Source organism: Pelophylax lessonae, assembly GCF_965119305.1.
Source record: "Pelophylax lessonae genome assembly, chromosome: 10".
Taxonomy (NCBI): Eukaryota; Metazoa; Chordata; class Amphibia; order Anura; family Ranidae; genus Pelophylax; species Pelophylax lessonae.
The window spans coordinates 217497398-217623705 of record NC_138777.1 but is presented as its reverse complement, the minus strand read 5'-3'; the positions used below and the strand labels follow the sequence as shown (position 1 = coordinate 217623705).

Sequence of the window (126308 nt, the reverse complement as noted above, 5' to 3'; positions counted from 1 at the left end):
AGGGGGGGGAAAGAGGAAAAGAGAGTGGGGGGGGGAAGAGAGAGAGAGAGAGAGAGAGAGACTAGAGAGACGAGAGAGAGCAAAAGAAGAAAAGAGAAGAGGAGAAGAAGAAGAAAAGAGAAAAGAAGAGAAGAGAAGAGAAGAGAAGAGAAGAGAAGAGAAGAGAAGAGAAAGAAAGAAGAGAAGAGAGAAGAGAAGAGGAGATAGAAAGGATGAAAGAAAGAAAGAAATAAAAATATTAGAGGAGAGAGGAGGAAGAGAAGATCCCAGACGCAGATCTGTTATACATATATATATATATATACACACACACACTATTTGTTTTATAATTAGACCCATATAAATACACACCTATACTGTATATATATATATATATATATATACACACACACACGTAATGTATATATGGGTCTAATTATAAAATGCAGTGAGTTGGCGGCATATGATACATAAAATAAACAGTGTGTACAAATATCCCCCCCTCCCCGATCTGTAATAATATATATATATATATGAATATAGTGAATTGTAGACACAGAATAGAGGGCACACACATCTCCCCTCCCCCTGGATTCAGAGCTGTATTGCTATTGGTCCACCAGGGTTCCTCCAGCTGCAAAGGACTACAACTCCCAGCATCCTCCCTCCACCTCCCACTGGCTGAGCCTTGTAGTCCCCCCACGCTGTGGCTGTCTCTACGCCTGGCAGGTCACTGTCACCCTGCTGACCTAGCTGTGTCCCCACCCCGGGACCCCCCACCTCCTCACCTGTTGGTCGCACTGCGGACAGGACTTGGTGGCCATCTTCACTTTCTTGGCTCTGGCCACAGACATGCTCCTTCCCGCTGTGCGCGTCCCCGCCCTCCCCCCTAACCGAGGCTCGCTCCCGCCTCCTCCCCGCTTCTTTACACGCTCATGCAGTCAGCAGAAGAGAGCCTCAGGAGCGCGCAGCCGCACGTCACTCCCAGCCGCCCGCCTCAAAGGTGGGCACGCCCACCGATGACTGCCTTGACAGCAGGCATTGGCTAAGCCGTAGCTAGTGCGGGGAGTGCGGGCGTGGCTTTTGCGCTGTCAGTCCCCTGATTGGTGGGCGGGGAGGGGATTAGGTGTATTAGGGTCAAGTTCTTGGGAGGCAAATGTCAGAGCATTGCAGTGGAAGTGTGCAGAAGGCCACAAAGAGCTTTTTTATCTTTGTAACCGCTTGCCTACCGGGGCAACTCTGTCAATTTTCCACACAGGTTACAATCAGCATTTCTTGCTAGAAAATTGTGTAAAACCTCCAAACATGATATATTTCCTGAAAGCTGAGGCCTTAGAGAATAAAACGGTGGTTGCTGCAATTTCTTTTTTATGTTGCATGATATTTGTGCAGTTATTTATCCAACATAAATGTTCAGGAAAAAGTACACTACAATTTATTTTAGTGTAAACAAACACAATAATATACACCATATTTTGGTACACTATAAAAGATGAGGTTGCGTCATGTATACACAGTATATCACAAAAGTAATAGAGTACACCCCTCACATTTTTGTAAATATTTTATTCTATCTACTCATGTGACAACACTGAAGAAATGACACTTTGCTACAATGTAAAGTAGTGAGTGTACAGCTTGTATAACAGTGTAAATTTGCTGTCCCCTCAAAATATCTCAACACACAGCCATTAACCACTTAAGCCCCGGAAGATTTTACCCCCTTCCTGACCAGGGCCTATTTTGCGATTTGGCACTGCGTGACTTTAACGGACAATTGTGCAGTCCTGCGACGCGGTACCCAAACTAATTTGACGTCCTTTTTTTCCCACAAACAGAGCTTTCTTTTGGTGGTATTTGATCACCTGTGCGATTTTTTGATCATGCGCTATAAACAAAAAAAAGAGTGACAATTTTGCAAAAATAACAATATTTTTCACATTTTTTATATGAAATTCCCCCCCCCCCCCAAAAAATGTAAAAATCAAAATTTTTTAACATTTTCAGCCAATTTGTTTTATGCTACATATGTTTGGTAAAAAAAATTGCAAAAAGCGTATTTTGATTGGTTTGCGCAAAAGTTATCGCGTTTACTAACAAAGGGAAAGATTTTTGTCATTTTTGTTGTTTTTTTTTTAACGCGTAATGGCGGCGATCTGCGATTGTTTTTGCAGTACTGCGACATTGCGGCGGACAGATCGGACCCTTGACTGACATTTTTTACACTTTTGGGGGTACCAGTGACATTTCTACAGTAATCAGTGCTATACTTATGCACTGTTACTGTAAAAATGACACTGGGAGAGAAGGGGTTAACTTTATTGGAGAGAGAGTTGTTAAGTGTGTCCCTAGGGGCATATTTCTAACAGTCATTGGATGTGGCTGTGTGTGTAACAGCACAGATCAACGGTCCTACATAGCAGGACCGAGTGATCTGTGCTTTTACACAGGGGAGAATGACAGGCGGCTTTGTTTACATCAGCCGCCTGCCTTTCTCCCTCTCCACCCGACGATCGCGAGTGACCGGCGGACATCGGGTCTGCCGGTCACACGCGCGGGCTTCCTAGTGAACGAGCGGGGGCAGGAGCGCGCCTCCTGCGGCGCGCTCTCGACCCCTATTGGCTCCCAGGCTAGTGACGTACCGGTACGTCACTTTGCCTGGGAGGGGCTGACCGACGCCATATATAGTAGGGCGGCGGTCAGCAAGTGGTTAATGTCTAAACCACTGGCAACAAAAGTGAGTACACCCCTAAGTGAAAATGTCCAAATTGGGCCCAAAGTGTCAATAATTTGTCTCTATTATTTTCCAGCACTGCTTTAACCCTCTTGGGCATGGAGTTCACCAGAGCTTCACAGGTTGCCACTGGAGTCCTCTTCCACTCATCCATGACGACATCACAGAGCTGGTGGATGTTAGAGACCTTGCGCTCCTCCACTTTCAATTTGAGGATGCCCCACAAATGCTCAGTAGGGTTTAGGTCTGGAGACATGCTTGGCCAGTCCATCACCTTTACCCTTAGCTTTTTTAGCAAAGCAGTGGTCACCTTAGAGATGTGTTTGGAGTCGTTATCATGTTGGAATACTGCCCTGTGGCCCAGTCTCTGAAGGGAGGGGATCATGCTCTGCTTCAGTATGTCACAGTACATGTTGGCATTCATGGTTCCCTCAATGAACTGTAGCTCCCCAGTGCTGGCAGCACTCATGCAGCCCCAGGCCATGACACTCCCACCACCATGCTTGACTGTAGGAAGACACACTTGTCTTTGTACTCCTCACCTGGTTGCCACCACACGCGCTTGACACCATCTGAACCAAATACGTTTATTTTGGTCTCATCAGACAACAGGAGATGGTTCCAGTAATCCATGTCCTTAGTCTGCTTGTCTTTGGCAAACTGCCGGCTTTCTTGTGCATCATCTTTAGGAGAGGCTTCCTTGTGGGATGACAGCCATGCAGACCAATTTGATGCAGTGTGCGGCGTACGGTCTGAGCACTGACAGGCTGACCCCCCACCCCTTCATCTTCTGCAGCAATGCTGGCAGCACTCATATGTCTATTTCCCAAAGACAACCTCTGGATATGATGCTGAGCACGTGCACTCAACTTCTTTGGTCGACCATGGCGAGGTCTGTTCTGAGTGGAACCTGTCCTATTAAACCGCTGTATGGTCCTGGCCACTGTGCTGCAGCTCAGTTTCAGGGTCTTGGCAATCTTCTTATAAACTAGGCCATTTTTATGTAGAGCAACAATTCTTTTTTTTCAGATCCTCAGAGAATTCTTTGCCATGAGGTGCCATGTTAAACTTCCAGTGACCAGTATGAGGGAGTGAGAACGATAACAGCAAATTTAACACACCTGCTCCCCATTCACACCTGAGACTTTGTAACACTAACGAGTCACATGACACCGGGGAGGGAAATGGCTAATTGTGCCCAATTTGGGCATTTTTATTTAGGGGTGTACTCACTTTTGTTGCCAACGGTTTAGATATTAATGGCTGTGTGTTGAGTTATGAGGGGACAGCAAATTTACACTGTTATACAAGCTGTACACTCACTACTTTACATTGTAGCAAAGTGTCATTTCTTCAGCGTTGTCACATGAAAAGATATAATAAAATATTTACAAAAATGTGAGGGGTGTACTCACTTTTGTGAGATAATGTATATATATATATATATATATATATATATATATATATATATGTATAGTTTTTTTATATATTTTTGTGATTTTTGACATATTTATGATTTGTTGTATACTTTATTATTATTAGCACTGAATTAACTGTAATATTTATGTACTTTATTGCATATTTTATAATCAGTGAGGATTTTGAATTTTATTGTATCAATTTGTACCTTTGCACTTTATCCTTGTAGGTTTCACATTTTAGCACACACTTTTATTTATACACATTTAGAGGTTACGCCACTATATCCATTCTTTTGCACAAATGACACCTTTTTTTGCACATATGACACTTTATTTCTAGGCAGCGCAATCATACCTTCCCTTTCTTTCCAACACTTACACAATGGCATTAAAATTGTCATCAGTGTTGTCACCCATGCTGCCATATTCCCAACTTGAGTCGCACAGAATCGCATGACAAGGGCAATCACATTGTTTTCAACGCTGTCTATTCACATCAATGCAGTACAGCACAGAATGGCATGATTTTGAAAAAGGGTTCTGCGCAAGTTTGGTGTGCTTCTGGTGCGATTTTGGCTTCATGGAACGTGCAAAAGTCCAAAATGCAACCATGTTGCACTACATAATTACATTGAAAATTGGATCAAATCACAGCGAGAGTATTGTGAACCTAGCTCAAGGCATACCCTACGTTGGTACATACAGATTAAATAACAAGCCAGCAGTGAGGGATAAAAGAAGGAAGGAAGAAGGAAGGGAAAGTTGTAAGGGTAGGGATGTGGGGGAGGGTAATGGGAGTACAGGGTAAGAGTGGTGCCATATAGCTGTTGCCTACATACAGTGCCTTGCGAAAGTATTCGCCCCCCTTGAACTTTGCGACCTTTTGCCACATTTCAGGCTTCAAACGTATAGATATAAAACTGTATTTTTTTGTGAAGAATCAACAAGTGGGACACAATCATGAAGTGGAACGAAATTTATTGGATATTTCAAACTTTTTTAACAAATAAAAAACTGAAAAATTGGGCGTGCAAAATTATTTAACCCCCTTAAGTTAATACTTTGTAGCGCCACCTTTTGCTGCGATTACAGCTGTAAGTCGCTTGGGGTATGTCTCTATCAGTTTTGCACATCGAGAGACTGAAATTTTTGCCCATTCCTCCTTGCAAAACAGCTCGAGCTCAGTGAGGTTGGATGGAGAGCATTTGTGAACAGCAGTTTTCAGTTCTTTATACAGATTCTCGATTGGATTCAGGTCTGGACTTTGACTTGGCCATTCTAACACCTGGATATGTTTATTTGTGAACCATTCCATTGTAGATTTTGCTTTATGTTTTGGATCATTGTCTTGTTGGAAGACAAATCTCCGTCCCAGTCTCAGGTCTTTTGCAGACTCCATCAGGTTTTCTTCCAGAATGGTCCTGTATTTGGCTCCATCCATCTTCCCATCAATTTTACCCATCTTCCCTGTCCCTGATGAAGAAAAGCAGGCCCAAACCATGATGCTGCCACCACCATGTGTGACAGTGGGGATGGTGTGTTCAGGGTGATGAGCTGTGTTGTTTTTACGCCAAACATAACGTTTTGCATTGTTGCCAAAAAGTTTGATTTTGGTTTCATCTGACCAGAGCACCTTCTTCCACATGTTTGGTGTCTCCCAGGTGGCTTGTGGCAAAATTTAAACTACACTTTTTATGGATATCTTTAAGAAATGGCTTTCTTCTTTCCACTCTTCCATAAAGGCCAGATTTGTGCAGTATACGACTGATTGTTGTCCTATGGACAGAGTCTCCCACCTCAGCTGTAGATCTCTGCAGTTCATCCAGAGTGATCATGGGCCTCTTGGCTGCATCTCTGATCAGTCTTCTCCTTGTATGAGCTGAAAGTTTAGAGGGACGGCCAGGTCTTCGTAGATTTGCAGTGGTCTGATCCTCCTTCCATTTCAATATTATCGCTTGCACAGTGCTCCTTGGGATGTTTAAAGCTTGGGAAATCTTTTTGTATCCAAATCCGGGTTTAAACTTCTCCACAACAGTATCTCGGACCTGCCTGGTGTGTTCCTTGTTCTTCATGTTGCTCTCTGCGCTTTAAACGGACCTCTGAGACTATCACAGTGCAGGTGCATTTATACTGAGACTTGATTGCACACAGGTGGATTCTATTTATCATCATTAGTCATTTAGGTCAACATTGGATCATTCAGTGAACTTCTGGAGAGAGTTTGCTGCACTGAAAGTAAAGGGGCTGAATAATTTTGCACGTCCAATTTTTCAGTTTTTTATTTGTTAACAAAGTTTGAAATATCCAATAAATTTCGTTCCACTTAATGATTGTGTCCCACTTGTTGTTGATTCTTCACAAAAAAATTACAGTTTTATATCTTTATGTTTGAAGCCTGAAATGTGGCAAAAGGTCGCAAAGTTCAAGGGGGCCGAATACTTTCGCAAGGCACTGTATCTCCAGAGTCTTCAACCAGGGGGGGGGGGGGGGGGGTTGGACATGTTCATGGGACATGGTAGTTTGGAATGTGGGTGAGGAAACAACTCCAGGTGAATGTCTCCATGAGGGGGTGAAGGTTCTTGGGAGGTATAGAGAGATGATAGGTGGGGATGTGAGTGAGGAAAGAGTTCAAGGTGAAGGGCCATGATGGGTGATGGTTTATGGACAGTGATGGGAGATGATAGGTTGGGATGTAGGTAAGGAAGGAGCTCTGATGAAAGACGATGAGGGGGTGATCAGTTATGGAAGGAATATAGAGATAATAAGGGGGGATGTGGGTGAGGGAGAAGCTCTAGGTGAAGAGCCATGAGGGTTTAAGGTTAATGGAAGGTGAATAGAGATGATGGATGTGGGTGAGAAAAGAGTTTTCTGTGACGGACCATGAAGGTTGATAGCTCATGGAGGGTAAAGGGAGATGATAGACGAAGATGTGGGTGAAGAAGGAGCTCCTGGTGAAGGACCAGGAGGGGTTATGGTTCATGTATAAAAAAGTCAGGTGATAGCTGGGGATGTGGGTGAGGAAGGAGCTCCACATGAAGGACCATGAGGGGTTATAGTTTATGGAAGATGATAGGTAGGGATGTGGGTGACGAAGAAGCTCCAAGTGAAGGCTAAAAGGGGTGATGATTCATGGAAGACGAAGAGAGATAATAGGTGAGGGGATGAGGGTGGGGAAGGAGCTCCAGGTGTAGGACCATGATGGATGAAGGTGAAAGAAGATGATAGATGTGGTTGAGGAAAGAGTTTTCTGTGAAGGAACATGAAGGATGATGGTTTATGAAAGATATATAGAGATGATTTGTGGGGACGTGGGTAATGAAGGAGCTCCAGGTGAAGGACCATGAGGGGTGATGAAAACGTGAAGGAAAATAATGGGTGGGGATGTGAGTGAGGAAGGAGCTCCAGGTGAAAGACAATGAGGAGTTTGTGGAAGGAATATAGAGATAATAGGTGGGGATGTGGGTGAGGAAGAAGCTCCAGGCGAAGAGCCATGAGGGGCGATGGTTCCTCGAAGGTGAATGGAGATGATAGATGTGGGTGAGGAAAGAGTTTTCTGTGAAGGACCATGAGGGGTGATGGTTTATGGAGGGTGAAGGGAGATGATAGGTATAGGTGGGGAAAAGGTTTTCTGTGAAGGACCATGAGGGATGATGGTTTATGGAGGGTGAAGGGAGATGATAGATGGGGAATTGGATGTGGGTGAGGCAACAGATCCAGGCAAAGGACCAAGAGGGGATAAGATTAATGGAAGGGGGGATGAAGATGATGAGTGAGGAAGGAGCTCCATGTGAAAGACAATAAGGAGGTGGTGGTTTATGGAAGGAATATAGAGATAATAGGTGGGGATGTGGGTGAGGAAGGAGCTCCAAGCGAAGGGCCATGAGGGGTGATGGAACGGTGAAGGAAAATGATGGGTGGGGATGTGGGTGAGGAAGGAGCTCCAGGTGAAAGACGATGAGGAGTTTATGGAAGGAATATAGAGATAATAGGTGGGGATGTGGGTGAGGAAGAAGCTCCAAGTGAAGAGCCATGAGGGGTGATGGTTCCTTGAAGGTGAACGGAGATAATAGATGTGGGTGAGGATGGAGCTCCATGTGAAAGACGATGAGGAGGTGGTGGTTTATGGAAGGAATATAGAGATAATAGGTGGGGATGTGGGTGAGGAAGAAGCTCCAAGCGAAGGGCCATGAGGGGTGATGGAACGGTGAAGGAAAATGATGGGTGGGGATGTGGGTGAGGAAGGAGCTCCAGGTGAAAGATGATGAGGAGCTTATGGAAGGAATATAGAGATAATAGGTGGGGATGTGGGTGAGGAAGAAGCTCCAAGTGAAGAGCCATGAGGGGTGATGGTTCCTTGAAGGTGAATGGAGATAATAGATGTGGGTGAGGAAGGAGCTCCATGTGAAAGACGATGAGGAGGTGGTGGTTTATGGAAGGAATATAGAGATAATAGGTGGGGATGTGGGTGAGGAAGAAGCTCCAGGTTAAGATCCATGAGGGGTGATGGTTCATGGAAGGTGAATGGAGATGATAGGTATGGGCGAGGAAAGAGTTTTCTGTGAAGGACCATGAGGGGTGATGGTTCATGGGGGTGAAGGGAAATGATAGATGGGGAATTGGATGTGAGTGAGGCAACAGATCCAGAAGATGGACCATGAGGGGGATAATATTAATGAAAGGTGGATGAAGATAATAGGTGAGGAAGGAGCTCCATGTGAAAGACGATGAGGAAGTGGTGGTTTATGGAAGGAATATAGAGATAATAGGTGGGGATGTGGGTGAGGAAGAAGCTCCAGGTGACGATCCATGAGGGGTGATGGTTCATGGAAGGTGAATGGAGATGATAGGTATGGGTGGGGAAAAGGTTTTCTGTGAAGGACCATGAGGGGTGATGGTTTATGGAGGGTGAAGGGAGATGATAGATGGGGAATCGAATGTGGGTGAGACAACAGATCCAGGCGAAGGACCAAGAGGGGATAAGATTAATGAAAGGTGGATGAAGATGATGGGTGAGGAAGGAGCTCCATGTGAAAGATGATGAGGAAGTGGTGGTTTATGGAAGGAATATAGAGATAATAGGTGGGGATGTGGGTGAGGAAGAAGCTTCAAGTGAAGAGCCATGAGGGGTGATGGTTCATGGACGGTGAATGGAGATAATAGATGTGGGTGAGGAAGGAGCTCCAGGTGAAAGATGATGAGGAAGTGGTGGTTTATGGAAGGAATATAGAGATAATAGGTGGAGATGTGGGTGAGGAAGAAGCTCCAGGTGAAGATCCATGAGGGGTGATGGTTCATGGAAAGTGAATGGAGATGATAGGTATGGGTGAGGAAAGAGTTTTCTGTGAAGGACCATGAGGGGTAATGGTTTATGGGGGGTGAAGGGAGATGATAGATGGGGAATCGAAAGTGGGTGAGGCAACAGATCCAGAAGAAGGACCAAGAGGGGATAATATTGATGGAAGGTGTATGGAGATAATGAGTGAGGAAGGAGCTCCATGTAAAAGAGGATGAGGAGGTGGTGATTTTTGGAAGGAATATAGAGATAATAGGTGGGGATGTGGGTGAGGAAGAAGCTTCAAGTGAAGAGCCATGAGGGGTGATGGTTCATGGACGGTGAATGGAGATAATAGATGTGGGTGAGGAAGGAGCTCCAGGTGAAAGATGATGAGGAAGTGGTGGTTTATGGAAGGAATATAGAGATAATAGGTGGAGATGTGGGTGAGGAAGAAGCTCCAGGTGAAGATCCATGAGGGGTGATGGTTCATGGAAAGCAGAGATGTATAGTAACGAAGTAGAACTACTTAAGTACTGTACTTAAGTACCGAAATGCGGTATCTGTACTTTCCTAGAGTAGAATTTTTTTCTCCTACTTCTACTTTTACTTCACTACATTTTTTCGATGATTTCAATACTTCTACTCAAGTATTTTTTTTTTGTGCTGCATAGTTACTCGTTACTTTTAAAAAAAATTACCACTGCCAGAACAGTAGATGGCAGGTTGCATAAATATTGTGTTTGTGCAATTGCATACACTGTGTAATTCATATAAACATATAAAAGTGCATATAGTGCTTAAACCAAAGTGCTGCGTGCTGTAAACCTTTTATATATTCGCATGGGCTGTGCTCAGTGTACCATATAAACACATGTATACATATAAAGTGCTGAGTGCTATTGATAACCACGTGTGTGATTGCTAAACAAAGTTTGGCGCCAGTGGGTGTACCACAAATTGCACCGTTGCTTACCGCACTCTTAGGATGGTGGCTCAGCACTCCCTGGTCACTAGAACAGAAAACAAGCCTCCATTGCGTAGTATATCCTTGTTAGGGTAAAACAACGTGGCATCCACTCACATTTAGGGAGTTCACTATCAGCTTGAGGTGTTCGCCGGGTCGCTTCCGCGTTCCACCAGCTCAAACCACCGTTCCCGGAAGTGACGTACTGACGTACGCAAACCACGCCCTACGCGTTTCGTCATACGACGTCATCTGGAGCGTGGTTTGCGTAGGGATGACGTCGTATGACGAAACGCGTAGGGCGTGGTTTGCGTACGTCAGTACGTCACTTCCGGGAACGGTGGTTTGAGCTGGTGGAACGCGGAAGCGACCCGGCGAACACCTCAAGCTGATAGTGAACTCCCTAAATGTGAGTGGATGCTACGTTGTTTTACCCTAACAAGGATATACTACGCAATGGAGGCTTGTTTTCTGTTCTAGTGACCAGGGAGTGCTGAGCCACCATCCTAAGAGTGCGGTAAGCAACGGTGCAATTTGTGGTACACCCACTGGCGCCAAACTTTGTTTAGCAATCACACACGTGGTTATCAATAGCACTCAGCACTTTATATGTATACATGTGTTTATATGGTACACTGAGCACAGCCCATGCGAATATATAAAAGGTTTACAGCACGCAGCACTTTGGTTTAAGCACTATATGCACTTTTATATGTTTATATGAATTACACAGTGTATGCAATTGCACAAACACAATATTTATGTGGTAGCGCCGGTCCCAACATCACTTGCACCTTTTACCATTTTACTACCTCAGTGGTAGGTTGGGGGCAGCTTACACCACCATTTTTTAGTCCAAAAAGTACTGAAAACTCCATAGCGCTGGTATTTAAACCCTTTTCACGGCAGGTTGCATAAAGCTCAAAAAAATGTGTATAATGTCATTTGTAAATCAGCGCATACGAAAATAAAGGCTGTGTATAATAAAAGCTGCTATACCAAATCTTTCCAATAAAAAGAAAATATGAAACAAACAAATAAATGGTGCTACAGCGCTTAAAGTGCATCAAGAAACTACTAACAAACACAGGTTAATCATTTGAATAAATCATTTGAAATAATAAAAACAATATGATGTTCAAACTTTTGACTTATTTCTTTAATAACTACATAACACAGTACTTCTACTTCTACTTTCAGTACTTGAGTAGAATTTTTTTTTCAAAACTACTGGTACTTTTTACTTTTAGTACTTAAGTAGCAAATTTTTTGAAAAAACTACTTGCAATACTTAAGTAAAAAAAATGTTGAATACTTTAGTACTTCTACTTAAGTAACTTTTTCTGTGAGCACTTCCACTTCTACTCAAGTAATTTTTTGATCGAGCACTTGTACTTTTACTCAAGTAGAAATTTCGAGTACTTTATACAAGTCTGATGGAAAGTGAATGGAGATGATAGGTATGGGTGAGGAAAGAGTTTTCTGTGAAGGACCATGAGGGGTAATGGTTTATGGGGGGTGAAGGGAGATGATAGATGGGGAATCGAAAGTGGGTGAGGCAACAGATCCAGAAGAAGGACCAAGAGGGGATAATATTGATGGAAGGTGTATGGAGATAATGAGTGAGGAAGGAGCTCCATGTAAAAGAGGATGAGGAGGTGGTGATTTTTGGAAGGAATATAGAGATAATAGGTGGGGATGTGGGTGAGGAAGAAGCTCCAAGTGAAGGGCCATGAGGGGTGATGGAACGGTGAAGGAAAATGATGGGTGGGGATGTGGGTGAGGAAGGAGCTCCAGGTGAAAGATGATGAGGAGGTTATGGAAGGAATATCCATGAGGGGTGATGGTTCATGGAAAGTGAATGGAGATGATAGGTATGGGTGAGGAAAGAGTTTTCTGTGAAGGACCATGAGGGGTGATGGTTTATGGGGGGTGAAGGGAGATGATAGATGGGGAATCGAAAGTGGGTGAGGCAACAGATCCAGAAGAAGGACCAAGAGGGGATAAGATTAATGAAAGGTGGATGAAGATAATAGGTGAGGAAGGAGCTCCATGTGAAAGATGATGAGGAAGTGGTGGTTTATGGAAGGAATATAGAGATAAAAGGTGGGGATGTGGGTGAGGAAGAAGCTCCAAGTGAAGAGCCATGAGGGGTGATGGTTCATGGGGGTGAAGGGAAATTATAGATGGGGAATTGGATGTGGGTGAGGCAACAGATCCGGGCGAAGGACCAAGAGGGGATAAGATTAACTGAAGGTGGATGAAGATGATGGGTGAGGACGGAGCTCCATGTGAAAGACGATGAGGAAGTGGTGGTTTATGGAAGGAATATAGAGATAATAGGTGGAGATGTCGGTAAGGAAGAAGCTCCAGGTTAAGATCCATGAGGGATGATGGTTCATGGAAGTGAATGGAGATGATAGGTATGGGTGGGGAAAGGCTTTTCTGTGAAGGACCATGAGGGGTGATGGTTCATGGAGGGTGAAGGGAAATGATAGATGGGGAATCGGATGTGGGTGCGGCAACAGATCCAGAAGAAAGACCATGAGGGGATAATATTAATGGAAGGTGGATGGAGATAATGGGCGAGGAAGGAGCTCCATGTGAAAGACGATATGGAGGTGGTGATTTCTGGAAGGAATATAGAGATAATAGGTGGAGATGTGGGCGAGGAAGGAGCTCCAAGTGAAGGGCCTTTAGGACCGTATTTTACAGATGAGTGGACCGGGAAGGGTCGGGGTTGGTTGGCAGCAATTTAGTGGTATTGGGTGTAATCTGTGTACTGTATTTATACAATAGGGGAGGGGGGAACCGCTGTGTACAGCAACCAATCAGCTTCTATCTCTCATTTTCAAAGCTTAACTGAACAAACTAAAGATAGAATCGGATTGGTTGCCAAGCAGAGTTGCTAGAGTTTTCATGAATTCCCCTTTTTTTATCTTGGTGACCACTGCCACCTGGACAGGAATCCAGAAGTTAGTTGTCACCTAAGCCTGGGTTCACACTGCTGGCATCGACTTCAAATCTGACATCCCTGCGTGACTTCATTTTACAGAAGTCAATGCAAGTCAGATTGAAGTGACACCAAAAGTAGTGCAGGAACGTTTTTCTAAGTTGGAGTCACTTGAACTCTCGAGTCACATGACAGGTTGCAGCAGTGTGAACGGGGCTAAACAGGAATAGATGGAAAATCCTTCCGCAGGGGACACGGGTTTCGGTGACAACCGTCTATTGGTTGTTCACACATTGCAGTGAGCTGTGTCAGGCAGTATATAACAAATAAACACCCAAATCACATGCAGATATGGTGCAGACTGTGTACTGTGGGATGGACTCTGATTTACACCTTTATTATTTCTCTGCTACAGATTATTATAACATGCTGCGTGTCAGAGCTCTCCTCATAGAATGCTGCTAGAATCACCACACACTGAGCTCTTCCCGCCAATTCCTGTCATGCGCGCACTGAATGCCGGGGGGAGTTCCACGCGCTCCAACTCTGTTTAGGTCCCCGCGCGCTCCCTCCTCCTGACTCCGCCCATAAACAAAGTTGCGCCCTGCCCCTCTTCTGACACCGTACACAAACAGAGCGGCGCCCTACCCCTCTCTTGACACCCCCCAACATGAAGGATTCGCCCTGACCCTCCTCCTGACCCCACCCACCAAAGAGCGGCGCCTTGTCCCTGCTCATGACCCCGCCCACTACATAGCGGCACCCTGCCCCTCTCCTGACCCCGCCCACCACAGAGAAGCAACCTGTCCCTCCTCCTGACCCCGCCCACCACAGAGCAGCACTCTGCCCCTCCTGACCCCGCCCACCACAGAGCGACACCCTGTCCCTCCTCCTGACCCCACCCACCACAGAGCAGCACCCTACCCTCCTACTGACCCCGCCCACCACAGAGCGGTGTTCCGTGAGAATCACCTACAGGCACTCTGTCCCTCTCCTGACCCCGCCTACCACAGATCGACACCCTGCCCCTCCTCCTGACCCCGCCCACCACAGAGCAGCACCCTGCCCCTCCTCCTGACCCCGCCCATCACAGAGCAGCACCCTGCCCCTCCTCCTGACCCCGCCCATCACAGAGCAGCAGCCTGTCCCTCCTCCTGACCCCGCCCACCACAGAGCGGTGGTCCCGGGTGACATGAGGGGTCCTGTGAGGTCGGTGCTCCGAGGCGGGCTGAGGAGTGCGGGGGATGCCGGGGCCCCCAGGAGGGTGAAGAGTAGTGTGGTGGCGGAGGCCCCCGCGGTGCGGAGCCGGATCCTCACCCTGCAGTCTATGAACCCCAAGGTGCGGGCGGTGGAGTACGCTGTGAGGGGGCCAATCGTCACCAAGGCCGGGGAGATCGAGAGGGAGCTGCAGAGGGTGAGTGCCGGAGGGACTGCAACTCCCAGCATGACCATAATAATGACAGAGGGACTACAACTCCCAGCATGACCATAATAATGACAGAGGGACTACAACTCCGAGCATGACCATAATAATGACAGAGGGACTACAACTCCCAGCATGACCATAATAATGACAGAGGGACTACAACTCCCAGCATGACCATACTAATGATAGGGGGACTACAACTCCCAGCATGACCATAATAATGACAGAGGGACTACAACTCCCAGCATGACCATACTAATGATAGGGGGACTACAACTCCCAGCATGACCATAATAATGACAGGGGGACTACAACTCCCAGCATGACCATAATAATGACAGAGGGACTACAACTCCCAGCATGACCATAATAATGACAGAGGGACTACAACTCCCAGCATGATCGTAATAATGACAGGGGGACTACAACTCCCAGCATGATCGTAATAATGACAGGGGGACTACAACTCCCAGCATGATCGTAATAATGACAGGGGGACTACAACTCCCAGCATGATCGTAATAATGACAGGGGGACTACAACTCCCAGCATGACCGTAATAATGACAGAGGGACTACAACTCCCAGCATGACCATAATAATGACAGAGGGACTACAACTTCCAGCATGACCATGATAAAGACAGAGGGACTACATCTCCCAGCATGACCATAATAATGACAGAGGGACTACAACTCCCAGCATGATCATAATAATGACAAAGGGACTACAACTCCCAGCATGATCATAATAATGACAAAGGGACTACAACTCCCAGCATGACCATAATAATGACAGAGGGACTACAACTCCCAGAATGACCATAATAATGACCGGGGGACTACAACTCCCAGCATGACCATAATAATGACAACGGGACTACAACTCCCAGCATGACCATAATAATGACAGCGGGACTACAACTCTCAGCATGACCTGAGGGACTACAACTGCCAGCATGACCATAATGACAGGGGACTACAACTCCCAGCATGACCGTAATAATGACCGGGGGACTACAACTCCCAGTATGACCTGAGGGATTACAACTCCCAGTATGACCTGAGGGACTACAGCTCCCAGCATGACCATAATGACAGGAGGACTACAACTCCCAGTATGACCATATTAATGACAGGAGGACTACAACTCCCAGCATGACCATAATGACAAGGGGACTACAACTCCCAGCATGACCATAATGACAGGGGGACTACAACTCCCAGCATGACCATAATGACAGGGGGCTACAACTCCCAACATTACCCTATTAAATTACAGTGGGACTACGACTCCCAGCATGACCATAATAATGACAGTGGGACTACAACTCCCAGCATGACCATAATAATGACCGGGGGACTACAACTCCCAGCATGACCATAATAATGACAGAGGGACTACAACTCCCAGCATGACCATAATAATGACAGAGGGACTACAACTCCCAGCATGATCGTAATAATGACAGGGGGACTACAACTCCCAGCATGATCGTAATAATGACAGGGGGACTACAACTCCCAGCATGACCGTAATAATGACAGAGGGACTACAACTCCCAGCATGACCATAATAATGACAGAGGGACTACAACTCCCAGCATGACCATGATAAAGACAGAGGGACTACATCTCCCAGCATGACCATAATAATGACAGAGGGACTACAACTCCCAGCATGATCATAATAATGACAAAGGGACTACAACTCCCAGCATGATCATAATAATGACAAAGGGACTACAACTCCCAGCATGACCATAATAATGACAGAGGGACTACAACTCCCAGAATGACCATAATAATGACCGGGGGACTACAACTCCCAGCATGACCATAATAATGACAACGGGACTACAACTCCCAGCATGACCATAATAATGACAGCGGGACTACAACTCTCAGCATGACCTGAGGGACTACAACTGCCAGCATGACCATAATGACAGGGGACTACAACTCCCAGCATGACCGTAATAATGACCGGGGGACTACAACTCCCAGTATGACCTGAGGGATTACAACTCCCAGTATGACCTGAGGGACTACAGCTCCCAGCATGACCATAATGACAGGAGGACTACAACTCCCAGTATGACCATATTAATGACAGGAGGACTACAACTCCCAGCATGACCATAATGACAAGGGGACTACAACTCCCAGCATGACCATAATGACAGGGGGACTACAACTCCCAGCATGACCATAATGACAGGGGGCTACAACTCCCAACATTACCCTATTAAATTACAGTGGGACTACGACTCCCAGCATGACCATAATAATGACAGTGGGACTACAACTCCCAGCATGACCATAATAATGACGGGAACTATGACTCCCAGCAATACTATAATGACAGCGGGACTACAACTCCCAGGATGATGTTAGTGATAGGGGGACAATGACTCCCAGAAATACCATAATGACAGGGGAACTACAACTCCCAGCATATCCTGAGTTACAGTGAAATTGGTAGTTCCTGTATGCGTAGGATAAGACCACTGTATGTTGGAGACATGTGCAATCCTTGTGGAACTAAAAGTCCCAGCAATCCCAGTATAATGGGGATAACAGATCTGGGGAGCTCCATGTCATGTGATGTCACATCTGTCATTGGGGGGGGGCGCACTGTGACAATCCCAGGATTACAGAGGTCCTATGGAGCGCAAACTTCCTGAGTCACTACAGATCCCAGCATGCTCCGACCCTCCGAAACGCTTTGGTTGCCTTTTATTTCCTTATTGTTACTTTTTTGGTTTTGGAAAGATTTTTTTTTTTTTGGACTCTTTAGAAGACGCTATTTTAGGGGTCAGTCGCTTCATGTAAATCTGCTGATCTTATAGCATTCAGTGCAACCAATGACCCCTTGTCTGGGTGAACCCTTTCACTGCCTGAGCGGGTTTGCGGGTTTTGTGCACATGTTGAAAAAATCATTTTGGGGTGGGAGATTAGTTAAAACCCCCCAAACATTATAGCTACAGTGTGTGTGTATGTGTGTATGTATATATATATATATATATATATATGTATGTGTGTGTGTGTATATATATATATATATATATTATATGTGTGTGTATGTATGTATGTGTGTATATATATATATTATATGTGTGTATGTATGTGTGTGTGTATATATATATATATATATATATATATATATATATATATATATATATATATATATATATATATATATATATATATATATATACACACACAATCTCTGAAAGTACAGACTCGGAGAATAGAGCTGCACGATTCTGGATAAAATGAGAATCACAATTTTCTTCGCTTAGAATAAAGATCACGATTCTCGGCATAATATCGTCTTTTACATTATACCAAAAAATTGGGCTAACTTTTTAGTTTTTTTTTTTTTACTTCAATAATGTGTATTTTTTCCCAAAAAACTTAATTTGAAAGACTTCTGCGGAAATACAGCAATCACCATTTTAGGGTCTCTGCTAAAATATATATATATCGCGGGATGCCTGTGCGTTGCCCGTGATTTGCAATAGCACCCCAAACGCTGAGCGATGTTGCCGCGATTTCCGCCTGCCAAATCGCGGTAACATTGCGCAAAAAAAATCGTGGGACGCATTACGCCCAAAAAAGTACAAGAGCTTCTTTGGAGCGTACTGCGTCCCGCGATTTTTTTTTTGCGCGATGTTACCGCGATTCGGCAGGCGGAAATCGCGGCAAAATAGCACAGCGTTTGGGGTGCTATTGCAAATCACGGGCAACGCACAGGTGTCCCGCGATTTGCAATGATTTCCAGATCGCGGGTGGAATCACGGTGATTCTGCCCGCGATCAATACGCTGACATGTGAATGCAGCCTAAGTCTTTAAGAGGTTAAACTGCCCTCACTTGCAGAAGGAAGTTCATTCCTTTGATCTAAAGTAAGGAAATGATACATTGTAAAACATTGTGTTTTATAGTTTTCTAGTGTTGATAAACATTTGCCAGAGGCTTTTGTTTTACAGCTGTGAGTGAGCAGAGAACAGTCAATCGAGGACTTACAGTTTTAGGATCGTGTTGGGAGAATCAAGATCGCACATTTTTAACGATTTATCATGCAGGATTATATATAATCATACGGGAGAATAAAATGGCGGTATTTCCAATTTTTATGTCACATGATATTAACGTAGCAGTTTATCACGTGGAAATGTATATGTATATACGTATATATACATTTTTAAAAACATAAATTTTAGGGCTCAGAAACATAATGTATTACACATTATAAAAGATGAGGTTGTATCGAGTAAATGGATACCAAACATGTCACAGCTTAAAATTGGTGAATAGTTCATATTCCCATCGCACACCTTCCTGGATATAGGCACATCAGTTGTGGGTGCTGCAGTGATCACCAGCTGGACATTGGATCGATCACACACACAGTATCTCACAAAAGTGAGTACCCCCCTCACATTTTTGTAAATATTTTATTATATCTTTTCATGTGACAACACTGAAGAAATGACACTTTGCTACAATGTAAAGTAGTGAGTGTACAGCTTGTATAACAGTGTAAATTTGCTGTCCCCTCAAAATAACTCAACACACAGCCATTAATGTCTAAACTGCGGGCAACAAAAGTGAGTACACCCCTAAATGAAAATATCCAAATTGGGCCCAAAGTGTCAATATTTTGTGTGGCCTCCATTATTTTCCAGCACTGCCTTAACCCTCTTGGGCACGGAGTTCACCAGAGCTTCTCAGGTTGCCACTGGAGTCCTCTTCCACTCCTCCATGATGACATCACAGAGCTGGTGGATGTTAGAGACCTTGCGCTCCTCCACCTTCTGTTTGAGGATGCCCCACAGATGCTCAATAGGGTTTAGGTCTGGAGACATGCTTGGCCAGTCCATCACCTTTACCCTCAGCTTCTTTAGCAAGGCAGTGATCGTCTTGGAGGTGTGTTTGGGGTCATTATCATGTTGGAATATTGCCCTGCGGCCCAGTCTCTGAAGAGAGGGGATCATGCTCTGCTTCAGTATGTCACAGTACATGTTGGCATTCATGGTTCCCTCAATGAACTGTAGCTCCCCAGTGCCAGAAGCACTCATGCAGCCCCAGACCATGACACTCCCACCACCATGCTTCACTGTAGGCAAGACACACTTGTCTTTGTACTCCTCACCTGGTTACCACCACACGTGCTTGACACCATCTGAACCAAATAAATTTATCTTGGTCTCATCAGACCACAGGACATGGTTCCAGTAATCCATGTCCTTAGGATGCTTGTCTTCAGCAAACTGTTTGCGGGCTTTTTTGGGAATCATCTTTAGAAGAGGCTTCCTTCTGGGATGACAGCCATACAGACCAATTTGATGCAGTGTGCGGCGTATGGTCTGAGCACTGACAGGCTGACCCCCCCCCCACCCCTTCAACATCTGCAGCAATGCTGGCAGCACTCATACCTCTGTTTCCCAAAGACAACCTCTGGATATGACGCTGAGCACGTGCACTCAACTTCTTTGGTCGACCATGGTGAGGCCTGTTCTGAGTGGAATCTGTCCTGTTAAACCGCTGTATGGTCTTGGCCACCGTGCTGCAGCTCAGTTTCAGGGTCTTGGCAATCTTCTTATAGCCTAGGCCATCTTTATGTAGAGCAACAATTCTTTTTTTCAGATCCTCAGTGAGTTCTTTGCCATGAGGTGCCATGTTGAACTTCCAGCGACCTGATGAAGGGGTCCTTGCATGACTCCGAAATGTTGCACCTATCCTGATGTGATCCTTTTGCAATAAAAAGTTTCTTTGGACTGCTGTGCAAGATCCATGGTGTGCTGATGAATATGTATGTAACAGCTTAAAATTGGACACCGCAATGAAACCACAATGATTTTCCACAGGCAGCGTTATATTGCCCCCTGCAGGTCATTAGTTTAGAGGTCACTGTGAATAATGGGGGTAGAATGATTTCTCTTACTCCGGCGTGTTCAGTGATCTGTAACATGGTAGCACAGTTCATGGTTTTGTTGGCAGGTGGTAAATAGTATTACCATGCCAGGCTTCGGGTGATGTACATCTGTCGGTGCCACTGCCGCAGCTACTGGATGCAAAGCAGGAACTTGTAGTCACACATCTCGTTTCTGCCCGGTTACTCAGTCTATGCCTTTTACCAGGCTGAGCTGTACTTTCTCCTAATCAGCTCAGGATCTCGGCAGATTGCTGACACTTGTAGTTCCACCAACAGAAGAGCTGATCTGTTCAGTACAGTTGTGGTCAGCGGGCGGCCCTGGAATCTGTCTGCTCCCCATTACATCCTTTGTGCTCCGGCCTTCCACCTGTCAGTAAGGCGGGTGGTGACCCCGGCATTCCTCTGCAGGTTTTATGAGGACCGCATTCCGCTCACACAACAGTTTTCTATTTATTCTGCTGCTTACAATTCTTTCTTTTCATAGGACCGCATTTCCGGCATTGCGTGTTATCCCTCCTGTAGGGTTTCAATTGCTCCAACTCACTTTCTGTATGGTTAGAATTATATTGCTTTAATCTAGCGTTCTACCGATACCGGTGCCGCTCAGGGTGGATGAAAACGGATGATTTAACCACTTGCCGACCGCCGCAAGTACATATACTGCGGCGGTCAGCCCTGGCCAGGCAAAGTGACGTACCGGTACGTCACTAGCCTGTCACCAGCTTGTGAGCCAATAGCGGGCGAGCGCGCGCCCGCTGTGGCTCGTTTCCTGGGAAGTCCGTGCGTGTGACCGGCGGACCCGATGTCCGCCGGTCACTCGCGATCGTTCGCCGGGAAGGGAGAAAGGCAGGCGGCTGATGTAAACAAAGCCGCCTGTCATTCTCCCCTGTGTAAAAATGGAGATCAGACGGTTCTACTATGTAGGACCGTTGATCACTGTTCTTACACTAATAGCCACAGCCAATCACAGTTAGAAACACGCCCCTAGGACACACTTAACCCCTCCCTCTCCAATGCAGTTAACCCCTTCCCTGCCAGTGTCATTTTTACAGTAACAGTGCATATTTATAGCACTGATTACTGTAGAAATGTCACTGGTAACCCCAAAAGTGTCAAAAATGTCAGTCAAGGGTCTGATCTGTCCGCCGCAATGTCGCAGTCCCGCAAAACAAATCGCAGATCGTCGCCATTACTCGTTAAAAAAAAAAAAACACCAAAAATGACAAAAATCTTTCCCTTAGTTAGTAAACGCGATAACTTTTGCGCAAACCAATCAAAATACGCTTTTTTTTTTTTTTTTTTTTTTTTACCAAACATATGTAGCATAAAACAAATTGGCCGAGAAATTTTGATTTTTACATTTTTTTGGGGGGGAATTTCATATAAAAAAAATGTGAAAAATATTGTTATTTTTGCAAAATTGTCGCTCTTTTTTTGTTTATAGCGCATGATCAAAAAATCGCACAGGTGATCAAATACCACCAAAAGAAAGCTCTGTTTGTGGGAAAAAAAGGACGTCAAATTCGTTTAGGTACAGCGTCGCACAACCGCGCAATTGTCCATTAAATTTACGCAGTAAAAAATCACAAAAAAAACCCTGGTCAGGAAGGGGGTAAAATCTTCCGGGGCTTAAGTGGTTAAAAGAAAAAAAAATCAAATTTTTTTAAAAATTTAAATCAGATTTTTATTTTTAATCAAAATTATTTTAATAAAATGCTTTATGAGTAAAAATCTATCTAAAGATAGTTTTCTATTTTAAGATACATTAATAATTTAGTTTATTCAGCATGAAATGGAGCTTAGTTATGTAGCATGAGGCTGTATATTCTGCAATATTTACATTTTGGGTAAACTCGTTCAATGAATGCAAGCTGAGATTCCGTGCACTGCATTGATGCATTCACACAATTTCACACTACCAGCAAGAATGAGTTCTTACATTTAACCACTTAAGAACCGCCCGCCGGTTTTACTGCGACAGACAGCCCCTCCTGCGCGAACCGACGTACCCACTCGGCAGCAGGGACCCTGATGCACGGGGCAGGCGGCTCCGATTGCCGCCGGCCACCCGCGATCGCTCCCCACTGAGAGAGAAGAACTGTCGGCTGTTGTAAACACAGCTGACCGTTCTTCTCTCTGCAATGATCACAGAGCTCCTGTGATCCTTCTATATAGGAACACAGGTCTCTATGATCATTTCACAAGCCCTGCCCCCAAAGTTAGAATCACTCCCCTAGGCTCAAATTTAACCCCTTGATCACCCACAGTGTTAACCCCTTCCCAGCCAGTGTCATTATTACAGTAACAGTGCATGGTTTTAGCACTGATTACTGTAGTAATGTCACTTGTCCCCCCCAAAAGTGTCACTGCAGCACCCACAACTGATGTGCCTATATCCAGGAAGGTGTGCGATGGGAATATGAACTATTCCCAATTTTAAGTTGTGACATGTTTGGTATCTATTTACTCGATACAACCTCATCTTTTATAATGTGTAATATATATGCTTGTGCAGAGTGACTAGTCTAGCCTCCGCCCCCCCTCCTGTATTTTTCTGCAGGCAGCCAGTAGTGAGTGGAGCCTGCTGGGTCCCTCCCACAGCTCTGCTCTCTCTCCTTGTGCAGGGTGACGGGTCTTGTCTCTGCCCCCTCCTGTAGCTTTCTGCAGGAAGCCTGTAGTGGGTTTGACCCTCCTACAGCTCTTCTCTCTCTCCTTGTGCCAAGGTGACTGGTCTTGTCTCCGCCCCCTCCTGTAGTTTCCTGCAGGCTGCCTGTAGTGGGTGGAGCCTGCTGGGTCCCTCCCACAGCTCTGCTCTCTCTCCTTGTGCAAGGTGACTGGTCTTGTCTCCTCCCCCTCCTGTAGCTTTCTGCAGGCAGCCTGTAGTGGGTGGAGCCTGCTGGGTCCCTCCCACAGCTCTGCTCCCTCTCCTTGTGACGGGTCTTGTCTCTGCCCCCTCCTGTAGTTTTCTGCAGGCAGCCTGTAGTGGGTGGAGCCTGCTGGGTCCCTCCTACAGCTCTGCTCTCTCTCTCCTTGTGCAGAGTGGCTTGTCTGGTCTCCGCCCCCTCCTGTAGCTTTCTGCAGGAAGCCTGTAGTGGGTGGGACCCTCCCACAGCTCTGCTCTCTCTCCTTGTGCAGGGTGACGGGTCTTGTCTCCGCCCCCTCCTGTAGTTTTCTGCAGGCAGCCTGTAGTGGGTGGAGCCTGCTGGGTCCCTCCCACAGCTCTGCTCTCTCTCCTTGTGCAGAGTGGCTTGTCTGGTCTCCGCCCCCCTCCTGTAGCTTTCTGCAGGAAGCCTGTAGTGGGTGGGACCCTCCTACAGCTCTGCTCTCTCTCTCCTTGTGCAGAGGGACTGGTCTAGTCTACACCCCCTCCTGTAGTTTTTTTCTGCGGGAAGCCTGTTATGGGTGGAGCTTGCTGAGCCCCTCCCACAGCTCTGCTCTCTGCACAGGCCATGTACAGCAATGATGATCTCACTGCTACATTTAAAAGGTAATACCTGGGATTGCAAAGATGTGTGATGCACACAGAGAGGATTTCTATCCTTTCCGGCTATTGAGGAATATATGTAAATTAAAGTTTTTTTTTTTTTTTTTTTGTGCGCAAGAGTTCTGCTTTAAGCACTTGCTGACCGCCGCAAGTACATATACGGCGGCAGTCAGCCCCTCCTGGGCAAAGCGGCGTACTGGTACGTCGCTCGCCCACGCTCGTTCCCTCACATCCCCGCGCGAGTGACCGGCAGCTCCGATGTCCGCCGGCCACTCACGATCTCCCGCTGGAGAGGGAGAAAGGCAGACGGCTGATGTAAACAAAGCCGCCTGTCATTCTCCCTGATCTAACTGCAGAGATCATACGATCCTGCTATGTAGGATCGTATGTCTCTGTAGTTACATCAAAAGCCACGCCACTTTACAGTTAGAAGCACACCCCTAGGGACACCCCTTGATCACTAACAAAATTAACCCCTTCCCTGCCAGAGTAATTTTTACAGTAACAGTGCATATTTATAGCACTGATTACTGTAGTAATGTCACTGGTACCCCCAAAAGCGTCAAAAATGTTAGTCAGGGGTCCGATCTGTCCGCCGCAATGTCGCAGTCCCGCAAAAAAATAAATCGCAGATCGCCGCCATTACTCGTTAAAAAAAGAAAAAACATTAAAAATGACAGAAATCTTTCCCTTAGTTAGTAAACGCAATAACTTTTGCGCAAACCAATCAAAATACGCTTATTGTGATTTTTTTTTTTTTTTTACCAAAAATATGTAGCAGAAAACAAATTGCCCTAAAATGTTAAAAATTTTTGATTTTTACATTTTTTTGGGGGGGGGGGGGGTTTCATATAAAAAAAATTTGAAAAATATTGTTATTTTTTTCAAAATTGACGCATTTTTTTGTTTATAGCGCAAAAAATAAAAAGCGCACAGGTGATCAAATACCACCAAAAGAAAGCTCTGTTTGTGGGGAAAAAAAGGACGTCAATTTCATTTGGGTACAGCGCTGCACGACCGTGCAATTGTCTGTTAAATTCACGCAGTGCCGAATCGCAAAACAGGCCCTGGTCTTTGAGCAGCAAAATCCTCCGGGGGCTTAAGTGGTTAATCACAATGTTTCCTAGAAAGTGAGGAATCCAAGGCATAATGAATATTTGTATAGGAAATAATTGCAGATAACTTCCTGTACTCTTTGTGATCTCTGCAGGAGGCTCTGAGCGAATCAGATTCCATCCATTCTCCTCCATGCTGGATTGCTCACTGCGGAGTGCTTGCATTGTGCTTCTCTAATAGAGTTGCTTACATTGCATTCCTGCAGTCATTGAATTTTCATCCTTTGCTAGCCATGCATTCCTGTGGTTTAATATTACCGTCCCTCCAAGATAAGTTTTTGCACCGTATTCAGCAGACGGGCCTTTGTAGATAACGAGTCTTTGGAATATATTGGGTGAGGGGGGTGGGGTGAAGCCAAGAGGTTTCTTGGCTTCTCCCCAATCCTAAAATACACATTACATAGTAATGGATACATATATTATTAGTTTACAATAAGTCATATATATGTTGAGTGCAACAGAAACTCAGAATAATAAAGTGCAAAAAAAGGTGAACGAGAAGAGTCTTTTCTTGTGGGTGACGAAAGCAGAGACCCAAAGCAGGCTGGCATGTACTCCAGAAAGATGTATTATTCTAGGTGCTCATATCTTCCCACCACCAGGCATTCTCTACCTCTCACCTTAATAAACAGACCCTGCAGGGTCAATCAGCATTAAGCATCCAGACCAGTCTCCGCTGCCAAGGTATACGGTGCCAGTCAGCAATACCCAGATATTTTGCCATTTTTACAGTAACAGTGCATATTTTTAGCACTAATTACTGTAGTAATGTCACTGGTCCTCCCAAAAATGTCAGTTAGGGGTCCGATCTGTCCGCCGCAATGTCGCAGTCCCGCTAAAAATGGCAGATCGCCGCCATTACTAGTAAAAAAAGAAATACATAAAAATGACATACATCTTCCCCTAGTTTGTAGATGCGCAAACCAATCAAAATACGCTTATTGCGATTTTTTTTTTTTTTTTTTTTTTTTTTTTTTACCAAAAATATGTAGCAACAAATTAGCCTAAAAGGATGAAAAACTTTTTTTTTTCTGGTTATGTTATATAGCAGAATGTAAAAATTTTTATTATTATTATTTATTTATTTTTTGGAATTGCCGCTCCTTCTTTTTTTTTTGGTTATAGCGCAAAAAATCAAAATCAAAGAGGTGATCAAATACCACCAAAAGAAAGCTGTTTGTGGGAAATAAAGGACATCAATTTTTTTTTTTTCCGTTAAAGAAACGCAGTGCCGAATATCAAAAAATGGCCTGGTCCATTAAGGGGGGGGGGGGGAATCCTTCAGGTCCAGAAGTGGTTAATTAGCACCTTAATCAGCCACAGACACTGTGTAATGAATATGTGTTCGGGTTTTAAGGGATGAGGTGGAAACCATAGACGTCGTTCATCCTTTACACAGGGCTGAGCAAGGAGGACTTTATCAGCACAGCCGGATGTGGTGAGATGTATATATAAACCACGATGACATCCGTGCAGTTTTCCTTCCACAGTGATAGCCTACTTATATAACTCCGCCCACAGAACCGCAGGTCAAATCAGCTGCTTCATATGCATTTGTTGGCATTTCAATAATGCAGGCTGGACCCGACCGTCTGCAGGAGGCGCAGAGTGACCAGAGAGGTGGCACAGGACATATGACTATCTCATTGGAGGACTGTTTTCTGTGGAGGGAGACTCTTGACCCGGTGTTCTTCCGAAAATTCCAACTTCCTGAGAACTCCAATCGCGTCACTTCTGCTGACTGTACAACAGGAATAATTGGAAATTTCGACAACTTGGTGCTTTCACAGAACAGGCGGTAGTGTATACACTCCGGTACACGCTATAAAGAGTGGAGATTGTTTGTTTGTCAGCCCCCTAGTAACCAAAAACATGGCCGCCTCCGAGGCGGCGACAACTAGGGGGCGGACTAACAATCTCCACCCATTAAAGCGTGTACCGGAGTGTCAAGGCTGCTGGTGTTCTGTGGAAACCCCAAGTTGTCTAAATCTCCAATGATTCTTGCTGTACACTCACCGGAAGTAACGTCGTTGGAGTTCTCGGCAGAACACCAGCAACTTTGCAGATATAGTGTGCAAGTGAGAGACTTCCTTGCAGCACAGCTGAGCTTCCATCCATAGCAGGCTTTAGGGCTCCTTATAGAGGGGGTGCAGGTTTTTAGTGGGTTGGGGGATGTCTGGGTGGGCATGTAGGATACCTTGGTTGGGATTCTGGCTTCCCAGTTGAGTTTTTCGTAATCTATATTTTGTTAATAAAGTATTGTATTTCTGGTAGCCTGTTTGTAAGCTTCTGAAGACGTCACGTTGATGACGAAACGCGTCAAGCTGGGGGACACGTTGCCACGTTCCTGGTGTTAGCTGGAACGCATGCTGTTACTAAGGCGGTTTGGCTTGCACTTCTAAAGTTGATCCGGGGAATATCCGATTGCCCCTCGGGGGATCAGGAAGGAATTTGTTATCCTGCTGTAGCAAACTGGATCATGCTTTGCTGAGTTTGCCACAGTTAGTAAGCACAATTAGGCTCACACTTAACCCCTTGATCACCCCCAGTATTAACCCCTTCCCTGTCAGTGTCATTTATACACTAACCGTGCATGTTATTTAGCACTGATCACACTGTATTGGTGTCACTGGTCCCCAAAAAGTGTCACTAGCACACGTTTTCACACTAGCACTTTTGGTGCGCACCCGGGTTCGATTGACGTCAGAATTTGGTTCTTTTTGATGATGTGAACACTGTCTTTGAACTCGGGTGCGCACTTGCGAACCGTACCCGAGTCCACTTAAAAAGGGTGATCTGGGGTACGGTTCATGTGAACTCCAGTACGGTTCGCTGCTGATGAGAACGCAATCTTACCTAAGCGAGCAATTCTATCCATTTTGGCACCTTCTCGCTTACAGCGGTTGCCAAGCAACATGAGTATGCGCCGGCTGCAGCTTGATGGCACAAGTGTACCGCGGTCCGGATACAAAAATCAAATGTGAACACAGTCCATCGGGGTGAGCAATCGAACTCGGGTTCGCACCAGGCAATCGCACCAAGTGTGAAAACACCCTTAGTGTCAGATTTGTCCGCTGCAATGTCGCATCGCCGCCATTACTAATAAAAAAAAAAAGTCCAAAAATCTATCCTGTAGTTTGTAAACACTATAAATTTTGCGCAAACCAAGCTTTATACGCTTTTTGGGATTTTGTTTTTAACTAAAAATATGTAGCAGAATACAAATTGGCCTAAACTGATAAAAAAAAATGTGATTTTTTTTTTTATTTTTTTTTTTTTATTTTTTTTTATTGGGAATGTTTTATAGCAGAAAGTAAGAAATATTGTGTTGTTTTTTTTCAAAATTGTCGCTTTTGTTTTTTCTTTTATAGCGCAAAATCTAAAAATCGCACAGGTGATCAAATACCACCAAAAGAAAGTTCTGTTTGTGGGGAAAAAGGGACATCAATTTTTATTTGGCTACAGCGTCGCACGACCGCGCAATTGTTAGTTAACCACTTGCCGACCGATCACGTTGACCGTACTGCGGCAAAGTGGCTCGATTCCGTGCAGCGACGTAGACCTACGTCGCTGGACTCCTCCCCCTGTAGGCGGCACTCGCGCGCCACCGGAGGCGCGCTCCCGCTGTTTTCAGACACAGCGGGAGTCGGGCCAGGGGAGGAGCGGCGGCGATCGCCGCTGCTCTTCCCCGATCGTCGGGGAATCCAGTTTGGAGATCCGCCCGCTTGTGTAAACAGAGCGGGCGGATCTCCTAAGTGACAAACAGTGACAGATTGCAGGGTTCAGCATAGCTGAACATCCAATCTGTCCTTCTGTCACTCAGTCACCTCCCCCCACACACGTTAGTAAGCACCAGGCATACATTAACCCCTCCCTCTCCAATAAAATTAACCCCTTCCCAGCCAGTGTCATTTTTACAGTAACAGTGCATATATATAGCACTGATTACTGTAGTAATGTCACTGGTACCCCTAAAAGTGTCAAAAATGTCAGTCAAGCGTCCGATCCGTCCGCCGCAATGTCGCAGTCCCGCAAAAAAATCGCAGATCGCCGCCATTACTCGTTAAAAAAAAAAAAAAAAACACCAAAAATGGCAGAAATCTTTCCCTTAGTTAGTAAACGCAATAACTTTTGCGCAAACCAATCAAAATACGCTTATTGTGATTTTTTTTTTTTTTTTTTACCAAACCTAGGTAGCAGAAAACAAATTGGCCAAAAATGTTAAAAAATTTAGATTTTTACATTTTTTGGGGGGAATTTCATATAAAAAAATTTGAAAAATATTGTTATTTTTGCAAAATTGACGCTCTTTTTTTTGTTTATAGCGCAAAAAGAAAGCTCTGTTTGTGGGGAAAATAGGACGTAAATTTTGTTTGGGTACGGCGTCGCACGACCGCGCAATTGTCAAAGTCGCACAGCGCTGAATCGCAAAAAGTGGCCTGGACGTAAGACAGCAAAATCCTCCGGTGGTAAAGTGGCTAAAGTAATGCAGTGCCGAATCGCAAATAAATGGTCTGGTCATTAAGGGGGTAAAACCTTTCCGGAGCTAAAGTGGTTAAACGTACTGTACAAAATTCGAATCATGCTTTGGAGAGTCGCTGATCAGACGGGTTGACATCACGAGGGTGAGGCCAGAATGTGTTCATCTGATGATTTCATTCTGCATTAGATGAGGTTGATGGATTTTTACCTTTGGGCAAAACACGTCAGCCTTACCTTCAACATATGTTTTCTGTATTCATCCTCTGGGGGGGGGGGGTGAGATCATGGAAGAGGAGTGTTCGTGCTGCAATTTCACACATTCTGTATTTGCTTCATTGTGTTGTGCAGTTTTTATTGGCCAATTTTATTGTTCTTCCTGTCAGAGCTGGAATATCACCTTGCCAAAAAGTTAAAGATCTATGGTCACAGTAAACGCCTTCATTTTATAACATCAGCATTGTAATAACAATACAAACATGAGTTATTTATGTCAATCCACTAAACAGGGATATCCAAACTGTGGCCCTCCAGCTGTTGCAGAACTACAAGTCCCATGAGACATAGCAAGAGTCTGACAGCCACAAGCATGACACCAAGAGGCAAAGGCATGATGGGACTTGTAGTTTTGCCACAGTTTGCATATCCCTGCACTATAAGCTTACCTGAAAATTTCCTGCCAGCTCAGCCTGTCTGCTGGTCGTCTCTTTCCACAGCTTCCTGGATTCCCTGCATGCTATGCAAGGTCTCCTCCATTTCTAAGGACTACATGTCCCATGGTACCTTGCTGCCTGCAAGCAAGTGATTTCTGTAATGACTCCGCCTCCTGAAACTCCTCCTCCCAGAAGGCAGGCTCTATGGAATGTATGACACACCAGTGCCTACTCTCAGGGCATAGTGACTAATGTGTCACAGAATCCAAGGAAGTTAGTCCTGGTTCACAATATGAATTGCACAGGAATCGCACCTGTGATTTAATTACGGTATTTGAGCCCATTCAATCTCAAGTCGGATCGCACCAAAGTTGTGCATGCACCAGCTTTAGAAACGCACTGCAGCCAAATCGCATTATTGTTTTGTACCATGTGATCCGGTGCAGGCAAACGCATTGCGTTTTGGGGTATCGTTAACATTGCACTGACACCCGCCGCAGATCGCAGGGGAAGAGCAATTCGATAGTGGTGCGGGAAACGCACATGGATAGCTGGTTTTCACACCACATTCTAGTGTGAACCTGGGGATAAATGTGTGGGGGGATCTTCACAAAGTGCACAAACTAATGGCATTTTTCCACTGCAAGTACCGGCTCGGCTCCACTCAGCCCTGCTTGGCCCGGTTTGGTTTTCCACTGCATGGTACCGCGTGGTACGGTGTTGGAACGGTTCGGTACGGTTTGCTTTTCCACTAATAGTAAGTGGGTGGGATAACAACAATTCTCTGACCAACCAGTGGCTAGTAATGACAAACAGTCAAGGCTGCATGCAAAGGATTGTGGGATATGGTACCGGTACGGCCCTCTTGGAACCACAACCGTGGTGGTACTGTTTAAGCGAGCCGTACCGTTCGGTTCCATGTAGTGGAAAAGCGCCACCGTACCGAACCGTTCCAACACCGTACCATGCAGTGGAAAAGCGCAAAAGTGAGCCGAACCGTTCCTACACCGTACCATGTGGTACCATGCAGTGGAAAAGTGCAAAAGCGAGCCGAGCCGTTCGGTTCCATGTAGCGGAAAAGCGCCACCGTACCGAACCGTTCCAACACCGTACCATGCAGTGGAAAAGCGCAAAAGCGAGCCGAACCGTTCGGTTCCATGCAGTGGAAAAGCGCCATTAGGGCCCTTTCACACGAACGATCCGATCAGATCTGCCTGTCCGTTTTTCAGGCGGATCTGATCGGATGCTCCATGCATCCCTATGGGGCAGCGGATGTCACCGGAGACTTCTCCACTGACACCCGCTGCTATCCGATCCGATCCTGTCCGTGAAATCCGGATGGATGAAAACCCTATTTTCCATTTGTTGATCGGATCAGATGAGAAGGGACAGGCGGTCCGTTCTCATCCGATTCCCCCTTAGAGGACAGCGGAGATCTGACAGCTCACTCTCCACACACAGAGCAGAGACGGAGCTGTCATCCACCTGCTCAGCGGGGATTGGCAGATCGATTCCCCGCTGAGCAGTGAACGGACCTCGTCGGATTGGAAAATCATGTGGAAAGACGAGTAGTCTAGATATAATTGAAATACAATGTGGGGAAAAAATATACGATCTTACATTTTGACAATAAATGCACTTAAAATTTTAAAGCTCAACTCCAGGCAGACTTGATGTGAGTGAGAGTGAGTGCCGGTTCATATTTGTGCGATCACAGAGATCGCATGTAATTCGGCGCGCACTGCTCCTTAAATTACATGCGATCTCTGTGCAGTGCAAATTCAGCCATACAGTTTGTATGGCTGAATTTGCATCCGCAATCACACAAACACGCACAGGACCCTTTTTTTTTGGTCCGCAGCAGAATCGGATCGCATGGTGGTTCACACTAGTGCGATCCGATTCTGTGTGAACTTTCAGATCGCACTGCGATATGCAATCTGATCTGGGGGTGTCGTTAACTTTTAATTGACACCCCCAGCGTATCGCATATGGCAGTGTGAACGGGCCAGGGGTGCAGATGCAATGCGGGAACACGTTGTATATTCGCATCGTTCCCGCATCACACAAATGTGACCGGCACTTACCCTTTTTTTTTCTTGTACCTACAGGTAAGCCTTATGATGAGTCTTAAATGTGCATAAAAATCACTGCGCTACTAACGTAAAAAAACAGCCGCAAACACCACAACACAACTATGTTGTATGGTAGTGTTCCCCAACCCCCCAGGCCGCGGACCGGTACCAGTCCGTGGATCAAACTGTACCGGGCCATCCAAAGAACTTTAAATTATTTTACTGTCTCGGCAGTGGTGGCCGGGGCGCAGAGCAGTGCGCCCCGAGCCCACCCATTGTGTGACAATAGCGAATGAAAATTCGCTATCGTCACACGGATCCTCCTCCTGGCCAATCAGGAAACGGGTCCTCCCACTTCCTGATTGGCCGAAAGGCAAACCCCATGCCATTGGCAGAGGAGGAGGCGGGAGGACTGAGGAGACGTCGGGGGACTGAGGAGAAGCCGCCGCTGCCTGAGGTAAGTGCACTGGTCTCACGGGGGGGGGGGGGGCACGCTGGCATCTCTGCATTGAAAGGGGGCACACTGGCATCTCTGCATTGAAAGGGGGCACGCTGGCATCTCTGCATTGAAAGGGGGCACGCTGGCATCTCTGCATTGAAAGGGGGCACGCTGGCATCTCTGCATTGAAGGGGGGCACGCTGGCATCTCTGCATTGAAAGGGAGAACGCTGGCATCTCTGCATTGAAAGGGGGCACGCTGGCATCTCTGCATTGAAAGGGGGTACGCTGGCATCTCTGCATTGAAGGGGGAACGCTGGCATCTCTGCATTGAAAGGGGGAACGCTGGCATCTCTGCATTGAAAGGGGGCACGCTGGCATCTCTGCATTGAAAGTGGGAACGCTGGCATCTCTGCATTGAAAGTGGGAACGCTGGCATCTCTGCATTGAAAGGGGGAACGCTGGCATCTCTGCATTGAAAGGGGGAACGCTGGCATCTCTGCATTGAAAGGGGGAACGCTGGCATCTCTGCATTGAAAGGGGGCACGCTGGCATCTCTGCATTGAAAGGGGGCACGCTGGCATCTCTGCATTGAAAGGGGGCACACTGGCATCTCTGCATTGAAAGGGGGCACGCTGGCATCTCTGCATTGAAAGGGGGCACGCTGGCATCTCTGCATTGAAAGGGGGTACGCTGGCATCTCTGCATTGAAAGGGGGAACGCTGGCATCTCTGCATTGAAAGTGGGAACGCTGGCATCTCTGCATTGAAAGGGGGAACGCTGGCATCTCTGCATTGAAAGGGGGAACGCTGGCATCTCTGCATTGAAAGGGGGAACGCTGGCATCTCTGCATTGAAAGGGGGAACGCTGGCATCTCTGCATTGAAAGGGGGAACGCTGGCATCTCTGCATTGAAAGGGGGCACGCTGGCATCTCTGCATTGAAAGGGGGCACGCTGGCATGTTTAAATACAATTAAATTAAAATTATTAAATCAAAACAAGCGGGCCACGGAAAAATTATCAAACGTTTATCGGTCCGCGGGGATAAAAATGTTGGGGAGCACTGTTGTAAGGGACTGGAAATAATAATAAAAAATAAAAAAAAAGTGCTGCACTAATATACATCGCCAATACATTTTACAATTCTGTTGTATGATTTTCCTTTTGGCTTTTCTAAAACCATATAATATGAGGTCAAACCTAAACACTTTCTTATTTGCAAGCAATCAGGCGGGCCCTTCCACTACATAGTTAAAATTAAAGGAAATTGAATAAGAAAACTGTATAATGTATGGCCAGCTCTAAATAGACTTGGCAATGCAGCCACTCCCTTGACAAGAACGGAACTGTTTTATCATTTGTGCCAGAAGAGTGAACGTCTGCATTTCCTCTTCTTGTTTGATTATAAAGCATGAAAGACTCCAATGTATCTCGAAGCATCAGAGACCGTTTATCGTGTTTTTGCGCTTTTTTTTTTTCTCTTATAAGAAAATGCCATGCTGTCATGGTAACCTCTAGTTTACCGTCCACACTGATATCAGATGCTTTACCATGGTAAAGTGTCCGATCAACCTGCTTTTCAATAGATTTCCGATGTGTAATTGTATAGATGATATCTCTGGGGCTGACATACAAAAAGAACATTTTGTGTCACGCTAATTTTTCACTAACGTATTCTAGGAATTGAAATAAAGTTTTTCCGTATTGCACAGAGATTGCGTGTTACCATTATTTAACCTCTTGCCAATCACCCCACCCCCACGTACATTTACTGCGGGGGCGACTGCTCCTGTGCGCAGAATCACGTACAGATGAGTGACTCTGCAGGTCTGGGGGCGCATGCATGCTTGCCGTCCGCCACCCGCTTCCACTGTGATTGGACACAGCGGGAGCCAATCAACAGGTCATTGCATAAACAAGCAAAAAAAAAGTTCCTAGGGCAGTGATAGCTAACCTTGGCACCCCAGATGTTTCAGAACTACATTTCCCATGATGCTCCACTACACTGCAGGGTGCATGATCATCATGGGAAATGTAGTTCCAAAACATCTGGGGTGCCAAGGTTCACCATCACTGTCCTAGGGAGTGCTTGCTAACTGTGTGGGGGAGATGCTTGTACTGTGGTAAGGCAGAGATCCGTGTTCCTGCTTAGCCTTAACACAAGATCAATGCCTTCCCTTGTCATATAACAGCAATCTGCCATTCTGTGACAATGGAAGGCATTGATCTTGTGTTAAGGTTAAGCAGGAACATGGATCTCTGCCTTCCCACAGTACAAGCATCTCCTCCACTCCAGTGTTTATTTCGTCGACTTAAACCGACTAAAACGTTTTCGTCGACTAAATTAACACAATTTTAGTTGTCTAAAATACGACTAAAACAATTCAGATGACTAAAATACGACTAAAATTAAAATGGCATTTTAGTCTTAAGCCTAAAATACGACTTAGGCCCCTTTCACACTAGTGCGACTTGTCCTGCGATTTTGGACCGCAAAATCGCATGACAAGTCGTTTTCCATTATTTTCAATGAGCCCCATTCATATCAGTGCGTTTTTGAAGTCGCACCGACTTCAAAGTAGTTCCTGCACTACTTTGCCAGGATTTGATTGCGTTTTGAGCCATAGCCATTGCTTTCAAAGTCGTGTCAAAATCGTGCCGTAAAATCCTGTCGCATAAGTGTGAAAGGGGCCTAAAACTAAAATGGCATTTTAGTCAAAAGACTATAAAACTAAATCGAAATTTGCTGCCAAAATTAACACTGGTGCATGCTCAAAGCTTAATACCATTAATAATAACATATTAGATTTTTCACTCCAGGACCAGCAGTAGTATATAATGAGTTTGGAAATTGTAGAGAACTGCTTAAATAATGCATTACAAATTACACCCATTCGATTATAGATGACTAAAATGAGTTATAGTCGACTAAAATATACTGGAGTTTTAGTCGACTAAATACGACTAAAACTAAAACACTTGCAGAAGACTAAAATGGGACTAAAACTAAAATGCCATTTTAGTCCTAAGACTAAAACTAAATTGAAATTTGCTGCCAAAATTAACACTGCTCCACACAGTTAGCAAACACTCCCTAGGAACACATTGAACCCTTTGATTGCCCCTGATGTTCACCCCTTCCCTGTCAGTGTCATTAGTACAGTGATAGTACTAAGTGCCGATCACTGCATTACTGTCACTGGTTTAAGTGCAGGGCCGGATTAAGAGCATCATGGGCTTGGTGCTGAGGATTTTGAAGGGCCTTAAGGGCCGTGCCTTGGCATGCACCCAGAGGAGGAAGGGTGCAGCCATGCATGCCTAATTCAACATGGGATGCTGTCTCTGAAGCCCATAAACACATCCATGCATCGCCAACTGTCCCTCCTTGTCCGGCCTTCGTGCTGTGTGGGGAGGTTCTGAGGGAGCTGCCTGGGGAAGCGAGCATAGAAGCCAGACTTCTGTGTTTACAAGTGACAGAAGAGCGGTAACAGTGAATATGGCCAACCCGGGGCCTATATAAAGGTAAGGGCCTGGAGCTGCAGCTCCAATAGCCCCTACGTTAATCTGGCCCTGTTTAAGTGTAAGTGTCTGATTTATCCGCCACAATATCGCAGTCCTGCTTTAAGTCACTGATCTCCGCCATTACTAGTAAAAATAAATAAAAGTTTCATAAATATATCCCCTAGTTTTGTAGACGCGATAACTTTTGCGTAAACCAATCAAAATACGCTTATTGGGATTTTTTTTTTTTTTTTTTTTTTTACAAATAAAAATGGGGCAGAATACATAGTGGCCTAAATTGATGAAGAAACTGGATTTTTTTTTTTTTTTGTATGTTTTATAGCAGAAGTAAAAAATATTGTATATTTATTTTTTTTCCTTTTTTTTTTTTTTCAAAATTGTCAGTCTTTTTTTTTTTTTGTTCAAAGCGCAAAAAAAAAAAAAACGCAGAGGTGATCGTATACCACCAAAAGAAAGCTACATTTGTGGGGGGAAAAAAGGACATGCATATTATTTGGGTACAGCAACGCACGACTGCTCAAATTGTCAGTTAAAGTAATGTTTGCCGTATCGCAATAAAATGGCCTGGTCATGAAGGGGGGGGGGGGGGGTGGTAAACCTTCCGGAGCTGAAGCAAATAATAAATCCCATTGTTGGAACATACGCACATCATTTTGATATTTAATAGACGGCTTCCTGTATCTGCAGAAATGAATGGTGTGATGTCTTTTTTTCTTTTTTTGATTACAAACTTTTATTAAAATAAAAATAATTTGTAATACAAAGATCGTATAGTGTGATACAAAAATTTACAAGATTTGAAACATTTCAAATAATAAGAAAAACATCATATGTACAATGTAATGTAAAAAAAAATAAGCAATGGTCGTACATGTTATATCATTAGGTTATAATGAATATATCAATTTGTTATCCTCTTCCCGACCAGCCGCCGCAGATATAACTGCGGCAGGCTGGCTTCCACAGGCAAATCACCGTACATGTACGACGCTCGCTCTGGGGAGGCTAGGGGGCGAGCGCGCGCCGCCGGTGGCGCGCTCCTGCCCCCTGCTCGTCAGCGGGGGGAAGCCAGTGCATGTGTCAGGCGGCTCCGATTGCCGCCTGACATCCGTGATCGTTCCCCCGCTGAGAGAGAGAAGAACGGACGGCTGATGTAAACACAGCCGACCGTTCTTCTCTCTAGAATGATCACAGAGCGCCTGTGATCCTTCTATATAGGATCCCATGTCTCTATGGTCATCTCACAAGCCCAACCCCCCCCCCCCCCACAGTTAGAATCACTCCCCTAGGCTTACATTTAACCCCTTGATCACCAATAGTATTAACCCCTTCCCTGCCAGTGTCATTATTACAGTAACAGTGCATATTTTTAGCACTGATTACTGTAGTAATGTCACTGGTCCCCCCCAAAAGTGTCAAAAATGTCAGTTAGGGGTCCAATCTGTCTGCCGCAATGTCGCAGTCCCGCAAAAAAATCACAGATCGCCGCCATTACTAGTAAAAAAAAAAAAAAAAACGACATAAATCTTTCCCGTAGTTTGTAGACGCAATAACTTTTGCGCAAACCAATCAAAGTACCCTTGTTGATTTTTTTTTTTTTTTTTTACCAAAAATATGAAGCGGAAAACAAATTGGCCTAAAATGTTTTAAAAAAAATGTGATTTTTTCAATTTTTTTTTCAGAATGTCATATAAAAGAATGTGAAAAATATTGTGTTTTTTTTTTTTTTTTTTCAAAATTGTCGCTCTTTTATAAAAATTGCAGAGGTGATCAAATGCCACCAAAAGAAAGCTCTGTTTGTGGGGAAAAAAAACACGTAAATTTCGTATGTAGCAGAAAACAAATTGGCCTAAAATGTTAAAAAAAAATTTGATTTTTAAATTTTTTTTTTTTTTTTTTTGAGAATGTCATAAAAGAATGTGAAAAATATTGTTTTTTTTTTTTTTTTTCAAAATTGCCGCTCTTTTTTTGTTTATAGCGCAAAAAGTAAAAATCGCACAGGTGATCAAATACCACCAAAAAAAAAGCGCTATTTGTGGGGAAAAAAACACGTAAATTTCGTATGTAGCAGAAAACAAATTGGCCTAAAATGTTAAAAAAAAATTTGATTTTTAAATTTTTTTTTTTTTTTTTTGAGAATGTCATAAAAGAATGTGAAAAATATTGTTTTTTTTTTTTTTTTTCAAAATTGCCGCTCTTTTTTTGTTTATAGCGCAAAAAGTAAAAATCGCACAGGTGATCAAATACCACCAAAAAAAAAGCGCTATTTGTGGGGAAAAAAACACGTAAATTTCGTATGTAGCAGAAAACAAATTGGCCTAAAATGTTAAAAAATTTAGATTTTTACTTTTATATGACATTCTCAAAAAAAAAAAGTAAAAATCAAAATTTTTTAACATTTTAGGCCAATTTGGTTTCTGCTACATACGAAATTTACGTTCTTATTTTTCCCCACAAATGGAGTTTTCTTTTGGTGGTATTTAATTTTTTGCGCTATAAACAAAAAAAGAGCGACAGTTTTGAAAAAAAAAAACACAATATTTTTCACATTCTTTTATATGACATTCTCAAAAAAAAAAAAGAATGTGAAAAATATTGTTTTTTTTTTTTTTTTTTTTCAAAACTGTCGCTCTTTTTTTGTTTATAGCGCAAAAAATAAAAATCGCACAGGTGATTAAGAAAACTCCATTTGTGGGGAAAAAAAATAACGTAAATTTAGTTTGGGAACAGCGCCGCACGACCGCGCAATTGTCCGTTAAAGTAACGCAGTGCCAAATCGCAAAATACGGCCTGGTCATTAAGGGGGCAAATCCTTCCAGGGGTAAAGTGGATATAGAAGGTCTTTTTATTTATTATTCTTACTATACAATTGTTGATCCTCTGAGATTTGTTCTAATGTGAGGGAACTGATACAAAACATTCAACACTGGGAGGAGGGTGATTGAAAATATGCTGAAGGAAGAACTTGGAAAGAGATCTGGATATAATGGTGTCATATCTGGGGGGGGGGGGATCAACAATAGGGACATTGTACTTGATTCAGTTGCCATGGTAACCCCCGAGCCTGCGACCTAGCAGTGTAGCTGATACCGGATGCACGCGCAAATTGTCTCTGCACCAGCAGCGTGAGGGCGGCAGCAGTTATATATGGAATCCTGACACATTTTATGTCTATTATTAAAATGAACTGCATAGCATTTAACGATTTCTATTGCATTATTTAACCACTTGCTGACCGGGCTTTTTCTGGCACTTTCTGTTTACAAGTTTAAATCAGTATTTCTCTTTCGTTCATTGATGGACACAGCTCCTGGTATTCCTAACCATTGGGTTATACTGCCCCCTACAGGAGTAAGACACTAGGCAGGAAAAGGATTCTAGGCAGAAAATGACAGCGGTGTATCCAAATAAATACTTCTACAATCCTTCAAAGTGCTTAACCACTTCCCGCCCGCCCTATAGCAGATTGACGGCGGGAATGTGGCTGTATTATCCTGACCGGACGCCATATGACGGCGGCAGTGCGGCGATCGGTGATGAGAGGTGTCAGCCTGACACCCTGCATCTCCGATCTCGGTAAAGAGCCTCTGACGTAGGCTCTTTACCATGTGACCAGCCGTGTCCAATCACGGCTGGTCATAGTAAACAGGAACAGCCGTTGAACGGCTTTCCTTAGTTCGTGCCTGACAGGCACGATTAAAGGAGCGCCGAACGGCGGCTCCCCTGACAGGGGGGGGGGGGGTCGGCACTGGTAATCAGATCCATTGATTAACAGTGCAGACCCTCGGGGGGGTGCCACTAAAACCACCAGGGATGCCCACCCATGACCCCAGGGATGCCCACCTATGACCCCAGGGATGCCCACTATGGCAATCAGGGCTCAGGGAGCCCCCCATTGCCCTCCCCATCAGTGCTGCCCGCCAGTGCCCTCCCTATCAGTGCTGCCCACTAGTGCCCATCATTGCCATCTTTCAGTGTCGCCCACCAGTGCCCATTATTGCCCACCAGTGCCGCCTATTAGTGCCCATCAGTGCCGCCTATCAGTGAGCATTAGTGCCCATCAGTGCCGCCTATCAGTGCCCAGCACTGCCGCCTATCAGTGCCCACCAATGCTGCATATCTGTGCCACCAATCAGTGCCACATATCAGTGCCGCCCCATCAGTGCCACTCCATCAGTGCTCATCAGTGCAGGAGAAAACTTATTTATTTACAAAATTGTATAACATAAACAAAAAACTTTTTTTTTTTTTTTTCAAACGTTTCGGGCTTTTTTTATTTGTTTAGCAAAAAGGAAAAAACCCAGAGGTGATCAAATACCAACAAAAGAAAGCTCTATTTGTGGGGGGAAAATTACATAAATTTGGTGTAGGTACAGTGTTGCATGACCGCGCAATTGTCATTCAAAATGCAACAGCGCTAAAAGGGGAAAATTGGCCTGGGCAGGAAGGGGGTGAAAGTGCCCGGTATTGAAATGGTTAAAGGGTAACTCCACTTTTTTGATCTTTCGCTTTAAAAAAAAAAAAAAAATGTCATTTTCTTGCAGCCTGGACCATAAGTGATGTCATTGATTCATCCCGTTCCTCCAATGCCAAAGAGGCGTTCAAAGAGTGTTAACTCTTTGATCGCCTATGGGAGCAGCTGGACGCACCGACAGATCGTTTCTCAGGCAAACCAAAGAAAACGATAAGCCAAAGAAACTCCACGGGGAGGAGGGGGTGTCCCCTCTTGGCCCTTTCGGAAACTGTTCCAGCGACTTATGAAACACTTGGACCGGTTTCATGAGTAAGCCTCTGCAATAAACTTGCCGACTGCAATAAACGGTACCGGGGTTATGGCTGATATCTTCAACCATAATCGTAGTAAGCCACTTAAAAAGCGCAATGTGTGTGTGTGTATGTGTGTGTGTATATGTATATTTATATATATATATATATATATATATATATATATTATACGTATTGCGGTCGGCAAGTGGTTAATGTATATGGTGTATTCTGAAATTTAAAAATTTAGGGGTTAGTTCACCTTTGCCAAAAAAACTGCCTATTGCAGATAAGGGATGTCTGTAGATAAAAACAAACTCTGCAGCTTTGACCAGACTTGGGTGAGGCCCTTGCTATAGGTGTAGACCATTTATGGACCTCCTGAAGCCTGACTGGAAACACTCCCAGGACCTTTGCTATGAGAAGCCTAGTTATTACTGTTCACCTCACATAATCACTCTCAAATGCTGAGCTCAGGTCTACTATGTCAGGTGTGATTGAGCGCATATCAGGGGGGTTTGAATCGAAAAGGGCTCGTTTACACTTTCTTCAAAATGTGGCATTGGACACGCTTTTTTAGAGCACCTTGAATGCCTATTAAAGCTCCTGTCACTAAATAAAATGTTGACTTTACAGTCCTGTTCACACTGTTGTGTTTGCTATCCTTTGCTTCACTTTGCTTTCTTGGTGCTTCAAACCGTCTCCAAAGCCTCCATAGAAGTCTATGACAAAGCTCGCTTGCAGCACCTGAAGCTTTTGAGAGGCTTTTATTCGGCATTACCTTCACTTTATTTTTTAAGCATTTGCTGGTATGAGATATCCCAGGATGCACTGGGAAACCAACAAGCGAACCGGAAAGACTTCATCAGCAGTCACTCCTGGTTCATGTGTATATATTCTGAAAGTGTCTGGTGCAAATGTCACATTTGGTTTGCAGCGGGAAGCAGGAGGAAAGTGAACAGGGTCAAGACCAGAGAGGAGCAACTAGCAGACGACACATGGAAACGCTATAGAAGAAAGTAAGCAGGGGTGGAGAGAGAGGATGGATTGGCAGAGGATCAGCAGAGCTGTGGGAGTGGAGCGGGGAAAACTAGCAGATGTCACATGTGGTGAGCAGCATGGGAGCAATATGGTGAGCGGGGACCAGTCTGAGAGGAGGATCAGCAAATCATAGGATCAACAGACCTGGGGGTTTTAAGGAGCAGGGGATCTGCAGAATGACGGTGCTGATGAGCAGGGGATCTGCTGAACGAGAGTGCTGATGAGCGGGGGCTCTACTGAACGAGGGTGCTGATGAGCGGGGGATCTGCTGAACGAGGGTGCTGATGAGCGGGGGATCTGCTGAACGAGGGTGCTGATGAGCGGGGGATCTGCTGAGCGAGGGTGCTGATGAGCAGGGGATCTGCTGAGCGAGGGTGCTGATGAGCGGGGGATCTGCTGAGCGAGGGTGCTGATGAGCGGGGGATCTGCTGAGCGAGGGTGCTGATGAGCGGGGGATCTGCTGAGCGAGGGTGCTGATGAGCGGGGGATCTGCTGAGCGAGGGTGCTGATGAGCGGGGGATCTGCTGAGCGAGGGTGATGATGAGCGGGGGATCTGCTGAACAAACCGGGGCGGAAAGAGCCGCAGCACACAGATGACATTACTGCTACCCAGAATTATTACACAGATTGCCACAACAGCAGGCCTGGCCTTAATGACCACCCCCACTAGCGCATTTCCCCTCAATAGGGCTTTGTTCTAGAGATGAGTACGAAGCCCTAATGGGTAAAACGCATTAGAAAGACAGTCCTTAAGGTGCAAGTTGCTGTTGTGGCCATCTGTGCAATAATCCTGGATTGCAGTGATGTCATCAGTGCGTGGCGGCTTATTCTTTCCTTCCAATAATTTCAATATTTCACAATTGTTTAATTCTCTTTCCTTATGTTTTGGGCCTCTGACTTTTATTGTTCATTTTTCCTATAGGGGATTAAGAAACCTTTCGATGAGGTCATAAAAGCCAACATTGGTGATGCCCATGCTATGGGACAGCAACCAATCACATTTCTGCGACAGGTAACCAATACAGTCTTTCTTCTGTCAATAGCATCACATGAATAATTTGCTTTCTAGGAATGTTTATTTTTCTGGTAAAGGGGCCATCCACCCAAAAACTGTGGCAATTGGAAGGTGAATCACCTATTTTTAATATCTTCTTATAACTGCACTCCTGGTATGATTGCTGAATTTGAAGAGTAGACCCCCTTGAAATGAGAACAAAGTGAACAGAACTGAGAACTCCTATAGTGCACACAGATCAAAATGACCTTATAGCTGCATAGTGTATACCCACCCATGGAATCCTGTATGTTAAGTATGCCCACAGAGCTGCAACAACCCCCTGCATAGCACCGCAATCGGCTGCAGTAACCTCCTTGCGTAGCACCATGATCAGCTGCAATAACCCCCTGCACAGCATCGCAATCAGCTGCAATAACTCACTTCGATCAGCTGCAATAACCCCCTGCACGTCACCGCGGCCAGTTGCAGTAACCCCCTGCACGTCACCGCGGCCAGTTGCAATAACCCCCTGCACATCACCACGGCCAGTTGCAATAACCCCCTGCACATCACCACGGCCAGTTGCAATAACCCCCTGCACATCACCGTGGCCAGTTGCACTAACTCCTTGCACATCGCCGCGGCCAGCTGCAAAAAAACCCTGCACAGCACCATGGCAAGCTGCAATAACCCCCTGCACAGCAATGCGATCTGCTGCAATAACCCCCCTGGGCAACACTGCGATCAGCTGCAATAACCCCCTGCCCAGCATCGCAGTCAGTTGCAATAATCCACTGCGCAGCATCACAATCAACTGCAGCAACCCCCCTCTGCACAGCACCACAATTAGCTGCAATAACCGCTCTGCACATCACCGCGATCAGCTGCAATAACCCCCTGCACAGCACCGTGGCAAGCTGCAATGACCTCCTGCACAGTATCATGGCAAGCTGCCATAACTCCATGCGCAGCACCGCAATCAGCAGAAATAACCCTCCTGCGCAGCAACGCAATGTGCTGCAATAACCCCCCTGGGCTGCCCTGCAATCGGCTGCAACAACCCCCTGCCCAGCATGGCAGTCAGTTGCAATAACCCCCTTCCCAGCACTGTGATCTGCTGCAACAACCCCCCTGCACAGCATCATGGTTAGCTGCAATATCCCCCTGCGCAGCACCACGATCAGCTGCAACAACCCCCCTGCACAGCACCATGGTTAGCTACAATAAACCCCTGCACATCCTGAAATTTCAAATATGATGGCAAATACACGCCTTCCTTCCCATCCCTGCAATGCAGTGTCAGAATGACCTATTACTAGACTGAGCACTGTTCTGGGAAAGGGGGAGTTGACAGGTTGATCACGTGCAAATACTTACTTTGACAAAAGTCGATATTTGCTTAGCATCTTTGGAATGGTCACTGGCACAATTAAGGGCAACAGGGTGGCACACTAGAAGTACTGTGCGACTTTAGAGGGTTTATACCCTCTAACTGCTAGGTCACTTTGCTTTGCCTAACTGGTGCTTCAGGCAAATAGATGTCCGCCTAGTTTTAACGTGTCCGTAAATTGTTCAACCCGTCAGGATCTTTAGATATAAATATCAGGTTTGGAATGATCCATTAACAAAGAAATGGGCCCCTGCCCCCATCTATAACTGGCCTTCACAGCAAGGAGCACATGGAAGGGCAAACGCATGAAAGACAAAACCAGATAAAATTCCCCGCTCAATTCATCAACCAGTCTGCTTACCAACCCAATAAACTTGTCTAAGCAGTATGTGTTAAAAACAGGGGTTTAGTTAGCACACATTAGCAAATGCATGCGTAAGCTGCAAGGCCCCTTCACGGCACCCTGTATTCAATTTATGAGAGACTCCACAGTGGAAGCACATGCATTCTAATGGATGGATAAGGGGCAGGTGGGCACGGAGGTAGCCCAGTCCTCCTTAACCACTTAAGCCCCGGAAGATTTTACCCCCTTCCTGACCAGGGCCTATTTTGCGATTCGGCACTGCGTGACTTTAACGGACAATTGCGCGGTCGTGCAACGCTGTACCTAAACGAATTTGGCATCCTTTTTTTCCCCACAAACAGAGCTTTCTTTTGGTGGTATTTGATCACCTGTGCGATTTTTTGATCATGCGCTATAAACAAAAAAAGAGCGTCAATTTTGCAAAAATAACAATATTTTTCACATATTTTTTTATATGAAATTCCCCAAAAAAAATATAAAAATCAAAATTTTTTAACATTTTAGGCCAATTTTTATTTTTTTACCATATGTTTGGTAAAAAAAAATCGCAAAAAGCTTATTTTGATTGGTTTGCGCAAAAGTTATTGCATTTACTAACAAAGGAAAGATTTTTGTCATGTTTGTTGTTTTTTTTTTTTAACGCGTAATGGCGGCGATCTGTGATTTTTTTTTTTTTTTGCGGGACTGCGACACTGCGGGACTGCGACTGGGACGGACAGATCGGACCCTTGACTGACATTTTTGACACTTTTGGGGTTACCAGTGACATTTCTACAGTAATCAGTGCTATACATATGCACTGTTACTGTAAAAATGACACTGGCAGTGAAGGAGTTAACTGTATTGGAGAGGGAGGAGTTAAGTGTGTCCTAGGGGCGTGTTTCTAACTGTGATTGGCTGTGGCTTGTTGTGTAAGAACAGTGATCAACAGTCCTACATAGTAGAACCGTTTGATCACCATTCTTACACAGGGAGAACTGACAGGCGGCTTTGTTTACATTAGCCGCCTGCCTTTCTCACGCTGTCACGGACGATCGCGAGTGCCCGGCGGACATCGGGTCCGCCGGGCACACGCGCGGGGGGGGGGGGGTCCGTGACCGAGCGGGAGCGCGCATCCGGCGGCGCGCGTTTGCTCCCAAAACCCTTACAGGCTAGCGATGTAGCCCTACGTCGCTCTGCCTGTGAGGGGCTGACTGTCGACGTAAATAGTCGTGCGGCAGTCGGCAAGTGGTTAAAGGCGCAGGGGCACCATGGACACCCAGCAAATAGCACAATGGCAGCAAAGGTGTCCAGTGTGTCCTTCAACAATATTTACACCAGTAACAAAGAAATGGCCCCTGCCCCATTTATAACTAGAATGAGCAATTACCTTGTTAACATTAGATGAAGCTCTGCAGTCCCCCTCCTTTTTTTTTTTGTGTCATGGTTATTGTCCTTCCATGGCCTTCCAATAAATAAATAACCAGGTATTGCTTATGCTGCTGTTTGCAGGTGGTAGCACTGTGCACCTATCCTGATCTCCTGGATAGCCCGCGTTTCCCAGCAGATGCCAAGAGCAGAGCCAGCAGAATCCTGCAGTCATGTGGAGGATACAGCCTTGGTGAGATGCAGTAATCGATAAGCCTTAGTATTCAGACTAAACTACCTTGTTTAAAAATATATTGAATGTTGTCAGACGGAATAAAATCTCATTTAGAGCTCCGCAGAGAAGGAAGACATAAATCATCGGACGTTTGGGCCTGCGTGCCAGTCACTAAAATCCTCTGACTTGGCTCAGCCTGCAGCCTCTGTATAGCAACAGCATGTCAATGAAGAGATGCAAAGAGGAAATTGTTCATATTTATCTTACCTAGATAATGGGTAATAAATTGGAACTGAACTCTCTCAGTCAACATGAACTATTATTTATACTGCTGCTAGCATTAGTACATAGATAGAAAGGTATATTATATTTGTTTTAACCACTTGAAGACCAGGCCTATTTCTGACATTTGTTGCCTAGAAGTTAAAATCCGTATTCCTCTATCATCCATTGACAGACGCAGCCTCGTCTTCATGAACTGTATGGGTTTTGCTGCCACCTGCAGGAGTAGTCTAGGCACTACAACAGTACAAAGTTTTACATGTACACGCCCACGGGCCGGTCCCTCCAGACATAACCCCGCACACACAGCCCAGCACATCAGTTTGTTTCTGCCTAGAGAAGGAGTAGGACCTAGGTTTCCTGCTGGGACTCCAGTCTCAGTTTTTTTATTCTTTTTAGAATATTTTCTTTTATTTCTCTTTACTCACCTTGCTAGCTAGTGTTCAGGGAAGAATTTCCTGGTGATCTAAAGCAACAATGCCGGCTTGGGCTTCGCACTAGATAATCTAGATCCTCATGATCCCCCCCCCAGCCTGGCCTACGAGCGTGAGCAGGTTATAGTCCCGCACTAGGCCTCGCCACGACGGTTCCCCTTTCCAGGTGGGCACGAGCCTGCGAGCGGATGCCTCGCTAGGACGTGATGACCTGGAACGCCCCGAGTCGCAGCGTACCCCTCGGCTGGCAGCACCCCCACTTGGGTGGGAGGCAGTCTGCCCAGAGTGGAGCCCACCCGGTCTATGGTATGGTGAGTAAATGTGTGACCCCCCCTTGCCCCTGATGGCCTTGGGGAGATGTGGGCCCTCTCCTGGGGATAATGGGGTTTGTACCTCCTGAAAGATCCCCCTGGCCTGCCCGGTGCCCAGCCTGTGTGTCCACCCCCCCTTCCCAGTTCCTGCGGGTGGCTATGTGTCTATGGCGCCTGGTGCCCAGGGGGGAGGCATGGTACTTTTGGGCTTGCTGGTTCCTGTTGTGGATCCTGAGGCCTTTATAGTGTCGGTCCCTTGCCGCATGGCTCGCCGTCTATCTTAAGTGTGGGCAATGTAGTTTTTCCCCATTGACTTGTATAGGGCAGCCATTTTCCCTGAGCTTCCAATTGCAATTGTATGGGCAGCCATGTTTGTGTGGCCTTTGTGCTGCACTGAGCAGCGTGACCTTACATTCAGGCGAGATCACTTCCTGGGCTCTGCCTCCTGCTGCTGGTGAGGTCATTTCCTGTCTCTTTCTGCATGCTGCTGGAAACGAACAGGAGGATTTTTCTCTTGAGGTGGTACAGTACTGGGGTCCTTGCAGACATATCCCTGCATACTCTGCTGTTAGAGTAGTTTAAAGGGGGACTCTGCAGACCGCTGCAATTGGTGGTGGGAACCGCGATCGGCGCTTCTTAAAGCGACAGTACTCCGTTTTTTGTAACTTACAATATGGAGTCCCAAACTGTGATTTTACCCTCAGACCCATTCTGTGCGACTCCCGGACAGTCGGGATCACAGTGGCTGGTCGCAATTTCAGCAGCTTTGGAAAGCCTGGCGACAATAGTTGATTTACTCATGAAAAAGGTTGTTAGCCGAAAACGGCCGCTGCCTTCTCCATCTTTGGGGGTGTCCTCTGATTCAGAGGCTGATGAGGTTGCCCTGGATGCTCCCCTTACCTGAGGGGTCGCTGCTGTCCTCGCAGTCTGATGGACCTGTCCTCTTCAGCTGCAGCGTGGGAATGCGCTTTAGTGGAAGCCCTTATTATTTCAGTACAGGAAACTTTAAAATTGGCTGATGAGCCCACGCCGGCAGAGACGCGGGTGGCTGTTGACTCCCAAAAGTCTCAGAAATCTGGCAAGGTTTTCCCTTGTCCTGACATTTTTCACGATATTGTGAATGACCAATGGCAGCGCGTTAAGCACGTTACTGGTGCCAAAACGCTTTAAACGCTGGTATCCTTTTGCTGAAAAGGTCTCCAACCATTGGACTATGTCACCTAAAGTGGACCAGGCTGTCTCCAGATTAAACAAATCTACCCTTGTGCCTGTTGAAGATTTCCCGGTCTTTACGGACCCAGTGGACAGGCAGGTGTAACCCCTTTCCCGCCATCTTCACGTGTTGGCGGGTTCCATTTTGAAACCGTTTTTTGTGTCTTTTTTAGTCTCACAGACGGTGACAGAATGGATTAGGGGTTTGCGGGGGTCTTTTTCCTCCGGGAAAAAAAAGCTGGAACGTTTGGACCTGGTGATCCAGGCTCTGGTGTTCTGTGTGATGCGTCTATGGATGCGGTTCTCCTGGTGGCCAGGATTTCGGCTGTGGGAATTGCGTTAAGACACATGGTTTGGCTGAAGAGCTGTTCGGCTAACCAAGCTTCTAAGAAAGCCCTGGCTGATCTCCCCTTTTTGGGAGAGCATTAATTTGGCGACTCATTGAATGAGTTGATCAAGGGCTTGACTGGCAGAAAGAGTACTCTTCTTCCCCAGTCCTCCAAGGGTAAGACACCCTGTACTAAAGGGGGTCCCTCCTTTTTCTGCTCACAAACGTTTTTTTCTCTAGCGCTCATCGACAGACGTAGTCCTCGGTGATACACCACCTTCGGGTTATGTTACCTCCGCAGGAGCAGGACTAGACAGGAAATTAAAAAGCTCTGGCCACACCCTAGGGGCAGTCCCAGAGGGTATATCCTCTCTCTCTCTGCCTCAGCAAATCAGTTATTTTCTGTCTAGTTAGGAGTAAGGACCTAGACACCTTGCTGGGATCTTAGGTCCTGGCAAGAATTTTTTCTTAAAGGATTTTTTTAGACAGCTTTTTCTCCAGTGTTCCTGTGAGATCTTCAAGCAAGAAAGCTGAACTGGGCGACGGGCTGGATGTTGAGATCCGGTGGTCACCCCAGTTCAGCCTACGAGCGCGTGCAGGCCATAGCTCCGCGCTGGGTCGGCCGCGACAAAGTCCCATTAAAGGACTGTCCACGCGAGTTAAACGTCTCGCTGAAACGCCAAGGACCATGAGTCACGGCGTTCGTATCGGTCGACAGCCCTCCCGCCCCGGTGGAGAGGGGTACTGTCAGGAGTTGGTGCCCGCCTGGTTCCGGTATGGTGAGTAGTATGTTCCCCCTTTCCCTCTGACGGGTTTTGTGGTGAACGCGGGCCCCTCTCGGTATGGTAAGAAAGAGTCCTTTCTATCCTATAACATGTCACAGATCCTCCTACTTTGAGTGTGATTTTTTGTGTACAAAAAGCCAGGAGGCTTGGTTTGGGAGCTAACAATCTATTGTATACATGTTTAAAAAATGTAATCTGTGGCATTCTGGGAATCTTATGGGTTAAGTATAAGCTACCTACCAGTCAGAAGCCACGGACATGTAGACTGCCTTCCAAATCAGATCTCCAGCTATTAGCAGGCCTCCCGAACGGCCATGCGGTCCGCCAGGGGCCGATACCGCCAACCACGCCATATCCCCAGGCAGAGACAGTGTTGTGTGCAGCACACCGACATTCAGCAGGCCGCCGCCATTTTTTCTTGCAGGATCGCACGAGCCGCCATTTTGGCGTAGCCTCGTGTCTCCAGCATGGGGGCGGCCATGTTTGAGGTGATCCTACACCTCGTGGAGCTTGGGGGAGGCGCCGGAAGGCGTGCAGAGGGGCGGAGCCGCCTCCTTTCTTCCTGGGCAGCCAGCCAAAAGACTTCCTGTTTGTCAAGACAGCGCTGTAAGCTGTTGCAGTTTAACTCTGAGCATCAAGTGGTGAGCCTGGGGGTCTATCTCTCTCTCTCTCGATCGATAGGGATCCCTAAGCAGGTAACACTAAGGGGCTTTTTTGTGGCGCTGGGGGTCAGAAAAAAAAAAAAAAAAAAAAGTTTTTTTCTTTACTTTTGAATTATATTATCCAGGAAGTAACTGGAGTTATTATGGACCCTGCCACACATATTCCCCCACCTGTTTCCCTCGAGGGGGCCTCGGGACCCGCCGGTGCACAGAGTATAGAGTCATTTACAGCAATTTTGGAGTCTATGGTGGCTCGGGTGGAGGCGGCCTGTCAGGGACGGGGGTCAAGGAAGCGACCCCCGCCTACCCCTATACCATCTGACACCTCTGACTCAGATTCAGAGATGGTCACGGCAGTTGCAGGTTCCTCTGCAAGGGCTGTTATCCCAGGTAAAGCCCCCTCAGACAGTGAGGAGGACGCTTCTTCTCTTGCTATAATTCAGGAAGAAGCATTGGTGGACGCACTAGTTGTGGCAGTGCAAGAAACCTTAAAACTTGAGGCTTTACCGGCAGAGGCAACTGAAACAGAGAGGCCTTTTGGGACTAATAAGCCCATCAAGACGGCGAAGGCTTTTCCTGTACCTAAATGTTTTGGTAATCAGATTAAAGGAGAATGGGAGCATTCTAAACGTACCTTTACTATTTCCAAGCGTATTGCTAGACGCTATCCGTTTGAGGAATCCATCATTAAGAAATAGACGGTACCACCAGTCGTGGATCCGCCTATTTCCAGGCTGAATAAAGCCACGGTTATTCCAGTGGAGGACACTTCGTCCTTTAAGGATCCGGTGGATCGAAAGATAGAAGCAGAGTCCCGCACTATCTTTTCTCTGATAGGGTCAGCATTTAGACCAGTAATCGTTATTGGTCTAGTTTCCCAGACACTTACGGAATGGGCGAAGATGGTACGCCAAGATCTTAGGGGAAAAGATATTCCCCAGGAGACATCTGATTTGATGGAACAGATCATACAAGGGCTACGGTTTATCTGTGACGCAGCCTTGGACACTACTCCCCTATTAGGGCATGCATCTAAGTTAGCAGTGATCCTCAGACGTGTGCTGTGGTTAAAATGCTGGTCAGCTGACCTAGGTTCCAAAAAGACCTTGACCAATCTCCCCTTTCAGGGGAATCGTCTATTTGGAGCCAACCTAGATGAAATCATTAAGGATGCCACTGGGGGCAAGAGCACTTTTTTGCCACAGGCTGCAAAAGCTAAGGGACCTCGCAACAAGCGAGGACCTTTCTTTACCGCCCATAAAGGGCGCCCGGCTGGTACTAGCGGGAAATGCAAGACTCCTCCAGGAGGGTTCAAGAAGGGGACCAACCCAGCCAAACCCGAAGCAAAGGAGTACACAGCCTGAAGGTGCGCCCCCACCCGGTTTCAGGGTGGGGGGACGTTTTCACCGGTATTCAGGACATTAGATCGAGCATCAACCACTACTACCGGTGCGATTCTTCCCTTCCAACATTTAAGTACCACAGGAAGCGGTAGTTACCGTTCCCTGAAAAGATCTTTTCCTTTACCTTTTCCTAAGATTAGTCCCGATACCTCACAGGAATCGGATCTGGTTGACCAGATAGGCCAAGTAGCCTCTAGTCGGGTGACTTCGGTCCCTGAGGTTCAACCAGAAAAGATCACTTTTCCTGATAACTATCAGGTATCTGATAAATGTGTGGGAACAGAAAACGACCAGACTTTCTCGGATGGTCAGGGCCAGATAGCTCTAGGGACGCCTGGTTCAGATCCAATCAGCGCCAGTGGTCCTAGAAATTCTAGGCTGGCCTCCTCAAGCCGGCCTGGCCGACTTGGACATGTTAGTCGCAGACGTTCCGTGGGAACTTCGTCTCAGGGAGTGTCTGTGGTCTCAAGGACCAATTTACCTTTGTGCTTTACAGTCGCTGGTTTTAATGGCCTGGCCATTGAGACCCAAGTACTGAAGGACAGAGGTTTGTCTACTTCAGTCATTCCTACCCTTATTAAAGCAAGGAAAGCGACTTCCAGCAAAGTCTATTATCACACATGGAAGACTTATATTGCGTGGTGCGAATCTTTAGGATTTCCTCCACGTACCTATTCGGTGACTCGAATATTGGCTTTTTTGCAACAAAGGGTTGAGCAGAAGCTAGCCTTGAGCACCATCAAGGGTCAAGTTTCAGCATTAGCAATCTTCTTTCAGAAGCCTTTAGCTACCAAATCCTTGGTGCGGAATTTCATCCAGGGGGTGCGGCACCTGGCTCCTCCAGTCCGCGCGCCCTTACCGCCCTGGGATCTTAATTTGGTTTTGTCGGTTCTACAGAAACCTCCTTTTGAAAACATCAGGGAGATTCCCTTGCTTACTCTATCCCAGAAGGTGGCCTTCTTGGTGGCTATTACTTCTGCTCGCAGGGTGTCAGAACTGGCTGCATTATCATGCCAGTCACCATACCTAGTGATTCATAGGGATAAGGTAGTACTTCATCCTAAGCCATCTTTTCTTCCCAAGGTGGTTTCAGATTTTCATCTGAATGAAGATATTGTACTACCTTCCTTGTGTCCTCAGCCCAAGCATCATCGGGAACATGCGTTGCATTCCTTAGATGTGGTTCGGGCAATCAGGGTATACCTGAAAGCTACGGAATCATTCCGTAAGACGGATTCACTTTTTGTGATCACGGATAGCCCCAGAAAGGGTTTGCCTGCATCTGCCGCGACCATTGCCAAATGGATTAGACAAACGGTGGTACAGGCTTATTCTATTAAGGGTCAGAGTCCTCCGTTCCCTGTTAGGGCGCACTCCACTCGAGCGCTCAGTACTTCCTGGGCCTTTCGCCATCAGGCGTCAGTGGTCCAGGTATGTAAGGCGGCCACCTGGTCGTCGGTACATACCTTTACAAAATTCTATAAAATTGATGTGACGGCATCGGCGGATGCCTCATTTGGCCGCAAGGTTTTGCAGGCCGCAATTTGAGGAGACCGGTGGTCTACCTCGAGGGTTTTTTTCTGTTTGAAAAAAAAAAAAAAAAAAAATTGTTTTCTCTTTTTTTTGGTTGAGTCTCATCATTAAGGATGAGCATTGTAAACTTCTAGTTGGCACCGGTTGGGCCTTCTAGATTGGGATTTGATTTCCATTTTCCCACCCCTCAGTTGTGATACTGCTCTGGGACGTCCCGAAGGTGGTGTATCACCGAGGACTACGTCTGTCGATGAGCGCTAGAGAAAAATGGATTTTTGTAAAATCTTACCGTAAAATCCTTTTCTCTTAGCTCATCGACAGACGTAGTCCCCGCCCCTCTGTTTTGGAGTTGGGTTGGGTTAAATTCTCTAAGCACTGCTTTTTCACATAACTGATTTGCTGAGGCAGAGAGAGAGAGGATATACCCTCTGGGACTGCCCCTAGGGTGTGGCCAGAGCTTTTTAATTTCCTGTCTAGTCCTGCTCCTGCGGAGGTAACATAACCCGAAGGTGGTGTATCACCGAGGACTACGTCTGTCGATGAGCTAAGAGAAAAGGATTTTACGGTAAGATTTTACAAAAATCCATTTTTTTTTGTGCACCCGGGGGCGCAAGAAAAAGGTAAGCCGTTCAGAGCTTCTGGAGGAGGTAAAAAGCATTTGGGCAAGCCCAAGGCCAGTCAGTCCGGTGCTGCTGACCAGTCCTCTTCAGCATGAAGGGGCGCTCTCACCCGTCTCAGGGGTCGGGGGACGTCTGCGCTTCTTTCAGGGACCCTGGACTTCCTTCATTCAGGACGATTGGGTTCGCAAACTGATTTGTTCCGGGTACAAGATCGAGATCTGGTCCCGGCCAGGGGACAGGTTTTTTCAGTCGAATCTTCATCTGCAGAAGTGCAGAAGTTTCGAATGGAGTCCATTTGGTCAGTGGTGGCATCCTTGAATCAGGGGGATTTTCTGGCCTTCATCGATATCACATATCTCCACATCCCTATTTTCGAGGGACATCAGTGATTCCTCTGTTTTGATCACTTTTCTTCCTATTACAAGGAATGTAAACATCCCTTGTAATATAAATAAGCATGACAGGACCTCTTTAATGTGAGATCTGGGGTCAAAAAGACCTCACATCTACACTAAAAAAGAAAAAGAAAGTTATTTTCTCAAGTCGTCTTCCAGGACAGCCCATGAAACCTAGGGCTCCTCCTACCAGGACAGGAAACACATTAAACCCAATCAATAAAAAGCATTGCCCTAATCCTCACCTTCAGTATTACTGTTTCCTCCGGACAGGGGGTAACATGTTCCTGGAACTGCTCCTGGTCTCATGGACTGTCCTTGAAGATCGGGATTAAAGATGCATCTTCTCCTGCCCAAGTGTGGTACCCCTTAGATATGCAATAGGGGCTGACCGCTGTCTCCTGTTCTCGAGGTCCAGAGAGGGCAGGACCATGGATGTCGTCAGTGGATCACAGGGGGAGTCCTCTTCCGTTCCTGGCGGTGTCCTTGGAGCAGCACAGGCTGTGTACCCGTGATGCCGCCAATTCAAGCAGGGAGAGCGGCCTGCAAGTTTGAATTTGGCACCACGAACGGAGAGGGTGAAACTCCTGCGTTCCACTCTGGCCCAAGGAAGTGACCGGGTCGTTTCCGGCGCATTTTCTTTGCTCTTTAAGTTCGTTGCCAGAAAGCGACGTATGGCATCGCTCCGGTCCTCCAAGGCCACAGAGTCGAGTGGGGGCCATTTTGCCCTCACTCGACTTTTTGCCTGAGAGGAGAGCGGACCGGATCGTTTTTTTCCGCTACCGACTGTACTGGTAAGCGGGGAAAACGACCGGGGAGGGGCGGGGGACACCTCTCCCGCCCCTTCGCCCCCTCCCCCGTGGCGAATGTGCTGCTGGGACCAACCTTATGTTAAAGCGGATCGCCCGGCGTTTAAAAAAATACCGGAGTTACCGGAGTTATGGCAGCTATCTGCTGCCATAACCCCGGTATTTAACATCTAAGTACCAACGTAAATACACGGTGGGTGGTCCGGAAGTGGTTCAATGTGCTTCTCATATTCCGCAGTTTTTCCACCTTCACCCTTGTGGATCTCAATTAATACAATTGTGCGGTGACTCCCACCACCTTTCACCCCTGCGCTCACCTCCAGTTTTGACCTGTTTCCAGGTCTAAAATGGCCTTCCCCTGCTGGGGGTAATTCCAGGCTCCTCGGCTGTTGAATCTCTTTCAACTCTCCACTCTCCTCACTGAGCTGGCTTTGTCTGGACTTCTTTCCTCAACGACCCCTCAGTATAAACTATACACTCCCATTGTGTAGTATATAAAGAATTCACTTTTATTGCATAATATTCACTTACATTAAAACGTGGGACAGTGCGCTTTAAAAAAATCATCTGATGGGGCAGCAGCTCCCAGATGCTCTCATATGTTCCACAAACACAGTCCTCTGTCCAGGGCTGCTGATGGGCGGGGACCACCAGTCTTCCTGTAGGGGGCCCGGGCACACAGGGGAGCCCCAACAGCACAGGGAATCAGTGCGGTCGGGAAGGGGCCAAATACAGAAGGAAGCCCTGTGCAGCTCTCTGCAGCAGCTGAAAGCCAGTTTCTCCCCCTCTTGCCAGCTTTCACCTGCTGCAGGGAGAGACACAGACACAGGGCATTGTTCCTTTAATTGCTTCTCCTACACCGATCCCCCTCCCTGTTCTGCTTGCTTCTGACTCCCCTTCCCGTTTGCCCCCCTTTCACTGTGCTGCCCCCCTCCCGCAGCGCTGCAGGCTTCCCTGCCCTGTTTTTTTTTTTTTTTTTTTTTTTTTTATTTTTATTGTTATTTTATAAACAGTACAAAGACAAAAATCAGACAGACATTCAAAATAGCCTGAACATCAGGCGACTATTAATATAATAAACAAAGCTTCAGCACATGTGTGCCTTTGTGCTGAAGCTTTGTTTGTACAGATCAGAGGTTACATATAAGTAAAGGAACAATATATCTTTCCCATCTTTCACAGGTACGTATGACATAAATATACTCTATAATTCCTTATCCCGACATCAGTGGTCTTAAAAAAAAAAAAAAAAAAAAAACTCCACACTAAGGGGACAACACTGGAGCTGACAATCAATCAATTGCACGCCAGATCCAACGCATATACATCAAACAAAACTCTGGACACACATTTATCCAGTCAAAACAATATATAAAAAAAAAAATGTAAACATTGTAATAAATAATTAAAAAAAAATTTAAAAATAAATATCGTCAACATTTTTTTACATTTAAAAAAGTTATACATTTAAAAAAAAAAAAAAAATGTAAAAGACAATTTAAAAAGGGCTAATTCACTCAGGTTGTCTGTTATTTTTGTGCCTGCTAATAATGATTTTAGTGTACATTTAGTGAAAATGTTGTTGTGATAAATTTGGGGGGTAGGCAGTACGGGGCCCCATGATTTCTAACAGCCCTGCCTCTGTCACCCGACTCCTCCTAAAGTCTAATTATTATTGTTGTTTTTCATGCTAAAGTGTTTCTTTTCTCATTTAGGATCCTACAGCACCAGCCAAGGTGTGGCCTGTATCCGGGAAGATGTTGCTCAGTATATAGAGAAGAGGGATGGAGGGATCCCTGCGGACCCTGACAATATTTGTCTGACCACTGGAGCAAGTGAAGGCATAGCTGTGCGTACATTATATTTTACAGCTTTTATTTTCATAGATTTACCCACTTGACCTCTGGAAGATTTTACCCCCTTCATGACCAGGCCATTTTTTGCTATTCAACATTGCGCTACTTTAATTGACAATTGTACGGTCATGCAACACTGTGCCCAGATGAAATTTATATAATTTTATTTCACACAGAGAGCTTTCTTTTTGTTGTATTTGATCGCCTCCTGGGTTTTTTTATTTTTTATTATATAAACAAAAAAACATTTTTTTGGGGGAAAAAACTAAATTTACTACTTTCTGTTATAAAACATATTCAATGAAAAAAATCTAGTTTCTTCATAAATTGAGGCCACAATGTATTCTGCTACATGTCTTTGATAAAGAAAATCCCAATAAGTGTATATTGATTGGTTTGTGTGTAGCGTCTACAAACTATGGGATATATATTTTAATTTGCACAGCTATAGACTGTATATACTGTAATGGCGGTGATCAGCGACTTAGTGTGACTTTGATAGTGTGGCGGGAAATCTGCCCTAACAGACATGATCTGGGAGGGTCACTAACTGACATCATTAGTGACACTAATATGGTGATCAGTGATAATACTGTACTAGTGACACTGGCTGGGAAGGGGTTAACATCTCTGGGTAATTTTGGGGTTAACTGTGTGCCTAACCATTAGTAATGTGTGTTGCTTTTACTTTCCGATCGGCTGTTTTTTGGCAGGGAGAAAAACAGCCAGATCGCTGTTCCTCTGCACACAGAGTTCTGTGTTTTTGTAAACCCAGAACTCTGTCTGTGATTGAACGTAGCCAATCAGTTATTTGCCACCCGCCCACAGTATTTTTAAAGGCAGGCCGGACAACGTACCTGTACCTGTACATGGCTGCCTGTCTTCCGGGTTCGGGGCGTGTGTATGCGCCCCCTCTGCTCACCCGTTCTGTGAATGGACACAGAATGAGTTTGGCAGCAGATTTCAGCCAATGATTTTGACTGAAGTCTATCAAACTCATGCTGTGCCCATTCACAGAGCAGGTTGGCATAGAGTGGGCACACACTCGCCCTGAACCTGGAAGACAGGGGGCCATGTGCAGGTACGTTGTCCGGCCTGCCTATGTCGCTCGCACACAGTAAAACATGATGCGGGCGGGTGGCAAATAGTTAAAGAGGTTGCAAACCCACATTTTATTATTTTATTTTTTTCAACCTGAAAGAGAAACCCATAATGAGCTAGTATGTATTGCATACTAGCTCATTATGAAATACCCTAGAACGAGCCCCCGCTTACCTCTATGATATATGTCTATATATATATATATATATATATATATATATATATATATATATATATATATATATATATATATATATATATATATATATATATATATATAAATATGTGTGTGTATATGTATGTACTGTGTGTGTGTATATATATATATATATATATATATATATATATATATATATAAAATGTGTTTTTATATATTTATATAAAAATGTGTTTTTTATATATATATAATGTGTGTGTGTGTGTGTGTGTGTGTATATATATATATATATATATATATATATATATATATATATGTATATATATATATGTGCGTGTGTGTATGTATGTATATATATATATATATATATATACCTATACCCGGTGGTGATCAAATACCACCAAAAGAATGCTATTTGTGTGAACAAAAATGATATCAATTTTGTTTGGGTACAGCATTGCATGAGTGCGCAATTACCAGTTAAAGTAGCACAGTGCTCAATAGCAAAAAATTACCTGAGCACCTGAGCTAAATTTTGAGTGTCATGGCAAAGGCTGTGAATACTTATGTACATGGGATTTTTTCCTTTTTTATTTTTATTAAATTTTTAAAGATTTCAAACAAACTTCTTTAACCTTGTCATTATGGGGTATTGTTTGTAGAATGTTGAGAAAAATAATGAATGTAATCCATTTTGGAATAAAGCTGTAACATAACAAAATGTGAAAAAAGTCAAGTGCTGTGAATACTTTCCGGATGCCCTGTATGTACATGGCCGGCATATGTTTTGTGTTGAGAATACGTTGAATTGCCCACTCCCAGCATTGTGACCACGTTGTCATCAGCTCCCGGTCACTCAATGAGCTTGTAGGACAGGCTCCTGATCATGTGATCATTGACAGCTGATCACATGATTAGGAAGGCCATGTGACACCTCCAGCATTACCTTAAAGGGCCAGCTCCCGCCAGTAGTAAATGTTTTTTTTTTTTTTTTTGTTTAAGAAGTTAAAAAAAAAACTGATCTAAAACCAACATAGTTCCTATTAAAGGGCAATTTCAGATACCAAGTAAATCATTCAGTGAACTGATAGTTCAGGGAGCTCTGTTTAAATCTGTAAATCACTTTGACTCAGGCGATCTGTTTTAAATGGAAAATATTCATGCCTATCAGGAGTGTGCCTTGATTGAAAGTTTTTGTTTAGGATGGCTTTGTTTTTCTACCTTCAGAGCATCTTGAAGATCCTTGTGTCGGGGGAGGGGAAGTCCCGCACCGGAGTCATGATTCCCATCCCGCAGTATCCGCTCTACTCGGCGGCCATATCCGAGTTTGATGCAGTTCAGGTGAATTACTACCTGGATGAGGACAACTGCTGGGCTTTGGATGTCAATGAATTAAGGAGAGCTTTGTATCAGGCTAGGGCGTACTGCAACCCCAAAGTGCTGTGCATCATTAATCCGGGAAACCCGACAGGTAAGCTTAGCGACCAGCCATGTTCAACAAGGCTATAAATTATGATTTCTATGAAGAATAAAATAAAATGGTTTCTATATTATTATATAGGATTTATATAGCGCGGACAGTTTACGCAGCGCTTTACAACTTGAGGGTAGACAGTACAAATACAATACACTTTATTACAGTAGGAATCAGAGGGCCCTGTTCATTAGAGCTTACAATCTAAGATTTCTTTGGAGAATAAAAGTTAAAGCTTAACCCTAGGCTCTGCCCTGCTAGAGCTCCCCCTACTGTATGTGTTGCTTTTTTTTATCTTGCATTTTTAGATGTTTTCAGGCTAGTTAGGTGAAGCATTGGGTCTTCTTCCCCTTTGCTTCCTCTGCAGACCAGGGGATCCCATGCTGATGCAGTGAGGGATGCCAATGTGATGACGTCAGCACTACTAATACATTGTGAATTAAAGGGGCTATAGTAACTCCCCCCCCCCCCAGGGGAAGGGCCATGATGCCCTTTCATTCATAGTTTATCCTCAACATTGGGCATCATTTAACCCAGAAGACTGAGGACACCATGTGGTGAAAGAGCTGTACTGCAGAGGAGTGCCCAAAGTTAGGCTTTGAAGCCGAAAAAGGGGAGACTGGTAAGTTTTACTTAGAGGATTTGTGCCCTTTTGCGCTTCTGTTGAGCAGTAGGAATCCCTTTCTTACAGAAGTGCCAGATTACTTGTGACTTTTTTTTTCCGTCTGGTCATAGATATGATCGCAACTCTTTACTTCTTCAATGACCTCAGAACCAAGGCCAAAAAATGTATTGGAAGAGACACCTTAATATTGTAAAACAGTGGTCCTCAACCCTGGTCCTCAGGGCCCACTAACAGCCCAGGTTTGCAAGATAACTGAAATACATCCCAGGTGATATAATTTGCTGCTCAGTGTTTGCAGTATTCTTGTCTGCATCTTCTTAAGGCAATACTTAAAATCTGGCCTGTTAGTGTGCCCTGAGGACCGGAGTTGAGGACCACTGTTGTAAAAGACAGATGGAAAAGAAGCAGCGCAGTTAAGAAGTTTACCAGTAGCAGCCTCCTGTTCACCATTTTGTTGTACTGTTGATGTATTCTATATGGGAGAGGATCAGTGGAATGCACCTGTCCTTTGCTACTGTGCAATGTTATTTGTACTCTCTCTTGTCTTTTGAAAACCTTAATAAACATCATTGATAACGGAAAAGAAGCCACGCAGAAGGGCAAATAAGGTGGTAGTTTGGTGAAAATTTTAAAGATAAAAAGTGTATTACCAATGCACTCACAAACATCAGAGATAACAGCAGAGTTTGGGGGAATCGGGTGTTCCAGTATACAATCCTCCACCCTGGCCTGATAGCATTAGCCAGACTGAGGAAGAGGAGTGTTTCTGCGCCACAGTGCCAACATTTCGGGGGGCGCCTCTCCCTCAAGAGGACTTAGGAGGGGATTTGCATACACTCACGCTGCTCTCTCTCAGCAGAGACTGTTTGAAAGGCTTGGACTCTGCTGGCCAGGGCAGAGAATTCCATACTGGGACACCAGTTTTCCCCCAAACTCTTCTGTTTTGCTGATACTCCTCTGATGTTTTTGAGTGATTTTTTAATCTTGTTTTTGTTATTAACATTTTTCAAAATTTCTACATAATTGACCCTTCTGTGCTGCTTTTCTGTTTGTCTTTTTCATGCTACTGGGAGCCCCCACTCCTCTCCAAGCAAGCCGGCTGCACTACCTCTCTCATTAGCATTAGGTTTAGGTGTGGATTGTATATATGCAAGGACTGTTTTGTGTACTTGTATTTGTAGCTATAAGATATGATGTTTTTGTGTATTTTATGGTTGTCACACTATAGCAGTGCGACTACACCCATTATCCTTACTTAAGTTGCAGATGACACTAAGCTATGCAGTGGAATAATATCCTTACAGGATGTCTCCAACTTACAAGCCGACCTCAATGCAATGTTTAATTGGGCAACTATGTGTTAATTGAGGTTTATTGTAAATAAATATCAAGTTATGCACATGGGGGCTAAGAATATGCATGCATCATACATACTAAGGGGAGTAGAACTGGAGAATCAATGGTGGAGAAGGATCTGGGTGTTCTTGTAGATCATAAGCTTAATAATCGCATGCAATGCCAAGCTGCTGTTTCCAAAGCAAGCAAAGTCCTTTTTTTTTTTTTTTTTTATATATATATGTATACTGTATATATGTGTTTATATACTTAAACTCAACATCACTCACCATGTCACATAAGGTGATAAGGGTATTGACACAGAGAGAGATATAATGTTGCCCCTGTACAAACCTCATCTGGAATATGCAGTTCCAGATGAGATCCAGATCAGTTCCAGATCAGTTTTTGGGCTCCAGTTCTCAAAAAGGATATCGGGGAACTGGAGAAAGTGCAGAGAAGGGCAACCAAACTGATAAGAGGCATGGAGGAGCTCAGCTATGAGGAAAGATTAGAGGAACTGAATTTATTCTCTCTTGAGAAGAGGAGATTAAGGGGAGATATGACCAATATGTATAAATAAATAAGGGGTCCATATAGTGAACTTGGTGTTTGAGTTATTCACCTTAAGGTCATCACAGAGGACAAGGGGGCACTCTTTACATCTGGAGAAAAAAAGATTTCGTCTCCAAATACGGAAAGGTTTCTTCACTGTAAGAGCTGTGAAAATGTGGAATAGACTCCCTCCAGAGGTGGTTCTGGCCAGCTCACTAGATTGCTTTAGAAAAGGCCTGGATTCTTTCCTAGGTATACATAATATAACTGGTTACTAATATTTATAGGTAAAGTTGATCCAGGGAATATCCGACTGCCTTTTGGGGATCAGGAAGGAATTTTTTCCCCTGCTGCAGCAAATTAGATCATGCTTTGCTGGGGTTTTTCACCTTCCTCTGGATCAACTGCAGGTATAGGATTATGTATATGGGATTGTATTAAATATCAATGAGTCTTCAAAGCTGTTAATGAAAAGTGATGTAAGCGGGAAAAGGAGTGTCCAGAAGGAGCCGTCACCGACACCCATTCACACTGCCTCTTACCCCTTAATGTGGACCCCCAACAAAGGTCCTCAATTGAGCACTGTCATAAAATTCCTGGAGTGATACCGCTGGATCACATAACCAACTTTTCCCAAATGGAATAAAGAACGGCTGCCCACAACGTCTTCCCCAGTCTCATTCGATGTAAAGGTACAAAAGGGGGCATATCATAGTGTAGTATGTTTGAATAAAATGATTTATTGATAAGAATATTGCACTCCCTTGTATAGATACAAATTCACACATCAAGCATGGAAACCGAGTGTTTCCAACCAGAAACATGGCCACCATGTCAGGGTGCACAGTGACGTCATGTGTCGCCACTCCTCCCTACGTGTTTCGTCAGTGATGACATTGTCAGGGGCATTTTTTTACCTTTACATTGAATGAGACTGGGGAAGATGTGGGCAACTGTTCATTATTCCATTTGGGAGAAGTTGGTTATCTGATCCAGCGGGATACACTCCAGGAATATTATAACAGTGCTCGATTGACCTTCTTTGTTGGGGGTCCACATTAAGGGGTAAGAGGCAGTGTGAATGAGTGTTGGTGACGGCTCCTTCTGGACATTCCTTTTCCCTCTTACATCACTTATCAGTAACTGCTTTGAATACTCATTGATATTTAATGGACTGACATGTGTATTAGTGCTGCACTTTGTGACATTTGTATTTTTTATGCCATTATTCCTACATGTATGTGCTGGCAGCTCATTTTTTTAAATATGAATAGCTTTTAACCTAGCACAGCTATTTTTGTGTTATATGAGATTGTATGGTTGTGTTTTTTTTTTTTTGGTTGAACTAATCTTTGCTTACTAAGGTGTAGTTGAGCGGCTAAATTTTTTATTTTGTTTGTTTTTTGTACATTATTATTGTAAACCCTTAAATAAAATACTAGAATAATATAATAAATAACATATGTTTATTGTTGGACCAGAACCAGCTTAGCACCTGTAATTTCAGTATTTTCCCTTTTATTTCCAGGGCAGGTCCAGAGCAAACGCTGTATAGAGGAAGTCATTCACTTTGCCTGGGAAGAAGGCCTTTTCCTATTGGCAGATGAGGTAACACAGGATATTCACATGTCTTCTCTTTTAGGCTGCTTTCACACTGATCAGTTGTTCTTTCTGTTTTTATTGAAGAAAAACACATGACCATTAAATCCTATGGAACTCTTCACACTAATCAGTTATGAGTCTGTTGCGATTCTCAAAATTCTTGCAAGCTGCATTTTGGTGCAAAAAATTAGATGCACCGAAATTTTGGCGGCCGAAACATATTGGGCGAAAATGGTGTTTTCTTTATCGTATATCACGGGACAGAGAGCTGGTAATAATAACTATTTGGGTTATACGCCACCTATAGGTGAATGAACACTGGCAACCAATAGACAGGAAGTTCCTCGTATATAAGCCCTCCCATACAGGAAGAACATCAGTTTATTTCGCCAGTGTCTTGAAGGTGGTGGTCATGGCTGTTAAAGCTCTCCAAAGTTTTGTGTTGTCCCAGAAAAAGGGGCGATCTAATCGGATCCATTCAAATGGCTAAGCGCTAAAAGGATGGTACCCGAGCCTCTGCAGCCGAAGACCCGAGGTTCAGCCTGTAATGTGGCCCTTTGGGCGCTGGACCCTGGGAAATGGAATCCTGGTTAAAATACTTACCCAAGGCGATTCCAGCAGGGTGTTCTACAGGTCCAAGGGAGTGGACCCCATATAACAGGGGCACCCGGTCCTTGATGGTCATGGACGGAGCCTGCCGTGATGGGTCAAGGTCCTAATTGTTTTTTCCATATTTTGCCAATAGAGACAAAGGTGCTGATAATGCTGGTGGACATCAAGTCCGCAGTACCCACCACTGGGCTCCCGCTGTGTGTGAGCATGCACGCACCCTACCCAGGAGATCTGTATCATGTGTGTAATATATACATGATTAGGTGCACAGGTGCTGCCCTGTCGCAGAAAAAATGCTATTACGGCAGTCCTGAAAGGGTTAAATGGTGTTTACTGAATGCTGCCTTGAAGTATTTCTCATGTGTTGTCTGTATTGTGCAGGTCTACCAGGACAATGTCTACTCGGACCGCTGCCAGTTCCATTCCTTCAAGAAAGTTCTGTTTGAGATGGGACCAGAGTACAGCAATAATGTGGAGCTTGCCTCATTCCACTCCACTTCCAAGGGTTATATGGGAGAGTAAGTGTCCACAATCTGCGCCATTAAACGATTATAATAGTCTGCCATTCATTTACATATAGAGTAATACTCCTGTTCCTATCCCTTCCAGCCCTGCCCCCTGTATTTACTCATCCACCACTAGAGGTCAGTGTAGAAAGCATTATTGATCCTTACTCTTTACAGCATGTCATCATAGTGTGCATTGGAGGCTGCGGCAAGTCAGATAGAGTCCGTCTAATTTCCTGGCTGGAGGACAACCTTACACATCTAGCCCTTTCTTCCTCAGTGGATTTCAGTTCTTTCAATCTTGGAGGCTCAGCATCACATGTGGGCATTGCTGAGGGCGGTCTACATGCAAATGCAGCCTACATAGGAACGCTCACTCCTCCAGATTTCAATCCACCTATCCAGGCATTTTAACATTTGCATAAGGCTTGGTCCACACAACTGCCGCTCACTGGATATTTTCTCTTTTTCCCACCATTCTCTGTAAACACGAGAGATGGTTGTGCATGAAAATCCCAGTAGATCAGCAGTTTTTGAAATACTCAGACCAGCCCATCTGGCACCAACAACCATGCCATGTTCAAATCACTTAATTCCCCTTTCTTCCTCATTCTGATGCTCAGTTTGAGCTTCAGCAAGTTGTCTTCACCATGTCTAGATGCCTAAATGCATTGAGTTACTGCCATGTGATTGGCTGATTAGCAATTTGTGTTACCAAGCAGTTGAACAGGTGTACCTAATAAAGTGGCCGGTGAGTGTATATTTCAGTCAATCAAGTTCCAGGGTATACTTGCAATTGACTAGTGCCCCATAGTGGTGAATGAGATTATAGACCAATGTGTTGAACCACTAATTACCACTTCTGGACCGGAAGGTTTACCCCCTTAATGACCAGGCCATTTTTTGCGATACGGCACTGCGTTACTGACAATTGTGCGGTCATGCGACGCGGGACCCAAAAATAATTGACATTTTGTTTTCCACAAATAGACCTTTATTTTGGTGGTATTTGATCACCTCTGCAATTTTTATTTTTTGTGCTATAAACTAAGAGCGACAATTCTGAAAAAAAGAAAAAAAAAAAAATTTTTCTGCAATAAAACATTCCCAATACAAAAAAAATATTCGTCAATTTAGGCAAATTTGTATTCTGCCACATATTTTTGGTAAAAAAAAATCCAGATAAGTGTATATTGATTGGTTTACGCAAAAGTTATCGTCTACAAACTAGGGAATCGATTTATGTCCTTTTTATTTATTTATATATTTTTTTACTAGTAATGGCTTTTTAGCGGGACTGCGACATTGCGGCGGACAGACCAGACACATAACTGACACTTTTGAGGGAATCAGTTGCATTACTACAGTAATCAGTGCTAAAAATATGCACTGTTACTGTACTAATGACACTGGCAGGGAAGGGGGTAACACCAGGGGCGTTCAAAGGGTTAAGTGTGCTCCTAGGGACTGTATGGGGGATGGACTCACTGGATGAACATAGAGATCTGTGTTCCTAAATAAGAGGAACATAGGATCCCTGTCTTCATCCCTGACAGAACAGCGGTCTGCCTTGTTTACATCAGCAGACCGCCCTTCTGTCTCCATGGCCAGCGATCGCAGGTGGCCGCCAGACATCGCGTCTGCTGGACCCTCTGATTGGCTCCCTTTCTGGCAATTCGGCGTGCGCCCCCACTATCTATTACAGGAAGCGATGTACAGGTACATAGTTTCATGTAATAGAGCCGACCTGGTTGGAAAGTGGTTAAGGATCTTCTGCTACTTATCCAGTCACATTCCACTTAGGTGTGAAAGCTGAGTGGTTTGTTTTTGTTTTTTTTAGGTTTTGGATGGAGTGGGGAAAGAATCTCTGCCAAGTTTTTTTTTTTTTTTTTTTTTTTTTTTTTTTTTTAGTCTGGCCTAGTGTGGATCTTCCCTATTTTTTATTGTCCTGATGACCAAATGGGAAGTTTAGAAGAAAAGTTCCAGCTTAAAAAACGTAAGGTGCCCGCTTAAAGAACGGTGACGGTGCAGCTGCTCCACCCAACACGTTTCCCCTCAGAAGGCGTCAACTGGAATTGGAGTTGCTCCAATCCCAGTTGACACCTTCTGAGGGGAAACGCGTTGGGTGGAGCAGCTACACCATCACCGCGCTCGGTCCGCACTGCAGGCGGCCGGGCTCTCCTGTCCTACCTTACGTTTTTTAAGCTGGAACTTTTCTTCTAAATATGTAAGTGCAATTCTTTCATTTATTTAATAAATTAAGGATAATGCACTATTGGCTACTTCGTTTGTTCACATGCCATACATTGGAAGTCCGGCTCTGTCTGTGAGAGGTTCAGTGTCCTCTGAGTACTCAACCAAGTCTGTCCCTGGAAGTGGCTCTCGGGTGTGGGAATTTGGAGGTCTTTGGCTGGAAGTGGCTTCAATGGCTAATGGCGGCGCGTGCACAACGCGAGGCCCAGCGTCTCTCCAGTTTTTCCATCAACAGCAAGTTTATTCACGCAGAACGGGCTTGCATACATCTCATACAGCCGACAAGCATTACTAGATATCGGCAATACTTACAGATACGGACTTTCAATGGACTTTGATCTCCCTCGGGAAATCGACCGAACACCGCGGACTGCTGATCCAGCTCGGCCGACAGCTAGTTCACAGCGCCAGCGGCGAGACCGAAAACAAAGGAGGGGGACAGCGAGTTCACAGTGCCGGCGGCGAGACCGGAAACAAAGGAGGGGGAAGCGAGGCAGCATCAGGGCTAAGGCTAAACCCGCATCAACCATCGATTCCAAGCGTCTTCCTTGCCAATGTACGGTCTCTTGCTAACAAAATGGATGAGTTGCTGCTCCGGATATCATCACACAAACGAATTAAGGAATGTAATATCATGATTTTTACGGAAACATGGCTCAACAACAACATTCCCAGCAGCGCCATTGAGCTCAGGGGTCGCAGTGTTTATCGGGCGGACAGGACGGCAGAGGACTCTGGTAAGTGCAGAGGTGGAGGTCTGTGCATGTATGTCAACAACTTATGGTGCACGGACTCTACTGTTACTGAAAGTCATTGCTCCGTTCATTTAGAGTATTTGATGATTAAGTGCAGACGCTTTTATTTACCGAGATAATTCTCAGCCATTGTTGTGACTGCAGTGTACATTCCACCGGATGCTAATGCTAAACTAGCTATGGAGGAACTGCATGCAGCTATCAGCAAACAGCAGTCTGCACATCCTGAAGGAGCTATCATTATTGCTGGAGATTTCAATCACTCCAATCTGAAATCTGTTTTACCAAAATTTCACCGCAATGTCTCCTGCTCTACCAGAGGGGATAAAACACTGGACCAGGTGTATACAAACATACCTGGGGCATACACAGCCATTCCCCTCCCCCACTTGGGTCAGTCTGATCACCTCTCCTTGTTCATGCTACCCAAATACACACCATTGATCAAACATGTGAAACCAGCTCTGCGGACAGTAAAGGTATGGCCAGAGGGGGCCATTTCTTCTTTACAACAGCAGTTTCAGGATACTGACTGGAACATGTTTGCCTCACAGGCTACACTGGACTCTCATACAGACATGGACACTTACACATCATCTGTTTTGGACTATATTAACATGTGCATTGACAATGTCACTACCGTCAAACACGTGAAATGTTTTCCTAATCAGAAGCCGTGGATGAACTCTGAAGTCCGTCTCCTGTTGAAAGCAAGAGATGCTGCCTTTAAATCTGGCAGTGTAGAGGACTATAACAGAGCCAGGTCCAACCTGAAAAGGGGCATTAGGAAAGCAAAGCTCATATTCAAATTACACATAGAAGAGCACTTCCACAACTCTGACCCCAGACGCATGTGCAAAGGCATCCAGTCAATCACAGACTACAAACCTACAGCTCAACCAACCAGCAGTGCCTTTCAACCGAACGAACTTAATCACTTTTTTGCTCGTTTTGACCAATGCACAGGACATATTACACCAACCATGGTCTCTGCTATTATTTACAGCTCACTTTCATTCTCTATAACGGACGTCTATTCAGTGTTTAGCAGAGTGGATGCACGTAAGGCAGCTGGCCCAGATGGCATACCGGGACGTGTTCTCAGAGCATGCGCTGGACAACTGGCACATGTTTTTTCTGACATTTTCAATCTGTCACTGGCTCAAGCCACAGTACCAACATGCCTGAAGACCACTACTATCATACCAGTGCCTAAGCACTCAGCTGCTGAATACTTGAATGACTTTCGCCCAGTTGCACTCACCCCTATTGTTATGAAATGCTTTGAGAAACTGGTCCTGAATCACCTTACTGCGGGCCTACCACCTACACTGGACCCACACCAGTATGCCTATCGCCCGAATAGGTCAACTGAGGATGCAGTTTCCACAGCTCTTCATTCTGCTCTCACCCACCTGGATAAGAGCAATACATACATTAGAATGCTGTTCATTGATTTTAGCTCTGCTTTCAATACAGTCCTCCCCACTGTACTGATCACTAAGCTCAGGGAACTGGGTATCTGCACCTCCATTTGCAGATGGATTCTGGACTTTCTCACCAACAGACCCCAATCTGTCAGGTTGGGAAACCAGGTATCCTCAACCCTCATTCTGAACACTGGCATACAGCAGGGCTGTGTTCTGAGCCCACTGCTCTACTCCCTGTTCACCCACGATTGTGCTCCTCTGTATAAATCCAACATCTTTATCAAGTATGCGGATGACACCACCGTGGTCGGCCAGATTGAAAACAATGAGGAATCGGCCTACAGGGAAGAGATCTGTAATCTGGCAGTATGGTGTGCCACCAATAACCTGACTCTCAACGCCACAAAGACCAAAGAGCTCATTGTGGACTTCCGGAAATCCAACAGCAGGAGACATCTACCAGTCAACATCTATGGAACCGAGGTAGAGCGAGTCTCCAGTTTTAAGTTCCTGGGAGTTCACATCTCTGAGGATCTGTCCTGGCAGCAGAACACGTCAGCTCTGGTAAAAAAAGCACAACAACGTCTGTATTTCTTGAGAAGTCTCAAGAAATCTCATTTGTCCCTGGGGATTTTAACGAGCTTCTACCGCTGCATCATTGAGAGCATCCTGACCAACTCCATCACTGTATGGTACGGAGGCTCCACTGTGAGTGAACATAAAGCACTGCAAAGGGTGGTAAAAACCGCTCAACGCATCACTGGCACCCAATTACCTACAATTGAGCACCTTCACCACAGCAGATGTTTGCGCAGAGCTCACATCATCAAGGATTCTTCGCATCCCAGTCATAAACTGTTTAACCTCCTTCCATCAGGAAGGAGATACAGAAACTTGCGCACTAGAACCAGCAGGTTCAGGGACAGTTTTTTTCCATCCACCATCATATTACTGAACTCAACATTACACCGCTAATCATTACAAAACAAACACAAACAAAAGACTGTATGTAACCTCTGTACTATACATGTACATACTACATAGTATATCTTTTCACTCCTCAGTACATCTGCACTATTTATATCTGTATGTATCTTTATCAATACTGTACATTTTGCCCAATATTTCACATTAATTTGTGTATATATATTTTTTAATTATGCTAGATGGTTATCTGCACTGTAAATATGCTAGATATTTATCTGCACTTTTGCACGATTGCTACATTTTGCACTTCTGGTAGATGCCAAACTGCATCTCGTTGCTGTGTACCTGTACTATGCAATGACAATAAAGTTGTATCTATCTATCATTGTTTTGGGGCTGCTGGAAGCGTCTGTTATATCCATTGAGGCTCAGTTCATCCCATCGCAAGATACCTATCTGCACTGATTTCAATTGAGTCTGGTAAGCAGCCATCCATCCGTGTGATCACTGTTGGGTTGCATGCAACACTGGAATTCGTCATGCATGCAACCCTGCAAAAGGATTCAATATGAACTTTTCCACTGTAATCATATCTTTATTCACTATTGGACTTTGAGCACTATTTTTTTATGGTTGTATGTTATTTTTTTTTCACCGATTTTTGCATTTACTTTTTAGAGCATATTCATGGTAAGATTTTGTTTGTCCACTTATCTTCTCACTAGCAATTTAAGCCATGTTTATTATATTAACGCACTAGTACACATTTTACATTTATTTTTTCCCAAGGTTCAGGGAACTCTAGTTGCTGCTTTTATACCACAAGACTAGCCCATCTTTTTTTACATATAAAAGGGAAATCTTATTGATGGCATGGACAGCAAGAAAACTTTAACTCGCCTTCTTTGTATCCAAATATTGAAACAGAGTTTTTTGGCTGACATTTTCTATTGTTCTTGTAGTTGTGCAATAATATAGGTGGTTGTGTATGTTTTATAGTACATGATTTTTACATCTCCTAGATGCGGTTACAGAGCAGGTTACATGGAGGTACTGAATCTGCACCCTGATATACAGGCCCAGCTAGTGAAGATGCTGTCTGTCCGCCTTTGCCCGCCAGTGTCGGGCCAGGCAGCGATGGACGTCGTCGTGAATCCGCCACAGCCCAATGAAGAGTCCTACGAGCAGTTTATCCGGGTATGTTCAGCATGGGCAATATCACACCATTGTCCTTTGTTCCTGGTGTGGATGTTTTTCCTTTGTAAGAATTGCTGTAAGTGGGAACTTATCCAGCTTAGCTTTTAGAATCTGATAAATTTGTTTTATTTACAGTGGAGTTTTTTTTTTTATTTTAGTGGTGTCTTTTTTACTGATAATGGCCCTATGTGCTCTAGAAATTTCTGTATATTGTTCCCTCAGGAGAAAGCAGCTGTCCTTGGGAATCTCGCTCAGAAGGCCAGAGTGACGGAGGAATTATTTAATCAGGTTCCAGGCATTCAATGTAACCCCCTTCAGGGTGCCATGTATGCCTTTCCCCGGATCTTCATCCCACCTCGAGCCGTAGAGAAGGCGAAGGTCAGTTCCGCACTGTTACATATGGCCAGAATCACTGATTATTCGCTACAGTAAGCCCCCACTACCACAGTGACCGCCGCCTTCCAGGTCCCATGCTAAGTGTTTGCCCTGATGCATGGGGGGGGGGGGGGGGGTTATGTCCTCGGTTTTGCACAGGTGCCATTTAGAGGGCATCTCAAAGAATACAAGACATTCTCTGCTTGCACAAGAGAGAAATATTGATTTCACTGGCCCATCCCTTTGTTTTGTTTTTTTTTTCATGTAGTGGAATGCAGCAGATGCAATAAAAAGATAACTTTGCAAAAAATACATTCTTGGTACGGTATTGCATGTTCAGTCTGTGTACAGGTACATCCTGTCAACAGAAGTGAGCTCTCATAAAGCAACAGTATAAAGGTGAGACTATATGTAGACAGGGAGGTAACATTAAAGATGTAACAAGGATACTAAGGTTTGGAGACCCTTATAAGCGGACCATGTAGGCACCAGCCTAGGTTTAGAGGAGGGTCCCTCAGACGTTTACGTAGTGGTACTCGTCAGGGCTTTTCTTTTCTCAGAGAATAGGTTCAGGAACTCCCCCCCCCCCCCCCCCTTCTGAGCAAGCCACTACTTGCCTCTGCCCCCTTCCCACCACCCAGTTCTGGCCCTTTTTAGAGAATACAGAACCAAGTATTATTTTGTGTTGCTAAATAGATTGTATGGAATTTTTTAATAACAAGAAAAGCAGTGAAAATTGATCCCACCCCAGCAACAATTGACCCCCCCCCCTCCCAGCAGCAGTAGACTTCCCCCAGCGGCAACAGATTTCCCCAGCGGCAACAGATTTCCCCAGCGGCAACAGATTTCCCCAGCGGCAACAGATTTCCCCAGCAACACTAGACCCACCAAGCAACAATAGATCCCAGCAATAATAGATCCCACCAGCAATAATAGATCCCCCAGCAATAATAGATACCCCCACCCCATCAACAATAAACCCCATCAACAATAAACCCCACCCCATCAACAATAGATACCCTCAGCAAAACTAGACCTACCTCAGCAACATTAGATTCCCCCTAGCAACAATAGATCCCTAACACAACATTATACACCCCCCCGCCCCTCCAGCAACAATGGACCGCCCGTTACAAAATACCACCCCCTGCAACAATAGACCCCCAGCAGCAACAACAGATTTCCCAGTATCAATAGACTATCCAGAAGCTAGCAACGATAGCCCCATCCCTCAACAATTGCCCTCCACAGCAACAATAGACCTTTCCAGCAAAACAATAGATCCCCCGCACAAAAATAGATTCCTGCCAGCATACCCCAGTACCCATTACATACATTCAGTGCTGGAGGTGCCGGAACTGTGTTCCCCCACATTCCCGCTGAAAAAAGCCTTGGTACTCGTACATGAGGAGAAGCCTAATACGGGGCATCTAACCAAAGTCTGGACATACCAATTTTTAAGGAGTATAAAGTAAGATGAGAGTGAAAAAAAAAGAAAGGAGGTAATAAAAAGAGAGTTATAGATGAGAACGGGAAGAAGAAGAAAAAAAATCACTGGCCTATCTCTTCACCTTATCCAATCAAAGAACTCTTTGCATGCATGGAGTAAAATGCAAGGCGTTCTGAGAATGGCACCTGTGCTAAGCAAGTGACCCTTTGTTATGCTATACAGCAGGGCGACCACTTGACTGGAGAATTGGAAGACAGCAAGGATCACACTGTAGTAGCTTTGGCTACTAAAGGGAGGGGGGGGGGGAGATTTACTAAAACTAGATCTGCAAAAACTAGATGCAAAATCTAGTGCAGCTCTGCAGAGATACCAATTATTAGCTTCCCGGTTTTATTGTGAAAGTTTCATTGAACAAGCTGATGCTAGAAGCTGATTGGCTACCATGCGCAGCTACACCAGCGTCTGAGTGCTCCAGTCCTAGTAAATCCCCCCCCCCCCCCCCCCAAGTAATTCTCCACTTCCACAAGGATCAGCCAGGTATGGAAAATGCATACTTACATTGGTCAAAGCTGGACCAGTGTTACTATCCAAAAAAAAAAAAGGAATATCTGGAATTCAGCTTTAATGTGACCAAGGAAAAGCCTAAAAATGTATTAAAAGTATTTCTTATTCCCACAGGAGCTGCAGATGGAGCCGGACATGTTCTACTGTATGCAGTTACTGGAGGAGATGGGGATTTGTGTTGTACCAGGAAGTGGTTTCGGCCAGAGAGAGGGGACCTATCATTTCAGGTAACAGTGATTGTCAGTAGGAAATCTAGGACACTCCCCCACTGGAACATGTCAATCTCACATCACATGACCCAGATAAAGGAAGCACCGGTGTTTGGTTGCTTTGGGCAGACGTTGCCTTTGTCTTTGCCTTAGTTTGCATAAATCAATCCTTTGTATCTCTTTCGTATTAATATCCCATTCTGTTTAAAGGGTAACTCCACTTTCGTAGGGAAAAAAATAGCAAATAAAGAAAAAATCAATATAGCGTATACTATTGCGAAACAAATCATATTGTAATTGAAAAGGAAAGGTCATTTTTAATACCTTTCAATCTGCAGCTGTTGTCATTTTCTGAAAATGCAATGCAGTATGGCCGCCTGGAGGTGTTCTGTACACAGAATGTATACTGACCACACCCCCAGAAACATCATTTCCTGCTTGTGTGATTGGCTCACCAATTTTCCCAGAAGTCTGCCTAAGATACAAGCCAGATTTCTGGCATCCCCTGCAACAAAAATGTAATTTTTGGTGAGCTACTTCCAATAGGATATAAGAGATTGCTCTCAATGGCGACCCTGATGATGGTGCCACATCCCAAAGGTATGCAAATGCAGAAAAAGGGGGTTCCCCTATGGTGGGACTTTTCAGGCACTCTAGTGAAAATACAATAGTATAGTAGAATACAAAATTAATTTTATTGAAAAGATAAGTTCATACATATAAAAGCATGGCAAGCAGTTATGAAAATACAAAAGTTGCAGACAACGTGAGTACTGTAGAAGCAGGGACCCAACGCATTTCGAAGTGTAATACTTCTTCCTCAGGGGTACTCTTTAGCTTACAGTGTCTCTATCAACTGCATTTGTATGACAAATATCTTGCTTGCACAATAATAAAAGCAACCGAACTGTGGAGGTCCATGTGATAGGTTCAAATGATGGTATAAATAGTTGTAATAGCCCAATGATTCAGCCAAAGTGGGGGAAGACTACCAGCAAAGCCCATTGGGTAGCTGAAGTCCAAAGAAGGGAGCCCTTGGACTGAGATAAGCAGCTTCAAAGATTCATGACCACAGCTCACAAAGATCAGTGATCTTTGTTCAAGCAAGATATTTGTCATACAAATGCAGTTGATAGAGACACTGTAAGCTAAAGAGTACCCCTGAGGAAGAAGTATTACACTTCGAAACGCGTTGGGTCCCTGCTTCTACAGTACTCATGTTGTCTGCAACTTTTGTATTTTCATAACTGCTTGCCATGCTTTTATATGTATGAACTTATCTTTTCAATAAAATTTAATTTTGTATTATACTATACCATTGTATTTTCACTAGAGTGCCTGAAAAGTCCCACCATAGGGGAACCCCCTTTTTCTGCATTTACTTGCAATAGGAACACGTCTAAAGGGATGCAGGCCCTGCAGATTTCCTCATTAAAGCTCTGAAGCTGCCACAGCTGATAGATAATTATGAAACCACCCCCATTTGACCCACTCAGCACAGAGGAACAAACAGTGATTTTTTCAGAATAACAAAAGGTAGGAATCTGCCACAAAGTTTGTTACAATCCTTGTAATGTACAGAGATCACCCCGAGTGTAAACGTTTTTTTTTTTTTCTCAACAAAAGTGGAGTTACGCTTTAAGGAAACTTAGTTGAAGAGAAATTCATAGATTATCACTACAAACCTAGTTCACTGCCTGTTAAGGGGATTCTAAAGGTTGGAATTAATTAATTAAAAAAAAAAAGATGTTATACCTGCTCTGTGTAATGGTTTTGCACAGAGCAGTATCGATCGTCTCCTTTTTGGGTCCCCCGCCAGCAGTCCTGGCTCCTCCCCCCTGCCTCTACCTATGGGGGCACTCAAGACTCTCTTCCAAGCCGCACGCCTGTGAATGGGCATTGTCCATTCGTACATGGAGCTTGCCCCCCCCCCCCCCCCCACCTTATCTCTCCTCAATAGCTCACTGGCTGTGATTGACAGCAGCAGGAGCCAGTGAGGGAAGAGAGACACGGGAGAGCCGATGCTCTCATGCACATCACTAGATCGGGCTCTGGCTCAGGTAAGTATAGGAGGGCTGGGGAGGGAGCTGTGCACAGGTTTTTTTACCTTCATGCATGGAATACATATAGGTAAAAAAAAAACCTTCTGTCTTTAGAACCACTTTTGTGAAGTTGCTGACTTGTAACAAGTATGCAGCCAGTTGGAGTTCTTTATGGCAGTGTTGATGTGGTGACAGTACCCTCAGACCACTACCCCTGCCCACCCTCTCATTACAACCCACCCCCATTTCTTTGGAAAGGGGGTGGAACTTCCGCCTTAAGTAGTCCTAACCCCCTGACATGCCACATTTGGCATGTCATTTTTTTTTTTGAGGGGGGGGCAGGTACCAAGTTTTGGGCTGATTGAAAAAAGAAAACAAACGAGTCATCCATGGCCAGCTTTAAAGTTCAGCTGTCAAAATAATTTATCTGCCTATGACTAGTGTTAAATGTAGTCCCTATTTCTCCTCCCCCTCTTCTCTCCAGGACCTGTACATGTCTTGATTCTGGTCCCTTTTTAACCAGGATTTCTGTATTTCTAGGATGACCATTCTTCCTCCTCTGGAGAAGCTGAAGCTGCTGTTACAGAAAGTCAAAGAATTTCATGTCCGATTCCTGGATGAATTTTCCTGAAATCATGAGCAATCCCCAGACATGGCTGACCTCAAATGCAAAGCGCTGGTGACTTGGCGTGTAGTACAATAAGCAAAGAGGGGCTATTAATAATGTTGGATTCTTAGAATGTTATACTTTTTTTTTTTTTTTACATCAAGGGCATTCTGGAGGAAAGACAAATGGGAATGTACCCAACAACTAGTCAGGGGTTTATTTGTTTTTTTATAACAGCAGATTCATTTTTGCCAACACTTTTTTCCCCTTTATTCTAATTTAAAGCTGAACTTGAAAATTCAAAATTTGCAAGCAGGAAGGGTTTTTTATTTTTATTGCAGAAGACATAATATTTCTCTTCTGCAATAAAGGATTTTTACCTTCCTTCTTGCAAATTGTTTTACACTGTACATTGAGCTGTGCATGCATGGAGTTACGTCATCCTGGCAAGCCAAAGCTGGCTAAAGATCCTGAAGCCAGAAGGAGCAAATCGGAAGATATCGGTGCCAGCGTGGGAGTTTGTGGACGTCACATCGCTGAATCTGAGGCAACTATAGTTCCACTTTAAAGAGACAATTGGGGGGGTTTAAGCCCCGTACACACGTACCGATTGTCGGCCGAACGATCGGCCGTCTTTTGTCCGGTGCTGTCCTGTCGGCTGAAAAGTGCAAAAGACTGCACACGAATTTTGTCGGCCAACAACAGCCGACTGCAGAAGTGATGTCATGTGATGGTTAACTTTCCCTGTGTTTTTTCTTTTCTGAGCATGCCCAGTCTTGCTAATCTGCTGTCTGTCAGCCGAAATCTGTACTGACTGGCGAACAATCGGCCATTCTGTTGTCGGCGTACAAAAATTTTAATGCCTGCAGGACAGATTCTGTTCGGCCGAAAATGCGCTGTCGGCTGTCGGAAGCATCATACTAACAAGCCGACAATCGGCCGATCGTTCGGCGGCCGAATATTTACGGCCGACAATCGGTACGTGTGTACGGGGCTTTACTAAACCTGGAGAGTGCAAAATCTGGTTTAGCTCTGCATAGAAACCAATCAGCTTCCATTTTTTATTGTCAAAGCTTAATTGAACAAGCTGAAGTTAAAAGCTGATTGGTCACTATACACAGCTGCACCAGATTCTGAGTGCTCCAGTTTTAGTAAATCAACCCCAGGGTCTTTTTGCTCATTTATGGTAATGTGAGTGTGTGCACGTAGCATACACTCCCCCACCCCTACCGCTATATACTTACCCGGCTACACTACCTCCCCTTCCAGCACTGCTCATGCCCTTGCTAATATAGCTGGCTTTCCAGGAGATCTCCCCCATGTGACTGTGCTCCCACCTAATTGACTAATCACCAGGCCTGAATGCTGTCATGTTGGGGTGCCAAAATGCTCACTTCCCTCTCTATACTTTGATACCAGTCTATAAAGGAGCTTAGACAGGCCAGGGGAGGCATTGTGGCTAGGTACATATACATGCCTGGGGGGGGGGGATATGTGCAGACTCTGTCATTTTCCTCCCCAGTGGACTTACTAGCCCCCGGGTGAGTGAACAAAGACCACAGGGCAGTAATGAGCATTGATCACTGCGCCAAATGCCCAATTGCTCAAATTAGTAGACCTCCAGGTACACCCTATCAGCTGCTGTGAATATTCTAGGCCATGGTTGGGCAAACTACAGCCCTCCAGCTGTTGTGGAGCTACAAGTCCCATCATGCTTCTGCCTCTGTATGCTTCTGGCTGTCAGAATCTTGCAACACATCATGGGACTTGTAGTTCTGCAACAGATGGAGTGCCGATGTTTGCTCACCCTTGTTCTAGGCCCTTACCTACTTTGCAGTACACTAATTAAGGAACTTCTGTGACATATTTTTGTCTATAATTTAAAACGGAGTTGGTTCTACAAAGCAAAGTTTACATATTTTTTGGCTACACGTATCTGTTACATTAAAAAGATTTGAAATATGTTGCATTGTCTGTTACATATAAAATGACGATTTCATATTACAATAAATGTATATAAAAAGACAACTCAGGAATGATTTACTAAAACTTGTGCTGTGCATAGTAACCAATCAGCTACTGGTGTTATTGTCAAAGCTTCATTGAATAAAAGCTGATTGGTTACTATGCAGAGCTGCACCAGATTCTTTGGGCTCCAGTTTAAGTAAATTCCCCCCTCCCCTCCTATTTTACAGTATAAAAAAAAATGTCAGAGAATGTATGTTATACTAAGCCCCCGTTCACACTGGGGCGACCTGTGAGGCGACCTGGTCGCCTCACAGGTCGCCGCAGGTCGCCTCCCATAGGGAAGCTGCGGACCCGTTCTAATAGGAGCGACACAAGTCACTCCGACCTAGAAAAAGGGTCCGGAGCTTCTTTGGGGCAACCAGGAGGCGACCGCCATAGACTTCAATGTTATGAAGTCCGTGGCGGCCGCTCCGAGGTTGCGGCACGCTGCTCGCACCGCGATCTCGGAGGTCGCCCCTGCAAGTAGCATCGCGGTAATGTGAACCGGCGCAAAGTGTTTTGTTTACATATATTTTATTTATTATTATTTTTTTATTTTTTATTTTTTTTTTTAGATGGATGGTGTTTTGCATTAGCATGCAGTACCTTGTACCATCCAGCAGGTGGCAGTGTTACAGAGAATACTCACACATATTGGTCATTCTTTACTGTGCTTCTTAGACCAATGTCATATTGCACTAAACAGTATAAGCCAATCAAAAATGCCAAAGATGACCATGGGCTGCATTTCTGGTTGCTTTGGTTTATGGCCTGCATACCTCTAATTCTGTTTACACTGCTTTATGGCGCAAGCCTGAGTGTATTCCAAATGTTGATTCCCTTTTTACCTTGTGTAGCATACAGCGCAATCCAATTGATGGGTTTGAAAAGGGAGTGTTTTTTTTTTTTTTTGTTTTGTTTTTTTTTTAACTACTGCACACTTTAGATTAACATGCCCTTGACTCCCTAAAATAAAACCTCCACCCACACACATTGCTGTACATTCTCCTTTAGGCTACTTTCACACTGGTTCACATCAAAACTGCCTGTAAAACGCCTATGTTTTGTTTTTCCTGCGCTTTTGCAGCATTTGCGTTGCATTTAAATGAGGTACTAAACACCCCTACACTTGCGCAGAGGATTTTACCCAAATGTCCCAATAATTAAATTTAAATAGTTATAATATTGTGGCAGCACATCATAAAGCATGCTAATACTTAACAAACCAAATATATGTAAAATTGACTGCACTCACAGTGAAAAATATATTAAAAAAGGTGATAAAGTGCTCAACAGTCCCACAACACAATACCAAATAAATGAATCGATCTCCTCCCAAGATGTTGCAAGTCAAGAGATCACCGACAATCACATGCACAGGACACTCCCCAGATGGTTATGACCCCCCATCACAGGCGGTCTAATAGCAGAGGTAATAATCCATAAGCCTCCATATTGAGAGGCTTTCCCTGGAGGCTTATGGATTATTACCACTGCTATTAGACCACCTGTGATGGGGGTCATAAGGATCTGGGGAGTGTCCTGTGCATGTGATTGTCGGGATACACTTATCCCAATAAGTGTATATTGATTGGTTTGCGCAAAAGTTATAGCGTCTACAAACTGTGGAATAGATTTATGGATTTCTATTTTTTTTTACTAGTAATGGCGGCGATCAGCGTTTTTTTTTATTCAGGACTGCAACATTGCGGAAGACAAATCTGACACTAATATAGTGATCAGTGCTAAAAATATGCACTGTCACTGTACTAATGACACTGGCTGGGAAGGGGCTAACATCAGGGGGGATTAAAGGGTTAAGGGCCAGTTCACACCACATGCAATCCAGTGTTTTTTTTTTTTTTTTTTTTTTCTGCATCAAAAACGCATGGAAAGTAGGTTATATGGTTTTCAGTGGCACAGTTCACACCAGTGCTTGCAGTTCCAGAAAAAGTAAAACATGCTGCGTTTTTACTGTACTGGAACGCTGTAACATGCATCAAAAATGCACTGGAATGCACCAGCACGCACCAAAATTGCACTGGAACACACATGTCCTTATTTAAGGTTAAGAAAAAAAAGAGGGGGAAAATGCACTGGACTGCATCAAAAATGCACTGGAACGTGTCAAAAACACGCATGCAGAAAAGCATCTGGAACACATCCGGACTGCATTTCCATGGTATGAACTGGCCCTAAATGTATTTCCTGGGGGTGCTTGGTAAGTATGGGGGAGGTGCTTTGACTGGGGGAAGACAGAGATCCGTGTTCCTGCTTAGTAGAAACACAAGATCTCCATCTTCCCCTCTCACTGAACGGTAATCTGCCTTGTTTACATAGGCAGACCGCTGTTGTGCCTCTATCGGGAACGATCGCGGGGTGCCAGCGAACATTGTGTCCACCAGACCCGCTGATTGGCTCCCGCTGTGTATGCGCCCCAGACCTGAAACTAGAAATCATGTACAACTACATAAATTTTACCCAGGAGGGCCGCCCTGCCGCAGTATATATGCATGGGGCGGTCTGGAAGAGGTTACAAGGTAGCTATAGTGCATTTTAGTCATTATTTTAACTTCTTGACTCGGATACAGAAACAGATACTATTTTAAAAAATGGTGCTGGGAGAGCGACTGTTTGTCCCAGCGTTGTTTTAAAATGGCACCAAGAATTGGCAGCTAAGTCACGGTCCCTGAGTTGGTTCTTGCTGAAACTGCTGCAGGTCAGAAACAATCAGCTCCTGGGCTTCTGATGCTTCTAAAAGACTGCATTTAGTGCTGCAGAGGTGACTATAAAGTGTTTGCTTCCGCATAGTGATTGCATGGGGTGGGTAGCCGTGTCACAACACTTCCGGTCAGTATGGAGGCTCAGGCAGAGCTGCTGCAGATCCATCCAGCCTCTAACTACAACAATAGAGAACTGTTAGAAGTGATTAGTTGCTGCAAAGGTGTCAGGATGTGGTCAGTGAGGGTGGGGAAAAAAATGTGTGTGTATGTGTCTATATGTGTATATATATATATATATGTATATATATATATATATATATATATACTCCAGTATAAGCTGACTTTTTCAGCATGTTTTTTAATGCTGAAAAAGCCCCCCTCAGCTTATACTCGAGTCACGGTCTCGCTTACCTTTTCCCCTGGCAGTGCACGTGCGCCACCACCGCTCGGGAAAGCCCATACACGTTCAGCTATTCCCGGGCAGACGGCGCATACGCGGTGAAGTGTTGTCGCGGGGCGGCGCCATTTTTATATGTAAGGCAGAAAGGAAAGTGAGACTCCTCCGCAGCCCCTGCATCTCCTCAGATGCAGGAGATGCAGTGCTGCTGGCATGGTACAGGAGATTTTGCTGTACTATGTCCGCAGCACTGCATCATTCTGTGCCATGCCTGTAACATCTCCTGTACTGTGCCTGTACCATCTCCTGTACACGTACACGTTCAGCTATTCCCGGGCAGACGGCGCATGTGCGGTGACGTGTTGGCACTGGGCGGGGCCATTTTTAAATGTAAGGCAGAAAGGTAAGTGAGACTCCTCCGCAGACCCTACATTTCCTCAGGAGATGCAGTGCTGCGGGCATGGTGCAGGAGATTTTCCTGTACTATGCCTGCAGCACTGCATTATCCTGTGCCATGCCTGTACCATCTCCTGTACATGTACACGTTCGGCTATTCCCGGGCAGACGGCGCATGCGCGGTGACGTGTTGGCACTGGGCGGCGCCATTTTTAAATTTAAGGCAGAAAGGTAAGTGAGACTCATCGCAGCCCCTGCATCTCCTCGTGAGATGCAGTGCTGCGGGCATGGTACAGGAGATTTTCCTGTACCATGCCCACCGCACTGCATCTCCTGTGCCATATCTGTGCCATGCCTGAACCATCTCTTGTGCCATGCCTGTACCATCTCCTGTACCATGCCCACAGCCCTGCATCTCCTGTACCATCTGTGCCATGCCTGAACCATCTCCTGTACCATGCCCACAGCCCTGCATCTCCTGTACCATGTCCACAGCCCCTGTTTTGGGTCTCATGGTGGTCCAGTTGGGTCCAGTAGCTGCTGCATTTCCCACCCTAGGTTTATACTCGAGTCAATAAGTTTTCCCAGTTTTTTGTGGTAAAATAAGGCGCCTCGGCTTATATTCGGGTCGGCTTATACTAGAGTATATACGGTGTATGTGTGTGTGTGTGTATATTTATATATTAGAGCTGCACGATTCTGAATAAAAGTGAGAGACTTGCTTAGAATAAAGTCCACAGTTCTGAAGAACTTTTTTATTCTACAGATTTACAACCCCTGTACATTAGGTTATCAAACAAGGTGGCAATAAAATATGACATACTGTTTGCTTCGAAATGTAATGAAAAATAATCTAATGTGTAAAAAAAAAAAAAAAAAACTTAGCAGTTGTAAACAGCTGCATTTTTTTTTTTTTTTTTACTTCCCTGCAAGGTAAAGGCATAATGTGCTAGTATGCATTGCATACTAGCACATTATAATAAACTTACCTGAAAACAAAGAATTCCAGTGATGCGAGAGGCAGGGTCCATCTACACCCGGTCTTCCTTCCGGGATCGCGGCTCTGTGACTGGCCAGAGCCGTGTTGACATCCCTTTCACACATGCGTGGGAGCCACCAGTCATAGCACACTGCTCTAAAGAAAGGCACAGGCAGGCGTTCCTTCAGAGCGCATGCACCAGTGATGTAACTGGCTACTAGGTCTGTGAAAATATCTTCTAAATTATTTTGGATAGAGTAAGGGAGGGTTATAACCCCAGTCCCTTTTTTTTTTTTTTTTGCCATCTTTGTCCCACTTGGGATTTTCACCTTCACTTCCTGTCCTGTAGCCAAAACAGGAAGTGAGAAGAAATCCTTGCATTAACCACTTCCTGCCCTTAGAACAACATATGAGGTACTGGACTTGAAGTGGAGATATCTGGATGGTACCTGCAGCTACAGGCATCATCCAGATATCTTTGTTTTCAGCCGGAGATTCCCTCTCTTGTAAAAGCTATCCTAGTGGCTGAGTAGACGCCGAATGGCTTTTTCAGGCAGTGGGTGGGGATGACCCCGCCCAAAGAATGAGGTCAGCTGACTGCCTGAATATACTGAATGACCAGGTTATGCCATCAATGGATTTTTTCTTCCCTGGTGGCATGGGCATATTCCAAGATGACAAGGCCAGAATTCATCGGGCTCAAATAGTGAAAGAGTGGTTCAGGGAGCATGAGACATCATTGTCACACATGGATTGGCCACCACAGAGTCCAGAACTTCACCCCAATTGAGAATCTTTGGGATGTGTCGGAGAAGGCTTTGCTCAGTGCTCCGACTCTCCCATCATCAATACAAAACCTTGGTGAAAAATGAATGCAACACTGGACGGAAATAAATCTTGTGACATTGCAGAAGCTTATCGAAACAATGCCACAGCCAATTCGTACCGTATTTAAAGCTAAAGGCGGTCCAACGTGTGTGACCTTTTTTTTTTTTTTTTTTTATTAGTGGCGACTTTTTTTTAGGCCAGGCAGTGTATAACATGATATTTAAAAAAAAAAAACCTTTACAATCACTTTAACTCATCCCTAATAGTCAAAAATGAAGCAGTTGATGTCTAGCTCTAAATTCAGCCCTTCAGGACACCTAGTATGCAAAATATGAATCCATTTTGTTTCTTTTTTTTTAGAGAGGTCCCTAACCCTATTTGAACCCCTCCAAGATGGGAGCACCCTCTCCACACCCCAAAATTGTAATGTGGATGGGGCTCTATAGTGATCAGACACACTGTGGTACCTATACCCCCCCCCCTTAAGGATATTTGTTACATGCTCCCCAATTCTCTTGTTAAGGGTTCATTTTGTACATCCTATATACATCAATCCACAACCTGCACTAACACTGCGGTGGAGGATATACGCTGTATATTCTTTTTACTAATACACCTTTATCACATTTGTTTGGACTTTACTTATTGTTATATGGACTTTTTTATGCACAAATTATTTCTATTCACATGCTTTTGATGTGATTTAATTGTATTTGGTGCGCTACTGTGGAAAAACTTGTATTCTTAATTATTAATAATAATAATATTTCACCTTGTTGTTTAATTCTAGCACTAGACCTCCTCTGTAACTCTAAACTGGTAACCTGTAAACATTTTTAAAGCGTCGCCTATGGTACCGTAGTTTGCCGCCATTCCACAAGTGTGCGCAATTTTAAAGTGTGACATGTTGGATATTTATTTACTCACTACTTATATATTTAACATCCTCTTTTATATCTTACCAAAAATGGGTTTTATATTGTGTTATTTTCTTTTGCGTTAAAGTTAATTAAAGGGTATTTTTTCCCAAAAAAAAAAAAAAAGTCTGAAAAATTGCTGCGCAAATAACTTCTGAAATTGCAACAGCCGCCATTTTATTCTCTAGGGTCTTTGGAAAAAAAATTTATGATTTTTACCTGTAGGAGAGCAATGCCAGAATTGGCCTGGTAAGGAAATTGTTAAACAAAGGAGTGGTTTTGCGATTGTGATTTGGCTCATCATCAGTTTCCTTTACAATGACTTTTAGGGTCCTTTCACATGGACGGTCCGTATGTCCGTTTTTCATCCCATCCGATTGCGGATGAAAAACGGACATAATGCATGTCAATGGGATTGCGTATGTCAGCGGATGACCATCCGCTGACATCTGATTTGCGTCCTTTCCTATCAGTTCCGTGTTTTGGAACGGAACAGAACCCTATTTTTCTTCTGTTTAAAAAAACGGACGCAAAAACGGATGTCAGCGGTGTCATCCACTGACATACGCAATCCCATTGACATGCATTATCTCCGTTTATCATCCGTAAACGGATGGGATGATAAACGGACATACGGACCGGATGACACAAGTGTCATCCGTGTCCGTAAAAAAAAAAAAAAAGTGCCGGAGCGGATCAAAAAACGGTCCACCCCGTGTGAAAGGACCCTAAGGGAATTCCTTGGGGATCCCCAGGTCATCAGAACTAGTGCCCCCATTGGAAGGTTTCTTCTATATTCGTTTTCTGGGGACAACCTAAAACGGGGGAACAGACAGCAATAAAAACGGACAGGGGTTCTAATCCCTCTACTCTATCCAAAATTTAAAAGTTCAGCCTTTAGGCCCCTTTCACACTCGTGATTTGGGACTGCAAAATCGCATGACAAATCGTACTCCATGATTTCCAATGAGTACCGTTCATATCTGTTTGACTTCAACGACTTCAAAGTAGTCCCTGCACTACTTTGGGAAGATTTTAATGCGTTTTGAGGTCCAAAGACTAAGAGCCGGGTCACACTATTGCGATGCGGGTAGGCTGCGAATTCGCAGCCTTTTCCCGCATCGCACACGCACCCCCGGCAGTTCACACTGCCATATGCGATCCGCTGGGGGTGTCAATGTAATCTTAACGACACCCCCAGTTTGATCGCATATCGCAGTGCGATCGTGCAGTTCGCACAGGATGGGATCGCACAAGTGTGAACCGCTGTGCGATCCGATCCTGATGCGGCTGCAAAAATGCCTCCTGTGCGTGTTTGCACCGGGTGCGATGCGAATTTAGCCATACAAACTGTATGGCTAAACTCGCACCGCACAGCTGATCGCATGTAATGTCGGAGCAGTGCGCTCCGACATTACATGCGAACCCGGCACTCGCATCAGTGTGAACCGGGTCTCAAGCTGGATACACACTATACAATTGCCTTTAGATTTACCAAAACCATATAATATGAGGTCACACCTAAGCCCTTTCAATTTGTATGCAATCAGGCAGGCCCTCGCACTACTTAGTTGAAGGTAAATCTAAAGGAAATCTAACAACAAAAGTTGTATAGTGTGTATCTAGGCGTTGCTTCAAGTCCAGTCAAAATTGCGGTAAAATCGTGCGACTCTTAGGTTGCATAAGTGTGAAAGGGGCCTTAGTTATACTTTAAAATAAAACAAAGCTAAAGATCCCTTTTAAAGTATTACTAGCTCTGTTATACAGTACCATACCATGGGGGGGGGGGGCCATTTGCCACAACCGAAATGCTTTGCAAAAATGATGCCCGCTGTTGTGCTAGTTGGGCAGTACCACCCACTGTATGCAACCCATTCAACTAGTGGGGGGGGGGGGGGTTTAAGAAATTAAAACAGGCGGTGAGGAGCAAACAAAGTATATATAGTATCTCCTCACTGGCTGTCAGTTCCTCTCTGAAGAGCGTTCCAACATGAATCACTCTTCAGAGGGAAATGCAAGTATAAGTGAGGCCTTATAGCAGGGAAATGCAACTGTGGCCCTCCAGATGTTGCAGAACTACAAGTCTCTTTGCATATCTCTGCCTTATAGCACTCTTTTATTTACTTCAAGGTCAAGGCCTTCACACTGTCTCGGTGCTGCCACCTTGTGGATTATTTTATTCAATTCAATTCAATTGAAAACTGCAGACTACTCACATGTCTTTGTAATAACATTATCCAGGATTTCAAGTCGGTTCATATGTTTACTTTCCATATTAATGTCCCTTTATAACAGCTGGGAAAAGTGTCAGAGCTTTGTTTACATTTTATTATTGACATTTTTTATCCTACGGGTGTCAGGAAATGTTATTTATCTTTGAATTAAAAATGTACTTCTTACAAATTTTTGTAACCATTTTTCTAACATAACTGTTTTGTAAGTTGTCAGTTTACACTTTGTTGTAGACGCAATTATAAACTGCTGTTGTTACATGCTGTAACTTGAAGAATGCTTCCACTCTTATTGCAGTAGTCTTGGTGGGCTTTATACGTATCTATCAATAAAAGTGAATTTTTAAAACTGATTTTGTTGTAGTTTTCTCTATCACTGTGGGGGGGGGGGGGGGGGCACTCAAAAGCTACACCTGCTTGTCAGATGAGGACCTTCTCCCAGGAAAAGCAGTACGTGTGATAGAATCTGGGCAATGCCCATTCCTATAAGTCTTCCTTCGATTTCATACTAAAGATGAAAGATAAAATGTGGTATGACCCAACTACCCGCGCAAAGGAAATAGAATATATATAAATAGTGGATAAAAAATATTGAGGAAAAATCACTAAAATCGGTATTAATAGTGTAGGAAAATCCTAAATTAGAAGCAGCAATCAACGCGTGGTCCGTGAAAGCGAAAAAATCAATAATTAATACTAGTTAAAAGATTGCGCTCAACTAAATCACTAATATAAACAAATACAATATAGTGCAAATGGTGCAAACTACAAATCTATAAATATAACACACCAAATCTGTGCAAAAAATGCCAAATAAATATAAAGTGCAATAGTGGAAAATATAGATTATTCCCAAAATGTGCAAAAATAGTCGATGAATAGACAATGAATATCCAATGGCTATTCATTGTCTATTCATGGACTATTTGGTTATATATTCATTTATGGACATTCTGCAGTGATTTTGCACATTTTGGGAATAATCTATATTTTCCACTATTGCACTTTATATTTATTTGGCATTTTTTGCACAGATTTGGTGTGTTATATTTGTATATTTGTAGTTTGCACCATTTGCACTATATTGTATTTGTTTATATTAGTGATTTAGTTGAGCGCAATCTTTTAATTAGCATTAATTATTGATTTTTTCATACTAAAGATGGTATCCGCTCTTAAAGATTCAGTCTAGAAAAAAAAAAAAACTAGTAGCACTAAAAAGTTTTCTTGTGACCCTCCTCTGTGGTCCAAGTACTAGAGAACAAGCGTAAGAATTACTATTCTATTCTATTACTATGTAATGTGCGAGTCTCTTGTACTACAAGGTTTATGGTGGACCTAAAAAGAAAGCGCAGCACCCTCCTAGATAGGTGATAGGTAAAGCATTTGTTTTGCTCCATCTGCTTATCAGGGGAGCCTGATCTGTTAAGTTATGCCTGTTACATGTGTCCAGGTGTGATTCACCTAGTCTGAGAGAGTGTCCCCACTGTATCCAATACGGGAGCCTGTTGGACAGTGGAGGAAACCTGGCCAGTGACAACCTGGCTTTTGTGGCAGTCCCAGTGGGAGGGCATCACCACAGTGCATCCTGGGATTGACCATAAATACTGAGGACACAGGGCATCTTTGGCAGGAAGCAGAGTCCCAGGAGGAGGGTGACAGCTGTCTCTCCTCATGTCAGCAAGGGAAAGTGGTCACAGGCAGTCGGCCTGGTGATCAAGGTGTGGAGCTGAGCCATAAAGTTCCTGGAGAAACTGACAGTGGAGCTGAAGGCAGAGTTACCTGGGAAAAAACAGTGTCCGTGAGTACCAGGGGGCTTGCTAAGGGGTCTGCCCAGGAAGGGGAACCACTCCAGTGAGGTCAGTGGACGGAAGGTCAGCGCACAGAGAGAAAGGGGGTGCCAAGTAGAACCCTCTAGAGTAATTTACCAAGTAGTTTGCCTTTTAATACTTCACTTCAGTGGGAAGGTGAAGCAGCGGCCTTGCCGCATTCAACATAGCTAGAAGTCCTCAAGATTGTGCAAAGTTTACCAAGCTGGAGTATCCCACTCATCCCTTCTCCTATCCCATCATAAAAAAAAAAACAAATACCCCTGGACTGTTAATTGACTGAGCCAAGAATCTAAAGTAGTAAGAATTCACAAGTTGTTGCTATGGGTAACCCAGAAGAACCCGCTTTCAGCAGCTCCCATGGGAGTAGTGCTACAGAAGTGTACAGAGACGTGTTTCAGGGGTGATGTCCTCTTCCTCAAAGCTCAGAGAAAGAAGGGATTGCCCCTGAAACATATAAGCTGCACCCTATTTGGTGGACACAAGTCTGGAGGTGTGATGGGGATTCAATACATGCACTTGACTTTATTTCCTTTGTGAATATATTCGACGTGCAGTTTGTTTTTTGTTCAGAATTGAAATTCAGACGTCCAAATTATCCAAATTACAAAGGTAAATAATTTAAACAAAACCAAGTAAAAAAGAACAGAATAGAATATAAAAGAAAATAGAAAATAAAATATAATAGAAAAAAAAGAGAAAAAATATAAAACAGAAAACAATAGAAAAAAATAGAATTAGTCCTGGTTCACACTATAGCAATGACAGACATCGCATGTGATTCGGAGCGCACTGTTCTGAAAATCACATGCGATGTCTGTGCGATGCGAATTCAGTCATACAGATTGTATGGCTGAATTTGCATCGCATTCGGACACAACACACACAGGACCCTTTTTTGGGTCCGCAGCAGAATCGAATTGCATGGGTGTTCACACCTGTGCGATCCGATTCATGTCCGAACTGACAGTTCGCACTGCGATATGTGAACTGATCTGGGGGTGACGTTAACTTTGTATTGACACCCCCAGCGATTCGCATATGGCAGTGTGAACTGCCTGCGAGTTGAATGTGATGTAGGAACCCGCAGTGGATGCGCAGGGTTCCCGCATCGCATATATGTAAACCAGGACTGAAACAGAACAGAATAGAACAAAAAATAAGGGAGTATTATAGAAAATGTAAGAATAGAAAAAAAACTATAGAATAGAACCGTATTCCGAAACTGAAATAGAATAGATTAGAATACAATAGTAGAGCAGGGAATACAAAAAAAAAAAAGCGTAGAATAGAACAAAAAAAATAAACAAATCGGAAATAACAAAATAGAACAGAAAATAAAATAACTGAATAAAAGATAATAGAAAATAAAGGAATGGAAAATAAAATATAATAGAAAATAATAGAGAATATAAAACAGAAAATAATAGAATGGAAAAGAATAATAAATAAGGCAATAAAAGAATAGAAAAAAAACTAGAATAGAACCCTGTTCTGAAATTGGAAAAAAATAGATTGGAATACAATAGAAGAGAATGGAATACAAAAAAAATAGAATAGAATTTAAAAGAATAGAACAAAAGAATATAACCATCTTCCAAAGAAGGGAATACAAAAAAAAAAAGTGGAATTCAATAGAATAGAACAAAATAATATAAACAAATCGGAAATAACAAAATAGAACAGAATAGAAAATAAAATAATTGAATAAAAGATAATAGAAAATAAAGGAATAGAAAATAAAATATAATAGAGCATATACAACAGAAAATAATAGAATGGAAAAGAATAGATTAAAACAGAACAGAAAAGAATAATAAATAAGACAATAAAAGAATAGAAAAATAAACTAAAATAGAACCATGTTCTGAAATTGGAAAAAAATAGATTAGAATACAATAGAAGAGAATGGGATGCAAAAAAAAAAAATAGAATAGAATTTAAAAGAATAGAACAAAAGAATATAACCATCTTCCAAAATTCGAAAATTTGAATTTAAATAGAATAGAAAAGGGAATAAAATAGAAAAGAAAATAAACGAATAGAAAATAACCGTGTTCCGAGATTTGAGTTTCGATTAGAAAATAAGAGAAGAGAATAGAAAAAAAAACAGTAGAATAGAATCTAACTGTTTCCTGAAATTTGAATCTTGAATAGAATAGTTTAGAATGCAGATTCAAATTTTTTACGAATTCCGTTAAATTAAATAAAATTTGACCAAATGTACTTGGCACTTTTCTCTTCCTTTCACTAAGGGGCACAGCTGGATCTTTAGATTGTGACCAATGGGTGATTATGCCACCTACAGGAGCAGGATGCTAGGGACAAATAAAAACAACCAAGGGGCGGCCCCTGCTGGTGCCCACACCCCCTATCTGCAACACGCACCTTTTGTTTTTTGCTACTACTTAGGAGTTATTACCAAGTTTTTTTGTTGGTTGGCTTTTATTTTTTGCCACGTTTTTTTTTTTTTTTTACAAAAAGTTGCCACTTTAACAAGATATTTTCTCATGCATGCCATGGTTATACGTGGAATTGCACCCCAAAACACATTATTCCACTTCTCCTGAGTAAGGGTATACAACATGTGTGAGGCTTTTGGGAGCCTAGCTGCATACAGGGGTCCAAAATCTAATGAGTGCCTTTACACTTTCAAAAGGCTTTAATTACCCATTGGAATTCCTATCTACCCATCACAACTTCGGAAGCCTCAAAATGCCAGGACAATATAAATACCCCCAAATTACCCCTTTTTTAACATTAGACACCCCAAGTTATTTGCTTAGAGGCATTTGAGTCTTAAGAAGATCTTATTTATGGGAGCCTAGCTGCATACAGGGGTCCAAAAAGCTAATGAGTGCCTTTACACTTTCAAAAGGCTTTAATTACCCATTGGAATTCCCGTCTACCCATCACAATTTCAGAGGCCTCAAAATGCCAGGACAATATAAACACCTCCAAATGACACCTTTTTGAAAAGTAGACAGCCCAATGTATTTGCTGAGAGGCATTTGAGTCTTAAGAAGATATTATTTTTGTCACAAGTTTTTGGAAAATTATAAAAAAAAATAAAAACATTTTACTGAGTTATTTCTACCACACGTCATGGGTGTATGTGGAGTTACACCCCAAACACATTCTGCTACTTCTGCATATTGGGATACCACATGTGTGAGACTTTTTGAGAGTCTAGCCGCATACAGGGACCCAAAATCCAATGAGGACCTTTAGGCTTTCACAGGGCGTAACTTGCACCCTACCTATCACTGTTTCGGAGGGGGTGTGGCTGAGCCGTACCCTCACATAACTTGCTTTGGGGACACCTTAAAGAAGAAAGAAAGGATTGTGCCAGCAGGGGACCCCAGAAGAGGGGGTAAGGGGCCACTCTGTGGAATATCATCAGAGCAGGTAAGTATATCCTTTTTTTTTTTTTTCAAGCAAAAAAGATTTTAAAGTGTTACTAAACCCAAAACAGTAAAATCAGTGTGTATATGCAGTAAAGCATTGCTTGTTATACTCCCCGTGGAACCTAAGGGGATAATCTTCTGCATTGTGTATAAAGGCTGTGTGATCCTGTCTTCTCTGATTCTCCCCTTCTTCCGCTGTCCCCAATCCATCTTTTTCTTGGGAGGGTGCATGTGATCAACGCAAGGCCAATCAGCAATGTCCAGACAGAGGGTCACGGTGCCATGCAGCTTCAGAGGACAATAAGAGAAGAATGAAAAACTCCTCCTGCAAGCTTTAACCAGACACTGATAGAAGTCACAAGACTGCTATATACTGCTGATGAGCAAAGGTATTTAGCAGTTTATATTTACTAAAATAATTACATTTCCATGTTCTGTGTACTGTGGGAGAGCAGATATAGTGACTGCAGGCTGCTGGGTGTAGTAACACTTTATTATCATTTTAAATGCACCTCATTACATCAAGGAAAATGCAGAGCAGTGCAGTGCAAACACAGCCACCAAACTGTTGTGTACTGCTCTGAACAAAGTCTAGTTTTTGCTAACCTGAGTTTGACATGCGTTCTAAACGCACATAAACAATGCCTGTCAAATGAGTCCTAATGCAGATACACACCGGGGGTACCTTGCTATCAGCTTCTAACCTCAGCTTGTTTGCGTCATTTTGTGCACTGGGTCTGGGGTGATTGGTAGCTGATTGGTTTCTCTGCAGAAATGTGACTGATTTTGCCCTCTCTAGCTTTATGTCTATAAAATTGACCCCAGGACCCCAGCGCTGCAAGCCAAAAAATAAATCCTTACCTCTCAGCCCCCTTGGCACTCATGCAAGCCATGCCCGTTGAGCTGTGCTGAGAATACAATTGTTTTCTGTGTTCCCTGCATGCAATATTCAGGTGCTTCGCATAAAAATCAACCCACAAAAACGCATGACAACACCTATCAAAAAAAATAAAAAAATGTATTATTTTGATCTTTGATGTTGCCTGTTGAGAAAAAAAAGTATGGAACAACGTGGGTCAATGTTCAGCAAAACGCAACCCAACACATTAAAAATGCATGACATCATGCATGCGTTCTCTGTGGCCTCAATAATGCCAGCCTGTCCACTACAACAATCCATTCTCTGCCAGCAGTAGGGGGTCAGTGCCGTGTTTACTTCTTTTTTTTTTTTTTAAACTTTATTGAAATGGCAAGGTGACCTTCTATTTATTCTTATGCACTACAGCCGGGGTCTCCAAACTTCCTAAACAAAGGGCGAGTTTACTGTCCTTCAGACTTCGGGGGGCCGGACTGTGACCATTGGGAGTAGAAATTGTCCTGACTTCAGTGGGAAAAATATTGCCCCATTGTTTGTTTCAGTGGAAGGAATAGTGCCCCATCATTGGTGTCATGGGAGGAGTTGTACCCCATCGGTGTCAGGGGGGGAATTGTACTCCATTGTTGGTTTCGGGGGGGGGAGGAATTGTACCCCATTGTTGGTGTCATTGGAAAGGACCATCGTTGGTGTCATTGGGAGGAATTGTACCCCATCATTTGTGTCATAAGGCCCGGGGTGGGGGTGTCATTAGGCCCATTGGTGTCACTTGGAGGAATTGTACCCCATCATTGGTTTCATTGGGAGGAGTTGTACCCCATCGTTGGTGTCATTTGGGAGGAATTGCACCCCATCATTATTGTCATTGAGAGGAATTGTACCCTATCGTTGGTGTCATTCAGAGGAATTGTACCCCATCGCTAGTGTCATTGGGAGGAATTGTACTTCATCACTGGTGTCATTGGGAGGAATTGTACTCCATCACTGGTGTCATTGGGAGGAATTGTACTCCATCACTGGTGTCATTGGGAGGAATTGTACCCCATCACTGGTGTCATTGGGAGGAATTGTACCCCATCACTGGTGTCATTGGGAGGAATTGTACCCCATCACTGGTGTCATTGGGAGGAATTGTACCCCATCACTGGTGTCATTGGGAGGAATTGTACCCCATCGTTGGTGTCACTGGGAGGAATTTTACCCCATCGCTGGTGTCACTGGGAGGAATTGTACCCCATCACTGGTGTCATTGGGAGGAATTGTACCCCATCACTGGTGTCATTGGGAGGAATTGTACCCCATCACTGGTGTCATTGGGAGGAATTGTACCCCATCGTAGGTGTCACTGGGAGGAATTTTACCCCATCGCTGGTGTCACTGGGAGGAATTTTACCCCATTATTGGTGTCACTGGGAGGAATTGTACCCCATCATTATTGGTGACACTGGGAGGAATTGTACCCCATCCTTAATGTCATTGGGAGGAATTGTACCCCGTCATTGGGGTCACTGGGAGGAATTGTACCCCATCATTGTTGGTGACACTAGGAGGAATTGTACCCCATCCTTAATGTCATTGGGAGGAATTGTACCCCATCATTGGTGTCATTGGGAGAAATTGTACCCCATCGTTGGTGTCATTAGAAAAAATTGGACCCCTTCATTGGCATAAATGGGGGGAGTTATGCCCCATTGTTGGTATCAGTGGATGAAATAGTACTCCATCGGCTGGATAAAATCAAGCAAAGACTTGCATCTGGCCCCCGGGCTGCAGTTTGGAGACCACTGCAATGCTTTCAGGGCACTATGTGCAGTGACTGCTCTTTTTCGTCACTGGATAAACGCCAGTCACCGCACGGGCACCTAAAATATAACTCTTTTCTATGCCCCCATTCACACTGCATGCTACATTTTTCCAGTGCACTGGATAGCCCTGCACTGTAATGCAATGCGGCATGCTTTTGTGCAGAGACATAAATGAAGCGTCACTTTGTGTACTTCTAATAAAGTTAAAAACAAAAAAAAAGTAAACAGTGCAAAGTGATGACACCACAGCTCACTGCAGGGAACAACTGACAGCCGTCAGGCAGTGTGACCCAACCCTAACAAAACCGCATGTCACTGTGCCTGCGTTTTCTGTGCGTTGTCATGTGACTGAGCCCCAACACAAAACTGTGCTAGGCACACTCATCACATTACAGGTGTGGAATAAAGACCACGCCCCCCCCTCCGCAGGCCCATCCCTTCCTGGGGAACATAGCTCCACCCTCTTGTGATAGAAAGCAGGTGACTACTCTTTGGACCACACCTATATCACCATCCTAGGTGCACACAGGGAATTCAGAGCTCTTACTTTGGTTACAACCGGGCTTGGCTCAGTTTGTGGTCTTTAAAGAGATTTATTTAGGACAATGGCTGCAAAAAGGACCAGGAAGCATGCGGGCAGAGCTAAGGGCAGCGGAGATTCTGGTTTGGGGATGGTGGACCCCCTGCAAGAGCAGAAGAATGAGAAGATTCGCCTCTTCATGATGGACTTTATTCAGCAAAGTGAGTCTAGCAAACCAATTCCATTTGCAGTGGTAATACTCTGCAAACCATGCTGTGAGTGATGGAGCCCCATAGCAAAATTATTAAAGTGCCCCCCCCCAGTTTGGGCCTTATAGCAGTTGCATGGTTTGCAATGGCTATAGTGTTGGCTTTGGTCACATCTAGAGCTGTAACTTCAGATGATTGGGCCCCATAGCAAAACCATTGAAGCCCCCCCCCCCCCCCAACCTTGTCTTTCCAACCTTTGTTGTACATGTTTTTGGCTTTACAGCGTTGGGGCCCCATAGTGTTTAAAAAGTTAGCTATGGTTTGGGCCACATAGCAGCAGTTGTATGGTTTGCAATGGCTATAGTTTTGGCTTTGGTCATATCTAGAGCTGTAGCTTCAGATGATTGGGCCCCGTAGCAAAACCATTGAAGCCCCCCCCCCCCCCAAACCTTGTCTTTCCAACCTTTGTTGTACATGTTTTTGGCTTTACAGCTTTGGGGCCCCGTAGTGTTTAAAAACTTGGCTATGGCAATGGTTATGTCCTTAGTCACATCTATGCTTATTGTGTGATGGTCACATACAGAGCTGTAACCAAATGCAAATGGCCCTCCTAGCAAAACCATTGGACACCCCAGACCTCTTTCTCTCTAAGTTTACTGTTCTTTGGTATAAAATTACTCTTGTAGCAATTGGATAAAGGTCTAAAATAGATATAGATGTGTGTGTGTGTGTGTGTGTGTGTGTATATGTATATGTATATGTGTGTGTGTGTGTGTATGTGTATATATATATGTGTATATATATATATATATATATATATATATATATATATATATATATATATATATATATATATATATATATATATATATATATATATATATATATATATATATAATATTCAAAAGTATTGGGACACCTGCCTTTACATGCACTTTAATGACATCCCAGTCTATAAAGCCTCGTACACACGCAACGCTTATCGGCCGACCGATCGTCCGACTTTTGTCCAGAGTGGTGTTTTGTTGGTTGAAATGTGCTCTAGACTGCGCACGAATTTTCTCGGCCAACAAAAACCAACTTCAGAAGTGATGTCATGTGATGGTTTACTTTCCGTGTGTTTTTTTTCTTCTCTGAGCATGCCCAGTCTTGCTCATCAGATTTTGGTCTGGCGAAATCTGTACTGACTGACGGAAAATCGGCAGTTGTGTTGACGGCCAACAAAAATTTTATAGCATGCACACCAGATTTTTTTTTGGCCAAAAAAGTCGGAGTCGGTTGTCGGAAGCATCATACCAACAAGCCGAAAATCGGCAGATCGGACGTTGGCCGAAAATTCCTGGCCAATAATCGATGCGTGTGTACGGGGAATTAGTCCGTAGGGTTCAATATTGAGTTGGCCCACCCTCTGCAGCTATAACAGCTTCAACTCTTCTGGGAAGGCTGTCCACAAGGTTTAGGAGTGTGTCTATGGGAATGTTTGACCATTCTTCCAGAAGCGCATTGGTGAGGTCAGACAGTGATGTTAGACGAGAAGGCCTGGCTTAGTCTGCACTCTAATTCATCCCAAAGGTGTTCTAGCGGGTTGCGGTCAGGCTAGTCAAGTTCCTCCACCCCAAACTCGCTCATCCATGTCTTTATTGACCTTGCGGAACAGGAAGGGGTCATCACCAAACTGTTCCCACAAAGTTGGGCGCATGAAATTGCTCACAATGTCTTGGTATGTTGATGCCTGAAAGGGTTCCCTTCTCTGTAACTGAGGGGCCAACCCCTGAAACCCCCCCCCCCCCCCCATCATCCACCAATTTATTTGGACCAGTGCACAAAGCAAGTTCATAAAGTCATGGATGACCAAGATTGGGGTGGAGGAGCTTGATTTGCATGCACCGAGTCCTCACCTCTACCAAGTAGAACCCCCTTTGGGATGAACAATAGAGACTGTGAGCCAGGCCTTCTCGTCCAACATCAGTGCCTGACCTCACAAATGTGCTTCTGGAAGAATGGTCAAACATTCTCATAGACACTCCTAAACCTTGTGGAGTTGAAGCTGTTATAGCTGCAAAGGATGGGCCAACTCAATATTGAATCCTACGGACTAAGACTGGGATACCAGAGGCGTAACTAGAACCTTCAGGGCCCCGGTGCAAGAAACCATGAAGGGCCCCTCGGACCCCTGGCCGGGGGCCCTTCCATTCAAGACGGGGGCTCTTCCCACTGATCCTGGGGTCCTTTACTCACGTTGCGGGGCCCTTTATTACAGTCCCGCAGCGGGACCCTTTCACAAATTCTGCAGTGGGCCCCTTTCCTTCCATCTTGGGGCCTGCAGCTACAGGAGGAAAAAGGAGGACAGTGATTTCTCTACATGCTGCCCCCGCCGCCCCTCCTATCCAGGTGTACAGGGGAGCAGCACAGGCCCCCTGGAGCATGGGGCCCGGTTGCGATTGCAACCCCTGTTGTTACGCCCCTGTGGGATGCCATTAAAGTTCATGTGTGTGTAAAGGCAGGCGTCCCAATACTTTTGGTAATGTAGAGAGAATCCTATCCAAAATCCAATTGCTATCTGTAGCGGTTGCATGGTCTGCTATGACTATATATTTATGGCCTTGATCACATTTATACCCCATACCAAATCCATTAAAGGGGGATCATTTTTGCTCTGGCATGTGTGCATCCCGGGTTCTGCAGCTTAAACGGGGGGGGGGGGGGGGGGCAGTAAAAATGTGGATTCACTGCCTGTCTTTACCCTCCCCCCAATTTCAAATGCAAGTGTAAATGATCTTGTAACTGTTTATCTTCCTGGTAGAAAAAGACCGCATTAAGGAGGTGAAAAAGGAGCTGGAGGTCCTTAGCGCTCTCCCTGACCAGATCCTGGAGGTGGAGCTCCTGAAGATGCCGCTGTCCATCCGACAGATGAAGGTTGGAGACTATAACAGTAAGTCAAGTCTAGACAACGCCTATTAACAGGAAAGTGTCCCATTCTAAAAAAAAAATTTTCTCCATTATTTATTTCTCCATTATTTAGTAAATCAACACTAAAAAACCTGACCCCCATTTTAACCACTTTAGCCCCAGAGGATTTGGTTGCTCAAAGACCAGGCCCTATTTTGCGATTTGGCACTGCGTGACTTTAACGGACAATTATGCGGTCGTGCGACGCTGTACCCAAATTAAACTGACGTCCAGGGGAAGAATGCACTGGACTGCATTAAAAACGCACTGAAACTAATCAAAATTGTATCAAAAACGCACATGCAGAAAAGCATCTGGACTGCATTTATGTGGTGTAAACTGGCCCTGACATGTTGCACTCTTACTGTACTGGAATACCGTAAAATGCACTGGGCCCCAGTACAGTTGAAATAACAGGAGAATCAAAAAAAAAAAAAACATCTGGAAACTCATCAAATGCGCATGCAAAAATGCATTCGGGACGGATCTGGAGTGCGTTTCTTGTGGTGTGAACCAGTTCTAAGTCTAGAACAATATCCCCAATGTGACCACTGACCAGACAGTTAAAGAAGCAGTAGTTGACTGAGTCACCAAGCTCTCTCCTCCTATGTGCATGCTCCTTGCACTTCAGGACAGCTAATGGCTACTTACAGAATGCTGCCTCTCCCTTCCTGACTTGGGTTCTTCTACACAGGGACTGCACAAGGACTGATATCCTGTCAAATTCAAATACCTCTTGCAAATGTACATAGAGATTAATTTTTTTTTTATCTGCTTGGAGATTTTCAAATTCCATTTCCTAATATAAAGCGCTCCTCAGACATTGTCACTAATTCTTCATTCCAGAGCTGATGGGAGCAAACAAAGTGGAGGAGGCTGCATTGCCAAAGGTGAGGCCTGCTGGCTGTAGGGGGAGCCGTACACGGTGGCTTTGTGCTTTTTGGGTAAAATTAAATGTTTTAAACTGCTTTTACTGCACCTCAGGCCACGACCTATTTTATTTTTTTTTTTTTTGGCCACGACCTATTTATTGCTAGCTATGTAGTTCCAAAAATTAGCACACCCACTTTACACAGCATCAGATCCACACTTGGAGCCGGTTCACACTGGGGCGACTCAGTCTCTCCCCGACTTTGAGCCGCCCCGTGCCGCATGACTTCATTGCGGCTTGCAAACGACTTCTCTAATAGAAGTCAAAGCAAGTCGCTCCGATGTCGCCCCGAAGTAGTGCAGGAACCTTTTTCTAAGTCGGAGCGACTTAAGTCGCTCTGATTAGAACGGTTCCATTGCACAGAATGGCGCACGACTTGTCAGGCGACCAAGTCCTCTGACAAGTAGTGGCAATGTGAACCGGGTCTAATAGTATGTGTTTCCATCTAAAACCAAAGATTTAAAAAAAACAAAGCCAAGGTATCCATTCCAACAAAAAATGATGGCCTATTGCAGTGTTTCTCAACTCCGGTCCTTGGGGCAGGCCAGATTTTGAGTATTACCTTGGGGAGATGCAGACTAGAATACTGCAATCACTGAGCAGCAAATGATATCACCTGGGATGTATTTCAGTTTTCTTGCAAATCTGGCGTGTTAGTGTGCCCTGAGGACCGGAGTTGAGAAACACTGGCCTATTGCAAGCTTTGCTTATCAGTGGGAATCTGGATTTAACCACTTTACCACCAGAGGATTTTGCGGTCTTACGTCTGGGCCACTTTTTGCGATTCGGCACTGTTACTTTAACAATTGCGTGGTTGTGCGACGCTGTGCCCAAATACAATTGATGTGGTGTTTTTTTTTTTTTTTTTTTTTTTTTTTTTTTTTTTTAGCGTTTACAAACTATGGGATACATTCAACTTTTTTGGTTTACTAGTAATGGTGGCGATCGGCAATTTTTTTGCGGGACTGAACTGACATTTTTGACACTTTTTGGGGGCCGGTGACATTACTGCAGTAATCAGTGCAAAAAATATGCACTATTAGGCCCCTTTCAACCAGCCGTTCCATATGTCCGTAAATCACCCCATCCGTTTGCTGGTGATATATACGGACATAATGAATGTCTATGGGATTGCGGATGTCAGCGGAATACCATCCGCTGACATCTGATTTGCGTCCTTTCAGTTCTGTTCCGTTTTTTTGGAACGGAACAAAACCCTATTTTTCTTCCGTTTTAAAAAACGGAAAGGACGCAAAATCAGATGTCAGCGGTGTCATCCGCTGACATCCGCAATCCCATAGACTAACATTATGTCCGCATATCATCCGCAAACGGATGGGATGATATGCGGACATACGGAGCGGATGACACAAGTGTCATCCATGAAAAAAAAATAAATAAAAGTGCTGCAGCGGACGAAATAAACTGAGCGGCCGTGCGAAAGAGGCCTTCCTGTATAAATGACACTGGCAGAGGTTAATACTGGGGGTCATCAAGGGGTTAAATGTCAGCCTAAATGTGTTTGCTAACTGTGGGGGGGGGAGGGCTCTGTGAAAGGCACACAGATCGGTGTTTTAGCTTAGCTGAGACACACAATCTCACTGCCTGTGTGACAGAAGAGCCGCCTGCTTTTCCATAGGCAGACGGCTCTCCTGTCAGTTTCTCTGAAGATCGCAGGAGGCTGGCGGCGATCAAACCCCCCCTCCTCCAATGGTCTGACTCCCGCTGTGTCTAATTACAGCGGGAGCATGGCCCGCGTGCGCCTCGAGACTGCGTGCACATACTCATGTACGTGATTATGCACAGCTGAGCCGCCCTGCCGCAGTAAATCTGCGTGGGGCGGTCAGCAAGTGGTTAAACACCATAGACCTTTCTCTAGGAATCTGGCAATATTTTAATAAATTACATAAAGGGAAGGAATAGTGTTTTTTTTTTTTTTTTTTTTTTTCTAGAGCTTTTTGTGTCCCATCATCCATGTTCCCTTTGTTTCAACAGTTAACCCTTCATTTGTTGCAAACAGTTCTTACTATATGTGGTTTTTCTACCACTAAGACCAGTCTTTTAGTTATAATCTGTTACTGAATTTTTGTAACTGTTCATTATACACAAGTTTATTTAAAAAAAAAAAAAAAAAACTGCTTTTATTGCAGGTGGATAGTCTGGATGAAGAGTTACGTGAAGCCAAACTTGTAAGAAAGAACAGCAAAAGAGGTAAAATCAAGGTTTGAGTATCTCTCCTCCTCCTGGTCGTTCTTGGATGTAGCAGAGCGGTGCTGTGGGGCTGGCATGTTCCCATGGACGCACATAATTTTATTTTTTCCCAAAATTTGTTTTTGATTAAAATCCTAATTCTCAATTGAATTTTAATGCAAAAATATATATAATTTATATCCCAACTTATGTTTTAAGATGTTTTGCTGAGTAAATGCCTAACATGTCACACTTTAAAATTGCGCATGATCAGAATGATGACCAACTACGATACTAAAAAATAAAATTTAAAGCATCATTGAAGGAGATTTTTTTTTTTTTTTGTAACAGGTTACCAGTTTAGAGTTAGAGGTCTAGTGCTAGAATTATTGCTCACTATGTTTGCGGCGATACCTCATGTGTGCCTGACTGCACATGCATTCGCTTCTGTGTGAGCCCTGTGGGAAGGGGGAGCAGTTTACGATGATTTTTTTTTTTTTTTTTTTTTTTTTATCATCTAATGCTTTCAAAAGGTTAGAGGTAAGATTTGGTTTCATCAAGACCCAAGTTCTCTGCATAAAGGGGACCTGTTATCCCTAATTTCTATCACAAGGGGTGTTTACATTATGATAGGAATAAAAAAATAAAAAAAATTATTTATTCCTATCATAATGTAAACCCCCCTTGTGATAGAAATTAGGGATAACAGGTCCCCTTTATGCAGAGAACTTGGGTCTTGATGAAACCAAATCTTACCTCTAACCTTTTGAAAGCATTAGATGATAAAAAAAAAAAAAACGTTCTTCCGCCTTAGACCAAAAATGACGTCATGACATCGCACTGGTCCTCCTAGAACTGCTGGATTCTTTCCTGGGCTTGCTGGTAAGGACTTTAAGCCCGAGAAATACCTGTAGGGGGGGTAGCTCTTTCACAAGAACACTTTATGCATAGCACAATGCGAATGCGAGACCTGGGCTCCTGTAGGAGAACACTTTCAGAAGACTTAAAGGTGGGAAGACAATGTAATAGAGCAGCACGAAATGCCAGCAGAATGCTTGGATGTATAGGGAGAGGTATAAGCAGTAGAAAGAGAGAAGTGCTTATGCCGCTGTACAGAACACTGGTGAGACCTCACTTGGAGTATTGTGCGCAGTACTGGAGGCCATATCTTCAGAAGGATATAGATACTCTAGAGAGAGTCCAGAGAAGAGCTACTAAACTAGTACATGGATTGCAGGAAAAAACTTACCAGGAAAGGTTAAAGGACCTTAACATGTATAGCTTGGAAGAAAGAAGAGACAGAGGGGATATGATAGAAACTTTTAAATACATAAAGGGAATCAACTCGGTAAAGGAGGAGAGCATATTTAAAAGAAGAAAAACTACCACAAGAGGACACAGTTTTAAATTAGAGGGGCAAAGGTTTAAAAGTAATATGAGGAAGTATTACTTTACTGAGAGAGTAGTGGATGCATGGAATAACCTTCCTGCAGAAGTGGTAGCTGCAAATACAGTGAAGGAGTTTAAGCATGCATGGGATAGGCATAAGGCTATCCTTCATATAAGATAGGGCCAGGGACTATTCATAGGATTCAGATATATTGGGCAGACTAGATGGGCCAAATGGTTCTTATCTGCCGACACATTCTATGTTTCTATGTAATGCACAACACACAGGAGACCTTGGCTTCACCAGAACTTTTTTTTTTTTTTTTTTAGCAACCCCTGAACTCTCCTGTTATCTTATGAGTACATGTACACTTGTTTGTTGGCAGTTGAGGTTATTGGCATTTTTTTGAAAGCAGAAAAATCCCTTTCAGCACTGTAGTTTACCGGCACTTCAAACTCAAAATGCTCGTAAGTGTGAGCGTAAAATCATCTTTCACATTATACAAAATAAGGGTTGACTTTAGTGTGGGTTGTCTTTTTTTTTTTTTTTTTTTTTTTTTTTTTACCACTTCAAGCCCAAGTTAATTCTCGCACTCCTCTCCTACATGGAAAAAATACAATTTGAATTCTAATTTCCAAGTGGGATAGAAGATGAATGGGATTTAACATCTTGTGAAATTCAAATTTCCATTAAAATTTGAATTGGGGGGGGGGGGGGGGGAACAATTGAATAAAATGGGATATAACCATCTTTCAAAATTCAAAGAATGGAATAAAAAAAATGTAACCAGCTTTCAAATAGAATATAACCATCTTCCAAAATTTGAATAGAATACATTTTGAGCTCCATTCGCATTTTCTGAATTCGGCCAAATTAATAAATGTAAAAAATCTTCTGAAATTCAGATTTCAAATAGAATAGATTTGAATTAGAATAGAGAAAAAACAGAATAAAATAAAACCATCTACCAAATTCAAATAGAATCAGAATTTGAATTTTCTGAGTTCAGTCGAATTGACTTTAATTGGATTGAATTCGGAACATTTTAATTGAATTCGAATAAACAATTTTTTAGTTCTGCACATGTCTAAAAATGTTTTTAACCTTGGGATATATTAACCATTCACTCTTTACTCTCAAAAATCTCTAAAATGGGGGAAGGCTCTTTCACTACAATTCTGAGGATATAAGATTTGAGGAGAAATGTGGATCACCAGTAAACAAATTTGAGGTTCTAACCCACACCTGTGTTTTCAAACACCCTAAACTTCAACTTCTGTTGAAGTGGGTAAAGCTATCAAAAGCACTTTTCATTTGGGGAAAAAAAGCTATATTTGGGATTTTGACATTTGCCTTTTTGTAGTTAAGGTGACGACCTCTACAGAATACCATGATCCTGTCAACTCTAAAGTGATGTCCACCATCCAGAAGAGTAGGACTGTCCAGAAGGTGCGTCTTTTAAATGGGTAGAAAGAGAGACAATCCGAAATAATGTAGAACTAACTACTTTTTTTTTTTTTTTTTTTTTCTCCTTCCAGATTACCAAAAGTAAATCTTTTGTTGGTGATGGTTCCAAGAAGCCCACCATAGTAAGGTAGCTATATAATGCTTTTAAGTGTATGAAGGCTTTATCAATGAAGGGGAAAATGTATTCACTGAATTCTGCAACTTCCTGTGCACTCAAGTGTTAGAAAACAGTGTTCACCCCCCTATACTGTGGCGATTGGGAGGTGTTCTGTAGACTCATCGAAGGTGACAATGCTGCAGCAATGAGTTAGTTTCCTCAAGTACATGATCTTTCTGATCATGTTTCATGTTGTACCCATATTTTACATAAAACCTAATGGGTCTGCATGCACCCCTACCCCCCCCCCCCCCCCCCCGTGAACGCACGCACACCTTACTAGCTCTGTTCAGTTCTGTCCTCCTAAAGCAAGGTGGGCTGGAATTTGCAGAGAAGGAAGGGGACTAGAGCCCGCATAGATGGGTAGGGCTTTACAAAGCAAGCGGTGTTCAGCACTGAGGTAGGTGGGGACTATGGCATCTCTTGTAAGAACGAAGTTGGTGGGGACTGCAGTATTACTAGATGAGAATGGGGTGGGTACAGCAGCCAGCTTTTTTTTTTTTTTTTTTTTTTTTTTTTTTTTTTTTTGGGGGTGTGCTTGTTGAGGGTACAAGGAACTGGGGGAGGGAATAGGTGGTTCTTTAGTAAGCCCCTAAAAATTAATTACCAAGCAGCTATTTAGCAGCCCTGCATTTATTTAGAATTTTATGTTGCATCAACAGTTTGTGCAGCACTTTATAATATGAAGGGAGATAATAGTTACAGAGAGTGTTAACAGGGCCCTGCTCATAATGGCTTACGATCTAATGGGTAATAACTGTGGGGGATGAGCTGATGGAAGAACTAAAATTTGAGTTGTTGGTGTGATGGGCTTCCCTGAAGAGATGACTTTTCAGGAATTGGCTAGACCAGCATCGAAGATGGTTGGACAGATTGGGGTTGGGAGAGGCTCTCTGAAAGTCATGGAGACTAGCATAGGAGGGGACAAGCGAGCTAGAGAGCAGGACATCTTGGGAGGAGCCGAGAGGATGGTCTCGGTGATATTTGGAGACCAGATTGGTGATGTAGCCGAGGGCAGAGTTGTGGATGGCTTTGCATGATGGTATTGTAAATTTAATTTGTTGGGCAATCCCAAGCCAGTGGAGGGACTGGCAGAGAAGGGTGGCACAATGAGCAGTTGGTGAGGTAGAGAGTCTGGCAAAATATAAATTCAGATTAAATACAAATTCTTGCACTGGACCCCAGCTTCTGGCCAATTCACCTAAGTGAGCATTTCCTGCACTGTGCTTGAAGTATGGTCACTAAATTTGAGGTTCAAGAAGTCCCAGGGATATCTGCTCTTTCTAGGCTATGTTGGGGTGTATATACACTATATTACAAAAAGTATTGGGATGCCTGCCTTTCGACGCACATAACCTTTAAAGGCATCCCAGTCTTAGTCCATAGGGTTCAATATTGAGTTGGCCCACCATCTGCAGCTATAACAGCTTAAACTCTTCTGGGAAGGCTGTCCACAAGGTTTAGGAGTGTCTATGGGAATGTTTGACCATTCTTCCAAAACTCATTTGTGAGGTCAGGCCCTGATGAGGCCTGGTTCAGTCTCTGCTCAAATTCATCCCAAAGGTGTTCTATCAGGTTGAAGTCAGGACCTTGCTTTGTGCATGGGTCCAAATCATTTGGTAGAGGGGGGATTAAAGCTATTATTAGCTGCAAAGGGTGGGCCAACGCTATATTGAACCCTACGAGTAAAGACTGGGATGCCATTAGAGTTTGTGTAAAGGCAGGCGTCCAATACTTTTGGTAATCGGGTATATTGTTATTAGATTAGATTTTTATAGTTTATTTTTTTTCTGGTGGTGAATGTGGGCTCTTTTTAAATTGGCATCTTTGGTGTTTGGGGTGGGGGTTACAAAATTGTGATTCGATTCTGAGGTTTTTAAATTGTGAATGCAGTGGAATGACCATTTTTACTTAATTTTAGGTCCATATCTGCCACCCCGCTCGGTAAAGCACCCAGGAAGGTTTTGTCTTCAGCTTCAATCTGTCGAACGGTATCTCAAACTTCCAGGTACCAAGCTTGGCCTATGTAGACGTTGGTGGAGGGCAAGAAAAGATGGAAAAATAGTTATAGTTCTCATGGTTCACCATTATAACTCTGGTCCGCCCGTCAGTCCATTTTCCTCTGATGCGGCGAATGTAAATGGACATGTCCGTTTACACCTGCTTACAGCCGATGCTTACAGCCGATCCTTTCTGCTAAAACTGACTTGGCTGTTCCCATCCATCTAGCAGATTGGGTAATAGATGGGTGTAAATGAACAGGCGGTCCGGCTATGTCCGACCGCCCATAGAGGACGGCATGTCCGACCGCCCATAGAGGACGGCTGACTCTATCCGCTTTGCATAAATAGAGCAGACGAGGGCTAGCCATCTGCTGGCTCAGTGGGGATTAGTAGATGGTTTCCCTGCTGAGCAATTGCTACTCCTAGTTGAGTCTGCCGCATGGGGAAGGGGCCTAAAGAATATTCTACTTTTTACTAAACTCATTCACTTGTATAGGTTTGTTTGAGTTTTTTTTTTTTTTTTTTTTTTGCTTTACTGCCTAAGCATTGCATTACTCCATTCATTATGGGGCTGGAGGAAGTTATCAATGGATTACAAGTACAGTGATGTCACCAAACTTGGTCCTTCTGAAACTTTCCTTCCAATCACAAATCCCTGAATGGATGACATTTGACATGACCAGGGCTTTTTTTTTTCTCAGAGAATAGATGCAGGAACCCCTCCCCCCCCCCCCCTTTCTGAGTCACCTCTTGTCTCCACCCACTGCCCACCTCTAAGCACTGTCCCTTGGTTCCACCCCCTACCCACCTCCCACGCACAACAAAATACCTCACCCAGCAACAAAAGATCCACCCCAGCAATGTTGGAACCCCATTCAATAGCAACAACGGCTCCCCCAGCAACCAGTATCAATAGATCAGCCAACAAAATAGACCTCTACCTCAACAGGAGATGCCTACCAACAACATAAGACCCCCCTCCAACAATAGATCCACTAGCAACAACAATAGACCCTCACACAATAACAGATCCTTACCAGGGACAATAGATCCCCAAGCAGCCAGCATCAAGGGACACGCCAACACACCCCCACACCCCTTACTATTACATGCATTCAGTGCTGGAGGTGCCAGAACTGCGTCCCCCCCCCCCCCCCCCCCACGGTTCGGCTCGCTTTTGTGCTTTTGTGCTTTTTCCCCATGCTGGTACCGCATGGTACGGTGTAGGAATGGTTAGTTGGCGCTTTTCCACTGCATGGAACCGAACGGTACGGCTCTCAAAAACGGTACCACCTCGATTGTGGTTCCAAGAGGTACCATATCCCACAATCCTTTGCATGCGGTCACTACTAGCCACTGATTGGTCAGAGAATCGTTGTTATCCCACCCACTTAACTTTAGTACTACTTTAGTGGAAAAGCAAACTGTACCGTTCCAACACCGTACCATGCGGTACCAGCAGTGGAAAAGCAAACCGGGCCGAGTAGAGCCGAGCCGGTACTTGCCGTGGAAAAGTGCCATAATACATATGTGACAGTAGTAGCAAACCCCAAAGGTAGGATACACTACAGCAAAACAAATTGGAGTGCTGCGCTACTCCCTAGGAGGATGACCGTTGGGCAACACTTACCTCCATCCAACTTTATAAACAAAGTGACAAATTGCATAACAAAATTACAGATCTCAATGTGCAATAATATGTACAAAGCGTAAATCTATATAATCCTTTTTATTTATATTAACTCTTGTACGCATTGAAACACGGCACTTCATCCTTAACCGCTTGCCGACTGCTCACAGTATATTTACTGCGGCAGTCAGCCCCTCACAGGCAGAGTGACGTAGGTCTACGTCGCTCGCCTGTGAGGCTCTGGGGAGCGAGCGCGCTCCCGGACCCCCCCCCCCCGCGCGTGTGACCCCGGTCACTCGGCGATCGGCGGGGGAGAGGGAGAATGTCAGGCAGCTTGTGTAAACAAGCTGCCTGTCATTCTCCTCGCTGTAAAGACACTGATCACTCGGATCTAGTATGTAGATCTGTTGATCAGTGTCCTTACAGCTCAAGCCACAGCCAATCACAGTAGAAAGCACGCCCCTAGGGACACACACAGCCCCTCCCTCCCAAATAAAGTTAACCCCTTCACTACCAGTGTATTTTTACAGTAACAGCACTGATTACTGTAGAAATGACACTGGTAACCCCAAAAGTGTCAAAAATGTCAGTCAAGGGTCCGATCTGTCCGCCCCAATGTCGCAGTACCGCAAAAAAAAATCGCAGATCGCCGCCATTGCACGTTAAAAAAAAAAAACACCAAAAACGACAAATCTTTCCCTTTGTTAGTAAACGCGATAACTTTTGCGCAAACCAATCAAAATACGCTTTTTGCGATTTTTTTTTTTTTTTTTTTTTTTTTTTTTTTTTTTACCAAACATAGGTAGCATAAAACAAATTGGCTGAAAATTTTGATTTTTACTTTTTTTTGGGGGGGGAATTTCATATAAAAAAATGTGAAAAATATTGTTATTTTTGCAAAATGTACACTTTTTTTGTTTATAGCGCAAAAAGTAAAAATCGCACGGGTGATCAAATACCACCAAAAGAAAGCTCTGTTTGTGGGAAAGAGAGGACGCCAAATTTGTTTAGATACAGCGTCGCACGACCGCGCAATTGTCTGTTAAAGTCACGCAGTGCCGAATCGCAAAATACCCCCTGGTCGTTTAGCAGGAAAATCCTCCGGGGCTTAAGTGGTTAAACTGAAATTATCTGTAATTGTGTGGTGTGTTTTTTTTTTTTTTTTCAATGTGTTTTTAGCGTTGGATGGAGGTAAGGTAAGCGTTGGCCGAACGGCCATCCTCCTGGGGAGTAGCGCAATAATTTAAATATTTATTGGATGACATTGCTGTGCAGGCAGAGCTACATGGTTCAGATGAGGAGCTAGCGGGTAGAAGAAATTGACAGTTATTTAAGGGGGGGGGGGGGAAATGTAGTCTTTGACCATATTACACCCTAAATAGGAGTGTAGCATGAACCATTGCTGGAAAGGCAGACTTCGCAAGTTTTTTTTAAACATCCCTTGTCTGTATCAGATGCACCAGGTCATCGCGAAACAGGGAGCATTCTTCACTGAGTGATTACCAGTTCCTGGATGGTGTCCCACTTCTTCATATACCGCTAGTAGATGGCCAGGTAACTGCTGCAAATGTTCCCTCAAATTTTTGTATTTTTCTTTTATGCTTTCTGCTCCATTATGTATGTAATTATTGAGGAAGCTTTTAGTAATTGTATATGCATTTTTTGTATATCCACCTCCTACTATCTTTGTATTGGTTTACCCGTTGGCTAACTGAACTTGTCTGTTTTTCACATCTAAAATGTATTGGCTTCACAGATTGGGAATATTTAGAATAAGGCTAATGTCTCGTACACACGCAACGATTATTGGCCGTCTTTTGTCCAGTGTTGTTGTGTTGGTTGAAATGTGCTCTAGACTGCACACGAATTTTCTCGGCCAACAAAAACCAACTTCAGAAGTGATGTCATGTGCTGGTTTACTTTCCGTGTGTTTTTTTTCTTCTCTGAGCATGCCCAGTCTTGCTCATCAGATTTTTGTCTGCCGAAATCTGTACTGACTGACAGAAAATCGGCCGTTGTATTGACGGCCAACAAAAATTTTATAGCATGCACACCAGATTTTATTCGGCCCGAAAAGTCAGTCGGTTGTCGAAAGCATCATACTAACAAGCCGAAAATCGGACGTTGGCCGGAAATTCACGGCCAAATATCGATGCGTGTATACGAGGCATAAGGCTCTAGGATTGATGAGGGCTTCATTTGTCACTAGCCACGTCTGGAGACCTAGGCATTTGGTCTTGTAATTTCATTTTAAACTGGTCTCTAGCAGAGGCAAATGCCAGCCAGTTTATGGCTGTCGCCATTATAGAGTTCTCATTTACTCAATAGGAGTAAACAGGAAACGCAAATATAAGTTCATTATGTAGAATTTTCTATTAAAATAAGAACAAATCTAATTGCACTCACATTTGGCAGGTGCCAGTGGGGCACCAACACAAGCGGCTCGGATACTGCTATTTCTCCAAGAGACCAGATATAAATTGGGTGAAGGACCAGATATGATGCCGGTCGGTCTCAATGCATTTGGTGCACAGCGTATCCTCAGGAAGCTCAGGTTGTGTTGGTGCCCCACTGGCACCTGTCGAATGTTAATGCAAATCTTTTAATAATTTTATTAAATTATATTACACTATGAAATTATCTCTGGGTTTCTGGTTTACTCATATTGTGTATGAGAATGTGTAATGGTGACATCCATAAGCTGTCTGCCGTTTGGATTCCTACGGAGAAGATCTGAAATTCCCTGTACTGGATTTAATACACAAGGCTTGTTGGCTGCTGTCGACTGCAACCATCTGGTGAGTGTGAATTTCACCTGGGCACATGGAAAAGCACTTTCGAAGCATAAAGAAATTCTCACTTTACACTTGATTTTAGAAGATCATGGTGATCAGGGACTTTCCTTTATCCTAACTGGACTTTTTATACCAAGTTTAAGCATGTTTGTTTTTGTACGGAAGGGCAGGCTACACTTTTTTTTTTTTTTTCTCCTATATTGTAAGGGTTTCATACTTAAAGGGAGCCATTCTGTTTATCACACTGAACTAACCTTCTCAATGCCAAATTACTACTTCATCACTTTCAGTCCTTGACCTGTAACAAGGTGGTTCTCTCCCCCCCCCCCCCCCCCCAGAAAAAAACAAACTGGTCATGCCATCCAAAATGAAAGACACTTTAGATGTCAGATGTGTTGGAGGCCTGGTCTAAATACTATATGGTTCCATGAGCCTCCTCTGTCTTGTAGGGATGAGTAGGAATCTGCCTGGGTTTGGTTTGCAGGAAGTTTGGGAACCCCAAACTTGGTGGTGAGGTCTATAGGCAGTGAATATTGATCCTAAAATCTGCACTAGTAGATCCGCGCAAGTTAAACTGAAAGGGGTGCAATGTAAAAAAGCGGCATGAAGACATAGGTGTGGAGTAGTGTGAAGACACTAGTGGTTACATGGAGTAGTCTGAAGACACTAGTGGTTACCTAGAGCAATGGGTCAGTTTACTGTCCTCCAAACTTTCATGGGTCTGGACTGTGGGCACTGGGAGTAAAAAAAAAATGTCCTGGGGTCAGTGGGAGGAAGGGTGCCCCATTGCAGGGGTCAGTGGGAGGAAGCCAAGTCAAAACAAGCAAAGGGACACATCGGCCCCCTATGCCGCAGTATCGAGTCCACTGACCTAGCGTAATGGAAGTTTCAGCAGCCTAAAGATTAGTGTACCAGTTGTAAGTGGAACGACCTCTGGCACGAGATGTCGGCTTCATTCCGCCAACTAACTGTTTCTTAGAGCAACAGGAGTGGATTTGGGCCGCAGAGGTTCCCATCCAGTACAGAGATACGGAAGGTCCTGAGTTAAATGACATGCGCATGTGGAGCCTGTAAACACAAACGCAAAAGAAGGGTGCACCAGCCTAGCACATTATCCTCAGTAAGGCTATTTTATTTATAAAAGATGTCTACTCACAAACAGGTGATGTAAACCAAAATATCAGATCCAACTAACAACGTCCATGATATTGGTGTCCCCAGTCTTAGTCTTGGATATCGGCTAACGCGTTTCGAGGCGATGCCTCTTCCTCAGAGCCTCTGAGGAAGAGGCATCGCCTTGAAACGCGTTAGCCGATATCCAAGACTAAGGCTGGCCATACACTATACAATTTTCTTATTCAATTTCCTTTAGAGTTACCTTTAACTATGTAGTGCAAGGGCCTGCCTGATTGCATACAAATTGAAAGTGTTTAGGTTTGACCCTATATTACATGGTTTTGGTAAATCTAAAGGAAAGTTGAACAAGAAAATTGTATAGTGTATGGCCAGCCTAAGACTGGGGACACCAATATCATGGACGTTGTTAGTTGGATCTGATATGCTGGTTTACATCACCTGTTTGTGAGTAGACATCTTTTATAAATAAAATAGCCTTACTGAGGATAATGTGCTAGGCTGGTGCACCCTTCTTTTGTGTTTACAGTGTTATGTCGACCAACCCGGTCGTAGAGCTCAACAAGGTCTAGCCATTGGGGACGCCAAGTATGAGTCCCGTGACAGAAGTAGTCTGAGAGCTTTGGTTCTGAGCGCAGGATTAAGGTGCCAAGCATCGCAAATTTCTTCTGGAGCATGTGCAGAGTGTCTGGCAGGGCCCGATCCGCTACTGGGGAATAGTATTGGAAAACGCTGGAAAGGTGAATGTGGGCATTGGCTCAGCATGTTCCTCCAAAATGCAATTTATAAAGGTGTACATTGTCCCAGGGACCTGAGAGTTAACTGGAGAAAAGTTGCAGTGCAAGTGTACATTAATTTCTAAGAGTGAAGTCCCACCTTAAGGTTGAGATTACCCCCCAGGGCATTGATAAAGATGCAAAAGAGGTACCCTGTAAAAGTGCCTAACAAAGCCCAGAAGAACCCAATTATGAGGTAAAAATGGAGGACTTGACAAGCCACCTAGCTCACTTGCTGGCCTACAAGCAGTCATGGCACCAACTAGATCATGGGCAAAGACTATAAAAGTAAAAAAAAACTGCATGCTTGGTGACAACTGCTGAAAATGCTTAAACTTGAAAGTTTATCACTTTAAATGACTTTCTGTGCATAAAAATTTGCTATAGGTTGCCTGACAATTCATGCCTCTGTGATGATGGGAACATATTTTCATGTGAATCTCTTCAATTTCTTTTTTAGACCCTGTCTTCAGCAAATGATGATCTGGAGTCTGTGAATGTGGAGCTGCTGAGACCGGACACTGTACAACATATTCACACTCTTGTAGTAAGCCTAACCACCTACGTAAATGTACACTAGCAGCTGTGTTGTAATGTGCCATTTGCCTTTTTTATTTCCAGTATTTTTCTCAGTCAATGAGTCTAAAAAGTTAGGGCTGTGTTTTTTTTTGTTTTGTTTTGTTTTTTTTCTTCTTTCATACCACTGCATAGGTATGGTGTGAACAGGTCCTATGTAAAACTGTTTTCTGTGCCCGGTTAACACCATACACTGAATGGGCATGGTATGAACTTTTTTTTATTTTTTTTATACAGACTTTTTATTTTATTTCTTTTTTTCCAGGGTCGGCTGACCAATTTGTGCACCAAAGCATACACACAGCAGCAAGGATCCAACCCAATGACCTGAGCCACGACCACATGTGAACAGAGGCTACATGAATATTCTACTTGCTATGAAAATGTTGTTGTTCGGACCAGTTTTTAGTGTCCTATTTAATATTTTAATTTTGTATGTGGATTAAACGCAATAAATTATGAATAAATTTGCTGTCTTGGCTACAAATGTGATTGTAGTATTGTCACAGAATAAGTAGTGCTCATAGGTGTGTGCCTGGGCACACCCTAATCTGGGGGTTGGCAACCCATCAATTGTGATACCATTCAATTGTGGGCAGGTGATGGGTAGACCGCTATCCTTTCTTCCAATCCCAGTACCAATCACTCACTGTGTTTATTCACCACTGAACCAGAGTAAACTGTTCACTATTCTTGGCTCAGCACAGTGCCCTTATTTCTTTACCAGTGCAGCGAAAAGGACTGGGAAATCTCTATCCTCCAATTTTTCCATCTAAAGTGAGACATCAGGTGTATTTTACCAAAGCGGGATTTTTTTTTTTTTTTTTTTTTTTTTTTTTTTTTAATCCTACCTGGAGAACATCTCAACAATACCATAGGTATGCGCAGCCTATTGGGTTGGGCTCATTAAAAAAAAAAAAAAAAAATTCCTTAAAGCAATAGGCTGCACACACCTATGGTAGTGCTTACGTATTGTAGTTGTTCTCCAGGTAGGAAAAAATAAAATCTATAGTCTTTTAATCTGGAGTTTACCCACCCTACTTCTATTCCACCACAAGATTCCCTGAGTCCTCCAGGTTGAATGATGCCCAGTCTCCTTTTTGAAAGGCCAAAAATGGGTAAGAATGGGCATCCTGGCCCTACCTCCTATGGGGGTGTCACCACAGCACCCTCTTTATTAAGTGTTTAACCTTTTAAGTGGTGCTGTTGTCACTTCAACCATACACTCTGCATTAGCAGAAAGCTATCCCAGCCCTTTGAAAAAGATCCCCAAAAATCACAACTGTCCGAAAGCAGTTTTGAACCCGAAAATAACAAATCAATAGTGTGGCTTAAAAAACCTTGATTGTAAAGCCCTAAAATGTAATTTAGAAAAAAACACAAACATGGTATACTTGCTGTGCAATAGAATTGCAGAGCAGCCATGAACCTCTTCTTGGGTCCTCCACTGGTGCTCCTGGCGCCTCCTTTTTGGTGTGCCACCGTGGTGGGTCCTCCACTGGTGCTCCTGGCGCCTCCTTTTGGTGTGCCACTGTGGTGGGTCCTCCACTGGTGCTCCTGGCGCCTCCTTTTGGTGTGCCACCATGGTGGGTCCTCCACTGGTGCTCCTCTTGGTGTGCCACCGTGGTGGGTCCTCCACTGGTGCTCTTGGCTCCTCCTTTTGGTGTGCCACCGTGGGAAGCTAGTTCCTATCGTAACACCTGTGCTCAATCCTGAGCCTTGCTGCCTGTGTCTCATTGACACACAGCAGGGCCCTGCCACAGAATGTGACGGAGAGCCTTTTTCTAATGAGTCCTCATTGCATTAGGTGGGCAAGTATTTGAGTTTCAGCCTAATCTGTCCTTTCCAGTGAATATTCAGGATTAATTTCTTTCAGGACTGACTGGTTTTGATCTTCTTGCTCTTCAAGGGATTTTCAAGAGTCTTCTCCACCATAGTTGAAAAGCATCCATTCTTCGGTATTCAGCCTTCCTTCTGGTCCAACTTTGCCATAGGTTACATTTTTTTTTTTTTTGAATGGCAACTAAATTCCGGCAGGGATCATGCGGCAGAGCAGATAGCGGAGGGCGAGCCGCAAAGTCATTTCGGAGGTCCACCTCCTTCGTCAGGCAGGACTCCGTGGAGGGACCGGCAGTGTGTTATTGCGTCACTTCTGGTCTTGGACATCTGCAATGCTGCTCACCACAGGAGCTTTTGCACTGCTCAGTGACAGCCCAGTGTTTGGACAGTTTCCATACACATCACAAGATCACAGTGGGGGTTCCAGCACCACCTGTCATCATTCTGGGAATCTCTCCTTGTTACTGCAGAGGCAGATGCTGGATTTTCTACATGTAAGTTGCTATTAATAAAGACCTTGCTTGTGACCTGGCGCCCTTGCTTTCTTTTCTCTACATGCTTTAGACGGTATGGGTTGCTGTGATTGCAGTATGATTTACCGTGCGGCAAAACCAAACTGCATTTTTAGGGGCCATTAAAATGAATGGAATCTGAAATGTGCAATTTGACATGCACACCTGGGGGTTTTTGAAGCCACAGCAAATCGGTCTGATTTAAAACACCCAAGTGTGAAAGCTGATGCTGTTGGCTGCACACTGAAGATGCCTGCATTCCAAAAGGAAGTTGTGATTCAGTCTCTCCTTGCATTCCTGAGATCATGGACTTAACTTCTGACCGGTTAGCTCCTCGGCGTATATAGCATGGACAGCAGAGCTGTAACAATTGGGGATGCACCGATCCGATATCGGCGCCGATATGGCCATTATGGGGGGGATCGGTAACCTTGACCGATCCACTGGCTGATCCGGTTTTTGCTTAGTAACGGCTCAGCCATCCCTTACTTGGTGCAGTAGTAGTATGGGAGCCGCTACTTCCTGTATAGTCCCAGCTCACAGGCGAAGTGATATCAGATGCATTCCGCCTGTGAATGGAGGAGCCGTACACATGAAGCAGCGGCTTTGCTCTGTACTGCAGCCGCTTGCTTTGTGTGTATCTCCGGATCGGTTCCGGTATCTGCGATTTCACAATGCCAGATATCGGTATCGGGTCCAAAAAAGTTGGATCGGTGCATCCCTAGTAACAATACTACCCAGTCCCATAAGAAACCCTGATTGGCTACAGAGCGCTAGTAAAGTGGTGATTGGAGGCTTCCCAGAAAAACAGGTGTTGCTTACCTGAAGCGGTCACAGCTGTAGTGATCTGACTTTGTCACAGAGCAGCTGCAGGTTCAGTGTAGAATTACTGTACTGGACCTGCAGTGGCCACTCAGACTCCCTGGAGCATGGACAGGGTTGCAGGTGTGACCCCCTGCTGCTATGCCAATGGTGAGAATGGGTTAACAAAAGCCCAAAAATCGGGATGCAATTTCTAGTCAACCTGGAGTTTGTTGAGCTCTGTCTTAACCCTCCTCTTATGTTAGGGTCAGAACCGACCCGTTTTCAGGTTTTGAATGTCTATAAGTATCACATAAATTTGTTTATTGCATCAAGATTTTTTTACTTTGTCAGGAACCTCTATTTAAACAATGTAATAGAAAAATAATCCTTTTTACTAAATTTTAAAATACTGTGGTGAAAATTAAGACGTTCATGGTGTTGGGGTCAATTCTGACCCAGTTATAATATAGGATTTTAGGACACTAATAAGTGCCAAAACTGAAATCATAAACACTCTCTCTGCTTAGTAACACTGACAGACAATCCCCTCTCAACCCTGTGAGCTGTAGTTAGGGAGGGGCCTATCTCTTTTCCTGCTTGTCTGCTTCTCTAAATAAAGTGAAGAAACATAGGACCAATACATTTCAGAGTTGCTGACTTTATTTTACCATTTTTTAAATTTCAAAATGAGAGGTATGCTATCAAAAGAAAGGTCTAAGGGGTCACACCAAAAATATTAAAACCAATCTTTTCAAGGATAAAGAAGCCTAACAAGGTAACCAAGAGGTAAGAAACAAATTTGATGATAAATAATTATTCAGAGGGTATTTTATGGCTGATTTAAAACACGGGTCAAAACCGACCCTAAACATCGTGGATAGTAATGGAATTCTAACATAAGAGGAGGGTTAATCAGAGCGAGAGGAATCCAATGGTTTCTGAAATCGAATGTTAAAGTATAACTAAAGGCACAACTTTTTTTGTTTTTAGCAGAAGGGAGATGGATTAAAACTCCTGTCAGGTGTTTATTTCTGTGTGTGTTCCTATTAGGGAGACCCACTGCCACGATTTGTCATGTTTATACCATTATTGAAAGTAAAAAAAAATAAAAACCCAAATTTTGAGTTGTCCCCCAGAAAAGTAAGAGGAAATCTTCCAATAGGGACTCTGGTGACCAAGGGATCTCCAGGAGATCACCTTATTTGCAGGAATTTCCTGATTGGTAATGTGACAGGAAGTGAATCTCCCAATGGGACGAAGATGGCAAAAATAAACCTTACAGCGGTAATAACCTTCCTTTTATTCCAAAAAAAAGTTTTGCCTATAGTTCTACTTGAAAAGTCGAGGCTTAACCTTTGATGATGCTGAGATCCAAACAATACAGATCTGACAGTAAAAAATTTAAGGACAGATGGGTGATGGTTTGGATTGCTTCATATTTGTCAGCAAGGTCTCCATGTAGAAATATTGAGATTTGTTCCCATTTGCCATGAGGTCTCTGACCAGGAAGTACAACTCCTAATATGGTCATTCCAGGAAGTTCAATGAGGAGACTGACTGTCTAACAATGTTGCTTTTGTCTGAGGTGGCTTTCCATTCACCTATTGTCGGGTGTGCTAATGAACCCACCTGTTGTCTGCTAAGGGATGTATTGACACTCAGAGTAATGCGTATTGGGGGCTCGTTATGGAACCATTGTTCTGTGTCTGGCTATTGTGTACATTGATTGTCCCCTGGGGGCTTCTGTCTCATTACACATAACAGTCCTTCTAATCAAGCTATTGGCCCAATCCCTGCTGACTTATTTTCAAGTCCTCATTTGCATGGCTAAGGAGGACCTGAAGGAGAACGGCATGTACTTTGCAATTGACCAATGGGAAAGCGGTTGTTAGGGGCGGGATGTTCCAAATTCTGTATAAAAGTGTGTTGTGTACTTCCAATAAATGGTCTTCCTGTTTGAACTTACATGCAGCCTGCCTGGTGTTTGTTCTAATGGATTCCGAACGGCACATAGCTGTAGTTTCAATCCCGGAGCCTTGGTTGACCGAACCATCAGACATTGCGATCTGCAAGCTGACTCACTAGAAGCAGAGGAGTGTCGGGAGAGCGGAAGTGAGCGAGAAAGGGTCTTGTCACAAATGTAAAGTATGCCTTCCATAGCTGATGACAGGCCTTGCAGGATGTGAATTGATGAACTGTGCCATTAAAAGCCACTGACTGCAAAGTAGGATGGACAATAAATCTACAGGATCTCAGAATCCAAAGTGCATCTGTTAAAGTCTTCAAAGGTCCTTATACCAAATCCACCTGGACCAATCCAGAGCAAAGAGAAATGAATCCTTTATCTCAAGCCTGCTGAGAAAATGAAGAACATTTCAATAGACAGGTTAGTGTGTACTGCTCCCATTGAGCCACTAGGGAGTGTCTGCACCTGGATAAAAACCTATCCAGTTTATTGTTGAACCTGAAGGCCAGAAGATCATATTCGGTGTCCCACACCTCCAGGTGTATAGACCATTCATTCTCCCAGATTCAGACAGTGCCTGGAATCCTAGCAATTTTTCACCCCCCCCCCCCCCCCCAACAACTTGAATATAAACAGAAAGTTAATTTATTTCAGTAATTCAATTAAAAAAGTGAAACTCCTATATTATATAGATTCATTACACACAGTGATAAATTTCACCAGTTCTTTCTTATAACAGCTCTGGCATACAGCTAGTGAAAACCCAAAATTCAATATCTCAGAAAATTAGAATATTGTAAAAAAAGTTCAATATTGTAGAGACTCAGAAACTTTAATCATCTGATTAACGTAAAACACCTGTAAAGGTTTCCTGAGCCTTTAAATGGTCTCTGGTTCAGTAGGTTACACAATCATGGGGAAGACTGCTGACTTGACAGTTGCCCAGAAGACAGTCATTGACACCCTCCACAAGGAGGTTTGGTCACAAAAGGTCACTGGTGAAGAAGCTGGCTGTTCACAGAGTGCTGTATCCAAGCATATTAATGGAAAGTCGAGTGGAAGGAAAAAGTGTGGTAGAAAAAGGTGCACACACGCGACAGGGATAACCACAGCTTTGAGAGGATTGTAAAGCAAAGGCCATTCAATAATTTGGGAGAGATTCACACGGAGTGGACTACGACTGGTGCCAGTGCATTAAGAGCCACAACACACAAACCTATGCAGGACATGAAGCTACAACTGTCGCAGTCCTTGTGTCAAGCCACTCCTGAACCAGAGACAACGTCAGAAGCGTCTTACCTGGGCTAAGGAGAAAAAGGATGTGACTGTTCGTCAGTGGTCCAAAGTCCTCTTTTCAGAAAAAAGTAAATTTTGCATCTTATTTGGAAGTCAAGGTCCCAGAGTCTGGAGGAAGAGTGGAGTCACAGAATCCAAGTTGCACACGGTCCAGTGTGAAGTTTCCCCAGTCAGTGCTGATTTGGGGAGCCATGTCATCTGCTGTTGTTGGTCCACTGTGTTTTATCAAGTCCAAAGTCAGCGCAACCCTCTCCTACAAAATTCTAGAGCACTTCATGCTTCCCTCTGCTGACCAGCTTTTTGGAGATGCGGATTTCATTTTCCAGCAGGAATTGGCACCTGCCCACACTGTCAAAGTACCAATACCTGGTTTAATAATCATGGTATCATTGTGCTTGATGGGCTAGCAAACTCACATGACCTAAACCCCATAGAGAATCTGGGGTGTATTGTCAAGAGGAAGATGAGACACCAGACCCAACAATGCAGATGAGCTGAAGGCCGCTATCAAAGCAACCTGGGCTTCCATTACACCTCAGCAGCACTACAGGATGATCACTTCCATGCCACGCCACATTGATACAGTAATTAATGTAAAAGGAGCCCCAAGTATTGAGTGCATACTATACATATGGACATACTTTTCAGCAAGCCAACATTTCTGTATGAAAAATCTTTTTTTAATGGTCTTATGTAATATTTAAGTTTTCACTACCTGTAAGTTATAATTATCAAAATTAAAAGAAAGAAATGCTTGCAATATATCACACTCTGTGTAATGAATCTATATAGATATGTTTCACTTTTTGATATTCTATTTTTTTTTTTTTAGATGCACCTGTGTATATACAGGTGTATATCGCCCCCTTGACAACGTCGTAATGATGAAACGCATTGGTAGGAGCTAATCCAGCATCACCTCATCACACCCAGAAGCCGGAGGTCAGCCATCTTTTTGGTGGATCCAGGAAGATAGTTTTGCCCCAAGCCTCTGGTGCATCACAGCAATCACATACTTGTCTTTTTGATCTGTGGGTGAGTGTAATTCCTATTTTTTGGCAATAAACTTGTGTTTTGGCGGTATCACGCTATGGGCTTGTCCCGCTCTTTTATTATTCCCCACTACATATTGCCTTCATGAGAGAGTTTCCATCAAGTTTTGGAGGGGAGCCAGTGTTGGTGCTTATCTTATGGCCGGATCTTACCGGAGCGGTCACACTGGGAGTACGCTGTAGTAGTCCTTAACTACTCGCTGCGCATTGCCTATTTCTCTCTGGTAAGAGACTCTGTGTGGTGGATGGGATCACAAGCTGTTTTGTCATCGTAATGTTCACCTGGGTGGAAGCCTTTCATCATATTATCACATGACATGAACTTTATTTAAACATCTGTTGGATCTCTAATCTTAGAGTGGACTGTACAGCGTTGTACCTTCAACTGTATTATCTTAACTGATCAGTGCCATTCATTTCCAACTATAAGATTCTGTTAGATTGGTGTTAGGTATTTGAAGCCATTAGCCAGGAATTTCCTGTCTGATATTTTAGCGCGACTCCCTTTTGTCTTCTATATACCCTGTGCCTTGGCTCAAATATCTGTAAACATTCTTTTATATTCAGGGAGCCCTGTAGAAGGAGCTAGATGCTCGGAGCATGTCGCCCATTATGCACCTGGTCCTCCTGTTCTGTCAGGCCTGTGCGGTGCATGGTGGCTGTTCTTACTGCTGACCTTTACATCACAACAAAGGACAGCAGCTTAAAATTTTTTAGGGCTGGTAAGATTATGGGGCAATGGGAGGGAGGGGAATGTCTCAGTTGTGAAATGTTATGATTTTATCCACAAAGTGTGCATAGTCTTGGCACAGATTTGTGAATTTTTACAATTTCTTACCTGGGGATTCTGCCAATATAAGCACTTTCTGTTGCTGGCTGATAATGTTAACCACTGCCTTGCAATTAGGATTGTTACTGTCAGCACATTTTGTGCTCTCAATAGGTTGGCCATCAGACTGCCTCTATCAGATAAGTAGCCTAATGGCTAAATGAAAGAGAATGAATAGGCATGCTAACATCAACAGAGTGAGGTATGAAGAAAAACATATTAATAAAATTCGATTTTAAAGTGACACTGTGTCCTGTAATGACAGCTGTTGGAGGAACCACAGCACACACCAGGCATAGGACACACACAGGAGGGTTTTCAGCCACGGTTCTTGAAGAGCACAAAGACTGGAGACAGCTGCTTGGAGGCAAATAACTGGATTTTTGACCGTAAAATCCTTTTCTCTTAGGTTCATTGATGGACGCGGTCCTCTGATGCATATCCGTAGGGTAATAACGGCCCCTACAGGAGTAGGCACTAGGCAGAAAGAATTTCTGGCTACGCCTATGGGCAGTCCCTGGGGGTATACCCTCTCTCTTCCTGCATAGGATGTCAGTTTTGTATCAAAGCAGTGTCAGCGAAAAGTACACCAACCCACTCAAAAAATTAGAGGGCGGGTACTGCTTCCATCAATGAACCTGAGAAAAGGATTTTACGGCAAGTCAAAAATCCAGTTCTCTCTATCGTTCATTGACGGACACATTCCTCTGATGCATATCAGTAGGGACGTCCCAAAGCAGTACCCAAATGAGGGATGGAAACAACAGACCAAGGAAAAAAAAAAAAAAAAAGTCCCCATGGCCAACCAGGCAACACAGGACTCATCAGAACAACCAGATGAGGCCCACCTGAAAACAAACAGAAAAAACACCCTCAAGGAAGCCAAGGGGCCCCCTAAAGCGCAGCCTGCAAAACCTTGCGCCCAAAGGAGGGATCCGCAGATGCCATCACATCCACCTTATAAAATGTGGTTAAGGTGTGAACGGACGAAAGGGCGCCACCTTGCACACCTGAAGCACAGACGCCTGATGGCAAAAAGCCCAGAAAGCACTAAGCGCCTGAGTAGAGTTCGCCTTGACAGGGAAAGGTGGAAATTGACCCTTAACAGAATAAGCCTGCACCACTGTCTGATCTATCTGGAAATAGTCGCAGCAGACGCAGGCAGCCCTTTCTTCGGGACATCCGTGAGCACAAAGAACGAGTCAGACTTGCGAAAAGACTCGGTAGACGCCAAATACACCCTAATCGCCCAAACATCTAGGGTATGCAGAGCAAATTCCTTAGGATGTTTAGGCTTAGAGCACAAGGAAGGTAACACAATGTCCTCATTCAAGTGGAAACCACCTTCAGCAAGAAAGACTGATCCGGCCGAAGTACCACCTTGTCCTTGTGAACCACCAGATAGGAAGAACAGGACAGCGTCGCCAGTTCCAACACCCTGCGCTCAGAAGTGATAGCCACCAAGAAAGCCACCTTCTGAAAGAAGGTAAGAAGGGGAACCTCCTGTATATTCTCAAAGGTAGGCCTCTGGAGCACCAACAGCACCATATTAAGGTCCCATGGTGGTAGCAGAGTTCGCACCGGAGTTACCAAGTGTCACACCCCCTGTAAGAAGCTATGCACCAGGGAATGGGCGGCCAATGGCCTCTGGAAGAAAATAGCCAGGGCCGAGACCTGACCCTTGGTAGTACTCAAGGCCAACGTTTGATCAACAAAGGAAAGCCAAGATCCGAGCCACCGAATAGGAGTGAGGGTAGGTCCCAAGGGACTTACACCACGCAACGTACAACTTCCACGTACAATGATAAATCTTCCTGGAAGTTTCCTTTCTCGCTTTTAGGAAAGTGGGAATCACCGAATCAGACAAACCCGTCCCTTCAGCACCTGGCTTTCAACAGGCAAGCCCTCAAAGCCAGCGACTGTAAAGCAGGATGGAAGATAGGCCCCTGAGACAGTAGATGCTCCCCGAGAGGAAGTCTCCACGGGGCATCTGCGACAAGCCTGACCAGGTCGGCGTACCAAGCGCAGCGAGGTCAGTCAGGAGCCACAAGAATGACCAGAAGTCTTGGCAACAACTTGAGAGGAGGAAAGGCATACATCAGCTGGTACTGGCCCCAGGGGGCCACCTGCACATCTGCCAGAGGGTCCCGAGAGCGGGCCACAAACCTCTGTACCTTCCTGTTGATTTGAGACACCAACAGATCCACGTCCGGAGAACCCCAGCGAAGGCACAACTGCTGAAACACACCTCCGGATACAGGGACCACTCCCCTGCATCCAAGGCCTGGCGTCTGAGGCAATCCGCCTGCCAATTTTCCACTCCCAGAATGTGGACCGCAGAGCGAGCTGGAACATGGCCCAATGTAGAATATCTGCCACTTCCAGGGCCTCAAGGACACTCTTGGTGCCACCTTAGTGATAGACATAAGCCACAGCTGTGGCATTGTCCGATTGAATGCGCACTGGACAACCCTCCAGACGGTCGGTCCAGTGCGTCAGGGCAAAGCCGGATCACTCTCAGCTCCAGGACATTGATCGGCAATCGAGATTCCTCCAGGGACCAGATCCAGAGCTGAGTCCTGATTGAGGATTCCCCCCCCCCCCACGCCCGGACAGACTCGCATCCGTGGTGACAATTGTCCACAGGACAATAGGACAGGGGGAAACCCAGGAGTGTGAGGGTCCGACCATCCCAGGGAGAGGGCCCGCATCCACCCCAAAATCCACCAGGGAAGGGGGAGGGGCGTTTACTCACCATACCGGGAACACAGGCGGGCACCATCTCATGACAGGACCCCACACCACCGGAGTAGGGGGGCTGTCGGCCAAAGAGGAACGCTGCGACATAAACCTAGACTCTGTCGTGTGCGTCCTGGCGAGATGTTTAACTCGTGGGGCCAGTCCACGTCCAGTGGGACTGTCGCGGCCGACCCAGCGCGGAGCTAAGGCCTGCACGCGCTCGCTGGCCAGACTGGGGTGACCACTGCATATAGGGATCCAGCCTGGCATAATTGCGTTAAGATCTCACAGGAAAAAAAAATAAATAAATAGCTAAAAAAAAAAAAATCTACATAAAAAAATTACTTCTATGCCAGGACCAAAGATCCCAGCAAGGAACTACGCCCTTACTCCTGACTAGGCAGATTAAAACTGACATCCTATGCAGGAAGAGAGAGGGTATACCCCCAGGGACTGCCCATGGGCGTAGCCAGAAGTTCTTTCTGCCTAGTGTCCTACTCCTGTAGGGGGCGGTATTACCCTACTGATAAGCATCAGAGGACTGCGTCTGTCAATGAACGCTAGAGAAATAATACCTCTTCCTTTGAATTTTTTTTTTTTGGGGGGGGGGTGGGGTGTTACAGTGGTGCTTCAAAATTCACCCCATATATTAATGTAATGAAAATTTTGTTTTCTTTTAGGGTTTTCTTAGTTCCCAAGTCACTTGGGTAAGTCGGACCACTCAAGCAGTGGCATGAATCTCCAGTGGTCAAACCCACCCCAATGCCCTACATCCGTCCACCTTTCCAATAACCAGTGCTGCTTGATCGGGGCTCATGGCAGACCACTGGAGACCCAGGCCACTACTTGTGCGAGAGAACAGCGATCTGACGTTCCAAGCTGCCAGCACAAGGTTTTTTAAACCCTGCTACAACACTTGAGAACAGAGAGAAATAAAAAAAAAAAAAAAAAAAAAAAAAAAAAAGGAGCACAGCCTATAGATTGCTGTATTTGCAGCTCTTTCTTTGTAAGTGCCGGTTCACATATGTGCGGCTGCGGCGATCGCATATAAATATCGGAGCGCACTGCTCCTTCATTATATGCGATCGGGTGTGCGGTGCAAATTCAGCCATACACTTTGTATGGCTAAATTCGCACTGCACCCGCAG

The 126308-nt window shown here is 44.3% G+C and overlaps 3 protein-coding genes across 4 annotated transcripts in view; 2 read left to right on the top strand and 1 right to left on the bottom strand.

Annotated features, from left to right (window-relative positions):
- Positions 1–960, bottom strand: part of LOC309565846 (UPF0547 protein C16orf87 homolog) — a 49369-nt gene extending 48409 nt beyond the window's left edge. The window contains exon 1 of one of the 2 annotated variants that reach the window (XM_082270852.1): positions 768–960. In XM_082270852.1, the coding sequence (XP_082126978.1) occupies positions 768–833 (66 nt within the window). In that variant the 5' untranslated portion in view covers positions 834–960. The remainder of the gene's footprint in view (positions 1–767) is intronic. The other variant, XM_082270853.1, reaches the window with a different exon arrangement.
- Positions 961–14518: 13558 nt separating this feature from the next.
- On the top strand, positions 14519–77153 carry GPT2 (glutamic--pyruvic transaminase 2; the record flags this gene model as incomplete). Its single annotated transcript, XM_082269948.1, has 11 exons — positions 14519–14740; positions 43187–43276; positions 46507–46615; positions 57087–57220; positions 59713–59956; positions 64003–64082; positions 65070–65206; positions 71582–71756; positions 71979–72134; positions 74260–74372; positions 76937–77153. The coding sequence occupies 11 exons, from the start codon at positions 14519–14521 to the stop codon at positions 77025–77027; spliced, it is 1551 nt and encodes a 516-aa protein (XP_082126074.1). The 3' UTR covers positions 77028–77153.
- An 18846-nt stretch (positions 77154–95999) lies between these two features.
- On the top strand, positions 96000–114468 carry LOC309565160 (borealin-2-like). The gene is made up of 10 exons (XM_082269951.1): positions 96000–96137; positions 98929–99057; positions 99921–99964; positions 102156–102216; positions 104949–105034; positions 105124–105179; positions 107131–107217; positions 110297–110396; positions 114008–114094; positions 114389–114468. Exons 1-10 carry the CDS (start codon positions 96002–96004, stop codon positions 114452–114454), a joined length of 852 nt encoding a protein of 283 aa, XP_082126077.1. The 5' UTR covers positions 96000–96001; the 3' UTR covers positions 114455–114468.
- Positions 114469–126308: the final 11840 nt, after the last annotated feature.

Coding starts and splice junctions, on each gene's coding strand:
- LOC309565160 (XM_082269951.1), top strand. CDS start 96,002: ATGGCTGCAAAAAGGACCAGGAAGCATGCGGGCAGAGCTAAGGGCAGC. Junction 99,058..99,920: donor GAAGGTTGGAGACTATAACA/GTAAGTCAAGTC, acceptor TCTTCATTCCAG/AGCTGATGGGAGCAAACAAA. Junction 99,965..102,155: donor AGGAGGCTGCATTGCCAAAG/GTGAGGCCTGCT, acceptor CTTTTATTGCAG/GTGGATAGTCTGGATGAAGA.